This window comes from Bos indicus, chromosome 1, assembly GCF_029378745.1.
Source record: "Bos indicus isolate NIAB-ARS_2022 breed Sahiwal x Tharparkar chromosome 1, NIAB-ARS_B.indTharparkar_mat_pri_1.0, whole genome shotgun sequence".
Lineage (NCBI taxonomy): Eukaryota > Metazoa > Chordata > Mammalia > Artiodactyla > Bovidae > Bos > Bos indicus.
The window spans coordinates 22,423,201-22,567,379 of record NC_091760.1 but is presented as its reverse complement, the minus strand read 5'-3'; the positions used below and the strand labels follow the sequence as shown (position 1 = coordinate 22,567,379).

Here is a 144,179-nt window from a genome sequence, read left to right as displayed (position 1 = left end):
AGAGATGACCCACTTCTTTTCACAGAACAGAGATATACAGGAGATAGAAGAAGAAGGAAACTAAGGGAAATGAGTAGATAGACCCATGTTTAAAGAAAGGAGATTCAAGAGTCAAAGAATTGTACTATAGATGTGCTTAATTTGCTAAAAATGTGTGTGTGTGTATATGTGCTCAATTGAGTACGTGCTTGGTCCAACTCTTTTCCACCCTATGGACCGTAAGGGATTGAACCCATGTCTCTGCATCTCCTGCATTGCAGGTAGATACTTTACCACTGAGCCATTGGACAAGCCCTTGCTAAGAATACCCATAGGCTAAACAAAGCACTAATTAAAACATTTAGACTAAGTTATAGTTACTATACAAAGTCATTCTCAGCCTTTAAATTAGGAGAGCATGCTCAGTAATCCCTTCAAGTAGCCAATATTTGAATGTTCTTACGTATCTTGCAACATTATACTAAGACCCTCAAACCATAAGGCTACTTCACATGATGCCAAAGCCAGTGGTGTTTGCATGTGCCACAGCCTATTTTTGCTCCTTTATCATAGATGGAAAATTATCAAGTGATTCTGTAAGTTTTTGGTAAAATGTCCATTCATCCTTGATGTGGATATATTTGAAAAGCCAGATTTCAAAACCAAAAGAATATCTTGCGGGGGGGGGGGGGGCGGGGAATACACTTAAATGGTTAAGAAATGCTTTCATTTATCAGGAGGAATCATTATTTAGGAGAATCAGCTTAAGGATAGAATTGATGGAGAATAATTTCCAGTGGAGAATCAATGGAGAGTGAGTATGTTAGTTAGAGAAAAAGTAAAAATAAAAAATTGACTGAGATGACCATGCCTGTGTACTGCCAAGCTGATGCTGTGCTTTTGTAATAAGTGTTAAGATTGTTTTGATGAAATATTATTAATAATGTGCTTTATAGTACTTTGGCCACTTCATGTGAAGAGTTGACTCATTGGAAAAGACTCTGATGCTGGGAGGGATTGGCCGCAAGAGGAGAAGGGGACGACAGAGGATGAGATGGCTGGATGGCATCACTGACTCGATGGATGTGAGTCTCAGTGAACTCTGGGAGTTGGTGATGGACAGGGAGGCCTGGCGTGCTGCGATTCATGGGGTCGCAAAGAGTTGGACATGACTGAGTGACTGATCTGATCTGATCTGATGTGCTTATGATATTGAAAGACACTTTGCTAAATTTAAGGATTATTTTGTTTAATCCCTACAGACCTTAATATGGATGATTTGCATTATTTCTTTTTTATAGATAAGGAAACTGAGAAAAAATAATTAGGTAAGATGTCCGTAACACATGAGAAGGGACAGAGGTAGGATTCAAAACCTAACAGACATACTCTGAGCAACTGTGCATGTAACCACCATGCTCTAATTTACACCTCAAATACATCAATGTGGTCCATGCTAAGTTGCTTCAGTCATGTCCATCTCTGCAACCCTGCCAGGCTCCTCTGTCCATGGGATTCTACAGACAAGATTACTGGTGTGGGTTGCTATGCTCTCCTTCAGGGGATCTTCCTGACCCAGGGATTGAACCTGTGTCTCTTGTCTCCTGTGTTGGCAGGCGGGTTCTTTACCACTAGCGCCACCTGGGAAGCCCCAGATACATCAGTGCTATGATCAGTTTTTATCAAACTTAAATAATATACAAAGCATCATTAGAAAAACAATTGTGTGAGTTTCCCATTTTGAGAAACACTGACTTAAAAATGTAAAGTCACATTCTCTGAAAGAAGCCACTTATGGACTGAAAATTTGTGTCCTCTCCCAAATATATGTATTACAGCTTCAACCCCAAGTATGACTGCATTAGGAGATGAAACCTCTAAGGAAGGAATCAAGGTTAAATGAGGTCATAGGGCTGGGGCCCTCATCCAGTAGGGTTAGTTATAGGAAAAGACATGAGCAAACTCTCTGTCTCAGCGTGCACAAGAATGAAGGCCAAGTGAGGACACATGGAAAAGGTGGCCAGCTGCAAGTAAGGAGACCTGTCAGCAGAAATCCAATGGGCCAGTACCTTGATCTTGGGCTTCTAGCTCCCAGAACTGTGAGAAAATACATTTCTGTTGTTTAAGCCACCAAACTTATGGTATTTTGTTATGACAGCTGAGCTAACTAAAACAGAAGCTTTGAATTGTAAATTTTCATTTTAAACAAGGAGTTATTTGTTTTAAACCTGCAAGATGATTTCTAAAGATAGCTATTGAAATGTAAATCTAAAATTAAAAACTTTTTACAGAACTCTTACCCTGTTTCCCCTTAAAAATTATGTCCTTGATTTCCAGTGTTTGTGAATCTTTCATAGGACAAAACCTGGGCTAACCATTGTTACAGATCTTGTCAGTAAATTATTATTTTGCCTGCATTCAGAAATTAATATAGCCCAATTATTTGTAAGTAGTGAATTAAAATAAATCTTAAAAAAAAGAGAGAATATAGAGTTGTCTACATTCTTTCCTCTGGTATTTGAGCTTCCCAGGTGGCGCAGTGTTAAAGAATCTGCCTGCCAAGCAGGAAACGAGGGTTCATCACTGGGTCGAGAAGATCCCCTGGAGGAGGAAGTGGCAATCTGCTCTAGTTTTTTTGTCTGGGAAATCCCATGGACAGAGGAGTCTGGAGGGCTACAATCCATGGGGTTGCAAAGAATCCGACAGGACTTATCAACTGAGCACAAGCAAAGTAAAGAAGCACACCGCCCACAGCATTCTTGAAAGTTTAAGGTAGGAATCCCCTCCCTTTAGAAAAATGGAACAAAGTTCTTATGAAGAACAGTGTCACATTTAATTAAAATAATGATAAATTCAGAGAACAATTTTAAAAGTATAAATTTTGCTTCCAGTTTGCAGAGATAGATGAATATATAGTTAATGCATCGTCCACTAGAATATACAAATTCCTCTTTAAATGGAGATAATGTTAGCGTCATATATAAGTGGCCATTATCAACAGTAAAAGAGGTAATCCATGTGAAGCCTTGAAAACTATCAAGTTCAATTGCAATGTCAAGTCGATCATCATTATTGAGTTGTTTGCTCTAAGTGACCAATACCACATTTTGAATTTAAATCATGTGGCACTTTATTGAAAGGAAGTAATCACCATGGAAGCTTAGAAAACAAATGCAACACTTCCTGAATGACCAAGCCTAGCATTTTTACTTTATGGAACACATTATTAAGTATGGCTTAGAGACAAAACCATTCATAAAAAATGTGAATTTTGTTAAAGGTCTAATAGAATATTACAAAACCAGCCCGACAAAGGATTTGTTCTATGAATAAAGTGGATTTTAGAAATTATAAAAATAGTTTAATGTGGCAGATTTCTACAGAAAGGAGGTATTTAATTTTAATTCAACTTGCAGATAGCAAGCACCTGCTGTGTGGAAGGCACAGTGCTGGTTTCTGAGCCACAATGAGAAAATGATTTTGTGTCTGCTGCCGGTTGTTTCACATCAGATTTTTTAAAAATCGAAATACAATTGTTTTACAATGCTGTGTTAGTTTCTACTGTACAATAAAGTGAATCAGCTGTATGTATACATATGCCCTCTAACTCTTGAACCTCCTTCCCAACTCCCATCCCGTCCTTCTCAGTTCAGTTCAGTTCAGTCGGTCAGTCCTGTCCGACTCTGTGTGACCCCGTGGACTGCAGCACGCCAGGCCTCCCTGTCCCTCACCAATTCCCAGAGTTTACTCAAACTCATGTCCATTGAGTCAGTGATGCCATCCATCCATCTCATCCTCTGTCGTCCCTTTCTTCTCCTGCCTTCAATCTTTCCCAGCATCAGGGGCTTTTCAAATGAGTCAGTTCTTCTCATCAGGTGACCAAAGTATTGGAGTTTCAGCTTTAGCATCAGTCCTTCCAATGAATATTCAGGACTGATTTCCTTTAGGATGGATTGGTTGGATCTCCTTGCTGTCCAAGAGACTCCCAAGAGTCTTATCCAACACCACATTTCAAAAGCATCAATTCTTCAGCACTCAGCTTTCTTTATAGTCCAACTCTCACATGCATTTATGACTACTGAAAAAACCATAGCCTTGACCAGGCAGATGTTTGTCAGCAAAGCAATGCCTCTGCTTTTTTATATGCTGTCTAGGTTGGTCATAACTTTCCTGACAAGGAGCAAGCATCTTTTAATTTCATGGCTGCAGTCACCATCTGCAGTGATTTTGGAGCCCCAAAAAATAAAGTCTGACACTGTTTCCACTGTTTCCCCATCTATTTCCCGTGAAGTGATGGGACTGGATGCCATTATCTTTGCTTTCTGAATGTTGAGCTTTAAGCCAACTTTTTCAATCTCCTCTTTCCTTTCATCAAGAGGCTCTTTAGTTCTTCTTCACTTTCTGCCATAAGGGTGGTGTCATCTGCATATCTGAGTTTATTGATATTTCTCCTGGCAATCTTGATTCCAGCTTGTACTTCCTCCAGCCCAGCATTTTGCATGATGTACTCTGCATATAAGTTAAATTAGCAGGGTAACAATATACAATTGATTTACTCCTTCCCAATTTGGAACAGTCTGTTGTTCCATGTCCAGTTCTAACTGTTGCTTCTTGACCTGCATACAGATTTCTCAAGAGGCAGGTCAGGTGGTCTGGTATTCCCATCTCTTTCAGAATTTTCCACAGTTTATTGTGTTCCACACAGTCAAAGGCTTTGGCATAGTCAATAAAGCAGAAATAGACCCACCCCTCTAGGTCATTATAGAGCACCGAGCTAAGTTCCCTGTGCTATACAGCAGCTTCCTACCAACTATCTCATTTACACATGGTAGTATATATGCGTGCTGTATGTGCTAACTTGCTTCAGTCATGTCTGACTCTGTGTGACCCTATGGACTATAGCCTGCTAAACTCATCTGCCCGTGGAATTCTCCGGGCAAGAATACTGGAGTGGGTTGCCATGCCCTCTACCAGGAGATCTTCTAGATCTAGGGATTGAAGGATTGGAGATCTAGGGATTGCACCCACATCTCTTATGTCTCCTGTATTGGCGGGCAGGCTCTTTTACCACTAGCACCACCTGGGAAGGCCATCAGTGTGTGTGTATTAATCCTAATCTCCCAATTTGTCCCACCCTCCCCTTCCACTCACACTGTGTCCACATGCCCATTCTCTATGTCTGCATCTCTATTCCTGCGTGGGAAATATGTTCATCTGTACCATTTTTTAGCTTCCACATATGATTTGTTGGTCGTAGAGAGGCAGGTATTTGTAGAGGAATTTAGATCAAAGGTCTCAGGTAATTGGCCTGAGGCATAGGATGAAGTAGATAAATTCAGAGAATAAAATTGAGAGTTTACAAAAAAAAAATTAGTGGAATATTATCCTTACACACTGACTTCAGAGTTAATATTGGATTGTAAGTCACAGGCCCATCTTCAAATATATAGTTCATGCAGCAAGCAGTGATCTTTGCTTTCTGATTGTTGATACACAAAGCATCCAGTATCGATAATGATGCACTAGTGACCTAAACAGAAGAGCCATTTCCAAACTTTTTCTTTTCTTCCTTAATGCTGAGTCTGAGAGGCATGTTAAATCTGGCACTTGTGCAACTACTCCAGTTTTTCTACAAAAGAGGAAGGAAATTCCTTTCAATAGGAAGCAAAAGAAAAGTTTAAAAATGATATTTGCTTAGTTGTGTATAACTTCTGTATTGTCATCTTTCTTTTACAGCTGGAACACATTCTTTGTTTTTAATATCTAATCATCAGTAGACTGATTTTTTTTTTTTTTTAATTTATTTGGCTCTGCTGGGTCTTAGTTGCAGAATGTGGGATCTAGTTCCCTTCCTAGGGATTGAACCTCCACCTCTTGCACTGGGGGTGTGGTGTCTTAACCACTGGACCACCAGGGAAGTCCCAGCAAGCTGTTGTTAAGGTCTTAAAGTCTTCAAAGTCTTGATGGCTGGTTTTCGTGCATTTCTGACTTTCAACTTGGTGAGAGAGTGCCTGGATGGGCTCTTTCATCCATTATTGCCATGGTTTTCATCCTTGTGTTCAGTTTTAATTAAAGTGTACTAAACTATATCAATCAGATCTAAGTAGGAAAATAATTGTCCTAATTAAAAAACAAAAACAATAAAAATTCTTATGGCTGGTTGATTTCAAAATATTGAGTGCCTTAAACCCATGGTTGTACTGAAAACTACCAGTTTTGTTAAACTAAAGAGTTAATTATATAGGGTTCTTATGCCAGGAAAGCGGGGAGGGGCAGAATTTTTTTTTCTTTCTATATCTGTCAATTGAAAATATGCTGTGTTGTAGCTGAAACATGAATATTTTAAAGTAACAGCAAATGCCTATAATTCTTGGCCAGCGGTTCCAGGCATGTCCTTTACTGGCAATGAACCACATGCAGAGAGAGTCTGTCTCACGGTGCCAAGGAGTTAATTATACTCTCTTAGACTCTCAGGACTAGAGTGTCTTTACTATAAACCCCCCATCCCCCTTTTTTGCATAAAGTGGAGCAAATCTCATTGTTCATCAAATTGTTTTAAGCAGGTGCCATTTTCACTTTTCTCTTTGTACTTATGAGTCAATATTTGTACAATCAGATTAAAAAAAATAGTAACTCTATAACTTAAGTTTCCTTCATGCTTTCATATTGTTTCCTGGAGTTCACAGTGTGAATGCAGCCCTGAACCCAGGGGGCTCTGTTCCCAGCAGTGCAGTGGCATTGGGCACCAGGCTGTGCAGACTCTCTTTAGTTTATACAGTTCATACATTAAAGAAAATAAATGCAATTGAGAATGCCTAATGGAACTTTCTGGCACATGCTACAGGAGGGTACTTAAATATAGTCTGATAAAAAATTAAAACCAATTTATCAAAATGGCAAAACATTCGGTAATTTGGAACACTCTTAATGTCCATTTAAAGTGCAATAGCCAGTAATTTATTCCATTTTGGAGATTTCAAGTTATCAGCATTTAGTGAAATTTATAGCTCATTCTTAATCTTGGTATTATTTATTTTAGCAAATAGGGGGAATCTTACTCTGCAAAAAAAAAAAAAAAAAGAAAAAGAAAAAAGTGCTGATTCTCATCTTGTGAAGTACCTCAGTGTAGCAGATTCAGTGTAGAAGACAAATTGATGGCTTGCTACCACCAAAGTGGAGATTTCAACTTCTTTTATGTAAGCTTTCAGATATGTGGCTTCTTATACTTGACTATTTTGGAGACTGAACCAGGGAACTTATTAAAAATTCAAATTCTTGCCTTCTAGCCCCAAAGGACTCTGATCAGAAGGTCTGGAATGGTGCCAAGTAATCTGTGCTGATTTTTAACAATCACCCATAAAGAATTGTTTTCCTAGGATACATTTTGATAAACACACATTGAGACAGAAAAGTCTGTGCTTTTTGTACACAATGCCGTTTTATATATGAACTACTAATTAGTAGGTACAGTAATCCTAAAATTAATTAAGGTGTTGATTAACTTTAGTTTGGGGGATTTACAAGATCTGTTAAAAATTCAGTTTGGAAAATTGTTCCATTTTGTATTAACCTTATAAGTTGCGTCACTAAGACCAAACCAAATTCATCAAATCAATAATTCATTTAGAAGGCTCTGGTATACACTCATGGGCTTCCCTGGTGGCTTGGAGAGTAAAGCGTCTGCCTGCAATGCAGGAGACCTGGGTTCTACGTTAAATACATAAGATGTATTTTCTTCTCTTAATACAATCCCTGGGGAGGTATAGATAATGAAACATATCATCAGAAAATTAACTGTAGTAAACAGCTAATATTCATATATGTTGGTAAAAATAGTTGATTTATTGAAAGTGATAGTCTGTTGGATTCCAAAAACCTCCTAAAAAATATGGCTTTAGGGAGTACACCCAATGCTGAGGTCTCATTCTGATCATGTATAGAGATAATTATTAAGGAGCAGAAACATGCCTCACTATGGATATTCCAGTTTTAAAACTGAATATAATTTTTCCATCAAGGAACTAAAACTACTATCATTAGAAAAGAATGGTTGGCACAATATAGGAGATAATCCATGTTCTTTTCACAGGTAAGAGTGAAGGTCCAGTGAGCTTCCTAAAGACACTTAGTCTTCAAATATCTCCCTACACAGAAAAGTTGCTTATAAAGGAGTGCTGCAAATCAAGCAGTAGATATCATCTTAGATGTGAAATGATGGTCTAAGCAGAGATTTCAAGAAGACTTCTTCTTAGTCCTATATATTGTAGAGGTCTTAGGGGAGAATCAACCAATTACAGGCAAAAAAGAAATATCACATGTGACCTCAAGGACAAGACCATGAACATGGGCCATTTACAGAATGAGCAAACAAATTCTAGATTTCAGGGGGAAAAAAGGCAGAAGAGGAAATAAATCCACGAACCATCCAGGTTTAAATTCTCAGATCAAAGGTTTATCTCCAGCTGCTGGAGGATCTTGGCAGAGGGAAGATAGTCTCTGGTGATGAGTGACACGTTGGAGGAAAAGAGAAGGTGACAGGCAGTTTCTGAGGAATTTGCAGCCCAAGGCATTCCTGGTCCCTGAAGATGGAAGTGACGGTGACAGGGACCTTTAGCGGTTTCATTTTTTTCTGATGTGCTTATCTGAATTTTAAGAACCCAGAACAGAAGAACAAGAAAATTCAGTTAGGACCTAGTTTTATATCCATTATCCAGGCAAGAGGCCACAGAATCAAGCCTATTGAGGCTGTTTATGTTTGCCAAATGAACTATTTCGGATATTAAAATGACATCAATACAGGTTTTTGGAGAATCTCACTGACATTAATGACGTTGCCAAAAATGTAACACAAACTTCTGAACATTTGTCATATTTAGGAAGTTCTATTTTCCAGTTCATTTCCACAGAGCTGGAGAAAGGAAACGTGAATTACTGTGGTAATAAGGGAAGGAAATCAAAATTTAGCGAAAGCTTGTTGTGGTCTTCACATTGTGCTATGTACTTTACACATTGTCTCATTTGGTAAGTTCATAATAAATGTGAATTGTGTTAAAGATGAAAAAGGTAGTGATGTGAAGTCTATAGACATTTTAGGGATTTAATAATGAACATGCCATCCCAAGTGACTTTTTAAAAAAATTGGAGTAGAATTGTTTTAAAATATTGTATTAGTTTCTGCTGTACAACAAAGTGAGTCAGCTGTGTGTTTACATACATCCATTTCTTTTTGGACCTTCCTCCCACCCTACTCCATCCCACCCCTCTAGGTCATCACAGAGCAAGCACTAAGCTGAGCTCCCTGTACCACACAGCAGCTTCCCACTGGCTATCTGTTTTACTCTGGTAGTGTATTTATGTCGAATCTAATCTCCCAGTTCATCACACTCTCCCCTAACAGTTCAATTTTATTGTGTTGAAAAAAAAATCATCATCAAACCAACCAACCCTGAGAGCAGTCTGCAAATACAATGTGCAAACCTTTGTTCATATTCATCTGTAGATCTCTCTAGAGACCTACACAACTTTTATTTAAAATCCTGGTGGATTCATTTTGATATTTGGCAACACTAATACAATTATGTAAAGTTTAAAAATAAAATAAAATAAAAAAAATAAAATAAAATCCTTGGGAGAAAAATGACCTGTTGGGATTTTTCTACAGCAGTTATCATAGCAAGGATATGAAGAGGGGGAGAGCAACTCATACAATCATACACAGTGTGGGTTTTATCTGGAAAACTTTCAAGCCGGAGGTTGACAAGAGGTGGCATACATCTCCATCCTCTCATCACTCTGTAGAGAAGTGTGTCAGCTCCTGGACCCACAGAACTTTGTATCCCACTACTTTACTTTTTTTTTTTTTAATTTACTTTTTCTTATTGGAGTACAGTTGCTTTACAACGTTGCATTAGTTTCTGCTGTGTCATGAAGTGGTGACAGAGGATGAGATGGTTGGATGGCATCACCAACTCAATGGACATGAGTCTGAGCAAACTCTGAGAGACGGTGAAGAACGGGGAATCCTGGTGTGCTGCAGTCCATGGGATCACGAAGAGTCAGACGCGACTGAGTGACTAAACAACAAACAACAGTATACGTATGTATCTCCTCCCTCTTGGACCTCCCTCCACGCCTATTCCACCTATCTAGGTCATCACAGAGCACCGAGCTGAGCTCTTTGTGCTAGACAGCACATTCCCATGAGCTATCTGTTTACACATGGCAGTGCACATATGTCAATCTCAATCTCCCAATTCATCCCCAACCCCCTCCTTGTCCCCCAGCGGATTGTCCTACCAGTGGCTGTCCTGACCTAGGAGCCCCTGAAAGCTCATCTTCAAAGGTTAGTTTGGGTACCATATTCTGGAGTGTGATCCCGTAGGGGTGGGAACCAGAGACAGGCTGAGAGACACGCAGAAGGAGGAAGGAAAATGACCCACGATGTGTTGTCCAGCAGTGCCTGCTACGGCTGGTAGCTGCTTACTATGGAACAGCCTGAGAATTCAAAGAAGACATGTCTTGGAATCAGTCTGCTTAAAGAAAAAGTGGGCAGAATGATTTGCCCATTGGCTTCTCTCTCCCTATGGCCAAGAAGTACCCATTAATTATCCTAACACTCTGCTTCTCTTGTCAGAGAAACTCTTGAAGAAGTTTAAGGGACTCATATTCCAAGTTTGAGGGGAGGTACTGTGAGTTCCTTTTGTAGGAAACTGATCAAAACTCAGGGCTGGAATAACAGTGATGTTTTGGTAAGTTTATGATATATGTAAATTTCCCTTAAGGTGGAGGACTAAATGTTTTACACTCAAGCCTCTAGTGGGTTGGGTATCACTGTTATGGGTCAGCTCAGGAGACGTAGGGAAACCATGGAAAGGCCTAACAATTCCTCCTGCACAAGTATAGCCACTCACCCTGTGGAGATGTGAAACACAGCTTTTCCTGCTGGGGTGAATGTGGGACCCCAATACAGTGTGCCCTTCATAGTCAGGTAATGAAGAAAGCATGTCCATGATGGCCTCTGGAATTCCTGTTGACACTGTGTGGTCAGGTCTGGATAGTTAGTATGTGCTCTGCTTAGTCACTCAGTCTGACTCTTTGAGAACCTATGAACTGTATCCCACCAGGCTCCTCTGTCCATGGGATTCCCCAGGCAAGAATACTGGAGTGGGCTGCCATGCCCTCCTCCAGGGGGTCTTCCCAATCTGTGGATTGAACCCAGGTCTCTCACATTGAAAGCGGATTCTTTACCATCCAAGCCACGAGGAAGCACATTTAGTATGTAAATTCATTCTAACAGCAGTTGTTTTAAAAAAATGATGAGCACTTTTAAAATTTATTTTTAGTCACAGGTTAGGAGTAAAAAATTGATCTGGTTTACCTGATAGCATTTACATTGAATCTCATTCTCACATTTGATGCTCATGAATTGCAAAGGAAGGGTCAGTAAAGGAAAGTGTCTCCCCATCTTGCTTTGCAGGTGGGTACCCATAAGGGTCAAAGGGCTGTTAGAATCCTATTCTTTTAGCTACTCTGCATCCTTGACATCACAAATGAGACAGTTATGTTGATGGTAAGTATTTTCTATTTAAGGAATTTTGCTTTGTTTTGTAAAAAAAAAGATTTTTTCTTGATTAATAAAAGCTGCAGTGATTTCCAGGTTTTCCCTGGGTTTTGACTGTGTAATTGATTTACCGTTATCCCCGGCAACACTTGAATGGCTTGGTTTGCTTTTGTTTTTCTAAAAAACCCATACTTTCCTTTCTTGTCCTTGTACTTCGTATCACTCTGCTTAAAGCACTTTTAAGTATATTCTTGTGCTGTAAAATTAGTCTAATTTATCTTTGCTCAACGTATCTGTGTTTAAAATACCTTGTTGATGATACTGATGAACTTATTTGCAGGAATAAAGGGAATAAATAAAAGGAATAAAGGGCAGGAATAAAGACGTGAAAGTAGGAAATGGACTTGTGTATATAGTGGGAGAAGGAGAGGGTGGGACAAATTGAGAGGGTACATTGATGTATATTCACTACTATGTATAAAATAGATAGCTAGTGGGAAGTTGCTGTGTGACACAGGGAGCCCAGCTCAGTCCTCTGTGATGACGTAGATGGGTAGGATGGATGTAGGGTGGGAGGGAGGTCCAAGAGGGAGGGGATATATGTATAATTATGGCTGATTCATGTTGTTGCATGGCAGAAATCAACACAATACTGTAAAGCAATTATCCTCCAATTAAAAATTTTAAAAATAGAATAAAATACCTTGTCTTCCTCTTTTCCAACTCTACAGATAAACTCTAGGTTAAACTATTTAACCTAGTCACTCCCAAACCCCTTTAACTTCTTATATATTAACCTCTGTTAATCATAGTAGGTGATGGAGTCCAAACATTTTATTTAATAAAGAGAAGATCACATCCATTGAATGTCACTTACGAGAGTTGTAAAGACGAGGCATCCATCCTTCCATTTCTTCTCTCAACAAATGATGGGCAGATCACCATAGGCATAGAATTCTGTCCTCTGTAAACCAATTTGGCTAACCCCATTTTGTCAAGTAATTTTGGTGTGGGAAATAACCAGTGGGAAAGCAAGTGGGGAAAGAAAAATAAGTAGTAAGATTCTGAACAGATGTTCAGCACAGCGGGAGATAGTGTTTCAGACCTGAGATCCAACTTGTAAAAGAAAGTGTGTAGAGGCTTGCATTTTGAAAGGAACCCCAGACAGGAAAAGATTATACTTTGTGGCAAAGACACAATAGGGAGACCTAAATGAAATCATGACTACTTTCCTTGTGGAACCACAGAGAAGAATGTGGGGTAAGGAAGCCCATTAGCAGATGACATGCCTTGGAGGCGGGGGTGGAGAGGGGGAAGGCGATCCTTTGTCACTGCCTGGGCACATGTGGTTGGCCGTTTGTGTAAGTAGTATATAAGGCTCTGAATTGCCTTTTTATTTAGCATCTATTGTGTAGAACATTATTTATGCTTCAGTATCATTTTTTTCTAATGTTTCAGAAAACTGGTTATTTATTGCTATGTCACTTCACTGGTGTCTGACTCTTTGCAACCCTGTAAGCTGTAGCCTGTCAGGCTCCTCTGTCCATGGGATTTTCTAGGCAAGAATATTGGAGTGTTTTGCCATGCCCTCCTCCAGGGGAACTCTCCCGACCCAGGGATCGAACCCACATCTTTTACATCTCCTGCACTGGCAGACTGGTTCTTTGCTGGTTATTTGTTAGGTTAGAGTAATTGTGTAAAAACATAAAATCAACAACCAGCAGAAATCCTTTTTAGAATTTCTTCACTTTTAATTTTTAAACCTAAAATCAATGTTACAAAACCCACAAGAGTAAAATAAAATTTATCTTGCTAGTAAAATGGATTTAAAATGCTTTCAAGTCCGCTGGGGATTCAAATCCAGCAATACTTGAAGTCATGCCATCCTGTATGCTGTCAAAATCTGACTGCCATGGGTAAAGTTTGACAGGGTTCTGAACCAGTAAAGGGAAGCAGTACAAAATACACTTAGCAGCTGTGCAATCAGAAAATATTAGACTGCCATTCAAAATATAATTCCTTGTAGCCACACAGAAATATAGTTCCCAATCACTGAACAGGTTCCAAATGGGAATTTGCAAGAATCAAATCTCTCATGAGCTGGGTCAAAAATCAGGAGGTTGCTGGCCTGGTAAAGAATGTGGCAAAAAATAAAATCTAGATGAAAGCATCTTGAGAGTTAGCAGTTCAGACTCTTAGAGAAGTCCAGAGAACAGGGGAAGAAAATGCTTTCTATATTGGAGAGTGGGGATAAAAAACAAAACGAAACAGGATATTCTCAGGACAAGGTCATGAATCCATCAGGAGTGTTTCTAGGCCAAGTGACATTACCGAGTGACCCACAGTTCTGAACGTTTTTCTTGAACTGCTCCATTGAAATGAACACCTTCATTCTCTGTGTTGTATTTTATTTATAGTGGTTATCTCCCACTTTCTGAAGATGTTGGGAGTCTTTACTTGTTGACTTGTTGATCATTTGTTTCTTCCTCTTTGAATGTGAGTTTTGTACTGGTCATCCTATGCCTCCAGCATTGAAATACATCACAACTGCTAAATGAATACATAAAAAGGAAAAGGAAAATTTTACAGTTACAGTAAATTTTACAGTCTTGCCATACCATCATTGTTTTGTACTGTACACAAATGAATGGTAATGTAAGATGCTTTTGCTGATTCAGGCTCAGATGCTTTAGACAGATAGACAGCTTGGGGACAAAAGCATTGTCATAGCTTTTGTTGTTTGTGGGGGTGCACAGTGAATTTGAAATCATTCACTGATATAGGAAGGGTGCAGTAGTAAATACAATTTTGGCATAGACATAAAAAAAATCACAGCCTTAATATTAGTGCTTTTGGTTGTTATCTCCTTTCTTCCAAAAGAAGAAGTCAAACAGGGTTAAAGTTAAGGTTAGAAAGCATTCCACAATGTTTGACAGAATGGTGCTCCAACTCCATGTCCAATTTTTCAGAAACTGTAGCCTGGGTTGTCCTTGTTTTTCCAGTGCAGTTACCATGGAATTGATATGGTATATTCTTAAATATACAATATTTCTAGAATGATGGGACTATTTCTGTACTACACATTTAAAAAATATGTTCAACCTTAAGGGATTATTTAGATCTTAAAAGTATTTTGCATCCAAGCTCATTTGTTCCATCAGTCCCTGACTCCCCTTCAAGCAACTTCCTGTCTCTCCTTTGAATTAGAACTGATATTTTATATCTCATGTGGTACAGAAAAGATATGAATTGCATGACGGTAAGGACATTTTCTGCTTCATTCCCTGCCTAGCCTTCAGTGACATGGTAAATGCAATAACAACATCGCCAATTTTCAGACAAATAAAGGAGAACCTTAGTGGGCTGTTTTAAGCTGTACTTTCCAGGGTATCATATTTTGGTGGAATTCAGAGTAATTACTGATTGCATGTTTAAAAATCATTCTTTATTCCTACTTTGTTTTAATGGGATCATAAGCTTTTTAAAGATTTAGTTTTAATTTTGATTCCATATTTTCAAAAGTAAATAATTGCTGAAAGACATAGCAGTGCTCCTCTCCCCAGTCCATCCCACCACTAGCCCCTTCACCACAGTGATCCCCCTTTGGAAATAAGAAATGCCATCTCTCTTAGCTCTTCTGGTACTTAGCGCTTTACTTATAAATACTACATGTGCTGTGCTTAGTCACTCAGTCATGTCCAACTCCTTGTGATCGCATGGACTGTAGCCCACCAGGCTCCTCTGTCCATGGGGATTCTCTAGGCAAGAGTACTAGAGTGGATTTCCATGTCCTCCTCCAGGGGATCTTCCCAACCCAGGGATCAAACCCAGGTCTCCTACATTGCAGGTGGATTCTTTACCATCTGAGCCACCAGGAAAACCCAAGAATACTGGAGTAGGTAGCTTATCCCTTCTCCAGGGGTACTCCCCAACCCAGGAATTGAACCAGGGTCTTCTGCATTGCAGGCAGACTCTTTACCAGGTGAGCTACCAGGGAAGCCCCCAAAATGCTACATAGAACATAGATTACCTTATTTTGATTATGTTTAAGTTTAACCATTATCCAACTCTATTACAGTTTGGTGACAAACCCATAGTGTTACCATTATCATGACTAGTGTAAATACTATCCATTGTTGAACCAAGTGAAATGCTCTAGTTATATGGTTTTTAATAGTATTTTCCCCTGGAGTTAATAAGTGCATTTTTTCCTATTTCATTAATTACCTAAAAATTATGGCTGGTCATTATACACCTTCTGATAGCCATGTAATATATTGCTCCATTCAAATTCCCATACAGTCAATTCTAGTTGTTGATGTATCAATTTCCTTTTCATCTTTATTTCCCCTGAAAGCATCCTTTGGGTCCCTTCTGTATTCTTTAGAAAATCCCTAAATAGAGGTTTTCAGGATTGGCTCTTCTTTGTGTGAAGGCTTCTGCCCAACTGTCATCTGGATTGTTGAGCACTCCATTTGGGATTTTGAGCTCTCATTCCTCATCCTAAGACTTGTTGGCTTATCCCTTGTTGTAGATGAAATATGCCTTGTAACTTCTGGAAAAACAAGACAAAAAGTAATTATTTTGAGACACAGCATTTCTGAAAGAAGAGAAGCAACAGTCAAAGCAGAAAAAAAAAGACATACCCATCTGCTGCAGATGGGTATTCCAAAGAATAGCAAAAAGAGATTAGAAAGCCTTCTTAAGTGATCAATGCAAAGAAATAGAAGGAAACAATAGAATGGGAAAGACTAGAGATCTCTTCAAGAAAATCAGAGGTACCAAGGGAACATTACATGCAAAGATGGGCACAATAAAGGACAGAAATAGTATGGACCTAATAGAAGCAGAAGATATTAAGAAGAGGTGGCAAGAATACACAGAAAAATTGTACAAAAAAAAGGTCTCAATGACCTGAATAACCACCCGGATAATGATGATGTGGTCATTCACCTAGAGCCAGACAGCCTGAAGCATGAAGTCAAGTGGGCCCTAGGAAGCATTACTACAAACAAAGCTAGTGGAGGTGATGGAATTCCAGTTGAGCTATTTCAAATCCTAAAAGATGATGCTGTGGAAGTGCTGCACTCAATATGTCAGCAAATTTGGAAAACTCAGCAGTGGCCACAGGACTGGAAAAGGCCAGTTTTTATTCCAATCCCCAAGAAGGACAATGTCAAGGAATGTTCAAACTGCCATCCAGTTGTGCTCATTTCAGGTGTTAGTAACGTAATGCTCAAAATTCTTCAAGCTAGGCTTCAACTGTATGTGAACCAAGAGCTTCCAGATGTACAAGCTGGATTTAGAAAAGGCAGAGGAACCAGAGATCAAATTGCCAACATCCATTGGATCATAGAAAAGGCAAGGGAATTCCAGAAAAAACATCTGCTTCATTGATTACACTAAAGCCTTTGACTGTGTGGATCACAATAAACTGTGAAAAATGTTTAAAGAGATGGGAATACCAAACCACCTTACCTGCCTCCTGAGAAACCTGTATGTAGGTCAGGAAGCAACAGTTAGAACATGACATAAAAAAATGAACTGGTTCAAATTGGGAAAAGAGTATGTCAAGGCTGTCTATTGTCACCCTGTTTATTTAACTTATACACAGAATATATCATGCAAAATGCCAGGCTGGATGAAGCACAAACTGGAATCAAGATTGCCAGGAGAAACATCAGTAACCTCAGATATGGAGATGACACCACCATTATGGCAGAAAGTGAAGAGAACTAAATAGCTTCTTGATAAAAGTGAAAGAAAAGAGTGAAAAAGCTGGCTTAAAACTCAACATTCAAAAGCAAAGATCATGGCATTTGATCCCCTCACTTCATGGCAATTAGATGGGGAAGAAATGGAAACAGTAACTGATTTTATTGTCTTGGACTTCAAAATCACTGGGGACACTGGCTGCAGTCATGAAATTAAAAGAAGAAAAGCTCCTTGGAAGAAAACCTATGACAAATCTAGACAGCACATTAAAAAGCAGAGACATCACTTTGCTGACAAATATCTGTATAACCAAAGCTATAGTTTTTCCAGTAGTCATGTATAAATCTGAGAGTTGGATCATAAAGAAACCTGAGTGCTGAAGAATTGATGCTTTCAAACTGTGGTGCTGGAGAAGACTCTTGAGAGTCGCTTGGACAGCAAGGAGTCGGTTGGACAGCAAGGAGATCAAATCAGTCAATCCTAAAGGAAATCAGTCCTGAATATTCATTGGAAGGACTGATGCTGAAGCTGAAGCTCCAATACTTTGGTCACCTGAAGTGAGGAGCCGACTCATTGGGAAAGACCCTGATGCTGGGAAAGACTGAGAGCAGGAGTAGAAGGGCATGACAGAGGATGAGCTGGTTGAATGGCATCACTGACTCAATGGACATGGCTTTGAGCAAGCTCTGGGAGATACTGAAGGACAGAGAAGCCTGGCGTGCTGCAGTCCGTGGGGTCACAAAGAGTCAGACATGACTGAGCGATTGAATAACAACTAGAAATTTAACAAATTTCTTAAAATGTCCTTATTTCATTTTTACATATGGTTGATCATGTATTTGGATATAAATTACTAGAATGGATAGTATAGAATTTGAAATGCACTGTTCTACTGTCTTCACGGCCTCTAAGTTGCTTTTAGAAAGCAAATGTGATTTTTCCTGATCTTTTGTATGTGCCCCCCTTTTTTCTCTGGAGGGTCTCCTTTTTATTCTTTTTTTTCTTTTCCATTTATAGCTTTAGGCACTTGGTGGCAGGTTTTTTCAATCTGGAGACTTACATCTTTCAAAGGTAGGGAATTTTCTGGTTTTCTCTGTGAAACTCCTATTAGTCAGATATTGGGCCTCTTCACTTAATTGTTTTTCTTTCATCTTTTCTCTCTTATTGGTTATCTTTTTGCAGTTTTGATCTTCCAGCTCTTTTGTAGAACTCTTATTCAAGTGATCCTATTATGCTTTAATTTCTATTTCTTGTTCCATGAATGTTTCTTTTTAAGCAGTTAGTTTTGTTCCATGGGTTCAATACCTCTCTTACTCTCCAGGGATATTAATTAAAGCATTTTTTCGCTCCCTAAATCTATTTTGGTTATTTTCTCATCTTAATTTTAGAAGCTTTCAGTTCTTTGATTTTGTTTCTAAGTAAGATAAAGGCCCTAAAATTTGAATAGGAAGTTCTATGGGTGTGGGTTGCATTTATGCATGGCTGAACCTCCTGTGTTTGCCAGACTGACCAGCCAGTTTCTATGTTGTGAATCCCCTCAATGTTTGGATTCCTACTGGGGCTTTCTGTGAGGCAGTACATTTTCTCTTATATTTTCCTATGGGGAATTAACATGCCTACCAGATAGCCAGAATTTGGTGGGAAAGAATGGATCAGGGTCCACAGTTTAGTAAGCAAGTTTTAGTTTGATTCCATTTATCTTCCTTTGTATGGTAATTTGCAGTCTTCTGTGCTCATGCTTGCAGGTGTGTTAGAAGTAGAATAGTCATCAGAAGGTACTCACAGTGAGTGGGAACTGGGGATGTGAGGCTAATTGCTCCTCAGCTGGTTTTTTCAAATACTTACCCTGATATCTTCAGAGTGTTCCCAGTAATTCCAATTTCTGAGACTTTCTGGGGTTGTTAGGGGCCATATGAGTCAATAAATCTATCCTTAAGATTTTACTATTTCCATTGTTCTCAGTTATTTTTCTGTTTACTGCAGTCTTCCAACACTGTGCCTTGGGATTACAGATTTATTCTAATTTTTTAAATAGCTCTTCAAATTTGTTGGTTTTCATGTATTTGGTTTTTTTTTTTTTCTCCTGGATGTTAGGTTGTTGAGTTTTGAGAGGAGAAGAAATGGAAATGTCTTGAGTCCATCAACTTAAAACCACAAATCTGGTGATCAGATTTTGAGGTATAGATTCTCATTATTGTAAAAATTGCCAACATTTATTTTTAAACAGGATACAGTGTATTAATTAGCACTTGCAACATTATCATGAAGTAAAGTAGAATATCTACTGTGGCTGCTGAAAGCAATGTTGTCCTACTAGAGAATCAACTGGAGAAACCAAATAAAGATCTAAACCTTTCTGGTGGGTACTGAGTCAGGATAGAGAATGTTAAGTTGCTCTTTCTGGTAAATGTTATCACATTATCCTAGACTAATGTCATATTCCACATGTGAGTACATGGCTGCCAAGATAAACTGAGCGTGGGGCAAGTAAGAAAACTCTCACCACTGTGTAGTTCTAGTAGTATACAGACAGGTTTCTACTCTTCTTTCTCTATTCTTCCTGAAGATTACTGAAACATTACAACAAAACATTTTGCAAATATTTGAGTGAAAAAGGAACAAACCTTTATTGGCTGCCCACTCTGTACAGTATATAGCAGTGTGGCTTATACATTATTATCATTTCATCATTTTTCCTAGATATTTGTTATACTTTAAATTTATGTATATTTAGTGAGATTTCAAGGCATTGATTTCTGAATGAAATTTAAGAGATTCCCAGCATTTACTTGAATCATTTTTTTGTGTGTGAAATTTCACGTGTGCATAGCTACATTCATTTTTTAATGATTTCTTTTAATTGTTGATTTTTCTCCGGATTTGTTTGTAAATCTGTGCCTCAATCTTCAGTTTATCCATAATCATACAATAACTGCATATTCAACACTGTGCAAAATTACCATTGCTTACTTTTCCTACAAAAACAAAGGACATGAAATCTTTATATTTGAGTAGGTCTAAAGAACACAGATCAGAGTCCAAAACTAAATACAAGCTCTCACTCAAGTTTGGTGAAAAGTCAAAAAAAAAAAAAAAGAAAAAATTTAAATTGTAATGTGAAAATGTGAAAACACACACACACATATACAATGACAACAGAAATATGTGTTTCTAATCACTGCACATTCTTCTACTCCCTGGACAGAACTGCAGCAACACTGAAGAGTTTTTCCGAGCCTGGATACTGCTCCTAGTTTTGCACCTGCTCCTGAGGTGAGCCAGGCTGGCAGGAAGAGGGGGGTGGGACTGATTCCAAAGGGCTAGTCCTTAGCCAATCACCAGAGTCACAGGCCCTTGGAGTGAGGTTGAACCACAGATGCATGTTAGATGTTCATCTCTGTGTTAAAAAAAGACTTTGTGAAAATAGCGTCTGGTCCTGAGCCCAGCAAGCATGGAGAGGAAGAATGATAAGTTATCCATTTCTAGAAACTTTATAAATATAGGAATTGCTTAACACAGACTGCTGACCTTGAATTCCCTTCTTATGAGTGTGTTTGTAATTCTGAAAACAGCCTGAGAAGGCTGGAGAACAATTCACAGAATGGCTATTAATAAACAGTGGTCTAAAAGTTACAGTAGTCCAGAGGGTAAAGACAGGTGCTTCACTTCAGTATAGAAATGAAATGCTGAAGAGGTTGGGTGGTTTGTCTGAATACTGTGGGGTGTGTGAATGTGTCCACGAGAATCCACACACTCATGTGTGTGCACGCACAACACGTGCACATGTACTCTGAAAGTACAGTTGACCTTGAAACAAAAAAGGGTTAGGGCACTGACCCTCCATGCAGTGGGAAGTCTGCCTACAACTTTAGAGTCAGTGTTCCGTGTCCGCAATTCTGCATTCACCGATTCAACCACCCAGGAGCGTGAAGTCCTGTAGTCGGTGATTATTGCAAAAACTCTGTGTATAAGTGGACTGCACAGTTCAAACTCCTATCATTCAAGGGTCAACTGTACTCACGTGTGTTTGCATTCTGTAGTAGATAATGCTTGTTTAAGACCGTGGTACAGCTTGAATTAATATAGTAATGATTTTGTTTCTAAAATCATTCCAATGCTCCTATGTTTTTCAACAATGGTAATAGCTACAATTAATAAAGTAACATTAGACCAATATCTTTTCATTTAAGTATCATGCTAATGAGATTAAGACTGCTTGGTCTCATGAGGAAAAACATTCAGTTCTCTATTTAGACTGAGCTAACCTCAAAATGTAGGAAAAATAATATAAACTCAACCTATTTCCTAAGGAGTTGGCAATAACATCTTCATAAATGTACTGGGTTTTCAATATTTAAAAAGCAGTGACCTGGGTCTCACATTTCTCATAATTAAGTAGACATGGGAGACCAACTACTTGGGCATAATGCAAACATTAGTAGTAAGAGGAAATTTACGAGTTTTCTTTTTCATCTCCGTTTCAGTGTTGGATTTGCAATGCTGCCTTCCTTCCATTTTCTTTCTTCATTTCTTTTATCTCCATTCCCTTCCTCCTCTCTCCTGGGTCACCACCTCCTCTGTCATTTTATGGAATAAATGGTAGCATGAAGAGCATCTTCAAGAAAGTATATCCTATGGCCTTTCTTAAGGTAATTCAAACTTGTACTTGGCCAAAAAAGAACTGTATGCTAAATTTATGTATGTTCCCGGAGACAGAGAGAAACTATTTTTTCTCTGTCCCCTTCATGAGACATTTAAACAAGTGGGTAACAGGTGCTACATGCCTGGAACACACTGTACTCCGAATATTCTTGTAAGAAGCTGTTCACTCTGGGGAAAGAATTTTGTTTCGAAGTCTTAGCGAACACCACCTGTGCTTGGTCTGTCATTGATGAGATACACCCTTGGTGATGAAAAGGGATGTTATTGGGATATGGATAGAATTCTTTTTCCATATACCTGGGGAGGGAGCTGATAAATGACTTTACACCCACCAAGTTGCCTAATTGTATGTTCTTTGGGATAAGATATTTCACCCATGTTTTGAATGGAAGGAATAATGCAAGATTGAGCAATGTACTATGTATTGTTCTCATTTTGGAAAAAAATGTGTTTGATTTTACTCATATAAAATATAAAACTTGCTTGTGCCAAGACTCTGATTGTCATTGTTCAGTCACTAAGTCATGTCTGACTCTTTGAGAGCCCGTGGACTGCAGTACACCACGCTTCCCTGTACCCAACTATTTCCCAGAGTTTGCTCAAACTCACGTTCATTGAGTCAGTGATGCTATCCAACCATCCCATCCTCTTTCGCCCCCTTCTCCTCCTGCCCTCAATCTTTGCCAGCATCAGAGTCTTTTCCAATGAGTTGGCTGTTTACATCAGGTGGCCAAAGATTGTGATACTTATGTAGAAAAAGAAAATAAAACTTGAGAAAGAAAGAAGGAAATATCGGTTAGTAAGATTAAGAGGTAAATTTCTATGGTTTTTGCATTAACCTCAGAATTAGCAGTGAGGTCTCATGGACTTGGCCTAATAAAGACAATTTACACAGCACTATGGATAAGAAAAGAGCCCCAGAGAAAATATTTGTAAGCCATAAATTACTAATACATATGACCTTATGATGAATAAATTATTTTGCAATATGATGAACATGAAGAAAAAAATAATATCTAGATTTCTAAAAGAGGATTAACTCTATCAGCCCCTTAGAATACATATTTTGTCTAGAGTCATTTTCATTGCTGAGAATTTTAAGTATCCTAATGGTTAGATATGATGTACTTGTACACAGAGAGCATCCTCCCAACTCCCCAGGCAGAGCAGAACTGTGACTCAAGCCAGTGTTTGATGAATTTCCCAAGCATGATGAAGTGCTCTTTTACTTCGTAGGCTTATCCCACCCCCACTCCAAAGTTTGTCAATCACTGTCTAGCTTCAAAAGCATAATGCTGCTATATATCAATTTAGAGATTAAATTCAATTTAGAGAGTTATTATAAGAATAACTATCCTGAACTCCATATGTGGTTTAGTTTATTGGGTTAAATTCTCTATTTCTACATGCTAGCTTTTAACAATTCTGGATGATGACAGCATAGACTGAGTTGGGAATTATCAGGGAAAACTAGGTGATTTGGGAAGATTTGTTCTGGTGGTATCAGGTCAACATATAACATCAGAGGTTGTTGAAATCTGAAGCAGAACACTCAGGGTGTGACACCAACACCATTTCAATTTGTATTTTAAAATGTCTATTTCCAGTTGTCTGGAGGAAATTTCCACTTGAATATTTCATCACATCTAACACATTCATCTCCCTCTCAACTTAGACCTGTTTCCTTGCTTTTGTTTTCCATTTTGTTGGGATATTGTTGTTCTAGTTTTCAGGACAAGAGCTGAGGACTGTGAGTCTCAGCTTTGCTGCTTCTCACAATCATTCTCTATGTCTTAGTCAGTTCGGTCACTCACTTGTGTCCAATCTTGGCAACCCCATGGACTGCAGTATGCCAGGCTTCCTTGTCAATCACCAACTCCTGGAGCTTGCTCTAACTCATGTCCATTGAGCTGCTGATGCCATCCAAACATCTCATCCTCTGTTGACCCCTTCACCTCCCACCTTCAACATTTCCCAGCATCTGGGTCTTTTCCAATGAGTCAATTCTTCACATCAAGTGGCCAAAGTATTGGAGCTTCAGCTTCAGCATCAGTCCTTCTAATGAATATTCAGGACTGATCTACTTTAGGATGGATTGATTTGATCTTGCAGTCCAGAGGACTCTCAAGAGTCTTCTCTAACATGACAGTTCAAAAACATCAATTCTTCAGCACTCAGATTTCTTTAGGGTCCAACTCTTGCATCCATACATGACTACTGGAAAAACCGTAGTTTTGACTAAACAGACCTCTGTTGGTAAACTAATGTCTCTGCTTTTTAATATGCTGTTTGTCATAGCTTTTCTTCCAAGGAGCAAGCATCTTTTAATTTCGTGGCTGCAGTCACCATCTGCAGTGATTTTGGAGCCCAAGAAAATAAAGTCTGACACTGTTTCCATTGTTTCCCCATCTATTTGCCATGAAGTGATGGGACCAGATCCCATGATCTTCACTTTTTGAATGTTGAGTTTTAAGCCAGCGTTTTCACTCTCCTCTTTCATTTTCATCTAGAAAAGCTTTATTTCCTCTTTACTTTCTGCCATAAGGATAGTGTCATCTGCATATCTGAGGTTATTGATATTTCTCCCAGCATTCTTGATTCCAGCTTGTGCTTTATCCAGCCTGGCATTTCGCGTGATGTACTCTGTACCTATGGCTGATTCATGTTGAGTTTTGACAGAAAACAATAAAATTCTGTAAAGCAACTATCCTTCAATAAAAAAATAAATTAATAATAAGAAAAATAAGTTAAATAAGCAGATTGACAATATACAGCCTTGACGTACTCCTTTCACAATTTGGAAACAGTCCATTGCTCCATGTCCTGTTCTAACTGTTGCTTCTTGACCTGCATACAGATTTCTCAGGAGGCAGATAACATGGTCTGGTATTCCTGTCTCTTTAAGAATTTTCCACTGTTTGTTGTGATCTACAGTCAAAGGCTTTGGAGTAGTCAACGAAGCAGAAGTAAATGTTTTTCTGGAACTCTCTTGCCTTTTCTATAATCTAAGGATGTTGGCAATTTGATCTCTGGTTCCTCTGCCTTTTCTAAATCCAGCTTGTATACCTGCAAGTTCTTGGTTCATGTACTGTTGAAGCCTGGCTTGGAGAATTTGGGGCATTACTTTGTTAGTGTGTAAGATGAGTGTAATTGTGTGGTAGTTTGAACATTTTTTGGCATTCCCTTTCTTTGGGATTGGAATGAAAACTGACCTTTTCCAGTCCTGTGGCCACTGCTAAGTTTTCCAAATTTGCTAGCAGATTGAGTGCAGCACTTTCACAGCATCACCTTTTAGGATTTGAAATAGCTCAACTGGAATTCCATCACCTCCACTAGCTTTATCCTTAGTGATGACTAGCTTTGTTCATTGTGATGCTTCCCAAGGCCCACTTGACTTTGCATTCGAGGATGTCTGGCTCCAGGTGAATGATTAAACCATTGTGGCTATCTGGGTCATGAAGATATTTTTTGTATAGTTCTGTGTGTTCTTGCCACCTCTTCTTAATATCTTCTGCTTCTGTTAGGTCCATACCATTTCTGTCCTTTATTGTGCCCATCTTTGCATGAAATGTTCCCTTGGTATCTCTAATTTTCTTGAAGCAATTTCTAGTCTTTCCCATTCTATTGTTTTCCTCTATGTCTTTGTATTGATCACTTAAGAAGGTTTTCTTATCTCTCCTTGCTGTTCTTTGGAACTCTACATTTAGATGGATATATCTTCCCTTTTCTCCTTTGCCTTCTGTTTTTCTTCTTTTCTCAGTTATTTGTAAGGCCTTCTCAGGCAATCATTTTCCTTTTTGCATTCTTTTTCTTGGGGATGGTTTTGATCACTGCCTCCTGTACAGTGTTGTCAACCTCTATGCATAATTCTTCAGGCACTCTGTCTATCAGATCTAATCCCTTGAATCTATTTGTTACTGCGGGATTTGACTTAGGTCATACCTGAATGGTCTAGTGGTTTTTGCTACTTTCTTCAGTTTAAGTCTGAATTTTGCAATAAGAAGTTCATGATCTAAGCCACAGTAAGCTCCTGGTCTTGATTTTGCTGACTGTATAGAGCTTCTCTATCTTTGGCTACAAAGAATATAATCAATCTGATTTTGGTATCAACCATCTGGTGATATCCATGTGTAGAGTCATCTTTATGTTGCTGAAAGAGTGTGTTTGCTATGACCGGTGTGTTCTCTTGGAAAAACTCCGTTAGCATTTGCCCTGCTTCATTTTGTGCTCCAAGGCCAAACTTGCCTGCTTGTTTCTCTAGGTATCTCTTGACTTCCTACTTTTGCACTACAGTCCCCTATGTTGAAAAGGCTATTGGTTTTCTGGTGTTAGTTCTAGGAGGTCTTGTAGGTCTTCATAGAACAATTAAACTTCAGCTTCTTCAGCATTAGTGGTTGGAGCACAGATTTGGATTACTGTGGTACTGAATGGTTTGTCTTGGAAATGAACAGAGATCATTCTGTCATTTTTGAGATTGCACCCAAGTACTGCATTTTGGACTCTTGTTGACTATGAGGGCTACTCCATATCTTCTAATGGATTCTTTCCCACAGTAGTAGATATAAGACTTTCTATCAACCTTTTCCAAAGATACCTTGGACTTAGCTACCTTCTCTATTTGCATGTAACATTAGTGGTGCTGGGCTTTCAATATCCACTGCTCTTCACCTCCATTCCCTAGCTCACATTTTCTGCCTTCCTTGGGCATCTCTTTACTGTCCTTACATTTTGTGATGGACTGCTTTCTGGAATTATCTGTATACATCTATTGCTTGAAATGTTCCAAATCTGACCATTTCCTTTTGATATCAATTCCTTTTCAATGAAACCTAGATGAAACCTAGACATCATAATTTAATTACTTAAATGTACTTTCACCAGCACCCTCAATTTCTTTTGTATTCTGTCTCTCTTTATACAGGAGGGGAAGGGGACAAGGATGAAATTGTTGGATGGCATCACCAGCTCAATGGACATGAGTTTGAGTAAGCTCCGGGAGTTGGTAATGGACAGGGAAGCCTGGCATGCTCCAATCCATGGGGTTCACAAAGAGTTGGACATGACTGAGCGACTGAACTGAACTGAGGCATTACCCACTCCCACCCCCTACTATGGTAATATACAACCAAAGATGAATCTACCCATTCATTTTCTTTATAACTATCTTTTATTTTTACTGTTAATCCTTGGTCCTGAACATTAAGATTCTACAATGGGACTGAACAATATCACCATACTTTACTCTAATCAACTGGACCCTCAATACCCTGGGTAAGTCTTTGTCTAATGTGTAATTATGCATTTAAAAAAAATATTTCTTGCTTTATATTCCTCTCCATAAGTGCTTGTTTCACTTCCATCTCTCTAAACCCTGGCAGATGACTGTGCTTGATTTTTCAAACAAAAGAATGGCTCTTATGAACTGCTCACCTGTCTCCATGACACCTGACCTCTAGCTGTAGATCCATCCTTATTCATCTTCCCTCCTGTCTCAGAGGACAGTATCCCCTGGCCTTCTCTTTAAGACATTCTTCCCCATATCTAGGATCTTGATCATCATTTGATCCTTCTTTTTGTAGGTATTCTTCATTTATTTTTTTCCTCTTCATTCCTCCTCCAGAGTTTATTGATATTTCCAAGTCTCCCTCACACTCAGAAATATTTTATCTTATTTCTGCATCCTCTTCAAACTCCTTCCAAATTCTTTTTTCAACATGTGATGAGTTTTCTGGGGAAAACGGTGGTGTGAAGAATAAGACCACACTTACTGAGTCTACTTTTCCAAATTTCATGCAGTCTTAGTTATTACAATCTGGCGTCCTCTCTTGTTACCCCATCTCAATGAGATTGTTTTCCTGTTAGCCACGAATGACATTCTCATTGCCAAATCCTATTTTGCTTTCACATTACTTGATTTTTCTATAAAATTTGATGCTCTATATTATGTTTCCTGTGGATTCTAGGGCATTAATGTCTGCTGGTTTTTATCCATGTCCTGTCTTTTCCCCTTCCATTTGACACACGCATTGCATTTTAGGGTTTGTTTTCTCATGGCTATTCCTCTTATTATCTTTTTTTTTTTTTTTTATGGAGACCCTAGATGATCTTTACCCACAGTTTTATCTTACATCCCAAGCTGTATTTCCCTGTGACTTCTCAACTTCTATGTCCAGGATTCTCCCTATTTCTTATCCTTCAGTCCATTATGACCTTTATCTTAAAAAAAATATACCTCTTTATATCTCAGTTCATCTAAATATCCCTGGTATCTATACAATAAAGATCAAGCTCTTTAGTGGGGTGTAAAGCACTTAGTATCTGAACTTTCATCTTCTATTCATGGCTTCATATTCTGCCTTCCAGCTACATTGGAATTTTTACCATAATCTTTCCTCTGCCGTATTTGTGTATTATTAGCTTCTACTCTCCATCCTCACTCAAACTTCAAAAAAAAAACAAAAACAAAAAACTCTGATCATGGGTGTGGTTGTATAATCCAGATTTTGAAAAATATTAATATCTGGCTATTTTGAGCTGGTCCTGCTGCCCTGAGACAAGGCCATACCTTGAGAGAATCAGCTATTTATTTCCCCCCTGAAAGGAAATAAAAGTGATCATTGCCAAACATTCCAGGGAAGTCTTCAATATGGAGTAAGCATAAGATACATCTTTGAACTGAGGATTGAAGAACTGTCTTACTTTCTCAGGCTTGAGGAATTCCAGGAATGGGATAGACCTGGCTTTCTAGGTTGGGTTTCCACAACACAAATTCTTATGTGATAGGATCTGCGTGAAAGTGGTTTATTAACAGGAAACTGGAAAGGGCACAGAAAGGTAGGATATGTGAGGGGGGAAAGTCAACAAAGGCTATGGTTTCAGGTGAGATCCTAGCCTGGGCTGCCTCTTATGGGTAACTCTGGAATGTAGACTGTGCTTCACACATTACCTTTCCTTGAGGTGAGGGAGCTGGAATTTAGTCCACTTGTAATAGCAGTCAGTCATTGGCTGCCTGCTGGGTGAAGGTGGTAGAAATGAGGATTTGCAAATTCCTGATCCTTTCTTCTCTGCTTCAGTAGCCAAAGAACAATCCTCCGGAAAAGCTGCAGGTGTGAGCAGTTAAAAGTAGGCCACAGAGCTGGGAATGCGCATCCAGAAATGACAACACAGACATGAAGGAGTACCAATAATCTCTAAGCCATCTGGTTGTGGAGAAGCAGATTGGAATCTAATAATCCTGGAACTGGTCCCTTCCAGTGCCAGCAACAGTAGGAGCAAGAACATCAGCAAAACAGAGAAGTGACGGCTTTGGGAACAACCATCTTGTGGGGAGTATGGCATCTCTTGGCCACCACAGGTGGCCTTGTCAGGTCCTATGAAAAGGCAAGGAGATGTACAAGGACCTGGACCCCTGGGTGCTGAGCAGAGGAAGCACTAGAGGTCACTGGCATCCCAGGGTGCCCAACTGAACAGAGACTTTCTGAGGGTCACTAGGAGCAGAGCAAAAGCAAAAAGACACAATGAGCAGACCTGAGAGGAATACCCAGGCAGAGTAGTTTCAAAAAGCATGCAGAAGGGTATCATGGGAAACTCAGAAATAACTGAGAGGTGAGAAAGACTCTTTGAGAGAGAAAAGTTAGTAGAATCTCTGGATCCAGTTATAGCTTGGGTTACATTTCATGAAAGTGCTGTTTAGAGACTAGAATCACTGGGCTCTAAACCCCAAACAGCTGCATGTAGTTGATCCACGAAAGAGCCAGGAGATGGAGCAACAGGAGCTCAACAGGAGCTCATCTTCTCCTCAGGCTTCAAGACCTAGGCATCACGCCCCAACTTAGACGAACTCTTTCCTAACTTTCTCTATACACAGTTTCCCCCTCCTCTGTGCTTGAAGAGCACTCAGCTACTTTTAGTAGAGAATTTGCTGCACTGGACCACGGTAGTCCACATTAGTGTCTCTTTGACTCCAGAAACACTTTCAGGAGGAGTTCAGCAGGAACTTACTCATCTCTGTTCTTTAGTATTGTTGTGTTGTTGTTCAATTGCTAAGTCATGTCCTGTACTTTGCAACTCTGTGAACTACAGCATGCAGGGTTCCTTGTCCTTCACTATCTCCCAACGTTTGCTCAAACTCATGTCCACTGAGTCAGTAATGCCATCCAACCATCTCATCCTCTGTTGCCCCTTTCTCCTTTTGCCTTCAATCTTTCCCAGTATTAGGGCCTTTCCAGTGAGCCGACTCTTTGCATCAGGTGGCCAAAGCATTGGAGATTCACCTTCAGCATCAGTCCTTCCAATGAATATTCAGGATTGCTTTCCTCTCGGGATTGACTGGTTTGATCTCCTTTCTGTCTGAAGGATTCTCAAGAGTCTTCTTCAGCACCACATTTTGAAAGTACAGTTTGAAGAAAATATTATGGTCTTAATAAATGTCAGTTGAATGAATGAAGTACCTAAGACCATGGTTTCTTCCTTTTGGGGGGTAAAAACATCTCTAAGAAACATCTCTATGAAATGTTTTCCCAGGAAAATACACAAACACAAAATTTTGTATACACTAATCTATAAGAATTTCTCAACACAGCAAAAAAATGAAAATAAAAAATCAAACCAAAGCAAAAAATACTAACAAAAAATTAAATAAAAAAACTAAAACATTGCTACTAGACAAAACATGTCCTTCAAACTCAAGATTAATAGTTAAGATCCTCCTAAATTTTTGAAAATCTGATGTGTTCCAACTCATGGTAAACTAATGAGAAACCTGAAATCAATCCAAGCATTAAGAATTTAGGAGCTCACTCCCAAATTACATGCACCAACTACTTTGGAGGAAGTTCATAGGAATTGCAATTAATGAGGCACTGATGGGAACCAAGTAAGAAAACAGAAGAGAAGGAAATGAAGAGACTTTTTAATGAACAAAGAAAACAGGCAGAGCAGGCAAGTCTGGCCTTGAAATTGATTGATGGGGAAGGGCCTATCTTCCAGGTTTTTGTCCCACTCTCAGCCACCTCATTTGACCATGAAATGAATTATAAATTATGTCTGCATTTTTTTAGCCAGGTATAAGAAAAACTGTCTTTTCCAAGTGCCTTGGGAACCCCACATCCCCATTTCATTTCTCAAGTCTTAAAAATGTTTTTACTTTCTAGATTTTGGCTACACAGTCAATGACATTGACATCATTTAGTTAAGTAAAGAAACCGTTTTCCAGTGTTTGTGTTCAATGTATTATTATTACAAATTTAGAGGTTTTTGAGTCATTTGGTGCTCCATTGTGTTTCTATGTTTGATGAAATTGTAATGAAATATTTTGCATATATGAAGTTCAAGGGGGAAGCTATTAACTAACTGATTGTTGACTAAAAACAGTTTTATGAAAGAGGTATCAATATATGTGCTTTATTTCTAATTTTGAGATATATAAATCTTATTCTCTCTTTTACTTTTCTAAATAAATCACTCTACAATTTCATCCTGGAATTTAAGATGGACCATCAGCTAAACATGTGAGGACAAATTTGGGAGCATCCAGACAGAATGAAATTTTGGTAGACAATTATTTAAAGATAAATTGAAAATATCTATCAAGTAATAATCACACTTCTAGCTACAAAAAACTCATTACTTCTGTTATACCATTGCCATAAAGTTTCTGAAATGTGTATCAAGATCTGGAAAAAAAAATTCAAGTGTGAAATCACATATGTTTGAAAGTTTCTTTAAACTTGTCTATAGAAATGAAGTAAAAACTGACTTTTTACTATTTTTAAAATTTTTATTTATTTTTTAATTGAAGGATAATTGCTTTCTGTCAAATCTCAACATGAATCAGCCATAGGTTTACATATATCTCCTCCCTTTTGAAACTTCCTCACATCTCCCTCCACATCCCACCCCTCTAGGTTGATACAGAGCCCCTGTTTGAGTTTCCTGAGCTATATAGCAGATCCCCACTGGCTATCTATTTTACATATGGTAATGTACGCTTCCACGTTACTGTTTTCATACATTTCACCCTTTCCTCTCCTCTCCCCATATCCATGAGTCTATTTTCTATGTCTGTTTCTCCATTGCTGCTCTGTAAATAAATTCTTCAGTACCACTTTTCAAGATTCCATATGTATACATCAGAATATGATATTTATCTTTCTCTTTCTGACTTACTTCACTCTGTGTAACAGGCTCTAGGTTCATCCACCTCATTAGAACTGACTCAAATGTGTTCCTTTTTATGGCTGAGTAATATTCCATTGTGTATATGTACCACAACTTCTTTATGCATGCATCTGTCGATGGACATCTAGGTTGCTTCCATGTTCTAGCTATTGTAAATAAGTGCTGCAGTGAACATTGGAATACATGTGTCTTTTTCAATTTTGGTTTCCTCAGGGTATATACCTAGGGGTGGGATTGGTGGGTCAGATGGTGGTTTTATTCCTAGTCTTTTAAAGAATCTCCATACCATCTTCCATAGTGGCTGTATCAATTTTACATTCCCACCAACAGTGCAAGAGCATTCTCTTTTCTCCACACCCTCTCCAGCACTTATTGTTTGTAGATTTTTTGTTAAGGGCTATTCTGACCGGTGTGAGGTGATATCTCATTGTGGTTTTGGTTTGCATTTCTCTGATAATGAGCGATATTGAGCACCTTTTCACATGTTTGTTAGTCATCTGTATGTCTTCTTTGGAGAAATGTCTGTTTAGGTCTTTTCCCCACTTTTTGATTGGGTTGTTTGTTTTTCTGGTATTGAGTTGTATGAGCTGCTTGTGTATTTTGGAAATTAATCCTTTGTCAGTTGTTTCATTTGCTATCATTTTCTCCCATTCTGAGGGTTGCCTTTTCACCTTTCTTATAGTTTCTTTGGCTGTGCAAAAGCTTTTAAGTTTAATCAGGTCCCACTTGTTTACTTTTGTTTTTATTTCCATTACTCTAGGAAGTGGGTCATAAAGGACCTTGCTTTGATTTATGTCATCGAGTGTTCTGCCTATGTTTTCCTCTAAGAGTTTTATAGTTTCTGGTCTTACATTTAGGTCTTTAATCCGTTTTATCTTTGTGTATGGTGTTCAGAAATGTTCTAATTTCATTCTTTTACATATAGCTTCCCAGTTTTCCCAGCACCACTTATTGAAGAGGCCACTTTTGTCCCATTGTATATTCTTGCCTCCTTTGTCAAAAATAAGGTACGCATAGGTGCATGGGTTTATTTCTGGGCTTTCTATCTTGTTCCATTGGTCTATATTTCTGTTTTTGTGCCAGAACCATGCTGTCTTGATGACTGTAGCTTTGTAGTATAATCTGAAGTCAGGAAAGTTAACTCCTCCAGATTCATTCTTCTTTCTCAGGACTCCTTTGGCTGTTCGGGGTGTTTTGTGTTTCCATATGAACCATGAAATTTTTTGTTCTAGTTCTGGGGAAAATGCCATTGGTAATTTGCTAGGGATCGCATTGAATCTGTAGAATGCATTTGGTAATATAGTCATTTTCACAATATTGATTCTTCCTAGCAAGGAACATGGAATAGCTCTCCTTCTGTTTATGCCATCTTTGATTTCTTTCATTAGTATCATAATTTTCTTTGTACAGTCCTTTATCTCCTTAGGTAAGTTTATCCCTAGATATTTAATTCTTTTTGTTGCAATGGTGAGTGGGATTGATTTCTTAATTTTTCTTTCTGATTTTTCATTGTTAGTGTGTAGAAATGCAAGTGATTTCTGTGGATTGATTTTGTATCCTGCAACTTTGCTAAATTCACCGATCAGCTCTAGTAATTTTCTGATACTATCTTTTGGGTTTTCTATGTACAGTATCATGTCATCTACAAACAGTGAGAGCTTTGCTTCTTCTTTTCTGATCTGGATTCCTTTTATTTCTTTTTCTTCTATTTCAGTAGCTAGAACTTTCAAAACTATGTTGAATAATAGTGGTGAAAGTGGACAGCCTTGTCTTATTCCTGATCTTAGGGGGAATGCTTTCAGTTTTTCACCATTGAGAATAATGTTTGCTGTAGGCTTGTCATACATGGCTTTTACTATGTTGAAGGTAGATTCCTTCTATGCACTTTTTTTTTTTTAAGAATTTTGACCATGAATGGGTGCTGAATTTTGTCAGAGGCTTTTTCGCCATCTTTTGAGATTATCATATGGTTTTTATCTTTCAGTTTGTTGATATGGTGTATCACATTATTGATTTGCATATATTGAAGAATCCTTGCATCCCTGGAATAAACCCAACTTGATCTTGGTGTATAAGCTTTTTGATATGGTGCTGAATTCTGTTTGCTAAAATTTTGTTGAGGATCTTCCATCTATGTTCATCCATGATATTGGCCTGTAGTTTTCTTTTTTTGTGTTGTCTTTGTCTGGTTTTAGTAACAGGGCGATGGGGTCTCGTAGAATGAGTTTGGAAGTGTTCCTTCCTCTGCAATTTTTTTTGAAAGAGTTTTAGAAGGATAGGCATTAGCTCTTCTCTAAATGCTTGATAGGATTCTGCTGTGAAGCCACCTGGTCCTGGGTGTTTGTTTTTTTGGGAGATTTTTGATCACAGATTCAATTTCAGTGCTTGTAATTGGGTTGTTCATAATTTCTGTTTCTTCCTGGTTCAGTCTTGCAAGATTGAACTTTTCTAAGAATATGTCCGTTTCTTCCAGGTTATCCATTTTATTGCCATATAGTTGTTCATAATAGTCTCTTATACTCCTTTGTATTTCTGCATTGTCTGTTGTAACCTCTCCTTTTACATTTCTAATTTTGTTGATTTGATTCTTCTCTCTTTTTTTCTTGATGAGTCTGGGTATAGGTTTGTCAATTTTGTTTATCTTCTCAAAGAACCAGTTTTTAGTTTTATTAATCTTTACTGTTGTTTCTTTCACTTCTTTTTCATTTATTTCTGCTCGGATCTTTATAATTTCTTTCCTTCTACTAATTTTGGTGTTTTTGTTTGTTTGTTTGTTCTTTTTCCAGTTGTTTTAGGTGTAAAGTTAGCTTGTCTATTCGTTGTTTTTCTTGTTTCTTGAGGTAGGATTGTATTGCTATAAACTTCCCTCTTAGAACTGCTTTTGCTGCATCCCATAAGTTTTGAGTGATCTTGTTTTCATTGTCATTCGTTTCTAGAAATTTTTTGATTTCCCTTTTTATTTCTTCAGTAACCTGTTGATTATTTAGAAATGTATTGTTTACTCTCCATGTGTTCATGTTTTTTACATTTTTTTTTTCTTGTGTTTGGTATCTAGTCTCATAGTGTTGTGGTCAGAGAAGATGCTTGATATGATTTCAATTTTCTTAAATTTACTGAGGCTTGATTTGTGACCTAACATGTGGTCTATTCTGGAGAATGTCTCATGTGCACTTGAGAAGAAGTTGTATTCTTCTGCATTTGAATGGAATGCCCTGAAGATATCAATGAGACCCATGTCACCTAACGTATCATTTAAAACTTGTATTTCCTTATTAATTTTGTTTTGATGATCTGTCCATTGGTGTTAGTCAGGTGTTAAACTCTCCTACTATTATTGTGTTACTGTCAATTTCTCCTTGTATGTCTGTGTTTGTCTTATGTATTGAAGTGCTCTTATGTTGGTTGCATGGATATTTACAATTGTTAGGTCTTCCTCTTGGATTGATCCCTTGATCATTATGTAGTGTCCTTCCTTATATCTTGTAATATTCTCTATTTTAAGATCTATTTCATCTGATATGAGGATTGCTACTCCAGCTTTCTTTTGCTTCCCATTTGCATTGAATATATTTTTCCATCCTCTCACTTTCAGTCTATATGTGGTGGGTCTGAGTGGGTTTCTTGTAGACAGCATATGTATGGGTCTTCGTTTTGTATCCATTCAGTCAGTCTGTGTCTTTTGGTCAGATCATTTATTCCATTTATATTTAAAGTAATTATTGATATATACGTTCCTATATGTTTCCTGATGCTGGGAAAGATTGAAGGCGGGAGGAGAAGGAAACAACAGAGGATGAGATGGTTGGATGGCATCACCAACTCAATGCACATGAATTTGAGTAAACTCCGGGAGCTGATGTTGGAAAGGGAGGCCTGGGTGCTGCAGTCCACGGGGTTGCAAAGAGTTGGACATGACTGAGCAATAGAACTGAACTGAACTGATGTTTATATTGCCATTTTCTTAATTGTTTGGGGTTAATTTGGTAGATCTTTTTCTTCTCTTGTATTTCTTGACTATATAAGTCCCTTTAACATTTGTTGTAAAGCTGGCTTGGTGGTACTGAATTCTCTTAATTTTTGCTTGTCTGAAAAGCTTTTTATTTCTCAATCAATTTTGAATAAGATCCTTGCTGGGTACAGTAATCTTGGTTGTAGATTTTTCCCTTTCAGTACTTTAAATATATCCTGCCATTCCCTTCTGGTCTACAGAATTTCTGCTGAAAGATCAGCTGTTAACTTATGGGTTTTCCCTTGTATGTTACTTTTGCTTTTCCCTTGTTGCTTTTAATATTCTTTCTTTGTGTTTAGTCTTTGCTAGTTTGATTAGTATGTGTCTTGGTGCATTTCTCCTTGGGTTTATCCTGTATGCAACTCTTTGTGCATCTTGGACTTGATTGACTATTTCCTTTTCCATGTTGGGGAGATTTTCAACTATAATCTCTTCAAAAATTTTTTCATATCCTTTCTTTTCCTCTTCTTCTTCTGTGATCCCTATAATTCGAATGTTGGTGTGTTTGATATTTTTTCAGAGGTCTCTGAGACTATCCTCAGTTCTTTTAATTCTTTTTACTTTATTCTGCTCTTCAGAACTTATTTCCATCATTTTATCTTCCAGCTCACTGATTTATTCTTCTGCTTCAGATATTCTTCTATTGATTCCTTCTAGAGTATTTTTAATTTCAGTACTTGTGTTGTTTGTCTCTGCATGTTTATTCTTTAATTCTTCTAGGTCTTAGTTAATTGTTTCTTGCATTTTCTTCATTCTGTTTTCAAGGTTTTTGATCATCTTTACTATCACTATTGTGAATTGTTTATCAGATAGTTTGTCTGTTTTCTCTTCATTTATTTGGACTTCTGTGTTTATATCTTGTTCTTTCATTTGTGTAGTATTTCTATGCCTTTTCATTATTTTTTTTTAACTTACTGTGTTTGAGGTCTCCTTTTCCAAGCCTTCAGGGTTGAATTCTTTCTTCCTTTTGGTTTCTGCCTTCCTAAGTTTGGTCCGGTGGTTTGTGTGAGCTTCATATTGGGTGAGATTTGTGCTGAGTTTTGTTTGTTTGCTTTTCCTCTGATGGGCAAGGCTAAATGAGGTGATAATCCTGTCTGCTGATGACTGGACTTGTATTTTTGTTTTGTTTGTTGGTTAGATGAGTGTACTGCACACAGTGCTATGGCTGGTTGGGTGATGCCGGGTCTTATATTCAAGTGGTTTTCTGCGTGTGAGTTTTAACTATTAGATACTCCCTAAGTTAGTTCTCTGGTAATCTAGGGTCTTGGAGTCAGTGCGCCCACTCCAACGGCTCAGGGCTTGATCTCTGATCAGGAATGAAGATTTCACAAGTGGTTTGTTATGACATTAAGTGATATTAAAACAAATACCCAAAAATGAGAAACCAAAGATGAACCCCAAACAAATGGCAGTTACAAAATCAGGCAAATAATAATTAAAATAATGGAATATACACATATACATATACACCTATAAGCAAAATCAAAACAGTCCAACAAAAATAAACAGTAACCTGACCTGCCTCTTGAGAAACCTATATGCAGGTCAGGAAGTGACAGTTAGAACTGGACATGGAACAACAGACTGGTTCCAAACAGGAAAAGGAGTACGTCAAGGCTGTACATTTGTCACCCTGCTTATTTAACTTATACGCAGAGTACATCATGAGAAATGCTGGACTGGAAGAAACACAAGCTGGAATCAAGATTGCTGGGAGAAATCTCAATAACCTCAGATATGCAGATGACACCACCCTTATGACAGAAAGTGAAGAGGAACTAAAAATCCTCTTGATGAAAGTAAAAGAGGAGAGTGGAAAAGTTGGCTTAAAGCTCAACATTCAGAAAACGAAGATCATGGCATCTGGTCCCTTCCCTTCATGGGAAATAGATGGGGAAACAGTGGAAACAGTGTCAGACTTTATTTTTTGGGCTCCAAAATCACTGCAGATGGTGACTGCAGCCGTGAAGTTAAAAGACGCTTACTCCTTGAAAGGAAAATTATGACCAACCTAGATAGCATATTGAAAAGTAGAGACATTACTTTGCCAACAAAGGTCCATCTAGTCAAGGCCATGGTTTTTCCTGTGGTCATGTATGGATATGAGAGTTGGACTGTGAAGAAAGCTGAGCACCGAAGAATTGATGCTTTTGAACTGTGGTGTTGGAGAAGACTCTTGAGAGTCCCTTGGACTGCAAGGAGATCCAACCAGTCCATCCTAAAGGAGATCAATCCTGGGTGTTCATTGGAAAGACTGATGCTGAAGCTGAAACTCCAGTACTTTGGCCACCTCATGGGAAGAGTTGACTCATTGGAAAAGACTCTGATGCTGGGAGGGATTGGGGGCAGGACGACAAAGGGACGACAGAGGATGAGATGGCTGTATGGCATCACCAACTCAATGGACATGAGTTTGGGTGAACTGCGGGAGTTGGTGATGGACAGGGAGGCCTGGCGTGCTGCAGTTCATGGGGTCGCAAAGAGTCAGACATGACTGAGGGACCGAACTGAACTGAACTGAGATTGACCTGGTTAACAAAATAAATTAAAAATTATATCTACCAATTAAGAACAAATCTAACCAAAGCACAAACTGATAAACAAAACTAAAGCAAGGTGCCAAGTGGGGAATAAAGCAATGAAAACAAAACTAGCAAATACAATGAGAGAAAAGGAAAGAAAGAAAAGAAAGAAAGAATAGATAAGCAAAATTAAATAGAGGTAGATGAAGATTTATATACATTTAAGATTAACTGCAAGGGAAAAAGAACAATGGGAAAAGAAAACAAAGGAATAAATGTAGAAGAGATAATAATAGGTTTAAAAAATTAAAATTAAAAAAAGAGACAAAAAAAAGGAAGAAGAAAGAAAAATATAAAACTCCACAGAACTGCAAAAGGGCAATGTAGAGGCAAAGGTTTATAAAAAAAAATAAAAACTGTGACTGAGAAAAAACCCTAAAACGCTTAATTAGATTCCATAGTGCCAATAAAACTGAAAAAAATGGGGGAAAAAAAAGAAAAAGAAAAAGAAAGAAAAAAGTAAAAAGAATCCAAAAGAATATGCAATTCAGTTCAGTTCGTCGCCCAGTCGTGTCCGATTCTTTGCGACCCCATGAATTGCAGCACACCAGGCCTCCCTGTCCATCATCAATTCCTGGAGTTCACCCAAACTCATGTCCATCGAGTCAGCGATGCCATCAAGCCATCTCATCCTCTGTCGTCCCCTTGTCCTCCTGCCCCCAATCCCTCCCAGCATCAAAGTCTTTTCCAATGAGTCAACTCTTCCCATGAGGTGGCCAAAGTACTGGAGTTTCAGCTTTAGCATCAGTCCTTCCAAAGAACACCCAGGACTGATTTCCTTTAGAATGGACTGGTTGGATCTCCTTGCAGTCCAAGGGACTCTCAAGAGTCTTCTCCAACACCACAGTTCAAAAGCATCAATTCTTCGGTGCTCAGGTTTCATCATAGTCCAACATTCATATCCATACATGACCACTGGAGAAACCATGGCCTTGACTAGATGGACCTTTGTTGGCAAAGTAATGTCTCTGCTTTTCAATATGCTATCTAGGTTGGTCATAACTTTCCTTCCAAGGAGTAAGCATCTTTTCATTTCATGGCTGCTGTCACCATCTGCAGTGATTTTGGAGCCCAAAAAAATAAAGTCTGACACTGTTACCACTGTTTCCCCATCTATTTCCCATGAAGTGAAGGGACCAGATGCCATGATCTTCGTTTTCTGAATGTTGAGCTTTAAGCCAACTTTTCCACTCTCCTCTTTTACTTTCATCAAGAGGATTTTTAGTTCCTCTTCACTTTCTGCCATAAGGATGGTGTCATCTGCATATATGAGGTTACTGATATTTCTCCAGGTAATCTTGGTTCCAGCTTGTGCTTCTTCCATCCCAGCGTTTCTCATGATGTACTCTGCATATAAGTTAAATAAGCAAGGTGACAATATACAGCCTTGATGGACTCCTTTACCTATTTGGAACAAGTCTGTTGTTCCATGTCCAGTTCTAACTGTCACTTCCTGACCTGCATATAGGTTTCTCAAGAGGCAGGTCAGGTGGTCTGGTATTCCCCATCTCTTTCAGAATTTTCCACAGTTTATTGTGATCCACACAGTCAAAGGCTTTGGCATAATCAATAAAGCAGAAATAGATGTTTTTCTGGAACTCTCTTGCTTTTTCCATGATCTGGCAGATGTTGGCAATTTGATCTCTGGTTCCTCTGCCTTTTCTAAAACCAGCTGGAACATCTGGAAGCTCACAGTTCACGTGTTGCTGAAGCCTGGCTTGGAGATTTTTGAGCATTATTTTACTAGCGTATGAGATGAGTGCAATTGTGTGGTAGTTTGAGCATTCTTTGGCATTGCCTTTCTTTGGGATTGGATGAAAACTGACCTTTTCCAGTCCTGTGGCCACTGCTGAGTTCTCCACATTTGCTGGCATATTGAGTGCGTCACTTTCACAGCTTCATCTTCCAGGATTTGAAATAGCTCAACTGGAATTCCATCACCTCCACTAGCTTTGTTCCTAGTGATGCTTTCTAAGGCCCACTTGACTTCACATTCCAGGATGCTGGCTCTAGGTCAGTGATCACACCATCGTGATTATCTTTGTCATGAAGATGTTTTTTGTACAGTTCTTCTGTGTATTCTTGCCACCTCTTCTTAATATCTTCTGCTTCTCTTAGGTCCATACCATTTCTGTCCTTTATTGAGCCCATCTTTGCATGAAATGTTTCCTTGGTATCTCTAAATTTTCTTGAAGAGATCTCCAGTCTTTCCTATTCTGTTGTTTTCCTCTATTTCTTTGCATTGATCACTGAGGAAGGCTTTTTTATCTCTCCTTGCTATTCTTTGGAACTCTGCATTCAGATGCTTATGTCTTTCCTTTTCTTCTTTGCTTTTTGCTTCTCTTCTTTTCACAGCTATTTGTAAGGCCTCCCCAGACAGCCATTTTGCTTTTTTGCATTTCTTTTCCATGGGGATGGTCTTGATCCCTGTCTCCTGTACAATGTCATGATTCTCCATCCATAGTTCATCAGGCACTCTATCAGATCTATTCCCTTAAATCTATTTCTCACTTCCACTGTATAAATCATACAGAATTTGATTTAGGTCATACCTGAATGGTCTCATGGTTTTCCCTACATTCTTCAATTTAATTCTGAATTTGGCAATAAGAAGTTCATGATCTGAGCCACAGTCAGCTCCTGGTCTTGTTTTTGCTGACTGTATAGAGCTTCTCCATCTTTGGCTGCAAAGAATATAATCAATCTGATTTCAGTGTTGACCATCTGGTGATGTTCATGTGTAGAGTCTTCTCTTATGTTGTTGGAAGCGGGTGTTTGCTATGACCAGTGCATTCTCTTTGCAAAATTCTATTAGCCTTTGCCCTGCTTCATTCTGTATTCCAGCCCAAATTTGCCTGTTACCCCGGGTGTTTCTTGACTTCCTACTTTTGCATTCCAGTCCCCTATCATGAAAAGGACATTTTTTTGGGGTGTTAGTTCTAAAAGGTCTTGTAGGTCTTCATAGAACCATTCAACTTCAGCTTCTTCAGCATTTCTGGTTGGGGTGTAGACTTGGATTACTGTGATATTGAATGGTTTGCCTTGGAAATGAACACAGATCATTCTGTCATTTTTGAGATTGCATCCAAGGACTGCATTTCAGATTCTTGTTGACCATGATGGCTACTCCATTTCTTCTAAGGGATTCCTGCCCACAGTAGTAGATATAACAGTCATCTGAGTTAAATTCATCCATTCCAGTCCATTTTAGTTCACTGATTCCTAGAATGTTGACGTTCACTCTTGCCATCTCATGTTTGACTACTTCCAATTTGCCTTGATTCATGGACCTAACATTCCAGATTCCTATGCAATATTGCTCTTTACAGCATCGGACCTTGCTTCTATCACCAGTCACATCCACAACTCGGTATTGTTTTTGCCTGGCTTCATCCCTTCATTCTTTCTGGAGTTATTTCTCCACTGATCTCCAGTAGCATATTGGGCACCTACTGACCTGGGGAGTTCCTCTTTCAGTATCCTATCATTTTGCCTTTTCATACTGTTCATGGGGTTCTCAAGGTAAGAATACTGAAGTGGTTTGCCATCCCTTATCCAGTGGACCACATTCTGTCAGACCTCTCCACCATGACCCGCCTGTCTTGGGTAGCCCCACATGGCATGGCTTAGTTTCACTGAGTTAGACAAGGCTGTAGTCCATGTGATTAGATTGACTAGTTTTCTGTGATTATGGTTTGTGTGTTTGCCCTCTGATGCCTCTTGTAACACCTACCGTCTTACTTGGGTTTCTCTTACCTTGAGCATGGGGTATCTCTTCACGGCTGCTCCAGCAAAGTGCAGCCGCTGCTCCTTACCTTGGACGAGGGGTGTCTCCTCACAGCCGCCCCTCCTGAACTTGAACGTGGAGTAGCTCCTCTCGGCCCTCCTGCGCCCGCGCAGGCACTGCCTCTGGACGTGGGGTTGTTCCTCTCGGCTGCCGCCCCTGGCCTCGGGCGACCGCCGCGACTGACCTCGGACATGGAGTAGCTCCTCAAAAGAATATACAGAATAAGTCAAAACATAAGAATAATAAATGTTTTTCTTGAAGCAATGCTGTCAGATTCCTTTCCCTCACGGGGAGTCACAGTTGACCTCACCTCCCTAGGATGCCCTCCAACACTGTGCTGGTCTCTGGACTGCTGTGTGGGCAGCTCAGATTCTAATCTAGTCCTCCTCCTGTGTGTTCCTGCCTGCAATGTCCACAACTCTCAGAACTAGTGCATTTTCTTTTGTGGGAGCTCTCAATGTCCTTTTATATATTCCATAGACACAGAGTCTTCCTAGTTGATTATGTGGATTTAGTCTGCAGCTTGTACAGCTGGTGGGTTGGTTTTGGGTTTTCTTCTTTAGCCACACTGCCCCTGGGTTTCAACTGTGGTTTTATTTCCACCTCTGCATGTGGATTGTCCACTGGGGTTTGCTCCTGAGGCTGCCCTGGAGGACTTGGGTCTGTCCCAGTGTGGGCCAAGTGTGAAGGTGGTGCAGCTGCTTTGGTTGCAGGGGTTCTGGCAGCACCAGGTACTCAGGGAAGTTGGCAGCTAGAGCAGCAGGAAATATAATGCTCTAGATGGGTATGGCGACCAGTATTGGCCAATATTCTCCAGTATTCTTGCCTGGAGAACCCCCTCTCTGAAAGAGAAGGCCGGTAGGCCACAGTCCACAGAGTTACAAAGAGTTGGACATGACTGAAGCTACCCTGTGTGCATAGACACAAGACTTTTTGCCTGTGGCCCCTCTGCCCCATTGAGGGTTGAGTGTGAAGGTGTGGCAGCTGCTTGGCTTGCGGGGCCCTGGAGGCACCAAGTGTGCAGGGACACTGACTGCCTCTGCTGCAGGAGTTATGGCTCTATCAGAGTCTTTTTTCAAGCCTCTTGTAGCTGACAATCAGAAGGCCTCTTTGACCAGTCTTTCTCCATAGCTCTGCCTGTTCAGGCACTTAGAGGGAGTCTTACCCAGGATCCTTGTCTGTTGTTTGGTGTTTGAGGCACATAGAGGGGCTCCCCTGGCTGGGGTCCTACTCTGTAGATTGGTGTGTCAGGCACTTAAAGAGCACCCTGGATGGGGTCCTACTCTGTAGTTCAGTGCATCAGGCATTTAATGGGCCAGCTTCTCTATTGTTCAGCTGCCAATGTTGGCCTGTGGTGGGAGAGAAGCTATGATGATGGCTCCACCCCCTATGCATGACTCAGCAGTATTGCCTTGCTTTCATGGCTCCCTGGCTTTCCTCCACAGACATTTCCCACCATGATCTCCTCCCTCACATCCCCTCCATCTGTCTCTCCTCAATCAATAGCAGCCCTCACCCTGGGATTGCTCCACATTGCCTAAACTCCAGCTCCCAGCTGCTGTACCTTCTAGTGAACCTGTATCCCTGTCCGGGGTATGTATGGCTGTGGCAAGGAGTGTATATGATTCTCATTACATTTAGGCTGCCACAGACCAGCTGTTTCACTCTCAGCCTTAAATGTTTCTCCTCTCACTCAGACAATTACCCTGATGTGGGGATCAGACCCCTGCCTCAGTTCCCTACCCACCAAGGGCAGGTCCAGTCCTACAAACACTTGTTTTCCCCCCTAGTTCCTTCATCCTACTGAGTTTTGCATGGTTCTATATATTCTTTTTTGCTGGTCAGGTATTCTTGTCAGCTCTAACTCATGTTCTGCATACACTTCTGTGTCTGAAGGTGTATTCCTGATGTATCTGTGGAGAGAAATGTACTCCACATCCACCTACTCCTCTGCCATCTTGTTCTCTGTTTTTTACTATTAATTGTTCAATTGTTGTTCATGTGTGCACTCCTTTCTCATATATTTACTTGAAATCTATTAAATTAAAAAAAATTTTTTTTAGTTTTATTTTATTTTTAAACTTTACATAATTGTATTAGTTTTGCCAATTATTTATGATAAAATAGCACATTTCCTTGATTTAAAGATTCAAATATTTCTGACACTGAGATGCATCTTACAATCTACATGGACATGTAATCTAAAAGTTATCTTGATGTTGATGGTATGTTGTTCAATTGATTGTATCTTATTGTGGAGGTGATAAATAAGATAAATAAATTTCTGTTTGGTTTTCCAAAAATATTTCTTAGAGATGAGTAGTTCTTTTTTTTTTTTTTTTTAAGATTTTTTGATATGGACCCTTTTAAAAGTCTTTATTGACTTCGTTACAATATTTTTTCTGTTTTTTCTTTGTGTTTTTCACAGCAAGGCATGTGGGATCCTGGCTCCCTGAACATGGATTGAACCCACACCTCTTGCATTGGAAAACAATGTCTTAACCACTGGATCACCAGGGAAGTCCGTAGATATGAGTACTTTGAATCGATATTCTACAACTTCTAAGTTCTCTATACATTTTCCTGTTTTTCATCTTCTGTCGGCACAACTTTGTTCAGGAAATAATTAAACTTTTCTGAGAATGGGATAAGAATAAGATGTGTTTGGTTTTCTAATCTGTAAGAAATATCCATGAATTATCAGTGAATCAATGGCAGATGTTCCTTTGCTACTGGTTTACAAACAAGCTTTAGAAAAGCACCTTCATATCTGACAATGTCATCATATGAGTTGGACTGAAGCATTGAAACAAAACGTCTAAGCAATATTAAGACCATAGAGCTCCCTTTTCACACCTGGCTGTACTTTTCCTCAAATATAGATCTATTTGTGTTGTAACTGGCCAAAGGGCTTGTCTCATTAAACTGTATTCATCTGAAAGTATTTTACCAGTGATGAAAAATAAAATGTCATGTCAAAGTTACTTAAAAGGTGATTGGGGGGGGAATGAAAGTCATTTCATGAGACAATGTGAAAAATAAAAAAGCTCTTTTTGATCATAATTCATAATTGAAGGTTATTTCAATTTCCAAGGTAGTTATTTTGGCAATTAAATCTACTCAAAAGTTTTATCTCTAAAAAAATTAATTGTATGTTGAAAAGTGAATTGGAATAATGTACTCTATAAAGGTTAAAAGAGGTTATTCCAAGTGTTATTTCAGTAACATTAGATTTGTTATCATATGCAGAAAAGTTTAAAATATTAAAAAAGTATAAACTGCCAAAATGTTTTCTATATGCAAAAAGATATTTTTTAGTTTTAATAGAAAGAATTGTTCTGAATGCATATATTTATTAACCCAAAGTGTTAAATTAAATTGATTTTTGTAAGAATGATGCCTGTCTATGCTGCTATGTATCATGTTATTTATAAATCCCCCTTGATTTAATGACTAGATTACAAATTTCTGAGGAAATTCCTGAGGGTATTTATATCATTCATATTTTTAAACATCTATATAAACACATATACTGTAGTCCATGGGGTCACAAATAGTTGGACACTTCTGAGCTACTAAACCACCACCACATACAACAAACTGCGTATATTTAAATTATATAATTTGATAAGTTGTTCCACAACTCACTGATCCCCTATCCACTTTTTTCCAGTATTTTTTTTTCCTTTGCTTCCGTTTGAATTGTTTCTACTTCTCTGTTTTCAAGTTCATTAGTCTTACATTCTGTAGCATCTAATCTGCAGAAAATGCTATGCAGTGTATTTTTCATCTCACACATTGTAGTTTTCTAGAAAACATCTCTAGACATTTAGTTTGGATCATTTTAATATTTTGTATGTCTCCACTTAACAATTTGAACATGTGGAATATTATCACAATTTTTAATACCCTTGTATATTAATTCTAATATCTGTGTTGGTTCTGGTTCTGTGTCAGTTTCAATTGATTGAATTTCATTATGGGTTGCATTTTCATACTTCTTTGTATTCTGGTCATCTTTGATTGGTTGCCATACATTGTGGATTTTACTATATTTAATGTGGACTATTTTTGTATTCCTATAACTGCTTTTGAATTTTGTTCTGCAATGTGATTGTTACTCGGAAATGATTTCACTTTTTCACATCTTGCTTTTAAGAATTGGTTAAGTGGGACCAGAGTAATGTTTACTAAGACCTATTATTCTCCACTACTGAGAAAAGATCTTTCTGAGTTTTCTACCCAGGGCACTTTGATGATTCTTTTCCTAGCCTCATATAACTTCCTTATATGCTGTACTAACCAGTACTTGGTTGAATACTACTTGAGAGGAAGACTCTATGGATTTCTGGAGTTTTTTCCTTGGTACATCTCTCTTTTCTCCAGTACTCTGTCTAGTGAACTCTAGCTTCTTTGGTCTTTCCTGATTCTCAGCTTTATCTCATCATCTCAGGGAGACTTCCAGTTTCCTACTGGGCACCTTCCATGTTCTGTAGCCTGAGAACTCCCTCAAAGCAGTCAATTGGAGGATTGGAGGCAATCATGGGGCTCATCCCTCTAGGGTCACTTTTTTGTTTGCCTGATGTTCAAGATCTTAAAAGCCATTGTTTAAAATACTGATATTTGATGACTCTCTTTTGTTTTTTGTTTTCTTTAGTTTTTGGTTGTTTTCAGTATACACAAACACACATGAACACACATATACATACACATTATAGTATTTCATATATTCATAACATATAATGTTATGAATACACAGAAGAATACACAGAATACACAGAAGAACTGTACATAAAAGATCTTCATGACCAAGATAATCATGATGGTGTGATCACTGACCTAGAGCCAGACATCCTGGAATGTGAAGTCAAGTGGGCCTTAGAAAGCATCACTACGAACAAAGCCAGTGGAGGTGATGGAATTCCAGTTGAGCTATTCCAAATCCTGGAAGATGATGCTCTGAAAGTGCTGCACTCAATATGCCAGCAATTTGGAAAACTCAGCAGTGGCCAAAGGACTGGAAAAGGTCAGTTTTCATTCCAATCCCAAAGAAAGGCAATACCAAAGAATGCTCAAACTATCACACAATTGCACTCATCTCACACGCTAGTAAAGTAATGCTCAAAATTCTCCAAGCCAGGCTTCAGCAATATGTGAAATGTGAACTTCCTGATGTTCAAGCTGGTTTTAGAAAAGGCAGAGGAACCAGAGGTCAAATTGCCAACCTCCGCTGGATCATGGAAAAAGCAAGAGAGTTCCAGAAAAACATCTATTTCTGCTTTATTGACTATGCCAAAACCTTTGACTGTGGATCACAATAAACTGTGGAAAATTCTGAAAGAGATGGGAATACCAGACCACCTGACCTGCCTCTTGAGAAATTTGTATGCTGGTCAGGAGGCAACAGTTAGAACTGGATATGGAACAATAGACTGGTTCCAAATAGGAAAAGGAGTACATCAAGGCTGTATATTGTCACCCTGCTTATTTAACTTCTATGCAGAGTACATCATGAGAAACGCTGGACTGGAAGAAACACAAACTGGAATCAAGATTTCCAGGAGAAATATCAATAACCTCAGATATGCAGATAACACCACCCTTATGGCAGAAAGTGAAGAGCAACTAAAAAGCCTCTTGATGAAAGTGAAAGTGGAGAGTGAAAAAGTTGGCTTCAAGCTCAACATTCAGAAAATGAAGATCATGGCATCTGGTCCCATCACTTTTTGGGAAATCTGGGGAAACAGTGGAAACAGTGTCAGACTTTATTTTGGGGGGCTCCAAAATCACTGCAGATGGTGACTGCAGCATGAAATTAAAAGACGCTTACTCCTTGGAAGGAAAGTTATGACCAACCTAGATAGCATATTCAAAAGCAGAGACATTACTTGCCGACAAAGGTTCGTCTGTCAAGGCTATGGTTTTTCCTGTGGTCATGTATGGATGTGAGAGTTGGACTGTGAAGAAAGCTGAGCACTGAAGAATTGATGCTTTTGAACTGTGGTGCTGGAGAAGACTCTTGAGAGTCCCTTGGACTGCAAGGAGATCCAACCAGTCCATTCTGAAGGATATCAGTCCTGGGTGTTGTTTGGAAGGACTGATGCTGAAGCTGAAACTCCAGTACTTTGGCCACTTCATGCGACGAGTTGACTCACTGGAAAAGACTCTGATGCTGGGAGGGATTGGGGGCAGGAGGACAAGGGGACGACAGAGGATGAGATGGCTGGATGGCATCACTGACTCGATGGACCTGAGTCTGAGTGAACTCCGGGGGTTGGTGATGGACAGGGAGTCCTGGCGTGCTGCGATTCATGGGGTCGCAAAGAGTCGGATAGGACAGAGCGACTTAACTTAACTGAACTGAAAGGCGGTACATTGTCACTTTGCTTATTTAACTCATATGCAGAGTAAATTATGAGAAACACTGGGCTGGAAGAAGCACAAGCTGGTATCAAGATTGCCGGGAGAAATATCAATAACCTAGATATGCAGATGACACCACCCTTATGGCAGAAAGTGAAGAGGAACTAAAAAGCCTCTTGATGAAAGTAAAAGAGGAGAGTGAAAAAGTTGGCTTAAAGCTCAACATTCAGAAAACGAAGATCATGGCATCTGGTCCCATCACTTCATGGGAAATAGATGGGGAAACAGTGGAAACAGTGTCAGACTTTATTTTGGGGGGCTCCAAAATCACTGCAGAAGGTGACAGCAGCCATGAAATTAGAAGACGCTTACTCCTTGGAAGAAAAGTTATGACCAACCTAGATACCATATTCAAAAGCAGAGACATTACTTTGCCAACTAAGGTCCATCTAGTCAAGGCTATGGTTTTTCCTGTGGTCATGTATGGATGTGAGAGTTGGACTGTGAAGAAAGCTGAGCACTGAAGAATTGATGCTTTTGAACTGTAGTGTTGGAGAAGACTCTTGAGAGTCCCTTGGACTGCAAGGAGATCCAACCCGTCCATTCTAAAGGAGATCAGTCCTGGGATTTCTTTGGAAGGAACGATGCTAAAGCTGAAACTCCAGTACTTTGGCCACCTCATGCGAAGAGTTGACTCATTGGAAAAGACTCTGATGCTGGGAGGGATTGGGGGCAGGAGGAGAAGGGAACAACAGAGGATGAGATGGCTGGATGGCATCACTGACTCGATGGACATGAGTTTGAGTGAACTCCGGGAGTTGCTGATGGACAGGGAGGCCTGACGTGCTGCAGTTCATGGGGTTGCAAAGATTCGGACACGACTGAGCAACTGAACTGAGCTGAACTGATAACATATAATAATGTATATGAATATTTTTATGTTTTATCCAGGTAAATCGCAACAATATGGAACGTTTTGGGAAAAGTGCTATTACAGGCTTTACAACTGTATAAAAAATATTCATGAATTACCTGATCTTGAAATTGTTTGAAAGGTTTGTTTGAATGCTTCAGTATGACTCTATTTGGCAAAATTGCCAGGTATGAAGGTGGTTTACTATATTATATATAAATAATCACTGCTACCTCTCTGTGCCAAATCTCTATCCCAATGTACGCTGTGAAAGGATCAAAATTGATATGCTACTTCTATCAGAAGAACCTTAGTGATTTTGACATTTATTCAGAGTTTCTTTTCTATATTCTCAGTCATCTTTTTGCTCAATTCTCATATCCAAATTTACTGAATACTTTTTACAATAATAGCAAAAGGATTTATTAAGCTTTGCCTATTTTAGGGCATGATTTTATGGGTCATCAATATACTTGCTCTAAGAACATGAGGACTACTGTAATGAAAAAAAAAAACAATGAAAATAAACTAGAAAACATTCTAATCATTAAAAAAAAGGGGCTTTTTATGTAAATTATTTCCTGTGCCACTTACAAATCTATCTTTAGTAAGGTGGTTGGTCTTGAGAATCACTGTTAAAGAATACAAAAAGTATTCTCTCAAGAATGGTTGAATGTGGCTTCTAGGTTTTGATAATAAAAGCAGGACTCTTCATGCATAACAGAATCAGACTTTTCTATTTTATTTTTTTTAAGGCATGCCTTCCTTTGTTATTCTGGACAGGTGTTTCCATAGTGCAATTTAAACTACAAAAAATGGCTCATAATTGCCAACACCTACTTTAACTTTCTGAATCTAATCATAAAACAACCTCCTCTTTCATAGGAGAGACAAAATCTCAGCTGGGTTTTAAATCCTGATTATATTACAAGGTTCCAATTGAAATTTTAGCTATCAGCCAAGTGACCTTCAATGACCACAAGCTGAGAAGCTTGGTAACTAATCTAAATAGATCTCTAGGCAAAATCCCCACCCAATATTGGTTTCCAGACTCTTGCGTTATTCACCTTGTGAAAAAACAAAAAACAGCAGAGTATGAAAAGCAAATAGTTATACCAAACTTCAACACTCAATTCTTGAAAGGCCAAAACCAAGCTGTGAAAATATTCCCATAGCCCTACTTCCTGTGTGAGAGTTTAGGAAACTGATAAAATGTTTGCGTTGTCAGCCCACATACAACAGTAATTTGGCCTGCCTTTAAGAAAGTGCTATTTCAAAGAAATACAGATCACTGTAAAATAAAAGAAATCCTACATTCATAGCTACTTGCAGATTGTAATAAAGTCATAATTAATTCTTTTCTGCATATTTCAATTTGAGGCAAGCTAACTATTAATTATTCTGTGTAAAGTTTTCCTCCTTTTCATAACAAAATTCTCCTATAACAGAATTTTATTTTCACTTGCAAGACTTCTTTTTCAACTTCATTATAAAAAAATTCTTGCACAGTGGTGTATAATGCAGCTGTACAAGAAATACCTCATTCCTGTCTTTAAGTGAGGTTGGTAAACACACTGGCTTTTATTTGCTATATCATAAATTTATTGAGGGTGATTCATTTTTTAAAACAAGTTTGTGTTCTCCATAGTGACCTCAAAGCCTACACTTTTAAACATTTTTTGGATGAATGCAGGACTTCACTAATATGATGAATGGAAGATTTGATTTTCTCTATGAGTATGGTGATTATTCCCCTGAGGGTTTTTTGCCTTTTTTTTTTAAACCGATTTATAACTTTATATGTCTATAATATTTTGCCAAAGGCATATGATTAAACAACAATTATACATTTAACAAGGTGTCTATCCTATATTGAATTCAATAATATTTTATAAAACAAAACATAAAATTCCTCAAAAAATCTGTGTCAGATAAATCAATAGATTTGTAAGCTTTTTTGGGGGGGACACACTGAACAACTTTCTCAAACAGATTTTAACAGACAAAAAAAGTTCTGTACAATAATATTATAAGAATATATTGGAAGAAAGAAAGAAAAAAGGAAGAAGAAAACACGACAACCACAAAGCCTAACTCAGTGGGTACAACTGTGCATAAAAACTCACTGCATGATTTTGGCAGCCAAAACAAAAAAAAAAAAAAAAAAGAAAGAAAAAGGAAACACAGTGGATTACATAACTCACCAATAGAAAAGAAGAAAATTTACTACTTTTTCAAAGAAGGCACATTTTTTCCTTGGTACTAAACTCAGAGCAAGTTCTCATGTGGGTCTTAGGTAGGGAACATTGAGTAATTTAATGGACAATGTCCTTATTCCAATTCCACCCGCAAATGCAGAAATGGGCCTCATGTGGCTCTTTCTTGCAAAGGTCTTCAGCAAAAGTCGAAGACATAATAGAACATCAGGGAAGAGAACAGTTTTGAGAAGGATCCATGGAATGACATGTCAGCTTGTGTTCAATGTTGATCCAAAGGTAGAACTTAGATGCTGGAGGCAGTAAAATGCTGAAACTGGTTCTTGATTGATACTTCCTTTTGCTTAGGAGCTGGAGAGCAGAAAATCTTTAAAGAAACCCACACGTGAGGGTTTGGTTGAGATTTTTATGTTTATGCTTAAGAATAGACTAGTAAGGTTTAGAATTCACATGAACAGGTGAGAAGCCAATCCATAATTTTAAAATTCAGGCCCCTAACTAGTGTCGTTGTCTGCATCCCTTGGCTCCACCAGACAGTGAAATGAGGGGGTGCTGTTCAACATGGCTGGGCTTATCTACCTTTTTCATCAAGCCACTTATAATGGCAGGATCAAGTTAACATGTTTCAACTAGGATTTGGGATTAATCTCCCAAGATTTATACCCAAAATTCTTGTTGCTGTTCAGTTGCTAAGTCGTGTTTAACTTTGCACCCTCATGAACTGCAGCACTCCAGGCTTCCCTGTCCTTCACCATCTCCCAGAGTTTGCTCAAACTCATGTCCATTGAGTCGGTGATGCTATCTAACCATCTCGTCCCCTTCTCCTACTCCATTCAATCTTTCCCATCATCAGGATCTTTTTCAACAAATCAGCTCTTCAGATCAGATGGCCAAAGTTTTGGAGTTCAGCTTCAACATCAGTTCTTCCAATAAATATTCAGGGCTGGTTTTCTTTAGGATTGACTAACTTGATCTCCTTGCTCTCCAAGTTCTCAAGAGTCTTCTCTAGCACCACAGTTTGAAAACATCAATTCTTTGGTGCTCAGCCTTCTTTATGGTCCAACTCTCACATATGCACATGATACTGGAAAAATAATACTTGTGACAATACGGACTTTGTCAGCAAAGTGATGTCTCTGTTTTTTAATATGCTGTCTAGATTTGTTATAGCTTTTCTTCCAAGCAGCAAGCATCTTTTAATTTCATGACTTCAGTCACCCAAGAAAATAAAATCTGCCACTATTTCCATTTTTTCCCCATCTATTTGGCAAGAAATGATGGAACTAGATACCATGACCTTAGTGTTTTGAATGTTGAGTTTTAAGCCAGCTTTTTCACTCTCCTCTTTTACCTTCAAGATGCTCTTTAGCTTTTCTTTGCTTTCTGCCTTAGGATGGTATCATCTGCATATCTGATGCTGTTATTTCTCCCTGCCATCTTGATTCCCACTTGTGGTTCATCCAACATGTACTCTGCATATAAGTTAATTAAATAGGGTGACAATATACGGCCTTGATGTACTCCTTTCCCAATTTTGAACCAGTCTGTTGTTTATGTCTGTTCTAACTGTTGCTTCTTTACCTACATACAGGCTTCTCAGGAGGCAGGTAAGGTGGTCTTGTATTCCCATATCTTTAAGAATTGTTCAGTTTGTTGTAATCCACGCATCAAAGGCTTTAATATAGTCAATTAAGCAGAAGTAGATGTATTTCTGGAAGTCTCTTGCTTTCTCTGTGATCCAATAGATGTTGGCAATTTGATCTCTGGTTCCTCTGCCTTTTTAAAATCCAGCTTGTACATCTGGAAGCTTTCGGTTCATGTACTGTTGAAGCCTAGCCTGAAGGATTTTGAGCGTTACATTGCTAGCACGTGAAATGAGCACAACTGTATGGTAATTTGAACATTCTTTGGCATTGCCTTTCTTTGGGATTGGAATGAAAACTGACCTTTCCCAGTTCTGTGGCCACTGCTGAGTTTTCCAAATTTGCTGGCATATTGAGTGCAGCACTTTCACAGCATCATCTTTTAGGATTTGAAATAGCTCAAGCTAGAATTCCATCACCTCCACTAGGTTTTTTCACAGTAATGCTTCCTAAGGCCCACTTGACTTCACATGCCAGGATGTCTGACTAGGTGATTGATCACACCATCGTGGTTATCTGGGTCATTGAGGTCTTTTTTGTATAGTTCTTCTGTGTGTCCATCTCTTTAATATCCCACTTGAGATTTCAAAATGCACATACATTGTTATTACATAAAATATTTTTAAAATTTAAGTTACAAATAAAATCAGTAAGATATGACACCATAAAACTCCTAGAAGAGAACATAGGCAAAACAGTCTCTGACATAAATTATACCTATGTTTTCTTAGGTCAGTCTCCCAAGGCAATAGAAACAAAAGCAAAAATAAACAAATGGAATATAATCAAACTTACAAGCTTCTGTACAGCAAAGGAAACCATAAAGAAAATGAGAAGACAACCTACTGACAGAAAAAATATATTTGCAAAGGCTGAAAGAGACAAGGGCTTAAAATAATGACAACATTAAATTGGATAAGGATGTATAACAATAGGACTCTTATTCACTGCTGATGGAAACGTAAAATTGTACAGACATTTTGGAATATGGTTTGGAATTTACTTGAAAAAATAAACATACTATTACCATGCAATCCAGCAACTGAGCTCCTTGGTATTTACTTCAAAGGAGGTGAAAACTTATTTCCACCAAAAAAGTTGTATTGAGATGTTTACAGCAGATTTACTCATAATAGTCAAAACTTGGAAGCAACCAAGATGGCCTTCAGTAAGTGGATGGATAAATGAACTGTAGTGAATCCAAACAAAGGAATATTATTCAGCACCAAAAATAAATCTGTTGTCAAGCCATAGAAAGATATGGAGGGAACTTAAATGCATATTACTAAGTAAAAGAAGCCAATCTGAAAAGTCTAATTACAGTATGATTGCAACTATATGATATTCTATATAAGCCAAAATTATGGAAACAATAAAGAGATCATTGGTTACCAAGGGTCAGGGGAGGTAAGGATGAATAATCAGGACACAGATGATTAGGACTCTGAAACTACTCTGTATGATACTTCAATGGAATATACAAGCCAGTATACATCTATCCAAACTCCTAGAATGTGTAACACCAAGGGTGAAGCCTAATATAAGCCATGAGTAGACTTCCGGTGATAATGATGTGTTTCACCGTGGCTTCATTAGTCGTAACAAAATACTCCTCTGGTGGGGGATGTTAGTAACAGGGGAGGCTATGCACGTATGCGGGCTTCCCAGGGAATACTAGTGGTAAAAAACCTGCTTGCCAGTGCAGGAGATGTAAGAGACACAGGTTCAATCCCTGGGTTGAGAAGATCTCCTGGAGGAGGGCATGGTAACCCACTTCTGTATTCTGGACTGGAGAATCGCATGGACAGAGGAGCCTGGTGGGCTACAGTCCATAGGGTCACAAAGAGTGGGAAAGGGCTGAAGCAACTTACCACGCATGCATGCATGTATATGTGGAGGAAGCAGGTATATGGGAGCCTTCTGTACCTTATCCTCAAATTTGCTGTGAACTTAAAACTTCTCTAAAAAATAGAAGTCTATTTTAAAAATGCTTTAAATAAACTCTAAGAAGATGAGCCTTGCTTATTGAATAGCTTTGAGTGCTGCTTGGTCCATTTCTCCAAAGGTCAGCCTAATCCAGTTTGAGAAGCACAGCCAGAGACAGTCAGGGTGTTTGCGACCTGAAAAATTATCAATGCATGCTACTGTATACCTTTACAACCCTAAGTGAACCTAGTTCATCTTCCTGTGGAATGCTGAATTCTGAGCAGCATGGTCTCCTAGTGGGTTTACTGGAAATACCAGTAAAGGATAACTTAAACAATTGACCTGCTGTGAAACTCAAATGATTCCCACAGTTTAAACGTCCATCAAGGAAAATAGCTTCACTTAAAATTTTGTTGTTGTTGTTGTTCAGACACAATACTGAATCCCTCTTTTCTGCTAATAGGTCAATTGCTCAGACTTTGTTTTTTTTGGAGTCAAAATAACATAAAACTTGTACTGTGAATTTCATCATTCAAAACTAGTAAAACAATAACACACACAATTCGTGGTATCTGTAGGCTTTATACAAGTTAACTCATTTAATCCTGATAGTCGCCTATGAGGTGAATACTATTATGACCACTTTACAAAAGAATGGTTTGGGACACAGAAAACATAAGTAACTTTGCCAGTGGTCACACAGCTGGTCAGTGGATGAGCAGGTATTTGAACCAGTCAGCTTGACTTCAGAGTTGTTCTTTTAACAACTGTGCTAAGCTGACTTGAGATTGTTCTATTTCAAATCTTTCTATAAATTTGAGTTACTTCAAGTCTATATGTGGCCTAGAATTATCCTTGGAAGTATATCTGGGCCAAAGTTGTCTCAGGTACAGACTATAGAGAAGTTGGTTCTTTAATTCTGTTTCCATTCTACTGTGTGTACTCAGTCACTTGTCTGACTCTGTGACCCCATGGACTGCTGCCCACCAAGCTCCTCTGTCCATGGGATTTCCCAGGCAAGAATACTGGAGTGGGTTGCCATTTCCTCCTCCAGGAGATTTTCCTGACTCAGGGTCAAACCCACATCTCTTGCACTGCAGGCAAATTCTTTACCTCTGAGCCACTGGGGTTGACATTCTGCTGTACTCTCTTCAACTCAGTGACATTCTTGGAGTTTCTGGATTTCTTCTCCACATCAAATTTAATGCAGGCATATTCTATTATGCCCTTTAAACACACCCCATATTTCTATTATACTTTTTCTGCTTGAACTCCCATTTTTAACTTGTTTAATTACTCAGTCATTTTCAGTACTTATTCTGAGAAGAAGTCTTTGGTCAGCCCCTTTTTCACTTCAGAAAATACTTCAGTTTCTAGTCAGCCTTGTGTTTGTTGCCCTGATCTGTTTGGTCAGCAGTGGCTGAGTGAACTGGTATCTAGTGACTGGAAAACACGACCATTCAAGGAGCAGCAATGCCAGTGAGCGTGTTCTCTTTTGAAGGATGTGTGCATGTGAAAGGCTTTCTCAGACTTGGCCTATCTGTGCAAGTTGGAAGGAGATATTTTGTTGTTCTTCTGCACTTTTGTGAAGAACTTAGGTCATTGTCCTTTCTTTATGAAATGAGTAAATCTTGGCAGGCTAGTATTAATTTGTATGTACTACAAAAGTTCGAAGCATCACTATGAACAAAGCTAGTGGAGGTGATGGAATTCCAGTTGAGCTATTTCAAATCCTAAAAGATGATGCTATTAAAGTGCTGCACACAATATGCCAGCAAATTTGGAAAACTCAGCAGTGATCACAGGACTGGAAAAAGGCCAGTTTTCATTTCAATCCCAAAGAAAGGCAATGCCAAAGAATGCTCAAACTACCACACAATTGCATTCATTTCATATGCTAGCAAAGTGTTCTCAAAATGTAGCTCAAAATTCTCCAGGTGAGGCTTCAACGGTGCATGAACCGAGAACTTTCAGATGTTCAAGCTGGATTTAGAAAAGGCAGAGGAACCAGAGATCAAATTGCCAACATCCGTTAGATCATAGAAAAAGCGAGAGTTCCAAAAAAACATCTATTTCTGCTTTATTGATTATGCCAAAGCCTTTGACTGTGTGGATCACAACAAACTGTGGAAAATTCTTAAAGAAATGGGAATACCAGACCACTTTACCTGCCTCCCAAGAGATCTGTATGCAGGTCAAGAAGCAACAGTTGGAACTGGACATGGAGCAATGGACTGGTTCCAAATTGGGAAAGGAGTATGCCAAGGCTGTATATTATCACCCTGTTTGTTTATATTCTATGCAGAGTACATCATGCAACATGTCAGGCTGGATGAAACACAAGCTGGAATCAAGATTGCCAGGAGAGATATCAATAACCTCAGATATGCAGATGACACCACCCTTATGGCAGAAAGTGAAGAGGAATTGAAGAGCCTCTTGATGAAAGTGAAAGAGGAGAGTGAAAAAGCTGGTTAAAACTCAACATTTGAAAAACTAAGATCATGGCATCTGGTCACATCCCTTCATGGCAAAGAGATAGGGGAAAAATAGAAACCGTGACAGACTTTATTTTTTTGGGCTCCAAAATCACTGCAGATGGTGACTGCAGCCATGAAGTTAAAAGACAGTTGCTCCTTGGAAGAAAAGCTATGACCAACCTAGACAGCATATTAAGGCACAGACATTACTTTGCTGACAAAGGTCCATCAAGTCAAAGTTATGGTTTTTCCAGTTGTCATGTATGGATGTGAGAGTTGGACCATAAAGAAAGCTGAGGGCTGAAGAATTGATGCTTTTGAATTTTGGTGTTGGAGAAGACTCTTGAGAATCCTTTGGACTGCAAAGAGATCAAACCAGTCCATCCTAAAGGAAATCAGTCCTGAATGTTCTTTGGAAGGACTGATGCTGAAGCTGAAGCTCCAATACTTTGGCCACCTGATGCAAAGAACTGACTCACTAGAAAAGACCCTGATGCTGGGAAAGACTAAAGGCAGGAAGAGAAAGGGATGACAGAGGATGAGATGGTTGGATTGCATCACTGACTTGACAGACACGAGTTTGAACAAGCTCTGGGAGTTGGTGATGAACAGGGAAGCCTGACATGCTACAGTCCATGGGGTCACAAAGAGTCAGACAGGGCTGAGTGACTGAACTGAACTGATAAATACATGACGTGTTTTTGATGGGCATCGTGGCTTTTTCCAGGCCCCCTGAGTTCCTAATCAGCTTACAAATGACCTCTGAATTGCAGTGAATGAACACTTGGAAATGTTTTTAAATGTTGGACATCTAGCATTAGTCAATGCTAGCTTTTATCTTGGCTTACTCCTTGTATTCTCAGTTAATCTAAAAAAGAAAAAAAATAAAAAATAAAACAAAAACAAAGCAATACTTTTCTTGTTGTTGTATAAACTTTCCCCCTTACCGTGTAACTACAATTTTGTGTTCCTGCTTGCTGGTCATATGATGTGTTCAGGAGGGTCCACCCTATACTATTATCTCAGACTGTCTTTGTTTGTGTTCAAGGTCACGCCATCACTGTCACCTCGTTCCTGTCCCCCTTCTCCAGCCTCATCACTGCTTTCAAATGCACACTGTCTGCTATGGTTTGCTTTAACTGTTTTATATCCATTTAGATATACGCTCACTCTGTATAGAAACAATATTGAATTTGTGGACAGACAAATCATAAGCATAAGATGAGTGGTTTTGTCTAAACCTATTAGAAAAAAAGGCTGTGCTTTGGAAGCAAAGACTTTTTCACAGTTGTTTTGTGCTTGTTTGTGTAATGGCATTTTAGTTTCAAGCAATGGAAAAAAATAAAATTAAAGGTGCATGCTTAAATATAAAACTGTTTTCTTCAGGGAATGATATTCTTTACCAAAACCTCACATTAAGAGGAATATCTTTTATTAAAAAAAGAAAAAAATAAGTCTAGTTGATAAAAGTCCTTGAAACTACAGAGTTAAGAAGCAAATGCAGCTTATTTAATGAGAAGACCAACATACAAACTGGTATCAAATTTCCAGCAAGAGCAATGCTTATCTTCCTAATATATTGGGTATAAAATCCTGTATGGGAATATTACTGTATTTCTTTAAAGAAAGAGACTTCTTTGCAAATCTTCTTTAAAAGTGTTCTTTGTCTTGACATTTCAGGCTATTTTTATTATCTTAAACCTTTTAAGTTCTGTTATTTTGAAACAGCAAACTGTAAAAACAATAACCAGAAAGAAATTGTGTCATAGTCACTTGTTAAGTTGATCACATTGTATTACCGCCTTGCTGGAACATTTAAAATCTGCTTTTATAATCTCAAGATTTCAAAGGTTTCAAATGTTTCACAATGAATCTTTGATATGTATCTACATATACACATGGCATTTGTATGACTATTTGTATAATTACATATTAATTATTATAACTAAAACGTACATCATTCCTCTTTTTTGTGGTGCTGAATATTTTTTGTTTTACCTGCATGTTTTTACTTTAGTACTTGCTAACTTGTATAGCTAAGTCAATATTCGCCAAAATATTGCAACTTCAAGGATATTACTGACATTATATAGTCAAGGCAAAATTATATTTAAAGTTAAAGCCATTTTGGAAGTTCTGGAATATAAAATATACTTTAACAGTGAATTAAAAATTAAAAGTCTAAAAAAATACATCACTTTTGAAACGAGATGCTGTAAATGTAATCACACACATCACGGCACTAGCTTGTAATAGGGTGACCTCGTTTTAATTATCTTCAGAATATGAATTAAGCCATCATAGATGATCTTTTAAAGAGTGGGTCTGGGAAAGACAGAAAACATTTTATAGCCTTGGAGTAAAGGGATGTGGTCATTTGGAAACGCATCATTAAAGACTTAATCCCAATCACAATATGGGAAGGCAATTCTAAAGACATTTTCCAGAAGACATACAGAAGATGTGAGGTCAGGAAGGAGGAAAGAGGTTTAAAGCAAAGCACATCTGGGATTGTTAAGAACAATCAAAAGCCATAACATAAAGAAGACAAAAGGGGAAATATGCTTCAGTTGGCCCCGCAGCCATCTGGCTCAACAGACTTTAAATATTGAGCAAGCGTTGTTTCAAAGACTTCTTTTTTTCTCTCTCTGACCTCAGCTACCAGAAAACTACAGTCTATACAAAATCAGCCTTTTTGTGGAATCCCCATTAATTCAGAGGTGGTATATATTAGAAAAATTTCCAATTTATGTTAGTCTTAACTTTCTACTTAGTGGATTCTTAATGCCCAAGACAATTTATGATTCACTAAAATTACACGTAGATTGCCATCCTATTATTTAATTAAGACAATTACATTTTTTTCCAAAAAAAAAAAAAACCCAATCAGTAATCATTTGAACTCCTGAGTGAACGGTGAAAAAAAATACACTCCTGATGGTTGTTATTAATATTCAGGATGAAAACTAAAATGTATTCTTTTTTAAAATTTTTAATCTGTGAAGAAAAAGTCCATTTTCCTTTGGAGGAAAAACCCCATTTCTTATTTTAGTAAAAATAGTGTGAACTAAAAACATATGTGAATACCTTCTAAAAATAATAATTTCATTTTATTACAGTTTTAGACTTACAGAATAATTAAACAGATAGTATAAGGACTTCTATATACCCCTCTCACCGCTCACAATTTTCCCTGTTATTAACACCTTACATTAGTGTAGTATATTTGTTACAGTTAAGTGAATATCGATACATTATTCTGAACTATAGCCCATCCTTTGTATTAAGGTTCACACTTTGTGTTGTAGAGTTTCATTGTTTTGTTTTGTTTTTAATTTGCTGTGCTGCACAGCCTGTGGGATCTCAGTTCCCTGATCAGGGATTGATCCCCAGCCACTAGCAGTGAAAGCACCAAGCCCTAACCACTAGACCACCACTTGGAGCTCCCAAGTTCCATGCTTTTGACAAATGCAAAATGGCATTATTCATTATAGTTTTATACAGAATAATTTCACCATCCAAAAGATTCCCTGTGCTCCACCTATTCATTCCTTCCCTTCTTTCAAACACCTGGCAACCACTTACTTTCTTACTGTCTCTATAGTTTTACCTTTTCTAGAATGTAGTTGGAATCATACAGCATGTAAACTTTTCAGACTGACTTCTTTAACTGAGCAATGTGCCTGTCTTCTCAATGTCTTTTCCTGGCTTAACAACTCATTTCCATTTATCACTGAAATGATTTTTCACATATGCAAAATTTTCATAACCAAATATAGGACTGAAAAGTAAGAACACTTAAAAATGTATTTGGATATTAAATTAAAATTAGATATTAAAAATTATTTATTTCAGATGCAGAAATAATTTTCGACAATCACTCAATTTGTTTATTCTGCAAAATGTATTAGCCTCATTAACATTTTTCAGTACCATGAAATTGTCTCTAAGTTACACCAGTTCCTTTCTTGGACCATCTGTTCAATAGGCTCATATACCCATTAACCAGAAGAGTAGTCCAATAATCAATGTTCCGTGTATCCCCAGTGCCATGAGAATTGGTCCTCCTCTCCCTGTCATTCCAAATCACTTCCTTGTCTTTCCTGCACAACCCTAACTTAGATATTAATAACTTCTCAGATTTTTTTTTTGGTGGGGACCGAATAACCATGAGATGATGGAACATTTCTCTGTGGTTGTTTTTCAGAGTCTCATCTCATTGGTGCATGATAATTAATTGTTTTTAAAACTCTCCACAAACATAAATTTCTATTGGAATGAAAATCCAGGAAACAAACAGAAAGAATTAGAATAATGGTTTAAAAATTTTCATTGGCTCTGATGCCTCTTATTTATATCTTTTCTAATATGGACTTAAACCATGACTACTCAAATGAGCATTTTGACCTGGAGTAAAAACAAGTTTTAAAAATAATCTATTTTTTCATGTGCTTACAATCTGAACCATATGACCGTAGTAGTTTTTGTTTTCTTTAATAAGAACCAGGCCATTGTGCAAGTGTTTCTTGAACATATGTTTGCAAAGGCCATTGGAATGATCTAGGCAAGGCTGCTTTACCCCATAAAAGACTGGGATAAATTTAGTATGCTAGAAAATATAATTGAATAGTATAATTAAAACTTCATCTTTCTGCTAAATAATTTGCCTAAACAGAAAGACTTGTAAAATGGCTTAGATCCAGTATTTTTTGTCTGCTTCCCTTTTCTAGGAACCCTATTGATTGCAGTTTTAAAAATATAAAGCTATTTAAACAAAATCAATTAAAATAATATTAAGGTCAAGCATATATTTATAAAAATCAAATGATCTGTTAATTAAAAAGCGCAACCCATTAGTAACATTTGAAGCTTAGAGTTTCCATGGCAACTGTTTAAAAAATTTAACAGCACACATTTTATTTACTTTGCAAAAGAGCTGCATCCAGTAAAACAGGCTGATGACCTAATACAGGGTGGATTTATAGTCGTATGTTTGAGCTAGTAAATTAAGAAAGGTGTCACTAAGATTGGCAGGGAAAATACAGATTTGAAGTCACAACATATTCATGTAACAGTCATGGTTATTACACTGGGGAAATGTACATAATACTAAATAATCTACTTATATCTGCTTTTATAAGTTTGTAAATTTCCACATTGCTGCATATGCAAACATCTGTTATTTTTACAAATATAAAATCACCTCCACAATATTACAGCTGTTCCATTTCTTTGTGTTGATTGTTGGGGTGCTGCATTCTCATCCTTATCTTTCACATTCTTTTTAACAACATAGTCTCCCTGGCCACCACCAAGGCTTTTTCAAGTCTTTCTCATCCACTGCCCCCCCACCCCATTATTGATTCCTGTGTATGCTTTATAAGTAATGAAATGTTAATAATAATTTCATCTGCTTATTTATCTTTTTTTCTTTACTTCAGTTATGCTGGATGTTAAACTCCTACTCTAGACAACTGCGAACTCTGCTTGTATTCAGATTTTATCTGACCATAATTCACAATGATCAAGTGCACAAATCATTCAACATATGTATGTCTATAGCATATATTCTAAATATTGTTCGTTTCATAGCAATAAAAGTGAATATCAACAAATCAATGATGCTTTTATTGTGGAAAAATCATCAATATAAAGATATATAATTTGCTTGATAGTCTGGGCTCTCAGGAGGCATATGAGTTATGGGGGAGATGTTATGAATATAAATGAAATCGTAGCAAACACCATGAGGCTATGAATAATCAGTACTTAGAAAATGGTACCGACCAAAGAGACAGAGAAGGGCGAAATAGAGAGAGACTGTTTAGCATTTGATGATCAGGGAAAGTCGTGACAAAGGAGATAGGATTTGGTCATAAAAGATGGGTGAGATTTAAATGGCAGGTAGGAAAGAGGAAAAGTGCTTCCCAGCAATTAGAACAGAGTGAACTAAGGCAGAGTAGAGTGTGACGTTCAATGTGTACTGGAGACAGAATTAGAAAGTTCATGTAAAGCTCTAGTGCGAGGTATGGTTGCAGAGACAGACTAAGGTCATATTTTGGCATATTCTCTATTTCAGGCTAAATAATCTTGATTATAGGCACCAGACAATCATTTTGTGGATTCTCAGCAAGAGAATGGATGCTCTTTGGACAAACAGATTGCAGAGTAGTAGACAAGTTACTCTGCAGGGGAAGGCTGGAGGCATGGTGACTAGTTACTGGAACTATGAATGTCAGGAAGAGGAATTGTTGGATAGGAAGTTAGATGGAGATGGTCTAGCAATGATTAGTGTTAGAAATTTTGAATTTGAGGCGAATATCAAGTAGTCAGTTGAAAGGAAATACATATTTGAAAATAATGTTAGGAGAAAGAATGTAGATTTGTGAGGCATTCCAGTTAGGAAAGCTTGACTAAATTCTTCTGCTTCCTTAGAGGCCTAAAATTAAGCCTTTGAAGGGAATGACCAATTAAACAGATGGTGGGTTTGAGGGAGAAAAAATATGAAGAACAAAATTGGAAAGAAGACTGGGGAGTGAATGTGTGGAACTCTACAATCTCTTAGGAAGAAGAATCTTAAAAGGAAATAAAGTAATTGATAGAGAAATAGGTGGACCAGAAGAATGGAGCTAGGGGAAAGAGATTGACTAACCCAGCTAATACTAATATCTACTTCTGAGAGATTGAGTTAGAACATTTGTTTAGTCATGATTTTTCACTACATAGTTCACACATCACTAGGAAATGCTTCATGTAACTGAATCTACTGCTCTTCTGCCAACAAGTATCAACATACCCTGTGAACTGTTGCAGAGTGATTTACAACGTGAATAAGACCTAGAAAACTTGTTTTCCTTATGCTTGCAGAGACGCTCAGTCAAGACATACAGAAGCATAACCACATGGCATGAAAAACTCTCGAGCCAAGTTTTCTTCTCTTTTTTACTTTGTTAATTCCAGAAGTCAGCTATTAATCACAGCGAATACCATAAAACATGATCAGATCTTTTTTAATCCCTAAATCCAAAATGATTAAAAATGTGCTGAGGCAACTTGCTGTCAGTGTATGCCCAGATGTAGATGTTGCTTCCAATAAAAAGGTAAGAAATTTGTTCAGCTCTGCAGAAAAAGATTGCTCTTGGCACACCAGATTGATGCACCTGTGTACACTAGCCCCGGAGGGAAAAGGTAGGAAAAGAAAGTAGATTTGGATTTTGCTATCCTGGAAACCATGCCATATGATTACTGGGATTGGCCCTATTCGTTGGGCCCAGAATAGTAACCACTGTAATAAACAGTCAAACTTTAGAGTGCAATGTACAATACTAACTCAAAGACTGTTGCTTCTTGGAGTAATGTATTCATCCCTTGGGTTAAAGGTAAGGGGAGAAAATTGCTGATGTTAAATTACCATCACCTCACCCTGATGACTTAGAAGACTGGATGAAGGTTGTTACTGGGCATCTCTTCTGCTAACGTTGCTGAATCCAGATGAGAACTTGGGAGAATTGTTACATAAGAAGTGCAGCCCAGCTGGGAGACTCCTGGATCAGTTTCATTCCTCCTTCTCCTCTGGCTTAGCTGTATAATTCTGAGTAAGTCACTATTTTGCCTTCAACTTTCTCAGGAAAAAAAAGAAAGACATGTCTAATCCACAATAAAACACAGGAAGAGTCTTTTAAGAAGTCTTTTAAGAGTCTTTTAAGGAAGCCCTGTGGGAATGGGCAGTTATAAAAAGTGTTTCTGGATTTAGGGCATGAGTACTTATTTCCTCTAGGTTTATTTCTGATTGGTTATTAATAACATAATTCCCTGGTAGCTCAGTTGGTAAAGAATCTGCCTCCAATGCAGGAGACCCGGGTTCCATCTCTGGACCAGGAAGATTCCCTGGAGTATGAAATAGCAACCCACTCCAGTATTCTTGCCTGGAAAATCCCATGGACAGAGGAGCCTGGTGTGCTACAGTCCATGGGGTTGCAAGAATTGGACATGACTTATCAACTAAACCACATATGTGTGCACACACACACACATACACACACACACAAATATATATTTAAATTTGAAAAACATCTTCAACCAGATCTTCACCACTTCTGGAAAAAGAGTGATTCCAAACTTGGAATCATACTGCAACCTGATTGCTCATCTTATTCTTTCTCACCATATTCCCATAGCTTCCTACACGAGCTTTTCCTGATCTTCACTTTTTTGTCTCTTCCCTTCCTCTTTCTCCCTCTCATTCTCTGCTTCCTCTCCTCCTTTCTGCTGTAGAATAGTGGATAGTTTCTATCTTCAAACCAAAGAAATTCTTTATCTGAATCACACACACACTCTTAGGGATAAATTCTGAAGAGCAGAAGTCACTGTGTAATTTTATGAAAGGCAGGTCTGCAAGACTGGCTTGGATGAAGTGAGTATCACACAGGAATTTCCTGAGATTTATTTTGGAGGCTGAAAACTTGTAGAAGAACAAAAACAAGGTTAGATTCAGAAAGTATTCTTTTTTCATTAGCTGGAAGTTGCTAGTAATGCTGCAGATAGAGAATGGGAATGTTAGTTTTGAATATAATAAAGAGTAGAAGATTCAATTCCTGGGTCAGGAAGCTCTGCTGGAGAAGGGATAGGCTACCCACTCCAGTATTCTCGGTCTCCCTGGTGGCTCAGCTGGTAAAGAATCTGCCTGTAACACGGGAGAGTTGGGTTCAATTCCTGGGTTGGGAAGATCCCCTGGAGAAGGGAAAGGCTACCCACTCCAGTATTCTGGCCTGGAGAATTCCAAGTCCATGGGGTTGCAAAGAATCGGATATGACTGAGCAACTTTCACTCACCACTCATCAAGATTTCCAGATAAAACTGGATTCTGTTTAAATCTGCTAACTATAGTGTGCTCATCAGAACCAATAGAGATCTGAAAACTTTGAAAAAAGTGTGTTAATTCCTAAGTAGTAGGAGCTACATTCATGTTGAAGAATGTACGGTAGAGAGAGTTACAGTTGTGTGATTTATTGAACACTAAACAAATTTGAGTATATGATGATCCCCTATTTTCCAAAGAGAAGATACCAAAAGAACATCTTTGTGTGTGTGTGTGTGTGTGTTTATTTTGTTTTACTTTATCTGCCAACTTGAAATACATGTTTTTAAGGGTATAGTTTAAAGAGCTATTTATAAAATTTAACTATGTTATTTGATTACACACAATTTTAAAATCATATGTAAAGTTAAATGATACAGTAATGAACAAACCACTATTTTTCATGCTCTCATTCTGTGAAACATCTATATTAAAACTCCTCACTTGCATGAATACTTATAATGCCTGAATACAGTGAAAATGTTTTCCTTTAGATGTCAGCATCTATTATAACTAGAACCACTTTTTTTAGTTTTCCAAAGTACTTCCTTTCCATCTAAGTTGTTGGAGATACAGTGCTTCCATGATTTGTGGGTAAGGTGATCTCTGGAAATTTTACACCAAGCAGCAGATGTTCATTTGGTAGTTTCATTTTAACAACTTAGCCAATGCTACTTTACTTTTTAAAGTGATACATAAAAGGCATGTTTTTACATCAAAACTTGTGATTATCAGACTAAGGGGTCATTATTAAGCATGCATAAATTTATTTGCTACCTTTTAGAAATTTAATACCATCATTAATTTGAGTAACTTGGGGTTTGTATCTTTCCCAAATAGAATTTTTCCAGAAATATGAGAAATTCTATAAGGTGACTTTCTTGTTTCTGAAGGATTATTTGAAAAAAAGAACTTATTTAATATTTTAGCATATATGGTATTTGTGTTTTATAATGATTGGATCAATTGAGAATAATGTAACAAGGGCAATATTTCTGAAATACCTTCTGAAGGATATATCCTCTTTTTTGGTAGCCAATTTCATTCTCTGTGGGCCTTCAGTTAACATTGCTATAGAGAGGGGGATGTGAATATCCCGGACTGAATAAGAAAGAGCATAAAGAAGCTCCTACCAGCTAGTAAAGGAAATGGAAAGTGGAAAGGTCTTCTGATTCCAGAAAAGTTAAAGAAGAAGGTGAGGTATGATAGGAGTAAGACATGGATGCTATCTTGCTCCCACCGTTTGGTTAAAATCCAAAGATAGAACGACATAGAAAAACTCAGAGAGATTTTAGACAGGCCCAGACATATCCCAGGGGAGATACCAAATCTCTTAGACAAGTTGTCTCTCTGGAACCATGTTCAATGTGACACCAGGAATTAGAATAGAAAAAGTCAAGGGAAGTGGTCTGGAGGAAAGCTTCACAGAGCTCTTGCACTTCAGGTGAGAGTGAGAGACAGAAACTGAGAGTTCTCCATGAAAATAAAGAAGAGCTTTATTTATTAAAGAGAACCCATAGTCAGGATGTGGAGACTAGCACACAGGGACTTCATAACTGAAAGCTCTGATTACACAGACTTTCACAGTGGGTAATCAACATCATGGGGATTCCCAGGTGGCTGAGTAGTAAAGAATCCACGTGCCAAACAGGAGATGCATGTTCAATCCCTGGAGAAAGAACTGGCAAGGAACTCTAGTATTCTTGTCTGGGACAAAGGAGCCTGGCAGACTACAGTCCATGGGGTTGCAAAAGAGTTGGACATAGCAACTAAGCAACAACAATCAAGAAAAACCATGCTCAGAAATCTAGTCAGCACCACCTATAACCTATTCTAATCATTGCCAGGTGCTCAGGAGAAAGGTCCGGAGAAGGCAATGGCAACCCACTCCAGTACTCTTGCCTGGAAAATCCCATGGACGGAGGAGCCTGGTAGGCTACAGTCCATGGGGTCGTGAAGAGGCGGACAGGACTGAGCAAGTTCACTTTCACTTTTCACTTTTATGCACTGGAGAAGGAAATGGCAGCCCACTCTAGTATTCTTGCCTGGAGAATCCCAGGGATGAGAGCCTGGTGGGCTGCTGTCTATGGGGTCGCACAGAGTCGGACACGACTGACATGACTTAGAAGCAGCAGCAGGAGAAAGGTCAGACAATACATTGGAACAGATTGAAGCAAGAACACTTGAACATGAACACATATACCTTCAGCCCCACTCCCTCCACTGCAAATCTTGGGAATTCTATTTCACTTAGATGGGAGCTTGGCAAGGAAGAAAGAAGGATACACCTGTGATAATTAATATCCTTAATAAGATTTAAATCTTGGATGAGTTGAATATTTATTTACCCAACAAAAATCAGTTAACCTAAAGAGACTTCCAAACAGAAACAAAAACAAAGTTACTTGTCATTGACAAGTTTCAATATTTCCCCCACTACCTGTGGGAATGGAATCTTCTGATCAAAATATGATATATTTTAGAAATAAAGTACATTATTTTGCATTTCTGAACTAAAGAGTTCAAATGCTTCAATCTAGCTTATATATTAAGGTATCAGTCAGGATAGGTTATTTTGAAGTACCAAACAACCCCAAATTACAGTACTTAAAAGCAACAAAGGTAGATTTCCCACTCATGGTATAGGCAGAGAGTTGGCAGAGACTGCTGTTTATTGCATTTACTCAGAAAGAAATTGAGACTGATGGAGAGTGGACCAGCTCGACTAAACGGTGACAAGAAGAAAGCGTGCGTAGCAGTCGTGTCTTAAAGAAGTTAAGACGTTTGAAGTGATATGGATTCCTTCTGCTGAAATTTTATTGGCCAAAGAAAGTCACACAATCATGTCTAACATCAAGGGTGCACAGAAGTGCAATTTTACCATATGTTATTGAGGAGAAACAGAAATATCTGGAAGAGTGCTAAGAGCCATGGTAATTTGTAAACCCTTTGTAACTTTCTGGATTATGGTTTCAACAAGGAGAATCATCTGACCAGGACCAGATGTGAGAAATAGAAAAGATACCAGTGACTAAAATGTTGGCATAATAAATACATTGATTGCAATGTAGCTGTCATTTTCTCACATTTCTTAATATAGTAGCATCCATATTGTTCAGGATTTAGTCAAACCAAGACAGTTTACTCTAGATCAGTGGGTGGGAAACTTTTTGTGTAAGGGGCCAGTTAATAAAGACTTTAAACTTTGTGAGCCATATGGTCTGTGTCACAACTACTTAATTCTGCAGCTGTAGTATGAAAGTAGCTCTTCCTAATATCCGAGGGTGTGGGAGTTGTATGTTCCGATACAGCTTTATTTAAGGACTCTGAAATTTGAATCTTGTATAATTTTCACATGTCACAGAATATTATTTTTCTTCTGATTTTTTTCCCCAATTAGTTAAAAATGCAAAAACAATTTTTAGCTTGCAAACTACAAAAACAGACAGAGGGCTGGACTTGGGGTAATAATGAATCTCCTATAGACAGTTAAGAACGTACAGAATCATTGAAAGGAACGGTGGAGCAGTTCTCACCTTAACAACCAGGAACAACTAGTAGCTCCAGAAATGACCTTGCCTTTGCCTTTAGCAGGTAAACCACTATCAGGGATGCAGGAAGCTGAAAAATTATAAATCTGCTGCTAAGAGTGCTGACTTCCCCGGCTGCAGTCCGGGCTCCTCTGCCATGATCCAGAAATATGCCGCTGCTGCAGTAGGAAGTGCTGAGTCAGGACTCCACCCGCCACACGGGGAAGGCTCTGCTATAGTTGCTACCTTGGCCTTGATCTTCGCCAGCAGAATATATGCCCCAAACTTGGCTTTTTCCTACATTTGATTCAGTTCCTAAACATTCCCACAGCATATGATGGGAACTAAATCATATCCTAGCCCCACAAAAGTCTGAGAAATGGCTTGTAATTTTCCAGCTACTGAATGTTAGCAGTGGTTGGAATGGATGTTGGACACAGCAATGTAAGGTATCAGACAAAGCCTGAAATAATGGAGACAGACTAGGTTAAGATGACTTCGTTGGCATTTCCAGAACCTTCTGTGAGCTCTTAGGAAAATAAAGTCCTCTGTATAACTCCCACGAAACAGCAGGAAAGTAAAAATAACTGTATCCATGCTTCCTTCTTACCAGTGCTATCTTCCCCAAACAATCCTTTATTCCATCTCACAGACCTGGGAACTTCTCACAGTTATACAAAGATATGTGTGTATTCATGTTCATGGTAGTGCTGTTGGAAACAGCAGCAAAAAAGTACTGTCAAGAAAGAGAAGGAAAAAAAAAATTAGTATAGATGTGCTAGAAAGCAATTAAAAGAAAAGAAATGGTTGTAGATATCAACATGGAAGGGTTCTGAAACATGTTGTAAATGAAGTGAATGAAGGAATAGTTTATGAAGCATGATCCTACTTTTTGAAAGATAAGAATGTTTAAAATGCATTATAATCTTTACTGCTTTGTTCTGATTCCCAATGTAATCCAAAGATGAAAATATATTTCAGGGAGATATAAAAAAGAGAAAGTGAGAGTTCTCTATAATTCTAATCTGCTGACATAGCTGAGATCCATTTTTTGGTATGTATATTACTTTCTTCTGTACACATACAAAATTTGGATTACATTTGAAAATAAATTTCATTTTAAGATGCACATTTTTATTTTTAGAGCTAATTTGTTGTTTTTGTTGTTTAGGGCTCTACTATGGGGTCTTGGGGGTACTCTGAATTTCATTTTTCTACCAAAAAAGACATGTGGAGCACTGATTTCTTCATAGATATAATTTCTAGGTGCTAATAAAATGACTAATTTATTTCATAAATTTAGGTCCAATGGTTTAATCCTAACACAATTTTAAATCATAAGCCATTTTCAGAGACTTGTTTTCCACAAGTACTGCACAATGCTATTATTTTCAGTGCAAATATGCCATTTAATCAATCTGAGACAAGCAAAGTACTTGCAAACATTAAACAGAGATTGATAATGTATCTCTGAGAAGTACTGCATCCCATTAGGCCCTCCTTTAACATTGTGTAAATCTCACATTGTAGGACTTTTAGACAAAATACTTCATTTTCCTATTGTACAACAAGAAAATTTACTTAAAATAAGTATAAAAGTTATTTCAATCATTCAGTTCAGTTCAGTTTAGTAGCTCAGTCATGTCCGACTCTTTGTGACCCCATGAATCACAGCACGCCAGGCCTCCCTGTCCATCACCAACTCCCAGAGTTCACTCAAACTCACGTCCATCGAGTCAGTGATGCCATCCAGCCATCTCATCCTCTGTCCTCCCCTTCTCCTCCTGCCCCCAATCTCTCCCAGCATCAGAGTCTTTTCCAATGAGTCAACTCTTCGCATGAGGTGGCCAAAGTACTGGAGTTTCAGCTTTAGCATCATTCCTTCCAAAGAAATCCAAGGGCTGATCTCCTTTAGAATGAATTGGTTGGATCTCCTTGCAGTCCAAGGGACTCTCAAGAGTCTTCTCTAATACCACAGCTCAATAGCAATTAAGTCTAGAACTAATAAGACCCTTAAAATAATTACTTGTAATTGTACCGTGCTTAGTTGTGTCTGAGTCTTTGTGACTCCATGGACTGTAGCCCACCAGACTCCTCCATCCATGGGGATTCTCCAGGCAAGAATACTGGAGTGCATTGCCATGCCCTTCTCTAGTGAATCTTCCCAACCTAGGGATCACACCCAGGCCTTCTGCATTGCAGGCAGATTCTTTACTGACTTAGCCACAGGGATGCCTTATAGTTACACCTCAGTGGTGCTGGTGGTTTAGCCCCAAAGTCATGCCTGACTCTCATGACCCCATGGACTGTAGCCTGCCAGGCTCCTATGTCCATGGGATTCTCCAGGCAAGAATACTGGAGTGGGTTGCCATTTCCTTCTCCAGGACATCTTCCCCACCCAGGGATTGAAACAGGGTCTCCTGCATTACAGATAGATTCTTTACCAACTGAGCTATGAGGGAAGCCCAGAAACCTCACTAATTCTGAGCAAATACAAGAAAAAGGAAATAAAATGGAAAAAGGTTGAACTGTAAAATGCATTTAAGCAGGGGTTTTCAAGTCATTTGGTTTTAGAATTTCTTTATATTCTTAAAAATTATTAGGAAAAATACTGGATGCCTGGTTAGATTTGAATTTCAGATAATAATGCATAATTAATAGTATAAATACGTTCCAAATATTACATGGGACATGTGTATATTAACAATTATTCAATGCTAATCTGAAATTCAAATTTACTGTGTGTTCAGCAGTTTTATTCACTATCTCTGGCAACCCTATCCCATTTTGTTTATGTGGGTATTTACAATACCATAAATTAAAATTGAGAAATTTAAAAATATGTATATATCATTCATTCATTTTAAGATATATACCTATTACATAACAAATTTCACAAAATTAACTACATTTTCTTTAAAAAATAATGAGAGGAATTGTTTTACATTTTGGGGGGACCCATTTCTTTAATATGCAGCTATTAGATTCTCATACCTGCTCCTGCACTGGATCTGTTGCAGTGTTTTTCTGGTTAAAGTATGTGAAGAAAATATGGCCTTCATCAGCTATGTAGTTTAGAAAAAGGAAGACTAGTTTAATACCTTTCAGGTAATTGTGGATATCTTCTTTGATCTACACCCAAAATCCACAACTGATATTTTCCTAAAGGTTGGTTACAATTAGGAATCTGAGACCACGGCAGTGAATTTTCCTTAGTGTCACATTGGTCTGTCTATCCCTTGAACCGATCGTCTATCCCTGCTTGATTTATGACATCATGGGCACTGGCCATTTAAGAACTAATTGGTTTACTGATTTATGTAGTTCTTTCAAATGATCTCTATACAGTATTTTAAAAATTATGTTTGTTACTAGCACTAACAGTCTCCTCAGAGGAATCCTAAGTGTTGAAAAGGTGTCAAGCTTAGGGTGGTAGATCTACATTTTCCAAAACACTAATTTTTGATGGGAAGTTCAGTTTATAAATGGCAACAGATTCTAACAGGCTTTTTTTCCCACCCTTGAAGTAATATCTTTATTTTATTTTCAAGAAAATCTCTCTTCCAAATGGTCAAGTATTGAATAAACATAGCCAATCATTTTCTGAAGTAGAGACTGTGTTCCATTAAAAAAAGCAGCTAATGTGCATGCTATGTCACTTCAGTTTTGTCTGACTCTGTGGTACTTTATCGACTGTAGCCCACCAGGCTCCTCTCTCCATGGGATTCTCCAGGTAAGAATACTGGAGTAGATTGCCAGGAATGATCTCCAAGGGATCTTCCTGACCCAGGGATCGAACCTGCGTCTCATGTCCCCTTTATTGGCAGGCTGGCTTCTTTACCTAAATTAGTGCCACCTGGGAAGCCCCAAAAAGCAGCTAGTTTTGCTTACAATGCTTCCGTGGTGACTCAGCTGGTAAAGAATCTGCCTGCAATGTGGGAGACCTGGGTTCAATCCTGGGTTGGGAAGATCCCCTGAAGAAGGGAATGGTTACTCACTCCAGTATTCTGGCCTGGAGAATTCCATGGACTGTATGGGGTCACAAAGAGTTGGACACAACTGAGCAACTTTCACACTTCACACACTTCCGCTTGCAATGCAAACATCATTCTCCTTAAGGAGGACACTATACTTTGGCAGAAGTGCTTTCATGTATACTTCCAATTTGCATCACAATGTTTAAAAATATATATATTCAAAGATAATGATTTGATTAGTGTTTAATCAGAGAGGTTGTCTTCCCAGGTGGCTCAGATAGTAAAGAAGCTGCTTGCAATGCAGGAGATGTGGGTTCAATCCCTAGGTCAGAAAGATCCTCTGGAGAAGGGAATGGTTACCCACTCCAGTATTCTTGCCTGGAGAATTCCATAGACAGAGGAGCCTGGTGAGCTATAGTCCATGGCATTGCAAAGAGTTGGACATGACTGAGAGACTAACACTTCACTTTTTCACTTTTTTCCCCATGAATGTGCAGCAGTGAAGACTACAGTGATAATCAGTATAGTTTGGTGCCCTTGCCTTGGTTCATGCTAAGGTGCCAGAACCATCGATTTCTCACCATCACTTCAAAAGTCAGCCTGTGAAAAAGAAAATTGCTTTGTAGTATTATTACAAAAATAATTTTGACTTTGTAAACCCCATGAAAAACCTTGGGAACTTCCTGTTGTGGGTGTGCCAGGCTTTAAGAATTGCTGCTTTAGACACTTTTTTTTTTTTTCATTTTTTTCAAGAGTACTTTAAAGAGCCAGTAGTTATAATAAAAATATTAATATTTACACAAACAAAAATGCATGCACTAACCCAATGTATTTTCTTAAACATTTTCCATACAGATACCCTTATTTTCTGTAGCTCCAATTTACCATCTCTTTTGGTTGTGGCACCAGCTTCTCATTTGCTCCTCTACTCTTACACACCAATAATTCTGTCCACTGATACCTGTGTCCAAAATGAAACTATGAGTGCATGGAAAAATCACAACAACTATATGGGGAGGTCTTGGTTCGTTTGGAGTTATACACAGCTTAATATTAGCCACGCCCCGCTGGCATAGCAACATTGCTTCTGCCAACTTGCCAGCATCATGTCTTATCATTTTCTTGCTTAAAAGCTTGTGATGCGGCCTTATTGTCCTGATAAGATGCAAATTCCTTAGCCAAGTGAGTCACTTCCTCACTCCTTGATCTCAAGCTAGCCTTTCTTTTTTAACCTTTCTTGTCATCCCTACACACACACACACACACACACACACTGACTTAAGCCCTACAACAGATGCTGAAGAATCTGCCTGCAAAGCAGGAGACCTGTGTTCAATCCCTGGGTTGGGAAGAATAGCAGCCCACTCCAGTATTCTGGCATGGAGAATTGCATGCACAGAGGAGTCTGGCAGGCTACAGTCCATGGGGTCTCAAAGAGTTGGGCACGACTGAATGACTAACACACACACAATGTTTCTTCCAAACCGTCATCTCCTTGGAAATTTCTACCCCTAAAACTTTTATTCACAATTCATCTTCTCAAGAAGGCCATCCAGGAATTCCTTATCAAATGTTACCCCCTTCAGCATTTCATTTCCTTCTGTGCTTCATTTTTCATTCTCACTTCTTACATGCAACATATATTATTTATCTTGACTAATTTCTTTCTCATCCACTAGAATACACATACAAAGTATGACGGCAGAGATTTTTGCCTGTGTTGCCCACAATTATATCTTCTGTACCTAGCAGTACTTTCCAAGTATTTCTAGGTGCTCATAAATATTTGTTAGATGAATGAATGATGTCAAATAGCACTGCCTCTAGGTTACCTTCCGCTCAGTACAGCTAATATAATCACACATTTTCCTCATTATTTTCATGCAACATATAATACTACACAATTCATCACTTTGTTTTAGCCTTATTTATTTTAAAAAGTGAAATGTAATATTTCTATCAGAGTATGAGTAGAGTGGAGTTTAAGTGCTCAGTCATATCTGACTCTTAGCGACCCCATGAACTGTAGCCTGCCAGGCTTCTCTGTTCATGGAATTCTCCTGGCATCAACATATATAATTTATTTTGTTCATCCTCAGTTATTGACACAGACTGACACTGTGATTTGGAAACATTTGCTGAATCAAAAACTGAGTGAAGTTACATGTGGCAATTAAAACTAAAAATGTAGAATAATTTGGAGTTTGCATAAAATGGAATGCCTATTATCAGCAGCTATTTAAAATAAGATCTTCCCTTGTGGCTCAGATGGTAAAGAATCCACCTGCAATGTGGGAGACCTGGGTTCGATCCCTGGGTTGGGGAGATCCCCTGGAGAAGGGAAAGGCTACCCACTCCAGTATTCTGGCCTGGACAATTCCATGGACTGTATAGTCCATGGGGTTGCAAAGAGTTGGACATAACTCGTTACCAACAAAGGTCCTTCTGGTCAAAGCTATGGTTTTTCCAATAGTCATGTATGGACGTGAGAGTTGAACTATAAAGAAAGCTGAGTGCCGAAGAATTGATGCTTTTAAACTGTGGTGTTGGAGAAGACTCTTGAGAGTCCCTTGGACTGCAAGGAGATCCAACCAGTCCATCCTAAAGGAAATCAGTCCTGAATATTCATTGGAAGGACTGATGCTGAAGCTGAAACTCCAATACTTTGGCCACCTGATGTGAAGAACCAACCGACTCATTGGTAAAGACCCTGATGCTGGGAAAGATTGAAGGCAGGAGGAGAAAGGGACAACAGAGGATGAGATGGTTGGATGGCATTACTGACGTGATGGACATGAGTTTGAGTAGGCTCTGGGAGTTGGTGATGGACAGGGACGCCTGGTGTGCTGCAGTCCATGGAGTCACAGAGTCGGACACGACTGAGCAACTGAACTGAATTGATTTTAGGTAAAATAATACTATTCAATGGCTTTTACAATATGGTTTAGAACTACTATTTCGACCAAAACAGAATATGTAAATAGTCTTTTCCATGTTCAGACACCATTGATATAAACTGAACTATCACAACCAAAATTTTTCTGGTTTAGCCACCTTCCTCTGGTATTCCCCCTGCTCTCTTACTCCTTCCATGAAAGATATTTTGATCTTGATCAGTTTGTAGTGCTACAAGTAGTTTAATCTCTAAATTATTTATGGGCTAGCTCTTTCTCTTTTAAGGAAAATTCAGAAACCAACCACCTTGAGAAGGAGATGTTTGTCAGAATCTTCCCTTAACCAATGGAATCATATTATACAAAGGCTTTTCCTGAGTATTTAATCAATTTATTAGTCATAATAAAATGCCCATATTCTCTAATGTTATCCACATTATTATTAAAAAATAGAATTGAGAATTTCACCTGACAGATCAAAAAGAGATCCTCATGGTTCAGATATTTGGTTATTTACGGCAAACCTTCCAGAATGCAGGGAATCCATTGCAGGGGTGAGCTTAGGAGTGGGAAGAAACGGTGCAGAAGGAGCAGCTGGACAGGCTATTTGAGGACCCAGTAGCTTCCTGGGTCTGAGAGAGGTCTGGGGAGGTGAAAGGGCAGTAGGAAGAGTTCAGAGACCAGCAGCCTGAGGCCAAAGGTCAGACCCCTGACCTTTCGTTTTAACATGTATCTGTGGGAAAGGGTCTGCAATGAAGATTGAACTAAAGGATTTGTTCTCCACCTTGATCCTCATTATAGAAATGGGAGAAATGATAGTGAATAAGAGGAAAGTGAAACACTAAGTCTTGATTATATAAACTTAATAGTTTTTTATGTAAACCCTGTGTAGTTTGTCAGCCTTTCATATGGCAATAACAATGGGCCTGTTATTAAATGTGTATTAGCCATTAGATTAGAGCTGCTGATGCTTTCAGAGTCTTCTGTTAACAAGCAATGTTATAATCCACCTACAACCTTAAAAATAGATGAGTTGTCACAAAAAGATTCCTGCTTAATTCCCTATACTGGATACAAGTTTGGTGTTTATGAGACATGTTACCAGTGAAAGAGGACATGTATGTTCAAATAGAACTTCTTTATGTTGTTTGCATTTTATAATGTCTGGTAAATATCCCTGGCTGATCTTTCTGATCTTGCTGATTACAGCTTTACTTTCAGAGATTTAAGTCCTCGGAAATACATACATAGGTCTAAGTGACTTCTGAGGCATCTTCTGCAGAGACAAAATATGCCTATAATATGACCTTCGTTATTAACTGCATAATCTGAAATTGAAGATGGGAGACTTCAACTTCCAAATATTTCCCATGCATGCTATAACTTTTACTATCAGAAATGTGTGAAATAAAATGTAAATTCTATAGTCACTACTCATCTTGGCATGGTATGTGATAACGCCACTTAAATTCCATATCAAGGGAATGAACGTAGCCTTTTCATAACTCAAGGATGTTTAAGAAAAAGGAGTTCATGTTTTCAGAGGCCAGCTTCCAACATTGAACATATTTGGTGGCATAATAATGACTGAGTTCATTGGTCCAATCAAGCAGAATCCTTCTGTCTGAAGCAGCTTTTCATTTGCATATTGACAAAAAGGATGTCCTTCTCTTCTGACCTTTTAACCCTAACCAAGCTAATCCTGCCATTATTCCAAAAAGGGAGTGGGGGTGGTCCTATTGCTTGAACTGTTTTCCAAATTTAACATTAGAGTCTTTGCCATTTTAACAAAATTAAGATTTTTAACACAATGAATTATTAACAATGTAGGATTCCACAAAACATTTAACATGATATGTTTTTCTGTATAAAAGCTATTAAAATCAATTGTCATAAAGTAAAAGAAGTACATGAAAATCACTGCCCATCAAATCAATAAACAATGAAATGAAAGGGTTATATATAGAGCTTTGCTGTTTACTACATCAAACGTGCTTCATTTTTTTTTTCCCCAATAGCCCTGCGAGACTACTGAAACCAGATATAAACTGGATGGAAATCTTATTTGTAGCTTGAGAATAAGAGGTAAAAATCTCTCCAATCCATCTCTGACTATCTAACCTTTGGAGCTGATAATCTGAAATAGGATGAAATGTCCCAGAAGAGATATATCTTGAGGTCATCTCGCTTGGAGACCAAAGGTCATTTCCAACAAAGCAATCAAATATCTAATAAAACCAGATCACATCTTTGGCATATAAGCAATCAGAATAAACTAGGTAGAAGTGAGAGAGCTTGGACTCCCTTTATCTGTAGTAAGAGAAACATAGCCACTGAATCTTACTCCTTCTCATCAATGTGAAGTCTGGCAAAGGCTCATTAAGACTCAGTTTGCTAAATAACAAATTTATGCATTGAGATTGCATCATTTTATAAACTGCAAAAAGAAATTGCTTTATTATCTCATTGAAAGGTAAATTTTTACAAAAATACTCTAAACTTCTCTCATTATTTTGATTAATTTGACTTTCTGATTGACTCTACAAAGATCATTTGTATATCTTTCTTTTATAATTATAGAAGAAACTAGAGTCTGTTAATGGATACATTAATCAGTATTTATCAAATAATATGGAAATAGATCAAGCCAGTCAATCCTAAAGGAAATCAGTCCTGAATATTCATTGGAAGGACTGATGCTGAAGCTGAAGCTCCAAAACTTTGGCCACCTGATGTGAAGAACTGACTCATTGGGAAAGATCCTGATGCTGGGGAAGATTGAAGGCAGGAGAAGGGGAGGACAGAGGATGAGATGTTTAGATGGCATCAGTGACTTGATGGTCATGAGTTTGAGAAAGTTCCAAAAGTTGGTGGTGGACAGGGAAGCTTGTCATGCTTCAGTTCATGGGGTCACAAAGAGTTGGACACGACTGAGTGACTGAACTGAGGTAAATGAATTTTGATTTATTTAATTCAATACCTTTATATTAGGAACAAATATAAATTTGGTCTTTTTAAAAGTCCTATACTGTTTCTAGGTTTGAATATTTGACAAATGCAAATATGCTGTTTATATATGTGGACTAAAAATTTAGAGACTTGATTTGAAATCTGATAGAAAAATTCAAAGAAAAGCTCTGAATAAAAGATAATTTAAAATATTTATTATGTATATTAGTCACATAAACAAATTCAATATGTAACCCATATTTTCTTTCTTCTTTGCCAGTCACCAAATTTTTAAATCATGTTATATAGACTGCCTTTAAGATAGTAGTAATTATGAACCATCATTTATAAAACAAATAAAAACCTTTAAATTCTACCTTAGCATTCCTATGATATCTTACTTTTGAGTCAAAACCTCACTCAATATTGAATTTCTAGAAAATCTTTAGCAGTAAATTTTGATTAAGCCCCCTACCCCAAATTTTCATAATATTATTTTATATTTATTAATATACTTTATTTGTAATTTCTTATTTCCCTCCCTGAGATAGTTTACATCTTCCCTTTTTATTTTTCTGTATTTCATTGAAACACCTACTTGAGTAAGTCTTTTGGAGCACTTCAGTTATTACTAGATATTTTTTTGAGACCATATTAACAAATTAAATCTAGTAAAGTGAAATTTACTAAATTCCTACCTGAGGATCTTGAACCATGAAATTTCATCTGAAAGACAATAAAATCACATTATAACATTCACATTGCATTATATTGTATTGCATTATAACATTCACAAGTTATTTGACTACTTGTTATCACTTTAAAAGTGATGATTAACTAGTTCAGTTTTATTCTGGAACTACTGGAAAGCAGATGAATGAGGTGACCTTTAAAGTGTTCTTCACTTTTTTCTTGGGAGTTACCACTTTATACAATCATCAAAAGAGAATATTTTTATATAGGCAATTATGCTCATATACCATTGAACCTGCTCCCTGGGAAATGAAATGCAATCATTTTTTCATATAGATATTATGTTTGTTTAAGATATTAGAATTTGAGAAAAGCATAATTCAGTGAAATATTATAATTATACTCAAAATACATTCATTATTCTTCTGATAATGGAAGAGTTGGAAGGCTTGTTCTTCTAGCTAAAATTGTGAGAATTCTAATTATACACCTTGTTCATTATGTGCCTCTGTTATTAAACTATGATTGCTGAAGCACTTGTGTTAGAAGCAGGGCACTTTATGATATGAATAGCAATAGGTATTACATGTGTCCTGTCTTTGATTTTGATCCTAATCCCTCTGAGGATGGAGTTGTGTTAGGAACAAGTGGATTCAGGATTCAGCATCCTAATGCAGTAAAAACTAAATCAGGTTCATGTGAGATGGAGGTGTTCCAAGAACTTTATGATCAGTTATGTGGAAGTTTGAGTTCTTGGCCCTGATATCCAGGACTCTCAGTAGAACAGAGCAGCAGACAGATTATCTCTCTGTAGAATTCATTGTCAGGAACTGGAACGATATTAGTTGGATAGTGACACCAAGTTCTGATCTTGCACAAAACTGAAGCAATTCTCTGAGCACGATGTGGTGTTTCTATGAGTCTGTCTTTAAGATTCATTCTGCAGCATCCAGATGAGACTGGATGAAGTACTTAATGTAAAGTGAAAAAAAAAAGTTTTGAAAAAATTTAAACATACACAAAAAGTATAGAATTGCATTGGGCTACTTTGTAGCCCCACAATTATTCTAATGCCTATATGTTTTTGTATATGCAGGTATTTGTAAATTAGAAAGAGATATTTTATGCACATAGTAAGTTTTATGTAGTGTGTTGTATCATTTATGTGCATGCATGTGCTTTAATTTACATAAGTGATATATCTTATTCTAGTTCTTACTTTTTTCTAAAACGTTTTTAAGAAATAGGATGTATTCATCTTGCTGTATGTACATTTGGTTCACTACCTCTGAAGGTTGCATGTTATTCCATTATAGTCACAAAAATTGAAATATCTTTTACATAGTGGTGATTATACAAACAAATCCACAAACAATTCTTCTCTTCTCTCATGGACTTGCAGGAGAACTTTTAGGGTATGCTTCTAGAAGTTTGCTAGGTCACAGTGAGCACATATCCATTTTTGTGAGTATCCTTGTCATTTCACTTAGTGAGTACAGTTCTCCAGAATATTTATGCCTGTTTACATAACTAGCAGCAGTACACGGAGAAGGCAATGGCAGCCCACTCCAGTACTCTTGCCTGGAAAATCCCATGGACAGAGGAGCCTGGTGGGCTGCACTCCATGGGGTCGCTAGGAGTCGGACACGACTGAGCGACTTCACTTTCACTTTTCACTTTCCTGCATTGGAGAAGGCAATGGCAACCCACTCCACTGTTCTTGCCTGGAGAATCCCAGGGACGGGGAAGCCTGGTGGGCTGCTGTCTATGGGGTCGCATAGTACATAAGGGTTCTAGTTTCCCCACATCCTGATCAGCACTTGGTTTTATCTATGTCCTTACTGCCAATCTGATAATCAAGTACTTTTTCCTTTTTTATTTAGTTTATGTTTCTGTGAATACTAAAATGATCAAGAATTTCTTCAAATACTTGCTTAATACTTAAATACTACTTAAGTTTTTTTTTCCTATATATTCTATATACTTTATCCATTTTCTCTAGCATTTCTGGGTTTTTGTTGTTGTCAATTTTTCAATTTTTCAATATTTTTCATAATTTTAGACTAGGCTGTTGTTGAGTTGCTAAGCCATGTCCAGTTTTTTTGCAATCCTATGGACTGTAACCTGCCTGGCTCCTCTGTCCATCAGATTTCCCAGGCAAGAATACTTGAGTGGGTTGCCATTTCCTTCTCCAGGGGATCTTTCTGATCCAGGGATCTGGTAATAATCCTTTAATAATTTAAGGTTCTAAACAGTTTTTTTCTCCCAGTCAATCACTGATAATAACTTTTCTCATCTGTTTCACTGCACAGGGTCCATCAGCTTAGGGTCTTACGGTTTTTGTGGTTTGTGTTTTCTGGCTCTAGTTTAGGAAACCTTCCTCCATCTAAAGATCACAATCATCATTTCTTAATTTATTATTCCCATCCTGGCTGACCAGGATGTATAATCTTTTATCTCTGTGAAGTTTGTTCTGCTCTGTAAAGTGAACCAGTTTTGCCAAAGCCATCACCAAATAAGCCACCCTTTCCCCACCGCCCCTGGGCTCATGTCTGTGCTCTACTCAGTTCTATTAGTTATTTGTCTGTTCTGAGCCCGCACCTAGTACTCTTATGTCTTTAAAATATAACCTAACTGTCTGGTGGGAAAATAAATCTCAACTTGCTATTTTTCCACCCCCAATATTAAATTAGCTTCTAATTTCATTTAGAATTAGATATGAATGTAGAATAAGTTTGTTGAATTTCTCCCAAGTTTTGGTAGAGTTTTGATGAGAATTGCACTGGACTTGTAGATTAATTTGGGGAGAACTCACACCTTTAAAGCATTAAGTCATCCCATCCATATGTATGGGCATTCTCTCCATTTATTTATCTTTTTTATGTCCTTTTACAGTTTAACTCATTTCCTCTTTAAAGGTGTGTGTATTCTTTTCAATTTAATTCTTAAATGGAGCTTGGTAATGTGGTGAACTGTATTGTCTCTTTTTATATTTTCTCAGCTGGTTATTTCTAGTTTAGAAAAATGTTACTGAATTTTGAAAGCTGTTCCTTCGTCTGACCTCTTACTTAATTTGTCACTTGGTTTTATAGTTTATTGATTCTTTGGGGGTTTTCTGTGTAGTTGATACATCATCTGTTAAGTAATATTTTTCCCTACTCATACTTATATCTCTATTTTTCGTGTGTGACTTAATGTAATGGTTAAAATATCTGTTGTTGTGGGTAACAGTACAGACATGAGCCAATTCCTTCTCTTATTTTTGTCTTTCAGATAATGTATTGAAGATTTTTACCTTATGTTGTGTTTGCTCTTAGACTTGGTATGATGGTTTCATCAAGTTAAAGATGTTCTTTTCTATAATTTTCTATGATTTTCTAAGAATCCATTATCAGTCATAAAGTGAAATTTATCAAATAATCTTTCTACATCTATTGGGACAGTCATGTGAATATATCTTCTTTAATATATTAATATGCTGAGTTACTCTGACATATTTTTCTGATGTTAAAATATCCCTGCCTTCCTAGGATAAACCTTATTTATCGTGATATATTTATATTGTTATTATTATTTAACTCTGGATTATATTTAGCTATTAGTTTAATTAGGATTTTGCATCTTGGTTGCAAGAGTTATGGGCTCATATCTTTCTTTTTTATGTATAGTCATTATCTGCTTTTGAAATCAAGGTTGCACTAGTCTTTTAAAATTATTTGGTCAATGTTTCCTTCTTTATTTTGTGAAAGGATTTATAATAAAATATGGACTATATGTGCCTTGAAATTTTGATCAGAGTAGAATTCTCTAGGCCAGGGGCTCTTTATTTTAGTGAGGGGAGAGCGGAATTGATTACTATGAAATCTAATTGTTATTAATCTATTCAAGATTATATTATTTTTCTGTCAGTTTTTATATATTATAATATGCAAAATTTATCTACCATATAATGTTCAAATGTGTTGCTTTATAGTTCCTTATAGCATTTTATTCTATTTTAAATAGCTACTTTTTCTGTAGTTATTTCTCCTTTATCATTCTTATTTTGAGTTATAGCCTTTCCATGTCTTCTCTGTCATCTTAAGAGGAATTTCACACAAAGAAGCCAACTTCTAGTTTGATTTTCCTTTCTATCTCTCTCTCTTTTGGTTTGTTTTGATTTGATAGTTTTCTGTCTTTTTCTTCTTGTTTCATTGGTATAGAATTTTTCTTTTTTATTGCTTTTTCTGTAATTGTTTAGCTAATCATTTACCTAATCTGTTTTTAATCGTTTTTGCTTTATGATTATTTACTTAGTATTACACTTTCCCCTAAGGACTACTTCGATTTTGTTCTGTACCCTTTTTTTTTTTTTACATTTTCTTTTATGTATTTAAGAAATATCTGATTCCCAACCTGGAGAACCAACACTTCTGTGCTTAGATGAAACAAGAATTCACTCAAGCCAGCTGACCTGGTCGCTTGGAGCCATGTGGTTCTTCTCAGAAAGCCCTGTACCCTGGCACTAGTGATCTAGAAAGCTGACAGATAACCAGGTGTGAGTACTGGCTTGTTCAAAACTCTGCAGTCAGTTGAAGGCTTTGGAGGTGGCTGACGGATTCCCAAAGAACACAAGTCTCCTCCAAGACCTTAAGCCAAGATGCCTGACCAAGCACTTGGGGAGTTTGTTTTAGCTTCAGGTATTTTTAATACATGGTCACTACTTGTTCATTATAGAAATCCTGAAAAACACTTATGAAATAATAATACAAAGGTGTATGGGTATATATCTCACCCGTAAGTCCTTGCTCAGTTAACTACTATCAACAATTGATGTATACCCTTCCAGATTTTTGAGGGTTATTTACATGTTTGTTTCTTTGTTCTTTTTTACATATGATAATAAAACAGATTCTCATGTACTTCCCACTGAGGTACCTTTGAAGTGTCCCTATGCATCATTTGCCTTTTTTTCCCCCATAGAAATCATAACATTGAATTTTGTATTGGTCAATGCCTTGACTAGTTTTACTTTTGAGTTTTGCCACATACACACACACACACACACACATATATATATATATTTAGCCTTAATATAAATGAATCACCTTCTGTTCTCCTGTGAGAATCTGCCTTTTGATTTGACAGTTTGACCCAACGAAAAATTTTTTTCTTTCGTTCTGACAGTTCTATTCTATTCTATGAATCCATCTGTCTATCTATCTGCCCTCTGATCTATCACTGTTCTATCTACCTCCCTATCTATCATTCAATCATACCTCTCCATCCTCACCACTGTCAGCCTGGCCCAACCAGCCCCTCTCACCTGCTTCTTGGAAATACCCCTCTAATTGCCCTTGCTACTTCCATAGTTCCTCCTCCACATCCTATCTTAACTCAGAGCCCAACGTGATTCTGTCTAAATGGAGTCAGATAACATTCATTTTCTCCTTAAAACCTGTCAATGGATTTTGGTTTTGGTTAAATAACCAAATTCTCCTTTCATCTTGGGAGAATCTGGAAGTTTCATAAATGTTTATAAATTATCTAACAAATGAAAAGATATATTTTATAGGAACTGCTAGTTTTTTGTCGTCATAATTAGGAAACCAAAAGATTGTGCTAATATCTATCATATCAAACTATAATGATACATGAAATGTAAAAAACAATTAGAAAGGAACTTATTTACAAAATGGAAATAGACTTATAGACATAGAAAACAAGCTTATGGTTACCAAAGGGGAAAGGGTGGGGAGGAATAAACTAGGTGTTTGGAATAAAAAAAATACACACTACTATATATAAATAGGCAACCAATAAGGTCCTACTGTGCAGCACAGGGAACTATTTTCAATATCTTATAGTAACCTGTAATGGAAAAGAATCTGAAAAGAATCACTTTGGTATACATAGTGTATCAACTATACATACCATTGTATACCAACTGTAACTTCAATTAAAAAAGAGCTTAAAAAACTAAAAAGAAAAACTATAATGATCAGAGCACCCATTTTAATCTTGCATTTCCAAGGATATCTTTCTACTCAGTAAAGGTTTCTCTCCTTCGGAACCTCAGTAAGTCTTCCTTGGACTTTTTGGTATCAGAGCTATTAGGTACATTAAAAAAGAGACATGCTTTCTAGGTATGACAGCTAGTGGCCTTTGAAACATGTATGCTCCAGGGAGACCAAAGAGTGTTGATATATATTCTCATTAAGTGTACCAGTTCAGTTCAGTTCAGTCGCTCAGTCATGTCCGATTCTTTGCAATTCGATGAACTGCAGCATGCCAGGCCTCCTTGTCCATCACCAACTCCCAGAGTATACCCAAACTCATGTCCATAGAGTCAGTGATGTCATCCAACCATCTCATCTTCTGTTGTCCCCTTCTCCTCCTGCCTTCAATCTTTCTCAGCATCAGGGTCTTTTCAAATGAGTCAGCTCTTCCCATGAGGTGGCCAAAGTACTGGAGTTTCAGCTTCAACATCAGTCCTTCCAATGAACACCCAGGACTGATCTCCTTTAGGATGGACTGGTTGGATCTCCTTGCAGTCCAAGGGACTCTCAAGAGTCTTTTCCAACACCACAGTTCAAAAGCATCAATTCTTCAGTGCTCAGCTTTCTTCACAGTCCAACTCTCACATCCACACATGACCACTGGAAAAACCATAGTCTTGACTACATGGCCCTTTGTGGGCAAAGGAATGTCTCTGCTTTTCAATATGCTATCTAGGTTGGTCATAACTTTCCTTCCAAGGAGTAAGCGTCTTTTAATTTCATGGCTGCAATCACCATCTGCAGTGATTTTGGAGTCCAAAAAAACAAAGTCTGACACTGTTTCCCCTGTTTCCCCATCTATTTGCCATGAAATGATGGGACTGGATGCCATGATCTTAGTTTTCTGAACGTTGAGCTTTAACCCAACTTTTTCACTCGCCTCTTTCACTTTCATCAAGAGGCTCTTTAGTTCTTCACTTTCTGCCATAAGGGTGGTGTCATCTACATATCTGAGGTTATTGATATTTCTCCCTGCAGTCTTGATTCCAGCTTGTGCTTCTTCCAGCCCAGCATTTCTCATGATATACTCTGCATATAAGTTAAATAAGCAAGGTGACAACATACAGCCTTGATGTACTCCTTTTCCTATTTGGAACCAGTCTGTTGTTCCATGTCCAGTTGTAACTGTTGCTTCCTGACCTACATACAGGTTTCTCAAGAGGCAGGTCAGGTGGTCTGGTATTCCCATCTCTTTCAGAATTTTCCACATTTGATTGTGACCCACACAGTCAAAGGCTTTGGCATAGTCAATAAAGCAGAAATAGATGTTTTTCTGGAACTCTTGTGTATAGTTACCTCTTATTTCTGGATTGTACAAATTCAGTATAATTGAGTATAATAATTGATGTCTTCTGTTGATACGATATTATGTCCTTTTTAAAAATAATACCTCTGGTAGTCTCAACCATAAATATATTTAAAAGTAAAATATTTCATTATAATTTTCAGCTAAGTGTAAATGCTGAAAACCCAAGTATTTTAATAAAGGGACAACTTACTTACATCCAGTGTTTTAAAAAAACCTGAAAAAGGAGAATGAATTGGTAAAGAAAAAAAAAAAAAGAACAGAATGAGGAAAGTGAACTATTCCTTGCTTCTCCTCATTTTCCACTGTGTGATTTCTGAGTATTTTACTCAATTATTGAAAATTTCTAAATAAGGTATTGCAGCACTCATAAAAGTACAGAAATAAAATATAATCTAAAGTATTATTTATTAAGATGGAAAGTTTCTTCCCAAGAGTAGGAACAAGACAAGCATGTCTGCTCTTGCAAATTTTGTTGAACACTGTACTTCTACTCAATATCTAATTGGATCAGTTAAGCAAGACAAGAAATTAAACATGAAATTAGGCAGATTGGAAAGGAAAAAATAAAACTATATTTGAAGATAACATTGAGGAATGACATTTTGGATATGTAGAAAATCCAAAAAGTTCACACAAAAATATTATAAATAACAAATGAATTCATAAAGTTGCAGAATACAAAATCAATACATCAACATCAGTTGTATTTCTTTACACTAAAAATGAATGATCTGCAAGTGAAATTAAGACAGCAATTCCATGGTGGTTTAGTTGCTAAGTCATGTCCGACTCTGTGACCTCATGGACTGTAGCCTACCAGGCTTCTTTGTCCATAGAATTTTCAAGCAAGAATACTGGAGTGGGTTGACATTTTCTTCTCCAAGTGATCTTCCTGACCCAGGGATTGAACCTGGGCCTCCTGTACTGCAGGCAGATTCTTTACCAACTGAACTACCAGAGAGGCACAATAGCATAAAAATGAATAAACACAGATGAATAAATTTAAGCAAAGAAGGGCAAAAGCTTACAGAAAACTACAAAGCATAGTTGAAAGCAAGAAAAGATCTAAATGAGTAGAAAAACATCTTATGCTCATGGAGTCAAAGAATATTATTAAGATAGCTATATTCCCCACATTAATCAAAACATTCAACACAATTCCCATCAATATATTAAATGTTTTTTCTTGCAGAACTTGAAAGTTGACCACCAAGGTTCAGGTGGAAATTCAAGAGACTCAGAATATTATAAACTTGTTGGAAAAAAAAGGTTGGAGGGAATCACATCTCCCACTTTCAAAACTTATTACAATGCTAAGTAATCAAAATAGTGTGGTAATGATAGCAAGATAGACATAGAGATCCATGCAATAGAATTGAGATTCCAAAAATAAATCCAGATATCTATGGTCAATTGCTTTCCTACAGTGTCCCAGGACCACGCAATGGGGAAAAAATAGGCTTTTCAACATGTGTCCTGTGCCAGCTGGCTATTTACCTGCAAATGAACAAAATTGGACCCCCAGATCACACTAAGAATTAACTCTAAATGGATCAAAGACCTAAATGTAAGACCTAAAATTGTAAAACCCTAAAAAAGTGAATAAAAATAAAATAATAAAAAAAACAGATATAAAATCTGCATCATCTTGGATTAGTCAATGGGGTCTTAGATATAATACCAAAATCTTGAATAACAACAACAAAAAGAAAACAAACTTTATTACATACTTTTGTTTTAAATGACATTGTTAGGAAAGTGGAAAGACAACTCACAGATCAGGAAAAAATATTTGCAGATCAAGCAATTGATAAAGGTCTAGTGTTCAAAGTATAAAAAGAATGCTTCCAACTCAGCAGTAAAAGACCAAAAATCCAATCAAAAGTGAGTAAAGAATCCAAATACACAGTTTTAGAAAAAAGATATAAAAGAGCCAATAGGCATATAATAAGGTCAAGGTCATTTCCCGAATCATTCAGTTCACTTCAGTTCAGTCGCTCAGTCGTGTCCGACTCTTGGTGACCCCATGAATCTCAGCACACCAGGCCTCCCTGTCCATCACCGACTCCCGGAGTTCACCCAGACTCTCGTCCATCGAGTCAGTGATGCCATCCAACCATCTCATCCTCTGTCGTCCCCTTCTCCTCCTGCCCCCAATCCCTCCCAGCATCAGAGTCTTTTCCAATGAGTCAACTCTTCACAAGAGGTGGCCAAAGTACTGGAGTTTCAGCCTTAGCATCATTCCTTCCAAAGAAATCCCAGGGCTGATCTCCTTCAGAATGGACTGGTTGGATCTCCTTGCAGTCCAAGGGACTCTCAAGAGTCTTCTCCAACACCACAGTTCAAAAGTGTCAATTCTTCAGCCCTCAGCTTTCTTCACAGTCCAACTCTCACATCCATACATGACCACTAGAAAAACCATAGCCTTGACTAGATGGACCTTTGTTGGCAAAGTAATGTCTCTGCTTTTCAATATGCTATCTAGGTTGGTCATAATCTTTCTTCCAAGGAGCAAGCATCTTTCAATTTCATGGCTGCAGTCACCATCTGCAATGATCTTGGAGCCCCAAAAAATTAAGTCTGACACTGTTTCCACCATTTCCCCATCTATTTCCCATGAAGTAATGGGACCAGATGCCATGATCTTCATTTTCTGAATGTTGAATTTTAAGCCAACTTTTTCACCCTTCTTTCTCTTTCACCTTCATCAAGAGGCTTTTTAGTTCCCCTTCACTTTCTGCCATAAGGGTGGTGTCATCTGTATATCTGAGGTTATTGATATTTCTCCCTGCAGTTTTGATTCCAGCTTGTGCTTCTTCCAGCTCAGCATTTCTCATGATGTACTCTGCATATAAGTTAAATAAGCAGGGTGACAATATACAGCCTTGACGTACTCCTTTTCCTATTTGGAGCCAGTCTGTTCCATGCACAGTTCTAACTGTTGCTTCCTGACCTGCATACAGGTTTCTCAAGAGGCAGGTCAGGTGGTCTGGTATTCCCATCTCTTTCAGAATTTTCCACATTTGATTGTGATCCACATAGTCAAAGGCTTTGGCATAGTCAATAAAGCAGAAATAGATGTTTTTCTGGAACTTTCTTGCTTTTTCGATGATCCAGTGGATGTTGGCAATTTGGTCTCTTGTTCCTCTGCCTTTTCTAAAACCAGCTTGAACATCAGGAAGTTCACGGTTCACATATTGCTGAAGCCTGGCTTGGAGAATTTTGAGCATTACTTTACTAGGGTGTGAGATGAGTGTGATTGTGCGGTAGTTTGAGCATTCTTTAGCATTGCCTTTCTTTGGGATTGGAATGAAAACTGACCTTTTCCAGTCCTGTGGCCACTCAAAACTACAGTGAGGTATCACTTTACACTCACCAAGATGTCAATGATATTTTTTTTTTTTAAGGAAAAGAACAGGTGTTGGTGAGAATGTAGAGAAAGTAGAACGCTAATGCACTGCTGGTAGGAATGTAAAATGATGTTTCTGTGGAGCACAATTTTGTAGTTTCTCAAAAAGTTTAATGTAGACTTCCCATATACCCCAGCAAGTCCACTCACCCAAGAGAACTGAAAACATGTTCACCCAAATACTTGCACACAAATGTTCATAGCAATATTATTTATAATAGCCATAAAGTGGAAATAGCTCAAATAACTACCAACTGATGAATGAATAAACAAATGTAGTATGTCCATACAATTATTCAGCCACAAAAAAAAGAAGTGAAATGCTATTATTCCGAATGTATGAGTCTTGAAAACATGCTAAGTTAACAAAGCAAGACACAGAAGGTCGAATATTGAATGATATTATATATGTGACTGTTTAGAGCAGATAAAGCCACACAGAAAATAGACTAGTGATTGCCTGGGAATTCTGTTTGTTTATGTGTGTGTCTGTGTGTATGTTGGGGTGATGATTGGCCTGGATGACTAATAAATAAAGAGTGTTGTTTGTGGGTGGAGGGAGAAGAGAAATTGGGGGGGTAAATTAAGAGGTGGATGCCTCCAGTTGCAAAATAAGAGAGTCACAGGTATGAAATGTACTGTGTGGGAAGATATAGTCAATAACTATGTACATTTTTAGTATAGTGACAGATGATAACTAACATTATCATGGTAACTATTTTGTAATGCACAGAAATATTGAATCATTATGTTGTATAACAGGAGCTAACACAATGTTGCAGGTCAAATATACTTCAAAAATAGACAAGCAAAGAAACAGACAAACAAATTTGTAGAAAGAGATCTGACTGTGGTTACCAGAGGTAGGGGGAGTAGAGGGAGAAATGGATGTTGCTGCTGCTGCTAAGTCACTTCAGTCGTGTCCGACTCTGTGCGACCCCATAGACGGAAGCCCACCAGGCTCCCCGTCCCTGGGATCCTCCAGGCAATAACACTGGAGTGGGCTGCCATTTCCTTCTCCAATGCGTGAAAGGGAAAAGTGAAAGTGAAGTCACTCAGTCGTGTCCGACTCTAGCGACCCCATGGACTGCAGCCTACCAGGCTCCACGGGATTTTCCAGGCAAGAGTACTGGAGTGCGGTGCCATTGCCTTCTCCAGGAAATGGATGTAGGCAGTCAAAAAGTACAAAATTCCAGTTATAAGATAAATATATTCTAGTAATGTAGTATACATGATTAATAATTAACACTGCTGTATGTTATGTATGAACATTGCTAAGAAAGTAAATCCTAAGAATTCTCAGCATGAGGAAAAACATTTTGTTTTCTATTTCTTTAATTTTGTACTTATATGAGAAGAGGGATGTTTACTAAACTTACTGTGGTAATCATTTCATGATGTACATAAGTCAAATCATTGTGCTATACACCTTAAACTTATACAGTGTTATATGTCAATTATATCAAAAAAACTGGAAGAAAAAATTGAATAAAATGTTACCTGAATTGTAAATATTAAAAAATTAAATATGTATGATTAATTTTGAATTGTACATTATTTTCAATAGTCTTTTATATTACTATGTCTATTAATATTTTAAACTAATTAAGAACTTGAGTGCCTTTTTATTTAAGAATGCTCCCTTCTTCATAATACACTGTTTAAGACTGACTCCCCAAGGTCTCATTCTTCATTTACAGAGAATAGCTTTCTAACTCTACTTGAGCAATGTGCATTTAGACTCTGAATTCTTTTAGCATGCCCCAAATATTTGTAGGCTACTTATTAAAAATCAATGATTTATTTTCTGAATGATTAGTTAGTGTTAGTCATTCAGTCGTGTTCCGTTAAGCATCAAAAATGTAGTAGAAGGTAGTTCTATTTCCAGTTTTTTAAGGAATCTCCACACTGTTCTCCATAGTGGCTGTACTAGTTTGCTTTCCCACCAACAGTGTAAGAGGGTTCCCTTTTCTTCACACCCTCTCCAGCATTTATTGCTTGTAGACTTTTGGATCGCAGCCATTCTGACTGGTGTGAAATGGTACCTCATAGTGGTTTTGATTTGCATTTCTCTGATAATGAGTGATGTTGAGCATCTTTTCATGTGGTTGTTAGCCATCTGTATGTCTTCTTTGGAGAAATGTCTATTTAGTTCTTTGGCCCATTTTTTGATTGGGTCATTTATTTTTCTGGAGTTGAGCTGTAGGAGTTGCTTGTATATTTTTGAGATTAGTTGTTTGTCAGTTGCTTCATTTGCTATTATTTTCTCCCATTCTGAAAGCTGCCTTTTCACCTTGCTAATAGTTTCCTTTGTTGTGCAGAAGCTTTTAAGGTTAATTAGGTCCCATTTGTTTATTTTAGCTTTTATTTCCAATATTCTTGGAGGTGGGTCATAGAGGATCCTGCTGTGATGTATGTCAGAGAGTGTTTTGCCTATGTTCTCCTCTAGGAGTTTTATAGTTTCTGGTCTTACATTGAGATCTTTAATCCATTTTGAGTTTATTTTTGTGTATGGTGTTAGAAAATGTTCTAGTTTCATTCTTTTACAAGTGGTTGACCAGATTTCCCAGCACCACTTGTTAAAGAGATTGTCTTTAATCCATTGTATATTCTTGCCTCCATTGTCAAAGATAAGGTGTCCATAGGTGTGTGCATTTATCTCTGGGCTTTCTATTTTGTTCCATTGATCTGTATTTCTGTTTTTGTGCCAGTACCATACTGTCTTGATAACTGTGGCTTTGTAGTAGAGCCTGAAGTTGGGTAGGTTGATTCCTCCAGTTCCATTCTTCTTTCTCAAGATAGCTTTGGCTATTAGAGGTTTTTTGTATTTCCATACAAATTGTGAAATTATTTGTTCTAGCTCTGTGAAGAATACCGTTGGTAGCTTGATAGGGATTGCATTGAATCTATACATTGCTTTGGGTAGTATACTCATTTTCACTATATTGATTCTTCCAATCCATGAACATGGTATATTTCTCCATCTATTAGTGTCCTCTTTGATTTCTTTCACCAGTGTTTTATAGTTTTCTATGTATAGGTCTTTAGTTTCTCTAGGTAGATATATTCCTAAGTATTTTATTCTTTCCATTGCAATGGTGAATGGAATTGTTTCCTTAATTTCTCTTTCAGTTTTCTCATTATTAGTGTATAGGAATGCAAGGGATTTCTGTGTGTTGATTTTATATCCTGCAACCAGAAGGGAAAGAGACACGTGTACCCCAATGTTCATCGCAGCACTGTTTATAATAGCCAGGACATGGAAGCAACCTAGATGTCCGTCAGCAGATGAATGGATAAGAAAGCTGTGGTACATATACACAATGGAGTATTACTCAGCCATTAAAAAGAATACATTTGAATCAGTTCTAATGAGGTGGATGAAACTGGAGCCTATTATACAGAGTGAAGTAAGCCAGAAAGAAAAACACCAATACAGTATACTAACGCGTATATATGGAATTTAGAAAGGTGGTAACAATAACCCTGTATACGAGACAGCAAAAGAGACACTGATGTATAGAACAGTCTTATGGACTCTGTTGCAGAGGGAGAGGGTGGGAAGATTTGGGAGAATAGCATTGAAACATGTATAATATCATGTATGAAACGAGTTGCCAGTCCAGGTTTGATGCACGATACTGGATACTTGGGGCTAGTGCACTGGGATGACCCAGAGGGATGGTATGGGGAGGGAGGAGGGAGGAGGGTTCAGGATGGGGAACACATGTATACCTGTGGTGGATTCATTTTGATATTTGGCAAAACTAATACAATTTGTAAAGTTAAAAAAAAAAAAAAAGAAATGTAGTAGAAGAATTATAAGTAGTAGAATTATGCTTGCCTGAGTAGCCTCTGTTGTTGTTAGTCTGTAAATTGGAGAAGGCAATGGTGGCCCACTCCAGTACACTTGCCTGGAAAATCCCACGGACGGAGAAGCCTGGTGGGCTGCAGTCCATGGGGTCGCTAGAGTCGGACACGACTGAGTGACTTCACTTTCACTTTTCACTTTCACGCATTGGAGAAGGAAATGGCAACCCACTCCAGTGTTCTTGCCTGGAGGATTCCAGGGACGGGGGAGCCTGGTGGGCTGCCTTCTATGCGATGGCACAGAGTCGGACAGGGCTAAAGTGACTTAGCAGCAGCAGCAGCAGTCCCTATATTGTGTCCGACTTCTGTGACCCCATGAACTGTAGCCCTTCAGGCTCATCTGTCCCTGGGATTCTCCAGGCAAGAATACTGGAGTGGGTTGCCATTCCCTTCTCCAGGGGATCATCCTAACCCAGGGATCAAACCCAGGTCTCCTGCATTGAAGTCATATTCTTTACCATATGAGCCAACCAGGAAAACTTGGTATGTCATTATATAGTAATGTGCAATAGAATTTATCTTATTGATATTTGTTGCCAAAGACATTAAGATAAGAACCTCATAGTGATAGAATGAGAGGAGCCATTTCATTTTTTCCTATTTGGTTAAGAAACAGATTCATATGCTGAACTATGACAGATATTATTAAAAGGATTTCATCAAAGAAAAAGAGCTTTAAATTATTAAGATGAAAAGGATAAGTAATCCATTAGTAACAATAACAATTTTGTTCACTTTAACTGTGAATGGAGTTTCCTACTTAGAGACACCAATAGTTTAGTGAGCTGGGCGTAAGATAATAAAGTTTAAGTCAAAATGAGACCCAAAGGTATCTTATCCTTAAATTATTTGTCCAAGAACAAACTCTTGATTCTTCCCTTTTCCCACACACCGAAAATAAGCCAACCCTAGCCTACATCAAACCCATAATTTTTCAGGATTTCCCATCTAAGGAATTAGCATGCCATAATTATGTCTCATGCCTTGCTGTATTAACAGCCATATTCAGTCTAACACTGCAGCATGCATTCATTGCAATTTGATTTTTAAACGTGAAATGAACATCCTTGCAGTGAGGAGAATCCCTTGTTGGTTAGGTCACTGTGGGAGATGGAGCCCATCAACTAAGGATAGATGCTAAAGGGAGGTGAATTATACCTCTGCTACTCCCAGAGGCAGCAGGGCACTGAACCATACATTATGCTCAAGGAAGTGAATGCTCTAACTGGGCCTTAATATGTAAAGATGCAGAAGTAGTCTGAGATTGTCCACAGTTAGCCATGGTTGCACTGAGATTCCAGCGAGGTAACTTTGGCCATGTTCTTGGCTATCTTCGCTTCTCTTGTTCTCATTTGTTTCCCAAATTCAATTTTCCAATTTCCCTTCAATTCTGCTAGGTTCTTGATATGCTTCCAGTAAATTTCTCTTTTTCTAGAGTTGTTTTTGTTGTTTTCAACCAAGAATGTTGATCAGCACAATTGCTGAATATTTTCTCTTTTACTTTCTTATTGACATTAAAATCATCCACTTGTCTTAATCTCCATCACCCCTACTAGCCAAGTCTGAGCTACAGCACTTTTTTTCTCACAACTGCTCTTTAGAACTCTTCTACCCATAGCCATTCTGATTCTTTGGAATCCATCCTACATCCTACAGCTGGAGGGAGCTCTTAAAAGATACACTGATCATTTCTCCCTGCTTAAATTCTTCCATGGCTTCTCCTTGTTCTTGAGATAAAGACCAACACTCAGCACTAGTTTGATCTGTACCCCTAGTTTTCCCAAATTGATTGAACTTGGCTCTTTGTTCTTCAGTCTCACTGATTTTCAAATTTTCAGCCAATTCATGTTGTTCTCTAGCCACAGGGACAAGTACCTGGAATTTATTTTCTTTCATTAATAAATATTATTTGAGAGTGCCCCTTTCACCTAGTTAATTTCTATTCAACCTCTAAACCAACCTCAAACATCCTTTCACTCCTCAGTGCCATATTTCTTTGTCATAAACCCCTGTACTTTTTCTTTAGAGCCAGTGGGGCAACATTTGTAACTGTACACCTTTCAGTATGATTATATCGTCTGTCCCCCTCACTGGCCTGTAAAGCTTTAGGTGATCTGGAATCTCTTCTGTCTATCCTTCCCGTTGTATGCTCAGTACCCATATGATGCCTGGAAACTAATAAATATTCTACTAGTATATCTTAAATAAAATATTTATCAAATAATTCACAGACTGTGACTTAGAGTGCTATTATTACAATATTTGTCTAAAGTTAAATATATATAGTGTAATTTCTTCTCTGTGGCTCCATCTTGTTAAACTTCGTGTTTTATCTCTAAATTTCTAGAGGGAAATGTTTCCCTGTCATTCGTGTTTCCATTCCATGCTTCCTTTATTTCTTGAGCTGTACATCTTTGAGAAAGCAATGCTTGAGATCAGGTATCTTGAGTTTATTGAAATTTTTCAATTTAAAGCCAGTTATCTTAAATCCTTCCATAGACTTCTAAACTGACCTTCCACTAAGAAAAAGAAAGTGCTTATCTGAAGGAAAAAAGAAATGGCAGCTTTCCTATTGAAGATTCTTCATCCAAGCTTGACATATAGAAACAGTCTCTCTCCCTGAATTTTACTTAGTCATAAGTTTTTAGCTCAAATTTCAATTATAAGAGCTGACAAATATTTAATATTGAAAAAAAATGAATGGCTGCTTCCAAATAACACACTGTTCTTTGAGAAAGATCACTTAAAATATCAAATTTATCTCAGCTCCATTATCAATTGTTCTGAAAGTCTCCTTTGGGTCATTTATCTTTGTGATCATTGTTTTAATCCATATATTGGCATTTAGCCAGGTAGGACAGATGGACAAAATCTAAAAAAATATATACAGATGTATAAAAATGCACCCACGATACCCCTACTAAAATATTAATGATAAAGAAACCAAATGTAATGTGTTCTTTTTTATAATAACTTTAAAGAATTCATGTTTAATTAAAAGTGATCTATAAATCATGCTGTTTGCTAGCACTATTGACTGTGTCATTCCCATTCTGCCAAACTTAATATAAAATTAATTGTTAATTTTCAGGCCAGTAGTCTGCTCTTCACCAAGACATATGCTGATTGTTTAGACATGAGTCAGTGAAATATAAAACTTCATAATTGAGGGCTCTCTTTGTGATGTCTTAAAGTAATTCTGAAGATTTGACACTACTCTCAATATGTAAGTTTGCCCCTTTTATACACTGAAATGACTGTTCTGAAATACAACTTTAGACATGCTATGCATCAAGTCTATTTCACATGCAATTGAATGGATATTATTTCTGTAAAGTGCACTTAACTTTAAGAGTAGTGTGACCTTGTAGGGTAGTAAAGAATGGCTTATCTTTTGCACAATCACACACACAACTGTGGACCAATGTAAACTTTTCTCACTTTATAATACTTGAAGACCTCTGGGTTAGCCTGACCTTACATAAACAAATGTAACATTTCAGCAGCCTTTCACATGCTTGTTCAGAACAACTCTTCAAGCCAAAATAGCCACCAACTCCAAAATAAGTGATAATTAACTTAGGGAGTACTTGGCTCTGTCTTTAAGAAGGTTAGCATGACCTCAAATGACAAAATTATATTACTTAACTTATATTGTATGCATTTCATGGGCTGTTAAGATAATAGCTATTTATTTTTGGAGGAGGCTGGATGGAAAAATTTGACCAGTAAATGTTTCCATGACATTGCCCTTCCTGAACCAATCTCCAAACTTACTGAGTGACTTTTATTTCTATTATGACTATTATTATTATTATTTTGCCTAGTATCAAGGCACACCGACTCTTTCATTAAATAGAAATCAAATTCCTTTTCTCCAGGTGAATGAAAAGCATATTTCCTAACATTTTCACCCAGTGAATGACAGTAGAGAGACCTTATCTTTTCACACCTCTACAGCATCTCCACAGAACATCTCAGTCCACTCAACTTGCTTAGTGCAGGTCCTTCTCATGCTGAGCATATTCTATTATTCCCATTGCCTGGGATAACATCTTTCACCTGACATTTCCCTCTTCCCAATATCTAGATATTCAACACTTTTCATGATTTTCTTTGTACCTTACTGATGGGAAAATCCTGTTTGGAAAACACGACCACAGCTGCATGTAACAGAACATCCTATGCTTCTTAGAAATTCAGCTCTGAATCTTCCCATTTATCTTTCACTCAAGAAATCAAGCTGGAATTTGAGTGAGAATGTAGTTATTACACACCATAAGTTCAATGCATCATTTTCAATGTAATCATTGGCAAGGTTTCATAAATTTTTTTGCAGAAAATTACTTATGGCCCCATTAGGATATAATGACATTGGATTGAGAAATATTCACTGAGTCAAATTGATCAAGACCCAACTCAAGTTCACTGCAATTCAGAGTATATTAATTTATCTGTTTACTCATTTACTCAGCCACTATTTATGGCAATAAATGGGACCAGACACTGCATAAAGTCTTGGGCTATATAAAGACAGATGAAAAAAACTCCCTGTTCTGAAAATGAACATGCTGCATTCCCAGCTCTTTTTCTGTGACAGATACATTTGAGACTTTCGAGCTGAGTTTATAGAAACCCTCAGGATCCTTCTGAACACAGCTCTCCAAGACACTACTACTAATCATCTAAAGGTAACATAGAGATAGATAGATACTTCTACTGTAGCTGCATCCACAGAAATTTACGTAAAAAAGTCAGTAAAATGGAAGTTGTAGAGTCAGGTTCATTGCAGCACTGTTTATAATAGCCAGGACATGGAAGCAACCTAGATGTCCATCAGCAGATGAATGGATAAGAAAGCTGTGGTACATATACACAATGGAGTATTACTCAGCCATTAAAAAGAATACATTTGAATCAGTTCTAATGAGGTGGATGAAACTGGAGCCTATTATACAGAGTGAAGTAAGCCAGAAAGAAAAACACCAATACAGTATACTAACGCGTATATATGGAATTTAGAAAGGTGGTAACAATAACCCTGTATACGAGACAGCAAAAGAGACACTGATGTATAGAACAGTCTTATGGACTCTGTTGCAGAGGGAGAGGGTGGGATGATTTGGGAGAATGGCATTGAAATATGTATAATATCATATATGAAACGAGTCGCCGGTCCAGGTTTGATGTACGATAATGGATGCTTGGGGCTGGTGCACTGGGACGACCCAGAAGGATGGTATGGGGATGGAGGAGGGAGGAGGGTTCAGGATGGGGAACACATGTATACCTGTGGCAGATTCATTTTGATATATGGCAAAACCAATACAATATTGTAAAGTTAAATAAAATAAAATTTAAAAAATTATAAGAGCAAAACTTTAATTTCTTTAATTTAAAATATATATTTAAAATTATACATACATATATATGTATAATTTCTACACAGCACCATTGGATCTTATGCAAGAGTCAAAGGAATAATCTGAATTGAAACAATGAAGAATTTATAGTTTCCATACGTTACTTCAGTTTTCTCTTTTCAAAGTCATTATTTGACCTACCACACTCTAACTTCCAACATCTACTGGATCATCGAAAAAGCAAGAGAATTACAAAAATAAATCTACTTTTGCTTTATTGACTACACCAAAGCCTTTGACTTTGTGGATCACAACAAACTGTGGAAAATTCTTAAAGAGATGGGAATACCAGACCACCTGGCCTGCCTCCTGAGAAATCTGTATGCAGGTCAGAAAGCAACAGGTAGAACTGGATGTGGAACAACAGACTGGTTCCAAATAGGAAAAGGAGAACATCAAGGCTGTATATTGTCACCCTGCTTATTTAACTTATATGCAGAGTATATCATGAGAAATGCTGGACTGGATGAAGCAAAAACTAGAGTCAAGATTGCCAGGAGAAATATCAATAACCTCAGATATACAGATGCCACCATCCTTATGGCAGAAAGTGAAGAATAACTAAAGAGCCTCGTGATGAAAGTGAAAGAGGAGAGTGAAAAATTTGACTTAAAGCTTTCTAAAAGCTCAACATTCAGAAAACTAAGATCATGGCATCCGGTCCCACCACTTCATGGCAAATAGATGGGAAAACAATGGAAACAGTGAGAGACTTTATTTTTGGGGACTCCAAAATCACTGAAGATGGTGACTACAGCCATGAAATTAAAAGACACTTGCTCCTTGGAAGAAAAGTTATGACCAACCTAGAGAGAGCATATAAAAAAGCAGAGACATTACTTTACCAACAAAGGTCCATGTAGTCAAGGCTATGGTTTTTCCAGTAGTAATGTATGGATATGAGAGTTGGTTACTATAAAGAAAGCTGAGCGCCAAAGAATTGATGCTTTTGAACTGTGGTGTTGGAGAAGACTCTTGAGAGTCCCTTGGACTGCAAGGCAATCCAACTAGTCCATCCTAAAGGAAATCAGTCCTGAATATTCATTGGAAGGACTGATGCTGAAACTCCAATACTTTGGCCACCTGATGCAAAGAACCAACTCATTTGAAAAGACCCTGATGCTAGGAAAGATTGAAGGTGGGAGGAGAAGGGGACAACCGAGGGTGAGATGGTTGGATGGCATCACCAACACGATGGACATGAGTTTGAGTAGTCTCTGGGAGTTGGTGATGGACATGGAAGCCTGGCGTGTTGCAGTCTATAGGGTCACAAAAAGTCAGACATGACTGAGCAACTGAGCTGAACTGAACTATGACTTCTGAACTATGCCCCAGTCTCAGTCTTACTGGTGCCAGCAATCATCTCTTAGTTTCCAGGTACAAAGAACTCCTTCAGTTCTGCATTGCCTTTGACCTTTCCATAGAATTTAACAATGTCAATTATGCCTCCTTTGAAAATGGCACCTCCATTTTTAAACACTACACTTCTGGTTTTCCTCTCACCCCTGTGATAATTCTGGCTCAGACATGCATGTGTTTTGATACTTTTCCTTCCTCCGCCTCTGATATTTGGTTGTCCCTCCTGGCCCTCCAGTCACCTCTCTCCCTCTTGAAGTAACCTATGGGGTTTATTTTCTCCAGTCTCAGGATAGCAATTACAATAGATACCACTCACTTCATAGCCTAAATGAATGGTATTCCTAGAACTATACAGCGCCACAATCTATGCGACCCAACACATACCCTCGGATCTGTGTTTAGTCCAAGGACTCATATCTCCTTCCTTGATTTTGCACACTTTGTTGATTTCATCAGTTATATGAATTAGCCTCATGGATAGTTACACCTATACAATTACTCCCAAATCTATACGTGCAGGACTGAATACCCTAAACATCCAGATTTGTGTTTCTCACTTTCTAATGGACATCTTCACCAAGAACTTGTAGAAGTTCTACATTGCGTAAGAAGCTACACTCATCATCCAACTCTTCAAACCTGTTCCCCCTACTCTATTCAATATTTTAGTTAAGAATGCTTTTATACAGTCAGTTCCCCAAGGTAGAAATTTAGGAGCCAAATTTACTTCTCTCATCTCTCCATCCAAATCCAATCAGTTATTGTGTCTTGTCAAATCTAACTCTGAAATGTTTTTCAAATCTGTCACTTCTTATCCATTTGTACATAATTTCATTTATATAACACATGTGGTCATTTCCTTTTTTCATGTGACTTGACCTAGCCTTAAGGTGCTTTGATGTTACAAGTTATTTTTGCCTATTCATGTTTTTTTTTGTCCATTCTCACTATTTTCTGAAAACCTTTGCTCCTTTTCCCTGCTGTTTTCTTTAACCAAGTGATGTCATTTTCCAAACTCTTGTTGAAAAAATAATTTTCAACTCAAAAATTACTTCCTTTAAAATGTTTGCCAATCCTTTGCTCATTTGATTCTCCTCCATGAAATATTACCCTTTTCTGTGTTCAGGTTCTCACAGACTTTATTCATGTTACTAGTAAAAACACCTTTGATATTAATCACTACTTAAAAAAGCACTTGTTTCCTTTATTAAACTGTTAATTCCTTCAGGGCAGGAATCAGGAGTCTGAAATATATTAATAAATAAGTGATTCACACATAGAAGATATTCAATAAATTTGAGGTTTTATATTGCACTCCTAGCATCTGAATTGAAGATCTAAACAGATTTTTGAATACAGCATTAGGCGATTCTCATCCACAAAAGCATGTTTTAATGCAAAGTGTTCAGTGATGCTACTTATGAAAATAAAGGGAAATTGACAAGAACATAAAATGTGTGTACAGTTCCTGAAACTCATAGCTGCCATTGTTTCACAATGATTTAAGGAGGTATTATTCACTTTGTCTGTTTGTGACTCAATGATTATAAGGAAAGTTTTCTTGATTTTTGCAGTTCTACTGGCTTTCATTTTCTATGACCTGCTTTGGCTCCATAGCCTTGAAAATGAACTACTCATTAAACATATTTATGCCTTAAATATACTTCATAATAAGTAACATTTATGAACCTACACTTATTTTATTTATGAACCCATCTTTTTATTTTGTTCCTGAAAATAAATCAGGAGAAATGGGTCGACTACCAATTCCAGGTGACTATAGAGCAGAATGCTTTCCTCTTGCTAAATCTAGACTCACTCTTGCTCCCCTCATTCATATTCTCCTCATTCGCATTCTCTTGCTGACTTCCTCAACTCTGCTTGCCCGTCTTCGGCTTGGTTTGCTTCTCATTCTCTCTTCAAACTCTATATTTATATCTTTCAGAGTTGACTTCTTTCATTTGGTTTATGCAAGCAGAGTTCAAAGAACAGTGGAAAAAAGGCTGAATACTAGATATCAAAAGATTAGAAAGGATCCAGAAGTCACTTGGGAAGAAAGAACACTGGACCCTTGATATATTGTGTTTCCTCAGATTACAGAATCCAGCTACAAAAATGGATCCCTTGCAGTACTCCCATTGACTAAATCCTCTGCTCATATTATTCAAAATACATTCATTTATTTCTTTTACTTCATTCATTTATCATATGATAAGTGTGTACCTAATATACTCCAAGTTCTGCTCTAGGCTAGAAGGACACTTCAGAGTTCACATAGTTCCTTTTCAAATAGAGCATCCTTTGCATTCTTAGATGCAAAGGGGATGGATGTAGGCAATAAGCAAATAGATTCATGACACACCAGTGGGTTAAATATGTTATGCAGGGAAAAACTAACAAGGCAATGGGATAGAGAGGGGAGATTGTATTATTTTACTTAGAATAGTCAAGGACTGCCTCTTTCTTGGGATGGCATTTGAACGGAGGCAGATGTGACGAAAGGAACTGAGCCATGGGACTATCAGGGAGATAAACACACCTGGCATGGGGAAGAGTGCGTGCACGGGTCTAGACCCTGAAGCAGGGTAGTGCTTGGAATTTATATCAGTCAGGGTCTCTGCAGAGTGATTTGAGTATAGCCTCATCACAAGTCTCTGTGTAAAGAGCAAAGACAGTACAAGGAAATTGTTGGGAAAAATACAGTGTGTATGACTAGTTACAGTGGGTCTCTATTATTCATATTAGGCCTGAGGGATTGGTGACAGGAATCTCAAGACAGAGAGGAATGTGCAGAGAGGGCTGCTATATAGGATTGGACTCCTCTTAATACGGAGAACCTGCAGGGAGAAAGCTAGTGGATACAAACTCTGTCCTATCTTCCTCTGATCTCTTAGCAGTGATCCCTTTTGGCTGGAACCTGAGGCCTAAGACACCCTTTGATGGAATCCCTAACTTTCTTCCTACCAAGGCACAGAAGAAAAGGGAGAAACATGAAGGGTGGACCTTGAGGGACAAATCGAAGGAAGTCAACATAGCAAAGGACTCAAGGAGCCCAGAGTGTCTGGAATCTAGTGAATAAGAGGGAGAAGGGAGACAAGAGCAGGAAGAAGAGGGACAGCTCAGGTAGGGATTTATATCCTGGACTTGGACCTTGCAGTTTATTCTAAGTGATGTGTGAAGCCATAGGGTGTTTCTGAGCATGGATAGGAGCATGAGGACCATTTGGGAATATTACAGTAATCCAGAAGAGAAATGATGCTGGCTTGGACTAAGGAAATTGTGGGCAGGATGGTGTGAAAAAGAGCCAGATTCCAGATGTATTTGGAAATTAGAGCTATCATAATTTATTTACATTGACTATGAGAGAAAGAGAGGAAGATCAAGGAAAATTTCAGGTTTGGGGCAACAGAAAGAATAGGGTTACCATTTACTGAAATGAGAAAGCCTTCAGAAAAAGTAGATTTCACCAGAAACAAACTCACAGACTTAGAGAACGAACTTATGGTTGCTGGGGGGGAAGAAGGGATAGTTAGGAAGTTTGGGATTGACATGTATCCTCTGCTATATTTAAAATGGTTAACCAACAAGGTCCTGCTGTATAACATAGAGAACTCTGCTTAATGCTATCTGGCAGCCTGGATGCCCAGGGGATTTGAAGGAGACACATAGCTGAGTCCTTTTGCTGTCCACCGGAAACTATCACAAAATTGTTAATCAGCTACAATCCAATATAAAATGAAAGTTTAAAAAATACATTTCATAAGTCCATTAGGCATCTATGTAGAAATGTAATATGGTAAGTCTGAAGTGGTTGGGCCTTGGGATGTAAGTTTGACAGCTGTTAAATACAGAAGTTATATAAAGCTATGGTACCAGATGTGATCAACCAAGAATTAAGTGTAACCACATAACAGCACCCTAGCATCATTGGCAAAATTTAGTAGACTTTCAATGTAAGGAGCATCCAGCAAAGAAGACTGAGAAGGACTAAAATATGCAGTAGTGGGATTCCATTGAATGCCAACTGGATGAGAAAAGTTGAAAACAAAATAGCTGTAGTGAGAAAATAATCAGAATAAGAGAACCATTGATATATTTCGTGATGTTGAGAGAACTTAAAATAGAGACAGAAATATAGCTAACTACATTTTGATGATGATTAAAACATAATTTGATCTTACTATTTTTGAAATTCATAGGGTCATCAACTTAGTTGTTAGGTTACCAAAGCTTTCCCTAACAAATGAACATTTTTAAATAGCTTGATTAAGAAGATATCTTGAACTAAGTCTGATCCAAAAACTAAATGTATTTAAATTTATCTATTGTTCAATTTTCCCATATTACTATTAATATCTTTGACAGTAGGAAACTATTTTGAAGACCATAGAAAGTTCTAAAATAATTCGTGTATATCCTAAGGATAGGGTCAAGGTTCCTGGTATTTTCTTGTAAGTAACAAAGACCATTTACATGATTCCATATTTTTCTAGTGGTCTTTTTTTTTTTTTAAGTGCATATATCAGCCATGTTGAAAGATGATAAACAGAGCCCACTTCTGAGTTTCCTATCCCTTTAATATTTTGCTGGTGGAGGAGGGGCAGTAACCAAGTGTATCAGGTGTACATTACTCATTAAACTAATTAACAGTCCTTTGGGAGCCTTAATAGCCTCCTTCCTTTGTCCAGTTACTGGCAGGAAACTGCATGGCCAGGTGGTTTTCTGATGCTATAGCATTGCCAAGGGCTGCTACAGACTGGGAAAGGGCCTTAACTTCTCTCTTCTATATCCTCATCTGCTCAGCCCAGGTTTTTCTCTCTCATTTCTACCCTCTTCACACAACTATGTTTGATCATGGGGGATCTGGTAAAAGGCAGCATGTCCTCTTGAGTTCAAATTCAAGGCTCAAATTCAGTAAGCTAATAGCACAACTCGCTGTCTTACTTCTGTGGTTCATTTTTATGAAAATATAATTTCCCTACTTAAGAGATGCTTGAGGAATTGCCTTAATCAACCCAGAGTCCCTCTCTTTTTGTTGTGTTGCTACTGAGTGTGATCCTTGGTGGAAGTGGCTTGCATTTCATTACACAGAGCACTGCCGGGCTGTTTATTTTCTGTGTCTACGGAACAGAGAAACAGTTCAAAGAAAGGAGTGGTTGGAGGGGAGGGATTTGATGGTGAGGAAATAGGAGTATTTGCTTGTTTGGACTAGAGGGCGAATTCAAAGATGGAGACTTTTGTTTTCTGAAACCACGGTGAGCAGTTCCGGTTTCATGTCAAACATCAGGGTTTCATGCAGGATGTAAACATTTCCTGCTGGCCAAGTCTGTTTCTATAATGGTAACCCCATAGCTTCTGTGCTACTTGCACTGTAATTGTGCCAAGAGTTCCTGTGTTCAACAGGGGAGGTTAAAAGTCAGTCTGGTTTCGCAGCTGTTTTTGGTAAGAATTGGCTTTCCAGCAGCTCTAAAAACGTGCAGTTACACTCCTCAGACAAACATTAATCAGTGGCCATCATCTCACAGAGATACTGCGGAGTTGTCTGGAATGAAACTAAAAAGCTCCCTCTCTGTGGATATATGTAATGGTGGTGGGTAGGGAATTAATTTTAAGTAAGGTCATTGTAGAATTTCATTCATAATTTGTCCAGGTACATGTTAAGGTGAAAATGAGCAGAACCTGAATCTTTAAATGGTGGATCTAATTTCTCCTTAGACAGTAAGTTTAGAAATGATTTATCTTCCCTTTCAACTAATCTCAATTTGGCACCAATTCCCATCACTTTAGCTTTAATTTTCTTTTTTCTCCAGTTTCCCTTTGAAATAGTTTTTGATGTATAAACAAATACTTAAATGCAAGGAAGAGAGAGAGAACTTGATTTAAAGCAAGCCTGGGGTAAAAAGAATTATTTTGAGATAGGGAAAAACCCTCTCTAATGGATCTGTTTGATAGGTTTGAGTTTTCAAACTTCTTTTTTTGTTGTTGTTGTTTGTTTGTTTTTTTGTTTTTTTTTAATGGGCTTGCGTGCTCAATCCGGCTCCTCTGGCCACGGGATTCTCTAGGCAACAATACTGGAGGAGGTTGCCATTTCCTTCTCCAGGGATCTTCCAGACCCAGAGACTGAACCCATGTCTCCTGCATTGCAGGCAGATTTTTACCACTGAGACACCTGGGAAGCCCCTTCCTTTAATGGGGAGTTCCTCTATTTCCTTACAGTTTGTGTAACTTGTGCCCTAGCAGATAGTATGAGCTGCCTTTGATAAGCCCATTTTAGAGCTTGTTCTGTGATTTAGATCATAAAGTTGACAATGAGAATTATGTTCTTTCACTTGATAAAGGCAGCCAGAATTGGCAGAACAAACACAGGAGATTTTGAAAGTACTTGAAAGAGAAGCTATCCCGTGGGGTTTTCTGACTAATAAAGCGTATTGTGCATATCTCTTCTCAGGAGGCAGAGGAAAGCTTTAAACGGAGGGTAGGGTACAGACATCACAAGTATTTTAGAGATACCATAACATGCTAAGGAAAGCCAAAGCTATAATTTTATTAAACCATAATGGAAAGCATAATAAAAATGGTGAAAGCTGCATTTTTCAGGCTGAATTATCCAAGTCCTTTGGTTTTCCTGCAAGACTACAAATGAGAAGATGTGTGCAGGGGGTCTTTCTAAGGAAGTGAGTCAGATAAAGTAGCTTCAATGTGCTCTCCCATACACCCCTCACCCAAAAATGAATGAAGAAAAAAGATGTAGTTGTGCCCACCCAGTTGAAAGTTTTTAAAATTTTAACAAGAAATGATAAGATTAAAAAGAGTTCATGACATTTTTCAGATTGTCAGTAGTTCAACAAATAATGTGAAGTTCTTGGTGAACACTGATGAAGATGAATCTTCCCTGGGTCTAAAAATGCATAATATTATTTTTGTAAACAGCATTTCACATTCATGGCAAAAATTAAGACCTTTGTGTATATATAAAGTTTATCTTCTGATGATATAAGTTCCTTGTCACATGTGGCTACTGAGCATTTCAAGTGGCGCTGATCTGAACTGAGATATACTGTAAATGTGAAATACATGCAGAATTTCAAATCCCCCAAAATGTAAAAATATCGCAATAATACTTTTATTTTGATTACATGTTGAAATGATAATCATTTGGATACATTGGATAAATACAAATACTATTAAAATGAATTTATTTCACTTTTTAACCTGGCTATTAGAAAATTTCAAATTATAATTTAATTTAAAATGACATAGCTCACTTTATCTTTTATTGAACAACACTGATCTAGGGGCCAAGCTTGGATATTTATATCTCTACAACTTCAGGCACTGGAGCAGCTTTCAAAAATCAGGGGGAAAAATATATATTTCAACTGTAGGAGTGAAATAGAGATGAATAGACTTTAACTTGGATATATACAGAAAAGAGTTAAGACAGAAGAAATGGGGCATTAGAGCTAAGGAATATAAAAGATTGGAGGAACTGAAGACAAGGGTCAGATGATGGAATATGAATATAAAATAACAAAAGTAATGCAGTACACACATACACACACACAAACTCACACACAGAGAGCTGCTATCCTCATGCTTTCACATCCTGGTTTTTGAGTCTCTTTTACTTGGGTTCCAAGTAAATTCAGCAAGGTCAATGACTTCATACCTTGGCTCATGAAATTTCTTCCTGCAACTTTGGGTGGACTCACTTTAATAGTACAAGTTGTAATTATGAAATATATGTCCAGTTTGGTGGGTCTACTAAAGTAGTCATTGCCTATATTTTCATTATTCTTTTCTGTTGGTATCTTACATGTGTTATCTTACATGTGTCAGCCAAAATGTTGAGGTCTGAAACATCAAAGTAATTTGACAAATCTATAGGCTCATATCTTATCTTGGTCTGAACCTTCAAAGTTATATGGAAGAAATATAATAAAAATTGATTCTACAAAGATACCCAAAGCCCTCACCCATCCTTACATGGTCAGGATAATAAAAAGATATATACTGTCCAAAAATAAATTTCCATAGCTCCCTTGGCCTTGGGTGAATGAAAAACTATAGTTTTTAGTTTTATGGATCTCCTAGCCTTCACTAGCACCAATGTAGAGGAAATTAAACAATTAATCTTTCTTTTAATTGTGTGGGAATGTCAGTCAGTGAAGTAAACACAACTCATTCCACTCATGCTCAATGAAAGTTATCTACTGTGAAGGATTAGCTGCCACATTCAACAATAACGAAGCTCTTGTTTTCCAATAAAGAGGTTAATTGGCTTCAGAGAAAATACATGTACAGAACACATAGGCCTAATATTGGTTTTGCAAAGGCCCTGTGCGAGGGAAGTTAATGCTTCCTGTTTATTAGCTGTTTTACAACAATCTGCCCTTGACCAATAATTATGCTTACATAGCTGATGCTAATATTGTCAGCCCAACAGCTACTCACTGTGTCCTCTACACCTGTGTGCAATTGAGTTTGTCATCATTCCACATAGTCCTCAGGGCTTGCTCTTTGGTGTTATTTCCTGCATCCAAATAGACTGGAGTACCTAGGTGGTTGAAATTCTTTCTGCTGTCCAAAAACGGGCTGCCTTTTCAAGACCTTTAAAAAAAAAATCCTAAATGTAACCATCTGTTCAGCAGATTTAACTACATGGTTAAAAATTAGAAAAACAAAAGTAAGGGACATTTTCTAGACCCAAAAATTTTCCCCAGAAATTCACTCAGGTGTCTCACACATATTCATTTGGGAAGGTGCTTCTGGAGTTTTAATAGCATACTGTGGGTAGGGGGTCTTGTTAAATTACAGGGTCTGACTTGGTCAGTCTGAGGAAGGGCCTGGTAACCTGCATTTCCAATAAGCCCCCAAGTGATGCTGGTTCATGGAACAAAGCTTGAGTAACAAGACACTGGGCTCGTTTAGACCACAGTCATACTAATTATTCATTCATATTTATTGAAATGGAGACAAGTTACTACTTATGGATGACAACCTGGCCTTCTATTTTCCTTGAAAAGGATCATAAAATTTGGAAACAGAGTGGCTCTCAACATAGAAATCTCCTGATCAGTTCTGTGAAGGAATTTTTACCAAGCATGACAATGTATTGAGACCAGTTTTGCAAATGAAGATCATAAAGTGACATCAGTGCAGTTCAGCAGAGTCGCTCAGTCATGTCCAACTCTTTGTGACCCCATGCATCGCAGCACGCCAGGCCTCCCTGTCCATAACCAACACCTGGAGTTCACTCAGACTCACGTCCATCGAGTCAGTGATGCCATCCAGCCATCTCATCCTCTGTCATCCCTTTTTCCTCCTGCCCCCAATCCCTCCCAGCATCAGAGTCTTTTCCAATGAGTCAACTCTTCACATGAGGTGGCCAAAGTACTGGAGTTTCAGCCTTAGCACCATTCCTTCCAAAGAACACCGAGGGCTGATCTCCTTCAGAATGGACTGGTTGGATCTCCTTGCAGTCCAAGGGACTCTCAAGAGTCTTCTCCAACACCACAGTTCAAAAGCATCAATTCTTCAGCACTCAGCTTTCTTCACAGTCCAACTCTCACATCCATACATGACCACTGGAAAAACCATAGCCTTGACTAGACGGACCTTTGTTGGCAAAGTAATGTCTCTGCTTTTGAATATGCTATCTAGGTTGGTCATAACTTTCCTTCCAAGGAGTAAGCATCTTTTAATTTCATGGCTGCAGTCACCATCTGCAGTGATTTTGGAACCCCCCAAAATAAAGTCTGACACTGTTTCCTCTGTTTCCCCATCGATTTCTCATGAAGTGATGGGACCGGATGCCATGATCTTCGTTTCCTGAATGTTGAGCTTTAAGCCAACTTTTTCACTCTCCTCCTTCACTTTCATCAAGAGACTTTTTAGTTCCTCTTCACTTTGTGCCAAAAGGGTGGTGTCATCTGCATATCTGAGGTGATTGATGTTTCTCCCAGCAATCTTGATTCCAGCCTGTGCTTCTTCCAGCCTAGTGTTTCTCATGATGTACTCTGCATAGAAGTTAAATAAGCAGGATGACAATACACAGCCTTGACGTACTCCTTTTCCTATTTGGAACCAGTCTGTTGTTCCATGTCCAGTTCTAACTGTTGCTTCCTGACCTGCATACAGGTTTCTCAAGAGGCAGGTCAGGTGGTCTGGTATTCCCATGTCTTTGGGAATTTTCCACAGTTTATTGTAATCCACACAGTCAAAGGTTTTGGCATAGTCAATAAAGCAAAAATAGATGTTTTTCTGGAACTCTCTAGCTTTTTCCATGATCCAGTGGATCTTGGCAATTTGATTTCTGGTTCCTCTGCATTTTCTAAAACCAGCTTGAACATCTGGAAGTTCACAGTTCACATATTGCTGAAGCCTGGCTTGGAGAATTTTGAGCATTACTTTACTAGCGTGTGAGATGAGTGCAATTGTGTGGTAGTTTGAGCATTCTTTGGCATTGCTTTTCTTTGGGAGTGGAACGAAAACTGACCTTTTCCAGTCCTGTGGCCACTGCTGAGTTTTCCAAATTTGCTGGCATATTGAGTGCAGTGCTTTCACAGCATCATCTTTCAGGATTTGAAATAGCTCAACTTGGGTTCCATCACCTCCACTAGCTTTGTTCATAGTGATGTTTTCTAAGGCCCACTTGACTTCACATTCCAGGATGTCTGGATCTAGGTGAGTGATCATACCATCGTGATTATCTTGGTCATGAAAATCTTTTTTGTACAGTTCTTCTGTGTATTCTTGCCACCTCTTCTTAGTATCTTCTGCTTCTGTTAGGTCCATTCCATTTCTGTCCTTTATCGAGCCCATCTTTGCATGAAATATTCTATTGGTATCTCTAATTTTCTTGAAGAGATCTCTAGTCTTTGGATCCTGGAATGTTAGGTCCATGAATCAAGGTAAATTGGAAGTGGTCAAACAGGAGATGGCAAGAGTGAATGTCGACATTCTAGGAATCAGCGAACTAAAATGGACTGGTATGGGTGAATTTAACTCAGATGACCATTATATCTACTACTGCAGGCAGGAATCCCTTAAAAGAAATGGAGTAGCCATCATGGTCAACAAAAGAGTCTGAAATGCAGTACTTCAATGCAATCTCAAAAACGACAAAATGATCTCTGTTCGTTTCCAAGGCAAACCATTCAATATCACAGTTATCCAAGTCTACACCCCAACCAGTAACACTGAAGAAGCTGAAGTTGAATGGTTCTATGAAGATCTACAAGACGTTTTAGAACTAACACCCAAAAATGATGTACTTTTCATTATAGGGGACAGGAATGCAAAAGTAGGAAGTCAAGAAACACCTAGGGTAACAGGCAAATTTGGGCTGGAATACAGAATGAAGCAGGGCAAAGACTAATTGAGTTTTGCCAAGAGAACGCACTGGTCATAGAAAACAAACTCTTCCAACAACACAAGAGAAGACTCTACACATGGACATCACCAGATAGTCAACACTGAAATCAGATTGATTATATTCTTTGCAGCCAAAGATGGAAAAGCTCTATATAGTCAGCAAAAACAAGATCAGGAGCTGAATGTGGCTCAGATCATGAGCTCCTTATTGCCAAATTCAGACTGAAATTGAAGAAAGTAGGGAAAACCACTAGACCATTCAGGTATGACCTAAATCAAATCCCTTATGATTATACAGTGGAAATGAGAAATAGATTTAAGGGACTAGATCTGATAGATAGAGTGCCTGATGAACTATGGACGGATGTTTGTGACATTGTACAGGAGACAGGAATCAAGACCATCCCCACGGAAAAGAAATGCAAAAAAGCAAAATGGCTGTCTGGGGAGGCCTTACAAATAGCTGTGAAAAGAAGAGAAGCAAAAGGCAAAGGAGAAAAAGAAAGATATAAGCATCTGAATGCAGAGTTCCAAAGAATAGCAAGAAGAGATAAGAAAGCCTTCCTCAGTGATCAACGCAAAGTCACATAGAGTAATGTTAAAGACAATACAGCAGGCTCAAAATGGAGTTGCTTGTGCTAAAGCCCTATGTCACCAAATCAAAACTTACCTTGACTACGGCTACAGCTCTCCCAGGCATGGAGTCGTAAACCTGCCTGATAAATTCCTGCCACCCTCTAAAGAAAAGTAATGTTTCATTAATGAACAGCTCCTCAGAACTCCTTTTATCTGCTAGGTTGGATGCGTGAGGTGTGTACTGAGTCACTTCAGTCCTGTCCAAATCTTTGCGACTCCATGGATCTTAGACCACCAGGCTTCTCAGTCCATGGGATTCTCCAGGCAAGAATCCTGGAGTAGGTTGCCATTTTATCCTCCAGGGGAGCTTTCCAACCCAGGGACTGAACCCATGTCTTTTACATCTCCTGCATTAGCAGGCAGGTTCTTTACCACTAGCACTGCCTGGGAAGCCTGCTAGGTTGTACACTGCTCTTCAGATTGACTTTTGCTTAAATAAAACCTCAAATTTTTAAATATGCTTCAGTTTTTCTTTGAACAGTACTATGCACAGAAATAGACATTTGAGGAAAATGATTAAATAAATATGGCAATGAAAATCCCCAACTGGGACAGTTAGATTCATTACCTCCTTAATTTCCTACCTTTCACCTTCTTCTCAATTCTCTCACTCTCCTGGAGAAGTTATTTCAGTTTATTCAGTGCTATTCCTTCTGATGGTACACTAACTGGGTTTCAAATAGCTCTTTAAAAACCACCCCATGTCATAAATAGGGCACAGAAAGTTCATTGATGGTGAAAAACAAGAATCAGGAACGGCAATCATCCAAAGACTTTGAACATTTTTAAGTACAAGTAAGTACTCCCCCTTGTTAAATGTTTTTGATGGCTATGGGAAATATTCATATTAGTTTCTAAAAAAAAAAAATGATGACCAGGATAAAGAGGCTATGTAAAAATAGACTGAAGGACAATCACCAAGCCGATTCTGTTTCACCATGCAAGTTTCAGGGACAGCTCTAAACTAGCAATTTTCAATTAAACCCAATCTGTCACGGTGGGGAAAACAGTGTGGCCGACAGGCTCTGCGAAGAGATTTGGCTGCGAGTGGCCATGTTAGCACTCTTAACTGAAAATAAGCTATATTTGTTTAAACCATGGCTTAAATAGCACTGCATATTTTTATTCCTCAGTAAGCATTTATGCCATTAATTTCTACAGCATACAATTAGGCACTACAAGTTCTGTGTTGGAATCTCCATCTTTCAGTTTTTCTTGTGTCTCTAAGTTTGGCCGGGTAGGAGAAAAGCAGAGTGATAAAATCATCCTTTCTTCCCCTCTCTCTCTCCCACGTTGGGAGACATTTCTGTCCTTGAAAATGTTAAGTGTTCAAATCATTTCTGAGCCCAGTTCATGGTCATCACTTGAAGGAGACAGTTTGAGACAGCAGGAGCCTCTTAAACTATCTCACCACAAAATATAAAAAGACGGGAAAGAATGCATCCTTCCCCGCTTCAAAATCCAGTGACATGGCACCACTCTTGTCGTATAAATTACCTTCTTTTCAAGGTTGTTCTGAAGAGCTGGGGACTTGTAGGCATCAAGAGACTTTACATTATTAACAAGGTTTATATTCTAGAAAGACATACTGATCAGAAATTAATGGCATTGATATCCCCAGGAACAAAACATGAGCTGTGCTTGGAAAGAGAGATTCTTATTTATCCTGGTCTAATAAACAGGACCTTTCTCTGATCATCACCCTTCAGTAATTTGGATTGACTGTATCATTAGCTCAGTAGCACGCATACCAGAACCCGGTCAGAGGTATGTCAATCATCTCATGTTCTTCTTCGCTTCCCCCTCTTCTCTTTTCCCTCTTTTCCTTCTCTCTCGTTATGATTTAATTGAGAAAGCTTGAAGTTTTCTGGTAAGTAAAGTTATGTGCAAACCTAAGATTCCAAGTAGGATCTGAGTTCCTCTCACTGTCCACCTTTACTCAGTGTAATGTGATCAATCTCAGGAGGGATTGAGGGCCTATGTACCAATATTTTATTGAGGTGCCCCCACATTCCTTCAACTGTTGGATGTCCCTGATTTAATTCAGAAGTGAATCAGAGGCTGGCTTTCCTTCCATTTACGGATTTTCAGTTTCAGGAAATTTTGTAAGTCAACAAGCTTTTCTTATTGTCCATGTGCTGGTTATAGAGTATGTATCTGTTGATGGTTTGCAAATCCTTTATGAGGCTCTCAGTGTGTACTTGCAATCACTTGTGCTTGGACAATGATCAGAATTTTTATAAATGAAACTGTAACCAGCTAGCCCACATGGCAAAACACTGCTCTTTGGGACACAGTGTAGCTTATAAGTTAAGCACATGAGTAACACAGAGGAAAAGGAAGGAGAACTCTGTGTTGGTGATGCTGACTTCCCTTAGAGAACAAACTGGTCACCTTACCAAGGCTGACTTGAGCTCTACTATAAACATGCAAAACAAGGAAATTGCATGCTTTGGGGGCATGCTTCATAAGACAGCATAAGGTCCATTTCAGGAAACTCACAGAACAGTGGGTGATGCTAAATGCTAGTGAGGAACTTGCAATATTTTGCACATATGGACTGACTATGCTGTAGCATATATAAATATTTCATTTGCTAATTGTAGTTAGTTATCAGATTGCACATGAACAGACAGAATGACATATGAGAAGTTCCAAGAACACTGTGTAACAGTACATACAGCTGAGATATAGTTTTCTCACACTTGGCGGGCATTCGAGCTCAGCGAACACAACTTTTTCCTTGTTCTTTAATTAAGATTAAAATATTTTAAAATCACCAAATTGAGAACATCGTTATAGTGTCGTGTTCAAGGACCAATGCCAAATGGAAAGTCAGAAACTAGAGCTGAAGAGTCATCCATCTTACAATTTGCTTGATGTTTTTGGGAATCCATTGAGAGTTCATTTTACTTCCCCCCAGATTAGGTAACCAATACCTCTCTTTTTCATTTTGGAACTTAATTGATGAGCTACCTAGAGAGGAGGAAAAAAAAAGAGAAGGAGGAATAATAATTGAAAACATTACAGAATCTCTGAAAAGGGAACTATCAAATCAGCTGTATAAAATTTTCAAAGCAGAAATGAAAGCATTCAGTAATATTTAAAATCGGAAGGGAAGAGATGACAAAAATAATTGAATACATTTCTGCTTTATGGGGATTTATACATAAATCTGAAAAAAATAAAGTGTCTTTCCAAGATCAGGTCTAGGTTGTCAGGGCTAGTACTGGAATTCCTGCTTCCTAGATCTCCACTCTTTCCAGTTTGTTATGCTATCCTTATCATTAACAAACCTTTTTAGTTTGTCTGTCTCTAAATTATGATTTAAGTGGATTAGTGAGATGAATATGGGTTTTTGAATCAGTGATATCTGAGTTCAAATCCTGGCATAGTCTCATTTTTTCCCTTCATAAAATAGGTATAATTATACTCATTTCCAGACATGGCTTAAGGACTAGCAATAAAATGTAAAATGTGGACAGTCCCACAAACATTGAGATGTTCAGAAAATAGTAGTTCTTATTGCTATTTATGTATCCTGAAGGCCTGGGTACTTAGTATACACTCAATAAACTTTTTTGAATAAATGAACAAATAAAGGAACAAAGAAATAACTGACAGAGGACATAAGAATGAATAAGTGAGTGAATGACAGTCAGAGCTGTCACTAAAAGATAAATGAAGAAATCTGTATTTTCTTTGGCTTCTTTCAATCTATTAGGAATGCTTTATTTCCTCTTTGACTTCCCTCATTCACGAAGTTTGTTCTTTTGGTTTCCACAGTAGTTGAAAACATGACCCAGAAAACAGAAAATCAAAATGCACAAAATCACTCAAAAATGTATATCAGCTCAGTGCAGCCTAAATTGGAACATCTAATTGAACACCTATTCAAACAGAGCTTTGTAAACGTTGCCTGAGATCACCGGCCAATCTCGAGCAGAAAACCTCTCCTAGGGACAGGCCATTTTAATTAAATTTACCAAGTCATGGAGGACAACATGGCCTTGTGCCTAGGTATTCCTTCTTCTTTTTTTTTTTTTAATTAATGTACGCAAAATTACCCTCATACCATTTCAACAACCTGCTTAATCAGACTGCCTGTAAAAATTGGGAGTCTCCAATATTAACTTTGCTAAAGTGTCCTTAAGACCAGAGGAGCAAAGAAAACAAGGAGAGGTCAGCAGGTCCCTGTGAAAGTGCTACAAGAAACACTATCCGTTCTGTTCCAAAGAAGCTGAACTTTTACTATGGAGAGGTCAGGATGAGGAAGCTGAGTGATCATAAACAATTGTTCTGCCCAGCTCTTCAGCCCATATAATTCTCTAGCAAATAAAGCATGTGGAGGGCCTTGTGTGTGAGGGAATTTTTACTTTAAAAAACTCTGGTCTGGAGATGAAAAGTATGTTCGATATCCTTTCTAATATTCTTCCAACTCTTCAATTTTTTTTTTTTTTAGGAAAGATTCCATGGACGGAGAAGCCTAGTAGGCTTCAGTCCATGGGGTAGCGAAGAGTCAGACATGACTGAGTGACTTCACTTTTACTTTTCACTTTCATGCATTGGAGAAGGAAATGGCAACCCACTCCAGTGTTCTTGCCTCGAGAATCCCAGGGACGGCAGAGCCTGGTGGGCTGCCATCTATGGGATCGCACAGAGTCGGACAAGACTGAAGTGACTTAGCAGCAGTAGCAGCATTATAGGCAAGATGAAATCCAATAGACAAATATGTACAGAAATGTGTATAAAAGCCATTAAAAATATTAATGCTTTTCTGGTATAGAAGAAATACTTGCACATTTAAAAAAAAATTGAGGAGACTTCCCTGGTGGTCCAGTGGCCAAGACTTCATGCTTCCAGTGTAGGGGGCTACAGTTCCATCCCTGGTCAGGGAACTAGAACCCAGATTCCTCAACTAAGAGTTTGTGTGCCACAGCTAAGACTTGGCAGAGCCGAATAAATAAATAATAATTTTTTTCTCTCTTAACTGGGAATGAGTAGAACAAATACAAAGCAAGGGGTGGGTGTGGGGATGCCATACTTCAGTCCGTCAGCACAAAGGCAGTCTTGGTGGGGGTTTTGTTGGCTTTAAAAAAAAAAAAAAATCAGTTTTATCAAGGTATCATTTTCATATAAGAAAATGTACACTTTTCAAGTGTACAGTTCAATAGGTTTTAAGAAACATATACATCAAAGCAACCACCACCAAGGTAAATGACTCTTCTTGGAATTCAAGTCTATACCTCCCATCTTTGGCTCAAGCCAATCTGCTCTTTATCATTGTAAATTGGTTTCCATTTTGTAGAATTCATTAAATAGACTCATACCATACACATTCCTTTATGTGTGCTTCTTTTATTCTGCCTGTTTTTATATTCATTTACATTGTGGCATAGAATTAATATTCTAAATGGATGGGTCTGTGTTTTCTTTGGCCTTTAGCACTGTTGGAATAATGTTTACCATCTGGAATAATTTAATCAGGCAAAGGGATGGTTTCAGAAAACAACTACAGAAATCGCCATGAGTTGATCTTGTTCTAGTCTGACCAGAGAAGGATCAACAATGAAGTAAGTCAGAAAGAGAAAAACAAATATCATATATTAATGAATTTGTGTCCCTGGTAGCTCAGCTAGTAAAGAATCTGCCTGCAATGCAGGAGATCCTGGTTCAATTCCTGGGTTGGAAAGATAGTCTGGAGAAGGGATAGGTTACTCACTCCAGTATTCTTGGGCTTCCTGGTGGCTTTTCTTTGGTAAAAAATCCCCCTGCAGTGCAGAAGACCTGGGTTCGATCCCTGGGTTGGCAAGATCCCCTGGAGGAGGGCTTGGCAACCCACCACATGGCTATAGTACATGGGGTTGCAAACAGTCGGACATGACTTAGCAACTAAGCACACAGCACATATTGTGGTATGTCCCAGAGATTTGTTCCTTTTTGGTTCTGAGAAGTATTCCTTTGTGTAGAGATACTACAATGTGCTTATCTACTCATCTCTTGATAGACTTTGATTTTTAGTTATTGTTATGAACACATCACTTCCTAGGTGACACAGTGGTAAAGAACTGCCTACCAATGCAGGAGATATGGGTTCCAGTATTCTTGTCTGGAAGATTCCATGAACAGAGGAGCCTGGTGGGCTACAATCCATGACTTGACAGAGTAGGACACAACTGAGCAACTAAGCATGTACACATTATGAATACAATTATTATGAACACTTTGAACACTTATCACAAGTCTTTATGTAGACAAATGTTTTCCTTTCTCTTGGATAAATATGTAGGAGTAAAATTGCAGAGTTGTATAATAATGGATGTTTAACCTTATTAAAAGAAAAAAAACTGTCAATTATTTTCCAAAGTGACTGTAAAATTTTATTTTTCTTATAACAACAATAAAGGTTTGCATTGTCCCATATCCTTGGCAACATCTGTCACTGTCCATTATTTCAACTGTTAGATGTGCAGTGGTATTTTATTGTTGCTGTTAATTTGCGTCTCCCTTATAGCTAATGATGGAGAAGGAAATGGCACCCCACTCCAGTACTCTTGCCTGGAGAATCCTATGGAGGGAGGAGCCTGGTAGGCTACAGTCCATGGGGTCGCAAAGAATCGGACACGACTGAGTGACTTCATTTTCACTGTAGCTAATGATGATGAATATATTTTTATGTGCTTATTGACCATTTATATATTTTCTTTTGGGAATTTTCAGTTCAGATTTTCTGTTTATTTAAAAAATTATATTATGAAAAAAAAATTATATTATTGAGTTTTCAATACATTCTGGATATAAATTGTTTGTCAGAAATATGTATTATTAATATCTTCTTCCAATCTGTGGCTTACCTTTTAATTTATAAATGCTGTCTTTCAAAGACCAAAAATTTTTAATTTTGATGATGTCTAATTTATTATTTTTTCTTTTAAGACTCATGCTCTTTGTGTCCTAAGAATTTTTTGCTTGTGTAGTGATATAAGGACTTTATTTATCCTGTGTTTATTCTAGAAGTTTTGGCAAAAACTCTAAAGCAACACTTTGGAATGTAAAACACTCTTAAAAATTGATGTTTTCATTTCACTTATATTCAATGTATTTTTTGTAATACACTTTTGATTTCTTCTTTGACTAATGGTTTATGTAACAATGAATTTTTAGACCTCCAGATATTTGGGAATTTTCCAAATATCTTCTTTCTCTAAAGTTTTAGCTTAATTCTATTGTAGTTGGCAAATATACCCTATAAGGTATCAGCCCTTTGAAATAGTATCATTTTATGACCCTATACAAAATCTGTCCTGGTGAATGTTAGTCTAGAAGGAAGAGACTAAGAGAAACAGAGAAATCTAGATATTTCTTTAACTTTCTAGTATGTATATTTGTTTTGATCTGAAATATTATCATTTAACAGACTATAACATTAAAATTCATTCAGGAACACATACAGTAATTCTAGGGATGAGAAATTGACCTGTAAATTACATAACATAAATATTTGGAAATTTATCACAATTTCAAGAAATCAACAAAATTAACTTTGCCATATCTAATTTCATATTCAAATTTATTGACTATTTTTCTGAAGGGTATTTAATTTTGTCCTCACATCTTTTAATAATAATATTACTTTGTGAAGTTGCCTCTCTTCCATAAAACTCTTTCAAAAAATGTTTTGAGCCTTTGGCAGTAAATTTGGACATTTAAACCCATGAGGAAGCTAATCTAATCCGAAAAGTTGGGAGTTGGCCAAATAAATATCTCTTTCAGATAATCTGCACTAAAATTCTTTCCATGTTGAAAAAAAAATTGAGAAAAGCTTGATCCTATAACTGAAAATTTCTGTTTCACCAAAAGAACATAAAAGAAACAATAATCTGAAGTTGAGAGAACGTTCTATTAGTTTCCCAAAAGCCTCAATGATAAAATGGGAAGACAATAGGAAGTAATAAGTAGTAAACAGAAGGATGATTTTTCTCAAGCAGATTGTTGTCCTCAGTGAATTCTAGAGGACTACAGAACAACCAAAAAAAGTACTAACCAAAAATTAAAGGTGAACACCATGATGGGAGGTTGGATGAGGCAACAAAGCAGAAAAAAAAAGCTTGAGAGGGTACCACGTTGAGAGACCAGCTTTTATTTGGGTCTGGGCAACCACCATACATAATTTGTTATTCCAATCAATCAATGATTCCTTTTAAAATTATTGGTAGATTTTTCTTCCCCTTTGCACATTCCTTTGGAATGCACTATTGATGCCATGCAATTATATCTGTTAGGAGTCAGCTATATTAAAAGTCTTGTATGGCAAAAGAGAAACAAGAAAAGATTTTGCTATACTTTTAAATTCAAATTAGCTTTCTCAAACCACAGCTGGAATAGATTATTTTTGACCTTTCTTTAAATCATAATTTATATCTTTGCAAATTACCACCATCAAAGTTGTCAGGACAGCAAGAAAAATGTTTCTGTTTCACAAAGTGGAGGGCATGATGCCATAAGGATGGTTTGCAATGAATTTAGCTCTCCCTACTTACAGTTTTTCAAAATCTTCAGGTTGATCTCAATTATGTTCAGCTGGTAAATTTGACTTAGTTTTATCTTCTTTTACTCTTTTTTTGCTTAAATACATATAAATTCTAACTTCTTATCTATGGCCAATCTGATTATTACATGAAGTAATCCCTATAAGCTAATAGTCATCATAGATTTTAATGCTGTCACTTTTTCAGACACTGTTTTCTTTTAACCCTCATAACATCAGCAACCTCCTGTAATGGATGAGAAGACTCTTGGAGATATTACATTCTGTACACAGCCTCACAAATAGTAAAAGAAAAAATTATGTCTTGGACCCAGAACTATTTGATTCCAGTCTGTTAAAAAGAACATGTGACTAACTCAGTCTTTCATTATTCATTTTCTTTATTCACTCATTCACATTGGGCACGTTAAATGCCAGCATTACTCAAGATATTCACAGTATTCAAGGGCGTATAAAAATGAATTAGAAAGCAGGCCCTTTCATCAAGGAGTTCACAATCTTTAATTAATTAAATTTTTTAGAAAAATGTTAAGTCAGCCCTGTTCATGTGATGAAATCACCTCCTCCTAGTGTTTATTATCTCTGAGTATATTTGTCTAAATTTGTGCTCTTTTACCTTACCTTTGCAACTGAGAAGAGAATGCTGCTGCTGCTGCTAAGTTGCTTCAGTCGTGTCCGACTCTGTGCGACCCCATAGACTGCAGCCCACCAGGCTCCTCTGTCCCTGGGATTCTCCAGGCAAGAATACTGCAGTGGGTTGCCATTTCCTTCTCCAATGCATGAAAGTGGAAAGTGAAAGTGAAGTCGCTCAGTCGTGTCCGACTCCCAGCGATCCCATGGACTACAGCCCACCGGGCTCCTCCATCCAGGGGATTTTCCAGGCAAGAGTACTGGAGTGGGGTGCCATTGCCTTCTCCGGAGAAGAGAATAGTTACTTTTTAAAACTAATGCTATAGATGGATGGGGGGCTTCCCTGGGGTAAAGAATCCACCTGTAAACCAGGAGACACAGGAGATGCGAGTTTGATCCCTGGATGGATCAATAGTTACTATAGGAATGCTTTCATATGTATGTTATCTTATCATACCAAGTCAGGGTAATAATTAGGTGGATTAGACTGATACTCAGAGTCATTTCTGTAAAAAATAGACAAGAGAAGTATGGGAAGTCACGTAGGTAATGTTTTTTAATCATCAATCAAATGGCCTGGACTTGTCCTGAGTTTCTGTGTGCAAGAATGGAAGGTGCAGCACAGGGATCCAGCTGAGAGGACAGAAAGAAAAACAAACATACGATGAAAGAACACTGAGTGTCCTTCGTATGGAAGAATCATATACGAAACGTGTATGTCAGTAAGATGTTGTGACCCATCAAAGTCTTCCTTCTTGGGACTTCCCTGCAGTCCACTGATTAGGACTTTGCCTTTCAGTCCAGGGGAGGTGGTTTCCATCCCTGGTTGGGGAGGTAAGATCCCACATGCCTTGCAGTCAGAAAACCAAAACATTAAAAAAAATAAACAATATTGTAACAAATTCAATAAAGACTTAAAAACAAATAAAAATGTCTTCCAGGTGGATTGAGGCTCCCAAGCAAGTCAAAGTTTATCAAAGTCTTTTGTAACTTCCAAATTACTCATCACAACAAACTGTGTTCTGGGTCCTAAGAATTGGGAAAGAGAACTGAGGAAAGAGTTCAGAAGAAGAGTTTCTTTTCTGTCTCTTCTGAATACAGACTTTGCATTTTACTCTTCATTTTCTAAATTGTCTATTCTTTATCCCTTTAAGTCTTTAAAATGGATTTCTCTCATCATATCTCAAAAGAACCATGATTAATTAATGGTAAGATGTCTGTGACTAATTAAGCATACTTGTGAAATAGAATTTTTAGGGATAGAAAGCTCTCTCACTTAATAACCTGACCTCAATTTACAGAAAAATATAGTACATTTGTAGGTAGAAGGTTAACTTAGCAAAGAGTCTTCCCTGGTGGTTCAAATAGTAGAGAATCAGTCTGCAATGTAGGAGACCAGGGTTTGATCCTGCCTTGAAGGCAAGCATTTTGCTAAGCTAAAGAGAAAGCATCCGTTGCTCAGTCATGTCTGACTCCTTGAAACCCCATGGACTGCAGCCTGCCAGGCTCCTCTGTCCATAGAATTTTTCAGGCAAGAATGCAGGAGTGGGTTTCCATTTCCTTCTCCTGAAAAATCCCATGGACGGAGGAGCCTGGTAGGCTGCAGTCCATGGGGTCGAGAAGAGTCGGACATGACTGAGTGACTTCCCTTTCACTTTTCACTTTCACGCATTGGAGAAGGAAATGGCAACCCACTCCAATGTTCTTGCCTGGAGAATCCCAGGGATGGGGGAGCCTGGTGGGCTGCCGTCTATGGGTCACACAGAGTCGGACATGACTGAAGCGACTTAGCAGCAGCAGCAGCAGTATATATGCACTCACTTAAAATACATGAATCCTACTCTCATCTTTGAAAATTTTCCTCCCAGTTGATTCACTGTCAATATTTTTGTCCCTGGAATTAAGTCTCCTGTAGAATGAAAATTTACAGCAGGTTGCTTTTTTGTATTTTAACAAAAGATCCTTTTGTTTGTTTGTTTTTGTTTAAGCTTTTCATGGGTTAAGCAGTCCTCACCTAGTTATCATGATCTGCTTTTGGGGGAAAGAGCTCCACTTGTCCATTGCTCTTCAGTGATGCTACTATTTCCTTTCTGGGACCTGTTTCTCTGGATAACCATGGACCATGGTTGAGAACATTTGCAGTGGAATAAGCCAATGACTGGTATGGCTGAGGCCTGCCATGTAAAGATCATTATACTCATGGATGATTCAGCTGCCCTTTCACATTTTCTGGAGGAAATAGGTTGAGGAAAATATGGAGGAAGAAAGGATGACTTATTTTTTAGATTTAGTCTTTCTTAAATTGGCTTTGTGTGTTTTGAAGATGACAGACAGAAAAAGACTGCTTCAGGAAGAACTGACTTTTTCTGTGACTAAAAAGAAGCAGAATCGAAAGAGAAGAGCTACTGATCAGGCTGGGTTTAGCACATCTGTCATTATCAGCTTTCCTTCTGAGTTATTTTAATGTTTTATTAATCCTGTTCCTCAAAATATCTTCCTCCTTTTACAACCACAGAATAAAATAAAATGTGACAATGTGTTTTCTTTTGTGCTTAAGTAGATGGCGTTCTCACAGATGACACTGTGGGTCAATATGACCTCAACTTTAGTTTTATTATATGGTATCTACAATGGTGTCTTATCAGTGCCTCCTACTCCTTTGTGTTTATACAATTTTTAAAGAATTAATGTGGATCAGTGGGCCTTAACCATGAGTAGCAGAAAATCAGATTATGAATTCTCAGACATTTTTTCTTAGATTCTTAACTGAAATTACAAAATAATTAATCACTTTTTAGGGGGAAGAAGATAGAAAGTGAAGGAATTAATTGGTAAACAATAGGGTTTAAATGGGTTCACTGATCATCTCAACTTCAAATACTAAAGCTATTAATTGCAATTCACTAAGGACCTGAATATATAACAACCTTACTATGGAAACCTGTTAGATTATATTAAGGTGAGGTTAAAGCATTGGAATATGTTTACAAAAAGACTGTATAATCTGCTTAGAAATATTTTAAACATGGATGCTTTTTATTCCAGTGGTTCTAAAATGTGGTCTACAGGTCAGCAACCAACTAAACTGTGAATCTGTTAGATAGATAAATTCTCTGGCCCCACCCACAATTACTCAATAAGTGTCTAGGGATGAGATTCAGAAACCTCTGTGTTAACAACCTCTCCAAGGATTCTGCTGTTTTAGAGTGACTGATCAGCTCACTGATTCTCAAGCTGACATCATATAAGAATCACTGGGGATCTCTAAAATCTACCAGTTCAGTTCCGTTCAGTCGCTCAGTTGTGTCCAACTCTTTGTGACCCCATGAATTACAGCACGCCAGGCTTCCCTATCCATCACCAACTCCTGGAGTTCATTCAAACTCAAGGCCATCAAGTCAGTGATGCCATCCAGCCATCTCATCCTCTGTTGTCCCCTTCTCCTCCTGCCCCCAATCCCTCCCAGCATCAGAGTCTTTTCCAATGAGTCAACTCTTTGCATGAGGTGGCCAAAGTATTGGAGTTTCAGCTTTAGCATCAATCCTTCCAAAGAACACCCTGGACTGATCTCCTTTAGAATGGACTGGTTGGATCTTCTTGGATTCCAAGGCACTCTCAAGAGTCTTCTCCAACACCATAGTTCAAAAGCATCAATTCTTCGGTGCTCAGCTTTCTTCAAGTCCAACTCTCACATCCATACATGACCACTGGAAAAACCATAGCCTTGACTAGATGGACCTTTGTTGGCAAAGTAATGTCTCTGCTTTTGAATATGCTATCTAGGTTGGTCATAACTTTCCTTCCAAGGAGTAAGCGTCTTTTAATTTCATGGCTGCAATCACCATCTACACTGATTTGGAGCCCCAAAAAATAAAGTCTGACACTGTTTCCACTGTTTCCCCATCTATTTCCCATGAAGTGATGGGACCAGATGCCATGATCTTCGTTTTCTGAATGTTGAGCTTTAAGCCAACTTTTTCACTCTCCTCTTTCACTTTCATCAAGAGGCTTTTTAGTTCCTCTTCACTTTCTGCCATAAGGGCTACCAAGGCTTGGGCTATACCCCAAAAACACTTAAATGAGAATCTTCTGGGGACTGGACCCAGATCCTGGTGGCTCAGACAGTAAAGAATCTGCTTGCAGTGCAGGAGACCCAGGTTTGATCCCTGGGTCAGGAAGATGTCCTGGAGGAGTGAGTGGCAATGCACTCCAGTATTCCTGCTTGGAAAATCCCACAGATAGAGGGGACTAGTGGGCTATAGTCCATGGATTCACAAAAAGTTGGACATGACTGAGCAATTAACACTTTCACTTTCAGATTACCCTAATAAACAACCAGACCAGCTTCCAGAAGAGTATTTCTCAACCCTGGTTTCACTTTATAATCACCTGGGGAACTTCAAGACATATTGATATCAGGGGTTCCATTATCCACCAGTAAAAATTAAGTACACCCTTACCAGTTTTAAATTAAATTCTGAGAATATAATGGTTTTCCCTGGTAGCTCAGTGTTAAAGAATCTGCCTACAATGCAGGAGACATAGGTTTTTTCCAGCATCAGGAAGGTCCCGTGCAGAAGGAAATGGCAACCCACTCCAGTATTCTTGCCTGGGAAATCCCATGGAGAGAAGAGCCTGGCAGGACACAGTCCATGGGGTCACAAATAATCAAGCACAACTTAGCTACTAAAAAACAACAGCAATATGGTAGCTACAGTATTGTCTGCTTAAAAAGATGAGAAGACAGTAGATCTTAAAAGTTCTCATCACAATGAGGAAAAAAAATGGAAAAAACGAAGAATTTCTATGGATTGGATCTGGGAATGGCTACTGTTTAGAAGCTTCCCATGTAACTTCTATGCAGTCAGGGTTGAGAACTACTGCTCTAGCTAAAGCCATCTGAATGGATTAAGTAATATCTCTAGGTCTGTTGTTTTGATGCAGTTTATTTTTTTAAAGGTTGTGCTAAAAGGTATAATTTTACATGCAAACTTTTCCACTTACCATATTTTAAATTAACTTGTTATTATTTGTTTTAACCTTGGGAAATTGTTACAGTTCCCCATTGTGGTAGTCACCTGATATGAGCCTGTTTTTAATGAATGAGTTGATGCATTAACCACAACTGATGAAAGGGAAAGAGTAGGAATGGACACACACAAGGGGTGAAAGCCAGCCACAGGAGGAGTTTTCAGGTCACACGGTAATTGGCATGATGAAGCAAAACATTTCCTGTTGCAGAAACCATGTCCATATTCAGAGAAGAGGAGAATCTCTTCTGAGTCTGATACCATGATGCAAAAGTAGATAAGGTATAAACAAAATAAAATACAAGGTGTTCAGGTCTTCCCAGGTGCCAAGCAAAGCAGATATTTACTCGTCTTTCTTGATAAACCAGTGAACACATAGGCCACTTTAAAACTAGCATGCAATTTTATTTTACCTCATTTGGCACCTAGGCTTCAATGAATGCTTTCACAAAAGAAGATTTCAAAGACATATTTGGTGAATGGGATGAACCTTCTGAATTTAATGCACACTCATCTGAGTCATCCTTGAGAGATATCTCATTAATCTTCTATTTAGAATCCATCACCAAACCTGTGTGCTTTCCTGAGAATGTCTGTGTGTGTGTGTGTGTGTGTGCTAAGTTGCTTCAGTCATGTTGACTCGTTACAAGGCTATGGACTGCAGCCCACAAGGCTCCTCTGTCCATGGGATTCTCCAGGCAAGAATACTGGAGTGGGTTGTCATGCCCTCCTCCAAGGCATCCTCCTGACCCAGAGATCAAACTGGCCTCTCTTATATCTCCTGCATTTGTGAGCAGGCTCTTTACCACTAGTACCATATGGAAAGCCTAAGAATGGCTCTAGGGATAACCATGTCTCCTCTATTCACATTTACCACTACTCCATGTCTCCATCCCTCACATCATTGTTATTCCAATCAACTCCTAAGAAGATGCTTTGCCACATTTCCTATAGCTGGTGCCATCCTGCATACACAGCAGCCAGAGAAAATCATACTAAAGCTCTGTTCCCTCAGACCACTATCCTGCAAGGGCTCCAATTTTCCTTCAGGATAAAGAGAAAAGTACCTTCACATACTTTATATTTTCCCTGAATCAATGTAACCCCTTTGTCCAATATCTTTTGCACTGGTTCCCCAAGGTAAACTCTTAGCTCCAGTCAGCTGATCATCTCATTATTTTCCATATATGAAAAAAATTCATATTTGTCATAACATAGCAGCTCCCGCCATCCCTCCCACCACCCTCCTGTCTATCCATGTTGTGTCCGCACCTCAGAGTTCAGACAAAATCTTAAAATTTGGATTGCAATAGTGCTTAAGTTCCCTACCCCTGTACTCACTGGGCTTTTTCTCCTTGGCCTACCTAGTACAACCATATTCCTCCTCACAGAGATCAGCCCTTAATTGTCCTTTCTATAGATAAAAGAGCTCACTCAAACTCAGTTATATGGAGCTCTTTCTTTCATTTAAAATTTGTCCATACATCTTCTAAGTAACTTCCAACGTGTCAGAGACCTGCATGTTCATCCAGCACTAAATTTATGGTAGTCATTTCATTACGTGTTTCACATGGATTATTTAGGTTATTTCACTTCCTCATACAATTCTAGGATATAAATATTATTATTATCTGAACTTAACAGAGAAGGAAAGTGAGACATAGATGTTTAAAAAAAAAACAAAACAGACTTACACCAAGTAAACAGCTGTTAAGTGGAGAATCTGGAATTCAGATCTACCTTTTATTTCAAAGCCAGTGATCTTTTCCTGATATCCTCAAAAGCCTTCCAAACCATCTTTTAAAGCTTTATGATTGAGTTGAAATTACTCAGACTTTTAAAAGAAAATACTCTTTTTTTAAGGGGAGGAGTGTTTTATCTCAAATCTTTTTAGACAGAGTGACAGATACTAAAAAAGAAAAAAAAAACATGAATTTTATTAAGTAGAACAATTAATTTTCTATTCAATAAAAATGGCTAATGTTGACGATTATGGCATATCGCCAGTGTGTAATGACTCTGAAATCAAAACCTTAGATGCTGAATCAAGCCAAGACCCTGAAATGGCTGAATGATATATTAGGAAGGGTACAAGAGAAGCTAAGATGAGGGTGGGAGTTTTCCAAGGTTAATTACAGAACAAATGTCTAGGAACAAGGCCGTGAGAACAAAGAGGTATGATATGTGACATCTGCTAAGGGCTGGGACCAGCACTTTGGAGACCTTCTGCAAGTACACTTCATTATTTAAGAACACATTACCCTCTGAAGATTCTCTAAAGGTTAGGGTCAGCTTTACACTCAGACTTTATTTTCATTCTTTGTTAATTTACAAATGGTGTCTGAATACCTCTCTAAGCCTCTCATTATATAGTTGCTTCAGTTGTGTTCAACTCTGTGTGACTTCATGGACTGCAGCCCGCCAGATTCTGTCCATGGGATTCTCCAGGCAAGAATACTGGAGTGGATTGCCATGCCCTTCTCCAGAGGATCTTCCTGACCTGGGAACTGAACTCACCTCTGCCTGCATTTCCTGCACTGCAGGCAGATTCTTTACCCACTGAGCCACCTAGGAAGACCTGTAGGTCTGCTGCTGCTGCCGCCGCTAAGTCTCTTGAGTCATGTCCGACTCTATGCGACCCCATAGACAGCAGCCCACCAAGCTCCCCCATCCCTGGGATTCTCCAGGCAACAACACTGGAGTGGGTTGCCATTTCCTTCTCTAATGCATGAAATTGAAAGTGAATTCGCTCAGTCATGTCCGACTCTTAGCGACCCCGTGGACTGCAGCCCACCAGGCTCCTCAGTCCATGGGATTTTCCAGGCAAGAGTTCTGGAGTGGGGTGCCATTGCCTTCTCCACTGTATGTCTATAGGTGCTCTACTAAATGGGTTTCCCAGGTGACTCAGTGGTAAAGAATCCACCTGCAATGCAGGAGACAAGGATCCAATCCTCCCTGGGTCAGGAAGATCCCTGGAGGAGGAAACAGCAACCCACTCCAATGTTCTTGCCTGGGAACTCCCATGGACAGAGAGACCGGCAGGCTACAGTCCATGGGGTCACAGAGTTGGATATGAGTGAGCAACTAACAATAACAACAGCTCTACTGAATATATTCAGAGTAATCATCCAACTTTACCCAGTTTGGCTTTGTGGTAAGTGGTACAGAAAATGCATAAAGATATGATAGAGATACTTGCATATTTTCTTTTTGGGGGGCTTAGAAACAACAATAATTTACTCCTCACAGTTCTAGAGGCTGGGAAGTTCAAGATCAAGACACTAGCAGATTTGGTATCTGGCAAGAGACTGCTTTTTTAATACAGTTCGTGGGGTTCTCACGGCTGGAATATTGGAGTGGTTTGCCACTCCCTCTTTCAGTGGCAAGGCCTGTCACCATGACAAGGCAGTGATCCATGAAGGGATGGGATCCATGCAGCCCATGGGGTCTTGAAGAGTCAGACAGGACTTGGCAACTGAGCAAAAACAACAAAAAGAACCTGCTTTCTGGTTCATAGACATCTCGCTGTGTCCTCTCATGGTGGGAGGGGCAAAGGATCTCTCAACACATGGGTGTTTTCTCTAACTTATAATAGCTCTGCAAGGTAGGGATTTATAATTCTGTATTACCAATGAGGAAACTGCGGTGTTTCTTAACTTCTCCAAAGTCACATTGCTATTAAATGTCAAATCTAGGATTTGAATTCAGGTCTCTCTCTCCCTTTTTCTTTTTATTGATAGATCCCCTTCCCACTGTAGTACTGTCTACTCCAGAATAAACTGAGTTATGCTATGCTAACAAATCCTGCCCTCCCCCTCCCCTCCCCGCCCCAAATCTCAGTAGCCTAAGCCATCATAAGTTAATTTCTTGTTCACACTAAGTGCTCTGTGGGTTTGGGCAGCTCTCCAGGGAACTGTCTTCAGTGTGGAGGCTGAGCATCATAGGCTCTTGGAGCACCGCCATATTTCCACGGGCTTCCACAGCCAAGGAAAGTGCATACCAGTTCTTAAATGCCTCAGTTGAGGAGTGATACACTTCATTTGTGCTCACGTTTTGTTGGCCAAAGAAAGTCACACAATAACCACACGTAACTTGTGAAAGGAAAGGAGAACCAGAAATCTTAGTAAGAAATAGTAATTTCTACCACAATAAGAAGGGACTTCCCAAGTGGCTCAGCAGGTAAAGAATCAGCCTGCAATGCCGGAGATGTGGGTTTGATCCCTGGGTCAGGAAGATCCCCTGGAGGAGGGCAGAGCAACCCACTCCAGTATTCTTGCCTAGAGAATCCCATGGACAGAGAAGCCTGGCAGGCTACAGTCCATGGGGTTGCAAAGAGTCGGACATAACTGAAGCAACTGAACACACACGCACCACAATAAGGAATGCTATATTTCAACTCAGTCAAGTACTACCAATTCTTTACTTAGAGAAAAACATTTTGCTAAGAACAAAGATGATGGGATTTAACATGATATGAAGAAACTGACAGTTTGATAAAGAAAGTAGATAGGTACTGTAAAAAGGATCTAGCATATTAATATAGCAGGACAAAGAATATCTGAACTCAGAGGAGAGAAAAGCAACTTAGATTTGGAAGATTCTGGAAGGTAAAAGGAATTTACATTGGTCTTTGGAGAATGAGCTTCTCTAACGGCTCAGCAGGTCAAGAATCTGCCTGATATACAGGAGACACAGGAGACACAGGTTCGATCCCTGGGTTGAGAACATCCCCTGAAGGAGAAAATGGCAACCCACTCCAGTATTCTTGCCTGGAAAATTCCAAGGACAGAGGAGCCTGGTGGGCTACAGTCCATAGGGTCGCACATCCACAACTGAGCATGCACACAATGAAATCTGAGAATCTGAAGAACTTAATTCAGAAATACAAGGAAGAAAGTTGAAGAAAGAAAAAATACATGAAGGTGTAAGAACATTTGTTCATATCACTGCTCTCAGGTAACTTAAGACATGTCCACTCTCCAGAGACAAATTAAGCACCCCAGTGGTAGCAGAAGGGAACAGGCAGTAAGCCTGGAAGAAGTCACTGCCCTTTACCTGCTCTCCATGGTTCTTGCTTTTTTTGAGTGGTAGATGATACCTGTCCCTTTTTCTTTTAAAAACATTTTTTGGCTATGCCTCCTGGTACGCGAGATCTTGGTCCCCTGACTAGGGACAGAATCCTAACCTCCTGCAGTAGAAACATGGAGTCTCAACCACTTGCGTTCACTCTGCTTCCACCCACATATTTTATCATAGTCACCACAAAGTGCATTTCAATTTTTTTTTTTAATTTGAAAGGTGCCACTTTTAGAAAATATTCACGGACAGTGAGAGGACTCTCCAGGCTCCAAGCCTGGGGATACATGCCTGCCCGTCTCCCAACATACTCACTTGCTTTTACGTTTGTATGCTGCTAAGGTGGACTTCGCATTAACTGACCCAGGAGGCAAAGGGTCACACAGGTAAAAGGATTGGACGTGTAACAAACCCTGAGGTTCAGGGTCACGAACCATGTTGGTGGGATAGGATAGCTTTTGCCCTGAACCCAAAGAGGACAGAATTTGCTATAAGAAATTGAGATTTTTTTTAACCCAAAGGCTGGATTCATCACCAAGACACTGGTGAGGTTCTCTACAGGTGTCTGCTCAACTGGTACAGAATTTTTCACACTCAGGTCTAGAGGTGGTTATAGAGCCTGGAGAAGGATCTATAGATCTATAGAGCCTGGAGAAGGATTGATTTCACAAGTGCAGAGCCTCAGCAACCCTGAGAAGTGGCCCATGAGATTTGTGAAATGAATTGAGTGTGGAGAGCTTCAGGAAAAGATGAGTGAGTCAGTCAGACACCCTACCCATTCAGCTCAAGTGGTCATTCTTTCATTACAAGCTGTATAACCTGGAACCCTAGGTGTCTCCCCATCGATTCTCCATGTCTTCCCCCTTTCTGGGCATATTCAGTTGAGACTACACAGGCTTTCAGTGCAGTCACCTTCTTACAAATGCCTTCTGTGTACTTGTCCAGAAACTTAGGCCCCTCTCTCCCTCCCCACAAACTTACCATTACCTTGATGTTTTTAATATAATTTTTAATACTATTACTACTTACATGTGCATATCTAATCAAGATAGCATCACCCTTCATGTTCTAAAATTTTATCTAAATAGTATAATACATTACATGTGAAGTGAAGTGAAGTCGCTCAGTCGTGTCTGACTCTTTGCAACCCCATGGACTGTAGCCTAACAGGCTTCTCTCCATAGGATTTTCCAGGTAAGAGTACTACATACCATTATGCTTATCCACTTTTTGAGGCTTATCCATGTCTTAGAAAATGTATTCCAATGTATTGGAATTTGGTTTAGTCACAGTTTCATTTTCAGTATGTGGGATTGTAATGTGTATGTAATGTGTACGTGTGTGTGTAATTTTTGTTTTGTTGTTTTGTTTTCCCTTTTCTCTTTCCATTTACCCTTGCTTTATTAATTTGCTCAATGATTATTTATCAAAATCTTCTAATTGGCAGTGAGTTAAGTACTTAGAAGGACTTCCCAGGTGGCTCAGCCAGTAAAGAGTCTGCCTGCAATGCAGGAGACTGGGGTTCAATCCCTGGGTCAGGAAGATTCCCTAGAGCAACCTCTCCAGTATTCTTAGCTGGGAAATCACATGCTTAGAGGAGTCTGGTGGGCTGCAAGTCCATGGGGTCACAAAGAGTTGGACATAGCTTAGCGATTAAACTACAAACAACAACAGGCACTTAGGGATGTTACAGTGAATTAAACAGACTTAAAACACAGAACAAGCAAACCAACAAAATCTGGGCTCCTGGAGTTTATTTTCTGATGATGAGGAGACATCATATAGGAATACATGTATGCAACAGTTAATATGTCTAATAATAGAAAGTGCTAGGGAGAAAAATAAGCCAAGAAAGGGAGCAGGGCATGTCTATGGCAGGGCTTAAGATTTCTAATAGGATGATCAGAAAAGGATTCATTTCAAGGTAACATTTGAAAAAAAGGCTACAGGAGATGAGAGGGTAAGACTTGTGGTTCTTCAGGAGAATGTTACAGTCAGAGGGCAAAGGAGCAAATGTGACTCCTGAGACAGTAGCATGTGTATTTGTGTTCAAGTAGCATCAAAGAGAATAGTGAGGCTGGAATGGTGTGAGCAAGGGGTAGAACTGATTGAAAGAGATCAAGGAGGCATTAGATTGTGTAGAGCGTTAGACTTTGGACTCCACTCTGGAGCAATGGAAACCTTTCCAAATGTTTCAACTGTGGTGTAATGGGAATGCCTGGTGTACCTCAGGGACTCCCTCAGGCTACCATTTTGAGATTAGACGGGAGGGCAGCACTGCAACGAGGGGGACCACTCAGGAGTTGCTGTAGCCCAGATGAGGGGCAATGGCAGTGTGAGCCAAGGTGACAACTATGGAGATCATGAGAGGGGGTCAGATTTCAGATTTGATTTGAAAGTGAAACTGTCAGGATTTGCTAGCTGATTGTTTGTAGGATAAAACAAAGAGTCAAAGATGTTACTAAAGTTTTCAATCTCATCGATGGAAAGGATAGTTCCCATTAACTGAGATGGGAAAGACTACAAGAGGAGAGAACTTTTAGGGATGCAATTAGGAGCTGTGATTTGAAATACCCAAGTCGAAATATCAAATAGGCCATTAGATGTGTGAATCTATGTCCAGGGGAAAGGTCTAAGTTGGAAATGTAACTTGGGGAGGTCATCAGGATATGGATGGTATTTAAAAACATGAGCAGGGATTGTGTCACCAAAGAGTGACTACAGCAGGAGAACAGTTTGGAAGACTCAGTCCTGGGACAGTTCAGTGTTTGGAGGTCCACTCAGTTCCTTCAAGTCAGGCCAGAACCAGGATTCACAGTGGTAGAGCTTCCTGCCCCATAGTAAGGGGCTGGTTTAAATCTTAATCACACAACTAAATTTGTGTCCTTGTATATGTGCTAGTTGCTCAGTCACGTCTGACTTTTTGCAACCCCATGGGTTGTAGCCCACTAGGCTCCTCTGTCCATGGAATTCTCCAGGCACAAATACTGGAGTGGGTGGCCATTCCTTTCTCCAGGGGATCGTCCTGACCCAGGGATTGAACCTGGGTCTCCTGCATTGTGGGTGGATTCTTTACCATCTGAACCACCAGGGAAAAACCCTAGGTTAAATGATATATATCATAGTCCCAGACAATAAGAGTGAGTAATATTTTCAACCCCATCCCTGCTCTTGACTTAAGGTAGCCTGATCAGACTTCTAAACCCTCAGACCATGTCACACAAAGACAGACTTTAGACCCCCACCACCTCCTACTCATGGCTTTATACTACTACTCACATTGTGTTGTCCTCCATTTATATTCAAAGGAAATTTGTTTATTTCTTGTTTGTAAGCCTGACTATGTAATTATTTTTCATTTTATATCTTATCTCTGTAGGTGCTTGAATCAGAAGAGGTGTGTCAGAGAGTAAACTTACTATTCCATCTGGACCCCTTGGCTTCCACCCCCTCCTTTTGTGAGCGTTCAGTGTAATTGGCTTTTCTCTTCTTATGGACACTTCCCTAACATTAACTTCTATTTCATTCACTCTCCTGATTTGCTTCTGCCTCTCTGGCTATTCATTTGGTCCTTTTCAAGTTTATCTTCCTCTCCTTAAAACTGTAAATGTAGGAATGTCATGGGGGCTTGGTCCCAAGCCCCTGTCTTCCCACTCTCTCCCTAGTCGATTTCATCAGCATTTTCATGTAAAAATACCAATTCTGTGCTGATGACTTTTATCTTCATCTCTCCCTGACTGACCTCTCTTTTAAAATCTAGGCTTATACATTTAACTGCATATGTACTTGATTCTTAGGTGCATCTGAAACCTAAGTTGTTAAAATTTTGATTTCTTCCTATAATGTGGTTCTCCTTTCCAATTTCAGCATTCACCCAGTGGTTTATGCCCAGAACAAACATTGCAATCTTTGACACTACCTTCGCCTTCATTCCCACAGTCAGACACTATCAAATCATGTCAACTCAATCTCCAAAATATATGTCAAAACCATCCTTTGGTGAAATAACTAGATAAGCCAAAGTATGAAGTTCTGTGAAACCAAAGGAAGCTAAAGGAACCCCTAGAAGTTGTGTGATAAGGATGTGCTATATGATTTTAGAGATGCTGGCTTAAAGCTCAACATTCAGAAAATGAAGATCATGGCATCCGGTCCCATCACTTCATGGGAAATAGATGGGGAAATAGTGTCAGACTTTATTTTTGGGGGCTTCAAAATCACTGCAGATGGTGACTGCAGCCATGAAATTAAAAGATGCTTACTCCTTGGAAGGAAAGTTATGACCAACCTAGATAGCATATTCAAAAGCAGAGACATTACTTTGCCAACAAAGGTCCGTCTAGTCAAGGCTATGGTTTTTCCTGTGGTCATGTATGGATGTTAGAGTTGGACTGCAAAGAAGGCTGAGCGCCAAAGAATTGATGCTTTTGAACTGTGGTGTTGGAGAAGACTCTTGAGAATCCCTTGGACTGCAAGGAGATCCAACCAGTCCATTCTAAAGGACATCAGTCCTGGGATTTCTTTGGAAGGAATGATGCTAAAGCTGAAACTCCAGTACTTTGGCCACCTCATGCGAAGAGTTGACTCATTGGAAAAGACTCTGATGCTGGGAGGGATTGGGGGCAAGAGGAGAAGGGGACAATAGAGGATGACATGGCTGGATGGCATCACTGACTTCATGGACATGAGTCTGAGTGAACTCCGGGAGTTGGTGATGGACAGGGAGGCCTGGCGTGCTGCGATTCATGGGGTCGCAAAGAGTCGGACACAACTGAGCGATTGATCTGATCTGATCTGATCTGATCCCCAACTCCCTTCTTTTTTGGAGTATAGAATTATAAACATTTAAGTAAGAATGGATTTGTGACACCTTGCCCTATTCACTATCTTTGAAATAAACAAATAAAGCCCAGAAATAAGTATCTCATTAACATTTCCACAATTAGTAGTGAAAGATTTAAGACTAACCCTTATATCTCCTAATTCAGTACAGTGTTCTTTCTCAGAGCCATGTCAACAGGAAGTCATGTCTGGGTTCTGAGACTAATGCCTTACAAATAGCATTTTTTGATATCTGTAATTTTTTAAAAAGTAAGACAAAACTGGTTTTGTAGAAATTTTCAATTCTGTAGTAATAGTGCAAATTTAACTTTGGTTTTAGCATAAACATGGTTTTCTTTATGAAACACTGATCTTAAAACAAGCAAACTAACAAAATATCTGTCCTAAATACAGCTCAGGTTGCAAATAATGCTATTCCTGTGGTTAATGATATTTGGATTTTTGTGCAAGGTCTAAGATTTTAGAAGGAAACTGGGAAAGCAATGGCATCTTGCCATTTCCACCTCACCCCTCTATGGACTGTATTCCTGCTTTCAGAACTATTCTGCTGTAAGCTTCAAAGTCTTAAGATTATCATCCTTTATTTGATAGGGAAGATAATCCTGTTGATGTTTGTGCAACCAAGTTGTCTCTAAACCTGATCCACTTAAAATAAAATATGATAGCAAAATTGTTCTTTTCAGTCTCTGAAGAATCTGATAATAGAATGAAGTAATTGAGGTAATTCGAGAAAAGATTAAGGACTTGATGACAAAATTATCCTCTTACAGAATAGAGTTGTGTTGATGAGTAAAAGCTTGAATTCTCCTCTCTTTACCTGAGTTGAATCCTATTATTACTTTAGTTCAGGTAGATCCTTGCAATTAAATTGCCATTGATAGAAAACTACCTGAGTAAAACCTTTTCTTATTTTTAAATGCTAAGCATGAAATTTTAGGCAAATAATACTTATCATAGGAATGGAACTAAAAGTTTTTTGTAATAAAAACAGCAAAATGAAGTCTATTTATTTCATCTAAGATGAAATTGTATGAGGATATTTGCTTAATTGACATCTATTTTCTGTACTTTGGCAAAAGAGCAATCATTGAAACACTGGTTATATTGTCAAATATCTAATTTTGACTGCATGTTTTTAAATCATATGGCATGCATAGTCAGGGTTCAGGGTATAGATTTTAGGTTCAGGAAGATCTGACTGAAAATTCTGCCTCGGTCACTTCCTCACTAACATTGAACAAATTACTTAAAATATAGCTAATGCCTAGTGTCCCCACCACACTGAACCACTTAGCATTACCTTAGGTCATCATGACCCCTCTGATTTCCACATCACTGTACATGATGACTCCTTTCCAAAAGAAGTTTCACAACCTAAAAGCAGAGAATTCTATTTTATTCAGCAAACTTTCTGAGGACTTAAGCCTGGGACACAGCCTCTAAGCCCCGAGGGACTGCTTCCAAGTGGTAAGAGAAGAGACAGGATATAAAGGAGATTTTGCAACTAAAATAAGGTAGTTAGGACATCAAGAGATTACTTACTTGTAGTTAAAGGAAAACCAGACATCTCAAATTAATGAATTTAGCACTTTTTTATATATGGGTAGATGGAAGAATCAGGGCTTATTGGAATCACTCCTTTGATAGGCACCTTCACTCTAGGGCCAGTATCCTGTTTTTATCCATCCTGTATCATCTCAGGGTGCACAGTTGAGGGTGGCTGCACTGGCTCCCAGCTCCATGGCTGCAGCATCCTTTCTTTACTGATATGGCAGATGACATTCTTTTGTCCACATTTCTCACTCTTTTGAATACCTCATCACCTCCACCCCTTCACTGTCTAGCTAACTGCTTATCTATTAAGACCCTCTTGATCCTCTAAAATTTAGGTTTAGATCTGGACTATTTCAGTCTTTTTTTTTTTTTTTTTTACTATTTCAGTCTTAAACCTTTTTTTATTTTATTTTATTTTTTAACTTTACAATATTGTATTGGTTTTGCCATATATCAAAATGAATCCACCACAGGTATACATGTGTTCCCCATCTTGAACCCTCCTCCCTTCTCCCTCCCCATACCATCCCTCTGGGTCGCACTGCACCAGCCCCAAGCATCCAGTATCGTGCATTGAACCTGGACTGGCGACTCGTTTCATATATGATATTATACATGTTTCAATGCCATTTTCCCAAATCATCCCACCCTTTCCCTCTCCCACAGAGTCCAAAAGACTGTTCTATACATCAGTGTCTCTTTTGCTGTCTCGTATACAGGGTTATTGTTACCATCTTTCTAAATTCCATATATATGCGTTAGTATACTGTATTGGTGTTTTTCTTTCTGGCTTACTTCACCTTCTTAAATTCTCTTTCAACTCTCTGTTTCATTGTCTTGTCTATGAACTCCTTTATAGTGAAGATCTTGACTGTTGGGGGTTCCCAGGTGGTACTAGTAGTAAAGAATCTCCCTGCCAACGAAGCAGATGCAGGTAACACAATTTTGATCCCAGGGTTGGGACGATCCCCTGGAGTAGGAAATGGTAACCCACTCCAGTATACTTGCCGGGGAATTCCCATGGAGAGAGGAGCCTGGTGGCTACAGTCTATAGAGTCACCAAGAGTCAGACATGACTGAGCATGCATGCACTTGACATTTATTTTTGCCTTCTCAGTATATAGCATAATGTGTGGCCTACAGTCAGTATGCAATGTATTTTGATAAAGTTGAAAAAAAAAAAAAAGGAAAGAAAGAAAGTTGTAAGTGAAGCAGAGAGAGAAAAGTAACTGAAAATTAAAATTGGAAAATTCTTGATCTCCAGTGAATGAAGATAAATGTCTATAGGTCCATAGTTACCTATACTGAGTTTTCAGGATGGTGGAATAGGACATGTGCTCATCTTCTCCTGTGAGAACTCAAAAATTACAACTAGTTGCTGAACAACCATCAACAGAAGAATGTTGGATCCTACCAAAAAAAGACACTCCACATCAAAGGACAAAGGAGAAACCCCAACAAGAAGCAAGATGGTAGGAGGGGCAAAATCGGATTTAGAATCAAACCCCATACCCACAAGAAATGCTTGGAGGGCTCAAACAAACCTTGGGCACACCAGGACCCAGAGATTCCACAGAGGCTGAGCCAGAACTGTGTCTGAGTGTCTCCTGTGGAGATACGGGTCAGCAGTGGCTTGCTGCAGGGGCAGGGGGCTCTGGGTACAGCAGAGCTGGGTGTGGCATAAGCCCTCTTGGAGGAGGTCACCATTAACCCCACCATAGAGTCACCAGAAATTATACAGGACTAGGAAATCACTGCAGATGGTGACTGCAGCCATGAAATGAAAGACGTTTACTCCTTGGAAGGAAAGTTATAACCAACCTAGATAGCATATTCAAAAGCAGAGACATTCCTTTGCCAACTAAGGTCCATCTAGTCAAGGCTATGGTTTTTCCAGTGGTCATGTATGGATGTGAGAGTTGGACTGTGAAGAAAGCTGAGCGCTGAAGCATTGATGCTTTTGAATTGTGGTGTTGGAGAAGACTCTTGAGAGTCCCTTGGACTGCAAGGAGATCCAATCAGTCTATTCTAAAGGAGATCAGTCCTGGGTGTTCATTGGAAGTACTGATACTAAAGCTGAAACTCCAATACTTTGGCTACCTCATACGAAGAGTTGACTCATTGGAAAAGACTCTGATGCTGGAAGGGATTGCGGGCAGGAGGAGAAGGGGATGACAGAGGATGACATGGCTGGATGGCATCACTGACTTGATAGACATGAGTTTGAGTGAACTCCAGGAGTTGGTGATGGACAGGGAGGCCTGGCACGCTGCGATTCATGGGGTCGCAAAGAGTCGGACATGACTGAGCGACTGAACTGAACTGAATTGAGGGAAACAGACTCTTGGAAGGCACAAACAAAACCTTGTGCCCACCAGGACCTAGGAGAAAGGAGCTGTGATCCCACAAGAGACAGACCAAGACTTGCCCATGAGTGTCCAGGAGTCTCCAGCGAAGGTGTGGGTCAGCGGTGGCCTGCTGCAGGGTTGGGGGCACTGAGTGCAAAAGTGAACTCATGGGACCTTCTGAAGGAGGTCACCATTATCTTCATTACCTCCACCATAGTTTGGCCTCAGGTCAAACAACAGGGAAGGAACACAACCCTGAGCATCAAGAGAAAATTGGATTAAAGATTTAATGAGCTTGGTACCACCCATTAGAACAAGACCTAGTCTCCCCCTGTCAGTCTCTCCCATCAGGAAGCTTCATAAGCCACTTATCCATATCCACCAGAAGGCAGACAGAATGAAAACTACAATCACAGAAAATTAACCAAACTGATCACAAGAACAACAACCTAGTCCAACTCAATGAAACTATGAGCCATGCTGTGTAGGGCCACCCAAGATGGATGGGTCATTGTGGAGAGTTCTGACAAAACGTGGTCCACTGGAGAACTGAATGGCAAACCACTTCAGTATTCTTGCCTTGAAACCCCATGAACAGTACAAAAAGGCAAAAAAATAGGGCACTGAAAGATGAACTCCACAGGTCTGTAGGTGCCCAATATGTTGCTGGAGAAGTGGAGAAATAACTCCAGAAAGAATGAAGAAATGGAGCCAAAGCAAAAAACAACACCCAGTTGCAGATGTGGCTGGTGATGGAAGTAAAGTCTAATTCTATAAAGAGTAATATTGCCTAGGAAGCTGGAATGTCAGGTCTATGAATCAAGGCAAATTGGAAGTGGTCAAACAGGAGATGGCAAGAGTGAACATCGACATTTTAGAAATTGGTGAAATAAATTGGACTGGGCGATTTAATGCAGTTTAATGCGAATTTAATGCAGATGACAATTTTATCTACTACTGTGGGAGAGAATCCATTAGAAAAAACAGAGTAGCCATCATAGTCAACAAAAGAGTCTGAAATAAGGTACTTGGATGCAATATAAAAAATTACAGAATGACCTCTGTTCCTTTCTAAGGCAAACCATTCATTATCATAGTAATCTAATTCTATGCCCTGACCAGTAATGCTGAAGAACTGAAGTTGTACGGTTCTGTGAAGACTTACAAGACCTTCTAGAACTAACACCCCAAAATGATGTCCTTTTCATTATAGGGGACTGGAATGCAAAAGTAGGAAGTCAAGAAATACCTGGAGTAACAGGCAAATTTGGCCTTGGAGTACAGAATGAAGCAGGGCAAAGGCTAACAGAGTTTTGCCAAGAGAACACACTGGTCATACCAAACACCCTCTTCCAACAACACAAGAGAAGACTCTACACATGGATGTCACCAGATGGTCAATACTGAAATCAAATTGATTATATTATTTGCAGCCAAAGATGGAGAAGGTCTATACAGTCAGCAAAAACAAGACGGGGAGCTGAATGTGGCTCAGATTATGAACTCCTTATTGCTAAATTCAGACTTAAATTGAAGAAAGTAGGGAAAACCACTAGACCATTCAGGTATGACCTAAATCAAACCCCTTATGACTATACAGTGAAAGTGAGAAATAGGTTCAAGGGATTAGATTTGATAGACAGAGTGCCTGAAGAACTATGGAAGGGGGTTTGTGACACTTTACAGGAGGCAGGGATCAAGATCATCCCCAAGAAAAAGAAATGGAAAAAGGCAAAATGGTTGACTGAGGAGGTCTTACAAAGAGCTGAGAAAGGAAGAAAGGCAAAGGAGAAAAGGAAAGATATACCCATCAGAAT

At 38.4% G+C, this 144,179-nt stretch overlaps 1 long non-coding RNA gene across 1 annotated transcript; it reads right to left on the bottom strand.

The window, feature by feature from the left end:
- Window positions 1-42,448: 42,448 nt before the first annotated feature.
- Window positions 42,449-123,645, bottom strand: LOC139178207 (uncharacterized). Its single transcript, XR_011562629.1, has 3 exons — window positions 123,504-123,645; window positions 110,777-110,932; window positions 42,449-42,676 (listed from the first exon to the last, which is right to left on the bottom strand). It is a non-coding gene; the product is annotated as an uncharacterized lncRNA (long non-coding RNA).
- Between the last annotated feature and the right edge of the window lie 20,534 nt (window positions 123,646-144,179).